Here is a 144179-nt window from a genome sequence, read left to right as displayed (position 1 = left end):
CTAGGTCGTCATCAGAAGATGGCGGATGAAGCGCTTCTGGTTCCGGGTAAGGGCAAGATGACGCCGGTTCTGGGTAGGGGCAAGATGGCGCCGAGGCAGGAAGGGGAGGGTACAACGGCGGATAGTCCTTCCGTGAAGAAGCAGGAAGGGGCGGGGAGTGTGGCTTCTTCCTCTTTTGGGAGGAAGAAGGAGGGAGCGCGCCCTCTTGGGTGGGCTTTCCTTTGTTTCGTGAGGAAGAAGGCGGAAGTGCGCCATCCTGGTCAGAGTCAGAATCAGCAGCGCAAGGGGGGTCAAGCTCAAGCGTGGCCTCCAACTGAGCCGAGAGCGATTTGGCATCGGAGTCATTACCGGGAGCACCGTCTTGGTGGCCGCGCCCTTCCCCTGACTCATCCACGGTATTGCACGGGAAGGCCTTGGCCTCGGGAGTGGGCACGCCTTGCAAACAAGCGCGAATGGCCACAAGAGCGGGGAGGAGGCCGGGGGGAAAGACCCGGCCCTCATGTTCCATGGCTGAGGCTACTCGTTCGATTAGCCGGGCATAAGTCTGAGGACTCCAGAGCGGGCAGGTGATGAGCCAGGGATTGAACGGGAGAAGTAAGTCCCAGTAGCGCTGAAGCTGGCAGATGGAAACTCTAACCTGGTTAGTTTCCAGGAGGGCAGCCAGGGCCCGAACCTGCAGGACCTGACGGGAGGAGAGCAAAGCACCCATTCTGGTTTGAATGGAAGATGCCGAAGAGTCCCTACCTTAAGTGAAGCGTGGGGGGTAGGCATCAGAGTGGGCCCCACCCACGTTGGGCACCAAATGCGGGCAGCGGCGGGCCTCCGGGAGGGTCGGCGCGGTTGGCCGGGTGGGCTCTCCGGATGGGGGCTACCTCACGGTCGAAGGAGAGGAGGGGGTTCGGCACGAAGCCGTTGGGCCCTCGCTCTCTCCGCTCAGGCACGGGGGACGCGCGGTGCAAGCAAGAACACCATGGAGACAAGGTCTGGGCACAAGTCTGCTTTATTGTTGAAGGGGACATGGTTTTATAGGGTCTAGGGATACGTAAAGGGACTTGATTGGTGCTGGCGGGTGCTGTTGCTTGCGTAGACGGTTACTGGACAGTAGGCGGTCACTGGACAGTAGGCGGTTACTGGACAGTAGGCGGTTACTGGACAGTAAGCTGGCTAAGGGGTTAGGAGCAAGGGAGGGGAAGGGGAAAGTGTGGGCTGTCTAGATAACGGCTAGGCGGAAGACGGAGAAGGGGAGAAGGAGGGGCAGCGCCGGCTGCCAATACTGGGCGGGAAGGAGACGGGGACACTGAACCTACTCAAATCCAACACCCCACCTGGGGACCCAGCCACCCTGATTGCGGCAGCCCCAACAAAGCCTGGTGCATAGCGTGGACACAGACAGCCTCCAAGCCCCGGCAAAGGGGTGGACCAGAGGTGAGGCAGCAGAGCATGCGCAGACACATAGACTCTGCAGTTTTGCCCCATAAATTCACCCCCTTGCCAACGGCAAGGGAGGGTTCCAGCTCAATTAAATTCCACACCTTACATAACCACACAACTCCAACACCAGCATTGAGCTGACACAGACAGAAGCACAAAGGTCACTAATCTGACCCACAAGTTCTAGATATATGTTTGTTCAGCATGGCTACCCCTGCAGCCATCACAAACCTTAGAGAGAACACTTAATGTTAACATCTGGTATAAAGACAATTCATTTGCAATTCAGCACCATAACAAAATATTCCAGCTAGACCTTTTTCACTGTTTAAATTTACACCCAGACCAAGCTTCACTAGAAAAGCTGATCCATTCTCCTGTAACCAAGTTTTTTCAAATCCAGACCAATTTCCTGGATGTTAGGACTCAAACCTAAAAACAGCCCTTCCTATTATAATCAAGCCTCCACTCCTTCAGTGGCTATAAGACCACCAGTGCCAGATTCTAACATGCAGTTATGTTATAGACCAGCGATATTGACCAGACTCAGACTTTGAATATAGTTCCAATTGAGAGTTTTATTAGCCTTGTGGCAACTGTCCCATCCTATGAAGAGGAGAGAGCAGCCCCGAGTCTCAGGGAAAGGGTGGTTTTATAGCTTTAAGGAAGGGGGCATCTACTAATAAGTGAGCAAGCAAGCAGGCACAGAAGTGGAACACTGAGGTTAGCTGAAGATAATGTATCTATATATTTTTTCTTTTTGAAAGGCTTCTTGTAAGCAGTCATATATTATTTATTGGCACTCTCCTTACAGACTGTCTTAAGTTATTTATTGGCACTCTCTTTCAGACTGTCTCAAGTCATCTATCTATTTGAAGGCACTTGCAATTCCCACCTCCCAATGTAGTTCTATTCCTATTTTCCCAATGTGGACTTACCCTTACATTTCTCCCTTTCTTTTATGATAATTCAAATGTTTGAATTTCTTCATGGGTAGGCACTAATGGTAGGGGGCATTTAAAGTTATAAGTTTAAGAGTTTGGAATTTTTTGTACTGATTATGTATGGGCCACAGGTAAGCAGTACAAGGAGGATAAACAGGGGCTTTTTTATATATTCGGTGACCTGGTTCTGGTACTTTTAACAAGTTGAAGAGCTCCCTGCCTTTAAGCCCTGGATAGTTATAAACCTGGGGGATTATATTTATTAGGACACAGAGATTGTTGGAGTCAGGAAGAATACAAGGGGTTAGACCTGAGACACAGGCAAACCAAGTTCTTTGAGGAGGGGCAATCAATATTCAGGATTTGTTTGAATTTGTTCAGTTTGTAGTTGCACAGTGTTTACAGGAATCAGTAGAAGTTTAGAAGTTTTTATTCTGGACAGCAGAATCTTGGGGCAGGGCCCCCTGCAGTCATCTTGGGGCCACTGGCACTCATGTGGATTTCTAGTCAGGCTCCAGATCCATCCATTAATTTTGTTTTACCTTTAAAGAGTTTACACCTTTAATCTTACAGGGATGCTGAAGGGATATGATTTCTTTTCTGTAACTGCTTCCTGCTGGCCATGGACTGTAGTCACTGCCTAACAAGGTGTAAGACTCTTATTTTATTTTAACTGGAGGAAGATGGATCTGGCATTCTGTATGAAGTTGGATGAAGTTTTCATATGGTTAATAAGATGTTTACTGTGCAAGAAACAAACTTAATTAGAGATTTAGAATACTGATTTTTAAGAGAGGACATTGGATTACAGGGATAGACAAGATTAGGTGCTTATAGATGGCACTCTTTTTAAAAGCTGGTGAGAACAGTATATATATATATATATATATATATATATATATATATATTTAAGTTATTTATTTTCAGAGAGAAATTGCAATAGATACTTAGCTTTGTTTGAAGACACATTTCAAGCTGTTTAATGACTGGCACTCGTGCTCTGTCAGATGTTAAAGTCTATTCCTTGTTTTTATATATTTTAAATACTTTAATGCAACACTTTATATATTAAATGACTGTTTACTTATACAATTTTACCATGAGGATAATAGTAGGTATTGTACTTTAGTAATAGAGGGAAAAACTATTCTTCATTGTTAAAATGAAAACAGAAGATTTTCAATAGAATCAAGATAATTTTTTATTACATTTATTTAAATATACACCTTGTGTGGCTTTCAGATAGGTTTTATTATTACAAAGTTATTCTTTTCAACTAATATTAATTCAAGTTTTAGTTAACAATGATTTCTAGGACTATACTTATTTAAACATTTTCAGCTTGGAAGATGTTCTACAAACTTTTTATAATTGACTATAACCACACTGACTAGTTACCTTATATTTCAATAAACTTATTAAATTATAATTATTAACCAAAGATATTTATCTTATTTATTTAAGAGAGCACATTTACAGGTTTTTTCTTCAGCTTAATTTTATTAATGTAAACTTATAATTTTTATTACTTAAAAGACTCTGCACATACAATGTTAATTTATTTCATGGATACTTCAAAAACCAAGGGAGATTACATTCAAGCTAAACAAAATTGAAACCACTATAGTTTATGCAATGAATGTTTTTTTCCTTTACAAGAAGCTAAAACTTTTTTAAGTTATGAAAATGAATAATTTTCAAAATCATACAGACTACCAGACTTTAAAACACATTATATAATTGCTTAATTTGTTTAAGTATAATCTCAGAAAAATTTTTCCATAGTTTTAATGGAATTTTTTACTTGTTGGAAACTGAGGCATGGTGGTTTCACAAAGGGAGACATGCTTTTTTCATGACTATGCTTTTAATATAGGAATGCAGCCATAAATAACAGGATAGAGCTGTCTGGGGCAGGGAGAAATACGAGTAAACACACTGTGTAGTTTGAAACGAATACTGAATGTTTGTACTTTGAGATAAGTTCTTTAATTTATGAGTCTTGTTAATGTATAGTTACACTGCTTGTTATCTCTATAGTTTGAGCATATATAATGCCACATGTAGAAAATAAAGTTGTTTAAGGAGTTAGTACTCGCAGGTTCCTTGATCCCATATCATTAGTTTTTTGTTTCCTCCCCCCCCCCTTTTTTCTTTTTTTTACATTCCTGATACCCTTTGGGTCCAAATCTTTAATATTTACTTACTGAAATTTATTAACAGAACTATTAATTACTTTTATTTTATGGCTGTTAAAAGGTTTAAACTGGGAAATTACTGGGCAAACTGAATTTAAGTTTTTAGCTTAATAGATAGGTTTAATATGTTGTACTTAGTCCTGCTCTTAAAACTCTTGCAGAGAGGAGGCTCTTTTTAATAGTTTTTATCATTAGATTTTTATAAGACATTTTTTCATGTTGCTCAGTTTAATTTGGGCTCCAAGAATATTTATTCACATATATAACTGCATATTTAATTTTTTAAATAATTTGAACAGAGCTTTTAAGAATTTTTACTTGTTAACTTGATACTATCATCCTGATGTATGAAGACATACACTGAGCAAACGGGCAGACACAAATAGAGTTAGATACAGGAACACAATTTATTCATGTTACTTACAATTTGCATTATTTTATATACTGTTTAGCTTAATTTGGGTTTTAGAAATATTTATAACTTATATAATTGCCTATTTAACCCCAATAACCTGAGCAGATAGGCAGACATGAATAGTTTGTTACAAAAACATAACTTCAGTTACTTTAAAACTTTCATTTTTTTACAAAAAAGTGTGACTGCAAAACATTTAAAGACTCTTGAAACTTTTTAATTTGCACTATGACTGTGCAGTTTTACACTATGACCATGCAGTTTTATACAAGAATCTTTCTTCTTAATTAATGGATAGTAACCAAAATGTTTTCAATGCTTTAGCACCATTTTTTTGTTTCAAAACTTTATATTTTACTTTGAACCTAGCAGAATTTTGGGTAAGCAACAAGACTAATTTTATGTATATTTACTGAGGCTATTTGAAGCTTCAGGGAGACACACTGGTTTCTCTCATGAATTGCCACTCTTAGGAACACTGACTGTCAAGGCAGGAGACTTCTCCCCCCCCACCCCCACCCCCTTTTTAGTTTTTGGAGATAATAAAACTCCAGTGGTTGTTTAACCTTATTCCATCAGGCAGCAATTTATTTAGTTTACACTTGAATTCATGAGAGAAAGGGTTACTAAGACTAAGACAGGAGATCCCAGCTTTTCTCTGGACTGTAGGGGCAGAAGCTATTATGAACTAACCATAGGCAAAAGCAAGGGGTGAGGTTAGGCTTGAAGTAACTATAAACAAAGGAAAGGTTAGTTTAGAATTTACACTTAAATAATAGTTTCAGGCTAAATTCACCCAACTATAATTTCAGTTATTATCTTTTCACTGTTTTAAATGCATTTATAAATGATTTTAACTCTTAGTTACAGTTTTTATTAATTTTTTTAAAAACCTGTTAATTTTATAACACTTTTAAACACCTTTCATTTGACTTATAACATATTAAATGAACTTAACTATTACTTTAATCTTTCTTTTAAGGTAAAAGAATAAATCTCCTGCAGTTCCTTTGAAATAAAAAGCTATTTTTCAGGATTTGATTTTTAGAAAGCAGCTTTGAACATTATTTTTCTTAAGAGATAAGACCGTTTCTTCTTTAATGATGAGATTAAAGCACAAGAAGCTAATCTGATGAAACAGACTTTTTTGTATACTGATTATTCAAGAAATCTTTACTAAAAGAGACTAATGACGAGAGACTTTGAGAAAGAACAAAATTTTAACTTTGCATCAGTATACTGCTTGATACTAAACTTTTTAAAACTTTATAGACAGACCCATCAAATCTTACTCAATTTTAATCATAAGAATTTCTCTTCCACAAACCTTCTACACTTTCAGTATTCATTCAGGTTTTGTCCCACACTTTACTCTTTCCTAACAATCAATCATTTCTATCTTAGGACAAAATAATCTCCTGTTTCCTTAACAATAAAAACACATTCCATATATCCCACATACTAAGTTACCAGGCAAACTCTTTACAACATATAATTGCCATCAACACTAAATAAGCTTGTTAGAACAATGAACCCTTCTTCACTTTAAATACTTAGTAGCATGTAATACCAGAAACAGTTTTTTAGAAGCAAAGTGGCAGGGGAGGCTGGCCACCAACAAATTTCCCTGTTATAACAATTACTTTTTATTAGTAGTACTATCAATTCAGGTTTTTTTTTTTCTAAAGACTTTTTGGAATTAGCCATTCAAATACCTTAATTTAAACAATGCTTTGTTAAACTTTTTATAATTATTTATAATTTTAAGACAAATTTTATCTTCACAGAACACATTCCCTTACTTAATGTTATTACAATACCTTTTACAACTTGCCACATGCATCAGAGTTCCAAGAGTTCATGAAAATCAGCCATCTTATATTAGGACAAAACACATCTTTCCAGAAAAAAAACTCATTAAATTTCAGTCAGCATTTCCATAAACTTTTAACTTTTTAAATATTCATTTGTTTTACATCCTTTATTTTATCCTGTGAAGAAAAATATTCATTTTAATTTAGATAAGAACTATTTTTAATGAAAAGACATAGTAATTTTGTTAAGACTTACAATTTTTATTATTGTAGAAATCCCATTAACATTCAAACTTATGTATTAATATAAGCACTTATTTTATATTTGTCCATTTGAATAGAGCTCTTTTTTTAAAAAAAAATTTATTCATTAATTTTTATCACCATCCAGAGGTATCAAAATATACACTGACATTGAAGAGGCAAACACAAAACAATTACAACACATTGGCAGAAACATAGTTTACAATTGACTCATAATTTTTCACAAATTACACAGAACAGAAATACAAAAAGACAAATAATTAAGACAGATGAAAAAAGAAACCAGATAACCTGAATTGAAGTCAAGAGCGACATCTCACTCTGGCCAGTGGGTGGGATCTATTTGCAGCATTCAGCAGATCCCCTTACCCACGTTCCACAGACTCTGCCGAGGTTTTTCAGAATAACCTGAACTGAAGTCAGCGCGTTTTTGGAAATCAGAAAAGTTAGCAAGGAGGCCATTTAGCAGGGTCTGAGGACCTGACGGTGTCTGGCCCATTGCAGCAATGCAAAAATAAAATGCAAAACAGAGTAACGTATCACACAGTCTCTACAACACAGAGAGCACCAGACGGCCTCCGCACTGAGCAGAAGGACACAGACTCCTTCGCACTGAGCAGAAGGACACAGATCAGACAAAGGAATCTTCTTTTATCTGAATAACCTGAAGGGTCGAGAGAGACGTCTCACTCCGACCCGTGGGTGGGATCTATGCGCTGCGTCCAGCAGATCCACTTCCCCACAATCCACAGACTGCAGAAATTTTTCAGAAAACAGATTTACCGAGGGACGTCCCGTTTGCTGATCCTGGGCCCAGGAACTCCTAACGCTCTCTAGATAGAATTTAGGTGGAGACAAGTTCCAGGGCAGGGCAGCATTCGGGGCAGAGGAATGTTCCTCCAAGGCCTTCCCCTAGACTGCCGGTCCCTCCCCGGAATGTACCTGTCTCCTTGAGTCTGAGGAGATCAACCCTGCTGGAGTGGGGGATCTCATTGATCAGTCTCGCTTGGGCCTCCAAATGTTATAGACCAGCGATATTGACCAGACTCAGACTTTGAGTATAGTTCCAATCGAGAGCTTTGTTAGCCACGCGGCAACTGTCCCATCCTATGCAGAGGAGAGAGCAGCCCCGAGTCTCAGGGAAGGGGTGGTTTTATAGCTTTTAGGAAGGGGGCATCTACTAATAAGTGAGCAAGCAAGCAGGCACAGAAGTGGAACACTGCGGTTAGCTGAAGATAACGTATCTATGTTTTTTTCTTTTTGAAAGGCTTCTTGTAAGCAGTCCTATATTATTTATTGGCACTCTCCTTACAGATTGTCTTAAGTTATTTATTGGCACTCTCTTTACAGACCGTCTTAAGTCATTTATCTATTTGAAGGCACTTGCAATTCCCACCTCCCAATGTAGTTCTATTCCTATTTTCCCAATGTGGCCTTACCCTTACAGTTAGACAAACCAAAAACATCAGGATTTTTCCTGGTTTTCCTCCTTTTTTCCAGACCTAGAGAGAATGGCTTCCCCCCAATTTTCTGGGGCTACTAGGGTTTTCTTGGGAGGTGATCAGCCTCCCTCCCTAGCAATTAAAGCTAGGGTCTCCAGACTGTGCTCAGCCAGGGTGTCTTACCTTCTTCCATGTTTGGAGTTCTTTTTCATTCCCAGAATCCTTCTCTTCAGACCTTCCATTGCCCTTGATTTTTCTCAGGAAGATTCTGGTGGAACCCACATCTTTTCTGGATTAAATTTAATCCAGGGGCACCCAGATTTGGGGTTCACCTGAGTCCTCCCAGCTTCCTTGGGGATTTGGAAGGGGCAGCAAAATGCTACCATCTCTGGCCTTCATTTGCAATCATGGGAGAGCCCCCCAAAATGGTGTAGCAGTTCTGAGAGGTTTAATTATTTGTGTATAGAAAGGCCAGGACTCAGGAATGATTTTGAGAAGGAAAAATGATTTATTGATGGCCGGCTGAACTTTGGAGCTTTCTGTTTCAAACCCAAGCCCCGAACAAGATTTTCAAGTTCCTTTCATACAGGGTAAGGGCTAAATCGTTCTTTGTTTTAGTGCTCAATAATTTTGAATTAGCATATAGCTTCCACATTCTAGGTAAACTTTTAGCATGGACTTTATACCTTCTAGATAAGTTTTTAGCACATTTGGTTTGCATTTTCCCTGAATATTTAAAGTTTATAGTGTTTGCATTGCTAAACTGTATATCCTAGTCTGGAGTCGTTGCCATGGTCACCAAGCGCAGGACTGCAGCCTCTGACCATCCCACACTCACAAGTCAAAGACAGATTAGGTTATCTCTTAAGAGACAAAGAGCCTAACACACATAGCACACGTCAATATGGGAGCACTCAAAATTGAGGACAGGAGGTTAGAGTTCTGAACTGCAGGCTGGTGCTCACATCATGAAGCAATAATCATAGCAAAGACAAATACAGCCACATTTTCGACCAACCTAGCATTTTATATAAAGTAACTCAAAAACCTGCACAACAACCCTGTCAGATAGTTTCTTTGATTATCCACATTCTATACACGAGGGACCTGGGGCACAAAGGTTAAGTAACTTACCCAAAGTCACGCAGCTACTAAATTACTAGAGCTAAGATTCCCACCTAGGTGATCTAACTTGTGAACACCTCTTCTCTTCATCAACCTGCAGAAAAAAAGAGTCCTAGACCTGCCTCCCTGCTTGGCCAGCTCCTGCCTAGACTGGCCAAGGTCTTGCTTCCTTGGCTTTCTCCACTGCACAGGCAGAGGCTGTGAATCCAGGGACAGCCACGTCAGAGCAGTTGAGCCATGGGGTTGCCATGTTTGAGGGACCTTGGCTTAGGAGGGAACAAGTGTCGCAGGGCATGCATCTTTCTTGCTGCTGTGATGATCATAAGAGGGGCATAAATGACACCATGAGAACTAAATTCAGGAACTGGCTCCAACACCCAGTATTTTGTAATATGGAACAACTCACTTAACTTACTCATTATTATTATTTTGTTGTTCTGATTGTTATTGTTAGGTTTCAAACATGTGAAAAATTGTTCATCCTGTCCTCTCTCTCACTCCCACCCTCCCAAAGCATTACAGACTGATAAGAAGTGATTTTGAGAAACAAATACTGTCCATGTGGACAATCTGCTCCAAATCTGAAACTCCCTTTTACAGTGAGGCAGCATGACACATTTTTGAAAAAGCCTCTTGAAGGTAAGCTGTGAAAAACCCTCATTATCCGAGCTTAAAAGGGCAGTGTCAAGGTTCCTGGAGCTGCTCAAAATGACTAATAGCTGCACTTTCCATATATTCCACATCTCTTGGTTCTGCAGGGGCAGGCTGCTCATATTGACATACTGCCCACATATAGTGATGTGGGCTATGTGTGGGAGGCTCTTTGTCTCTTCAGAGATAACTTTAACCTAAACTGTCTGTCCTGACTTGTGGGTGTGGAATGGTAAGAGGCTGCAGTCCTGCTCTTGGTGACCATGGCAATGACTCCAGTCCTAGGAGGCAATTTAGCAATGCAAACTCTATTATACATGCCAGTCAGTCCAGGGAAACTGATGGTGGTGATACCAAAACTTAAGGGAACTTGAACTTGGCCTCAAATGGGAAATATAATATAGCCTGGGCACAAATTCAAACTCATCTAATTCTATATCCAAGTGTGCCTAGTCTCTAGAAATCCAGTTAAGTGACATGGACTTTGAATGTTCAGAAAGGATGTAAGACTGAATGTGTATTCAAGGTTGCATCCAGACAGAATGTGGGCATGATACTAATTCAAGCTCACCTGAAATGTGGGCGATATGTTAATTCAAAACTTACCTGGTACTCAGGCAAAGACTTAACTAACAAAAAATGTAGTTTTCTTTGATAAAAGCACCATTTGACTTACCACCCTGTATAAAAGGAACTTGAAAATCTTGTTTGAGACTCAGGTTTGCAACAGAAAGTTCCCGAGTCCGGCATTCCATCAATAAACCATTTTTTTCCTTCTCAAAATCATTCCTGGGTCCTGGCCTTTCTATACGCAAATAACTGAACCTCTCTCAAATTCTACAACAGTAGCACCGTCCCCTCAGAGCTCACTTCCTGTGTCTGTGGATTTCCCTCTCACACCATCAGTGCATGAAATCTTTAGCTACCAGCATGGTCCTGTGCTAACAGATGAGGAGGTGACCTCAAGCACAGAAGCCAGGGAGCACATACAGGGGGGTGTGAGGAAATTAGTGGAGTGGCTGGGCAGCCTGGCTCACTTCCAACAACCACCTGTAGTGATATAGCCTGTGCATAAATTCAAAATTGTTTCCAAGTGTACCTGGTCCCTAAAAGTCCAAATAAGTAATATAGGCCCTGCAGTCTTTGAATGTTCAGAAAGAGTGTAAGACTGAAGGTGTATTCAAGGTTGCATGCAGACGGAATGTGGAAGATATGCTAAATCCAAGCTGTGGAAGATATGCTAAATCCAAGCTGGCTTGGAATGCGGGGAATATGTAACTCACCTGGGGGAAATAACCTATCTGATCCTCAGATCAAACACTGAAGAAACTAACCAAAGGTCTGTTTGCATATCATCACCTTTTGTCTCCCTAATCTTAAACCTCTGTATAAAAGGGCCCCAAAAATGCTATTCGGGGCTTGGTTATTATTAGGACAGGAGTCTGCCGAGTCCGGCCAGTCGAAATAAACCAACTTCCTTCTCAGAGTTCTCGTGTCCTGGCCTTCAATACCACGTGCACCCCACTTCTCTACAACAGTAGGGCCTAAACATATTTCTAAGGAGACTCAATGGCAGACTGTGGAGACCAGGATTTTACATGGACTTCTTCACCTTGAAACAAGATAGTTTGGATCATAAGGAATAAGCTGAGCTACAAACTGGCCTTATTTACACTTTTCTATCTTAACTTCCAACTTTCCACAAAATAAGCTACATTCACATGTTGAAGTGAAAACAATTAGGCACCATCCAGATGTACTGTGTGCTGTGTGATGTATGTGTCCTCTGTAAGAGATATTTACAGTCAAGAGTAAACCACGAGAACATCTTGGAAACATCTTTAACAGATGAGGAATTGGGGATCTGGGGCCAAATTTCACTACATCATTACTTCTCCTTTCTTTAAAAGAGAGATATGCATTTTGAATGATATCTTAATTATGAAAGTTGAAAATACAAAATCCTGGATTGCAGACCCACTGAATTCAGTGATCGTTTGCATTATCCAAGGATGCTGGCTTCATGAAAAGAGGCTTACAAGTCTAATGCACACATTTGACTTATCTGTTTTGAAAAGCAAGGTGTTTTTATAATTCTCTTCACCTCCCTCCCCAACATGCTCTCTCCACCCGAACAAAACAATCAGATGGCTGCCCAGTGTCAGTCTCTTTCTAAAACTTTCCAGATCAAGTCTATAACTTGCCCCTTAGGCAGAAAGCAGCTAAAAAGTATTCAGAACAATAGGAAATACAAATACTTGCTGTTTCTCCCTCTGTGCAATCTTTAGACCAAAATGGACAGCCCAGGCCTACAACCACCCATACGACGCCAACCCCCATGGACAGTTGCTCTAGGCTCTGAAGGACACCCCACTCCATCTCCCTCTTCCTTCTGTACTTTTTATCAGTCAAAACGTCGGTGAAACAGGAGTCAGAACTTGTTTTGTTCATGTTTTGTTAAAGCACAAATAACATTTTTCATATAAATATACATTTCTATGAAAAAAATAGAAAAAATTACTATAATCTTGGTCACTCCCAGCAGGAACATATTTCACAGCTTATAAAGTCAGAGGCCAGATCCTCTGTTAAAATATATTCTCTCAGTCTGATTCTAGGACACTTTCAAACCTAGGACATTCCTTGTTCTACAAACAAATCATTTTAGAGATGATGTAAATATGCCAGTAATGATTATCTAACTCATATCTAGGAATAAAAACTATTGAAATGAGCTAGAATGCGACACCTAGAATACAATTGCTTTGATATACAAACATGGTATAAATTACTTTCCAGGTAGCAAAAATAGATCAGATTTTATCTACAACGGTTTCCATCAGTTAAGAAATTCATGTTCTTTTTTGATGCATAAAAAGAGACACAGCTTAGTGTTCTTCTCCTGATGCAAGAGTGAAACGCACAGCCATCCCGGGTCTGAGAGGGCACCACCCCTGCCAGGCACGCAGCTACTTGGCGTAAGCAGACTGCAGCGTCCCCAGCATTTTGTCCCAGTGTGTGAAGGAAGGTGCGAAGTTGCAGTTAAAGCGGGAGTGATGCGGGTCGTGGCGCTACCCCCCCGTACCACCCGACAGGCACCAGTCTGTGCGTGGACCAGGGGAAGTCGTAGCCCGAGTGGTCCTCCACGGACAGCCAGATGTTGACCACGTGGAACACCAGGACGGTGAGCGGGTGGCACCCGAGCAGCACCACGTTCACCATGTCGAACAAGCCCAGGGAAAACAGCTCCCCCACGCTCATGTCCTGCGTGGCCAGCGCGAAAGAGGACACGTTCTGGTGATGCACCTTGTGGAAGGTGCGGTGCAGCCAGGGCACCGTGTGGCGCAGCAGGTGCCACACGAAGAGCTCAGCGTCTAAGAGCAGCAGGCAGACCACGACGTGGCGCGTCAGCTCCAGCACCGCGGGAGCGTCGGCGGGCAGGCTGGGGGGCTGCGGGCCCAGAGCAGCAGCGTCGCGGGCAGCACGAACACCGCGTGCTCGTAGAGCGTCTGCCCCAGGCAAGGCAGCAGCTGCCGCGCCCACGGCGAGAGGTCGGGGTGGATCTTGTAGCGCCGCAGCGCGGGCACCCAGGGGCACACGGCGTCCAGCAGCACGAACGGCAGGCAGAAGCCCACGTAGGTGATGATGGAAAAGATGACCGGGAAGAACGGAGACTGCAGGAAGGCCCCCCGGCTTCTCAAGCGGTCCCAGAGGGGCTGCAGGAACAGCTGGCCCGAGCCGCAGAGGACCTGGGCGTCGGAGCTGTTCCAGTGGCTCATGGTGGGGCGGGCCAGGCTGCTGCTGCCCGCGCGTCCCGCCGGTTTTTTGGGGACATGCGCCCCCACCCCCAATGATGTCAGCCGCGTTTTCTCCCCCTTTCCTGGCTGCGCAGAGCTGGATGAGGAGGTAACCCCGCAAATGAGCAGGGCTATAAACACACACCCCTAAAGCTGCCTGAATGGTCTTTTACATATGCACGCTAACTTTTCATATCCGTGCAGTTGACATTTTCTGTCCTTTTCAACTGACGTACAATTTGCACGCAATGCAGAGATCTTCAGTGTAGAGTTGCCCTCCGTTTTGACAACTCAATTCACCTGTGTCATCACCAACCCAAGCAACAGAGACTATTTTCAAAACAAACGGAAAGTCCCCTTTGGTACCCAATAAAGAATCACTTGTACTTTTGAACGCGTGCAACTGCACGTGTGTTTTCATAAAGACTCAAACATGACTGAGATTTGAAAAAAAAAAAAAAAACTTTTAAAAGCGACGTACCTTCTGTATTTCGGATCTTTTCAGCTCTACGCAGCCTTAATTGTAGCTCCAAGCAGCGACTAGCGGCGAAACTCGCCTTCCGCAGAAGGATCCGGGTTCCCCGGGCGCCCGTGGGGCAATCAGCGCAGGAAATGGGACAGGACCAGCGGCCGGTCGGTCTCAGCGTCTCCGAGACGGCCTTTCCCGCCCTGGTCGCAGCAAACTCCAGAACCCGCTGCGCGCAGACTCGCAGGGTAGGTCCCGCTGCCCGAGCCTGAGAGTCGACCCTTCGCGGCGCCCCCGGGGCGCACACGAGCAGCTGCTGGAATCCCGGGGCACAGAGGCCCTGGAAAGCGGCCCCGGCTGCAGAGCTTCCTTTTAAAGTTAAAAAATAATAAATAAAATAAAATAAAAATTTTTAATTAGATTTAACACACAGAGCCGGTGCTCAAATTGGGGTGTAAGCAATGAAATCAGTAAACCGCCCACTTCATTCCTCCAGAGAATGATGCGGGCGGTCCTGACGCTTCCCAGGAGGCTGGTGAAAGAGCAGATGATGTCGCGCTACCCTGACCTTCCTGTGCCAGGCTTCGCGGCGCCACCCTGCCCCGTGCCCTCCAGCCCCTTCCCCAAAACCTCGACCCAGAGAACCCGCTGTGGGGCCGCCCGCATCCCCTCTCTTTTACGCCCCCGGACTGAGCGACGCTGAGCACACGGAGGGAGGTCGGTAATGGAGACCCCCGGATCTGCATAAACAAGCCCCGCGTTTGACCGCGGGACTGACAAGGGACGCACAGGACGCTCAGAGAATAGAGGCTTGGGACAAAAGGTTTGGAGCCAGCGACCACTCCCAGTCTCGGCTTTGCCTCTTCTATCTCTGAGGGTGTGGCCAGCAGTTCACTCCTTCCAAGCTCTGGTTTTCTTATCCCTCCAAATGGGAGTAGTAGTAGAAGCCATTTCATGAGGCTGTCTTAAGCATTAAATGGGAAAAATAATATAGCAAAGCCAGCAGGTAATGTCTGCCTATCAGGTGCTAGGCGCTAGCTAAGAGCTTTACTTGAAGTGATTTTATTTACTCCTCAGGAGAGCTGGGATCCCCACCCTGCCAAGAAGTAGGTATTATTCTTATCGCTGTGTTTACAAAAGTGAAGCCATCGTGCCTGGCACTTGGTAAATACACAAAATATGATACATATTTTAAACTGGGACGCGGCTGTGGCTCAATTAGTTGGGCTCCCCTCTAACATATGAGAGGCCCTGGGTTCATGTCCTGGGGCCTCCTTGTGAAGGGAGGCTTGCTCGCATGCTGCGGAGTGCTGCCTGACCTGCCAGCACTGTGGAGAGCCGAATCAGCAAGGTGACGCAACGAAAGGGGAGACAAGAGAAAACACAGAAGAGCGCCCGATGAATGAACACAGAGAGAAGACAATAAGCTAGCCGCAAGGGTGGGGGGAATAAATAAATAAATACAGACACATAGGAATGCACAAGAATGGACACAGCAGACAGCAAGCAAAAAGCCACAAGGGGGGGCGGGAATAAAAACAAATAGGCCAACTCTCCGATCACTATGTGTTCTTCTTCAAGTGTATCCTAAGAAAAATAATCTGCCTAATGTATAAAGACATATCTACAATACAATATAACACAATATATTCCCAGGATGGTTTGATATTACCAAAGACTATGATGAAGAGAATTTGGGGGAGTGGTAAGGAGCAGGAGGGGAAGAGGAGGACGAGGAGAAAAAATTCATGCAATGGAAAACTTGCTCTGCATTAAAATATTTTTTAAATTTACCTTTGACCTTGACATTCTCACCCCCCAGTGTCCATTATTGACTTCCTGCTTTCAGTACTAGTGTTGTCCAAGTTGAGAGAGGTTTAATTATTTGCATATAGAGAAGCCAGGACTCAGGAATGATTTTGAAAAGGAAACATGGTTTATTGACGGCCAGCCGGATTCGGGAGCTTTCTGTTTCAGTCACGAGCCCAGACAAGATTTTTGAGTCCCTTTTATACAGAGAGGAAAGGCCAAATGGTCCTTTTGTTTCAGTTCTCAATAGGCTTGAATTAGCATATATCTTCTACATCCTAGGTAAGCTTTTAGCATGGACTTCATACATTTTAGATAAGCATTTAGCACATTTGGTTTGCATTTTCCCTGAATACTTAGTTTATAGACGTTGCATTGTTAAACTGTTCCCTGGGACTGGAGTTGTTGCCATGGTCACCAAGGGCAGGACTGCAGCCTTTTACCATTCTACATCCACAAGTCAGGACAGACAGCTTAGGTTAAGGTTATCTCTGAAGAGACAAAGAGCCTCCCACCCATAGCCAACATCACTAGAACTGTTCAGGCGTTCACTGAACACCTGGTCACCCAGGTAGAAAGCACACCTCTCAGCCCCCCTCACAACTAGGCATGGCCACCTGGCTCACTTCTGAGCTACCTCCTAAATGTCAAGCCCCTTGCCCTTCCTTGCTCCCCACTTCCTGTGGGCTGGAACAGACATGGAGATGACCCAGCTTCACCCAGACAGAGGAGGACTGCACCCTGGGGTGGCAGAGCTACAGGGTGGAGTACACTGGTCCCTGAATGACTTTGCAGCACACACCCACACCCCTCCACCACCACCCCAGACCACTGATCTCTGTATTACAAGAAAGAAAGAAATTGCTTCACTGGCTGTATTTTTGGGTCTCTGATATAGAAACTCAGCCTGTATCTAACAAATACAATGCCATTTCACTCAATAAAAAGGAATGTTACAGAAAGGGTGTGTCCTAGGATCCTAATTTTGTAATGGGAATTATTACACCAAACAATTGTAAGATTATACCAAAATACTACCGGTTCCTACCCATGGGTGGTACACACACAGGTGTTTTTCCTTCGTTGCACTCATGTATTTTCTAAAATATCATAATGTGCATACATTATCTTAAATGTCCTTTTTTAATGTTTTAAGAAATATTTCTTAGAAAGTCTTTTTTTTTTAGCATTAGGCTGCATACAATGGAGTACATCAGAGTCACCTGAGGTTACTTATTAAAAATGCACATCCCAGAGACACACCCCCTAGGAATTCTGAGTTTCAACAGATCTTGAAGAGGGCCCAAGAGTCCGCATTTTCACCTGCACACAAAGTATTTCTACTTTGTACCAACAATAAAGATGTACTAGAAGCAGCCTTCACACAGGAATGAGCACCTGGGCTTCGGGCAGGGCTCGCAAGAGGGCCAGAGAGAGAAATGAGAGTCTCAGCTCTGGGGCTCTTTGGAATTTGTCAGGCTCTAATGAGAGTAACATTTGTAAACTAAATTTAACAGCCAAGTAAAATCTAGGTTTTGGAAATGAATAACTGAATGTCAATTAATCAAGCAAAAAGCAAACTTCTGAATGTACTGTGAATAAAATGGCCTTTGAGGGCACCTCCCAACTCATACCACAGGAACCTCCAAAATCCACACCTGACTTGGGGCTCTCAGCTGCCAACATCCAGGCCCCATCCACCTTCAGCAGCCACTCCCAGCAGGCACTGGGGCTGCCTCCTGGAGCAGCCTGACCAAGGGGTCCCCGACAGGTGGGGTGGCAGCCTCTGGCCAACAGCCCAGAGGAGGCGGGATCAAGGAAAAGGGTCCTGTGGAGTCACTCTGCCAAGCAGCTATTTTCCTGACAAAGAGATGACACAGAAGGCACAAAGGTCAAGGGCAAGGCTGCCTTCTGCAGGGAGTCTGGGCTTTGGAAATGGTTATGAAAGAAATTCCAAAGTACCTAGAGCCTAAAGTCACAAGGTCACAAGTGGCCCAGAGAGCTGTGCTGGGGAACTCAGCCTGCAACCCTGACTCCAGTCAGCTGCCATATAAAAGGGGCTGGAACAAGAGCTGGGCTCCTGATAGGCTAGGGGGTGGTCATGGGTAATTTGCAAAGGACCTGAGAATCGGGCTCTTGCAAAGGCCACTGAGCTAGAGCATAGCCCAGCCTGTGCCTTCAGTCAGCTGAGTCACCCTCCATGCATCCTTAGGAGTGCACTAACTGCTGAGGCGACAGAATTTCACCCTTTCTGGCAAAATGTCCTCTAGGGGAGAGAAGGGAAAAGGCTCAGAAAAGGCGGAGGGAAAAAGATAATTAAAAAAAAAAAATCACAACCACACATGCGGTCACCCCTCGGGCTGAAGCGTGGTTTGCTGGCCTGGCGGGGGAGCGGCCGCGGTAGGCCAAGCCGCTGCCCCCATAATAGGGTGGCTGGTCGAACTCACCGCCACCCCTGAAGGAAGCTCGGCATGGGCGCAGAGTGCCCTCGGGTCTCCCCTTCTCGGCAGCCATGCTTCCGCGGCCACCCCTCCTCCCGGATGGCGCCACACGATGCCTTCTTTCTCCCTGCGCAGGCGCAGGGCGGAAAAAACCAGTCTGCCCTTTTCCCCTCCCCCGACAGCAGCAACAGCCAGGCGTAGGCGGAAAAATCCAGTCTGCCCTTTTCCCCTCCCCCGACAGCAGCAACAGCCAGGCGTGGGCGGAAAAATCCAGCCCGCCCTTTTCCCTTCCCCCGACAGCAACAACAGCCAGGCGTGGGCGGGAAACTCAAGTCTGCCCTCCACCCCAGCAACAGCAGCCACCAATCCCTAAACCCTGCCCCTTCCCCCAGCAACAGCGACAGCCAATCCCTAACCACCACCCCTCACCCGTCCAGTACTGCCCACTGACCTTTTGCCGGCAACCAATCAGAACAGGGCATGGCTTCGACCAATCAGCCTTCCCCAGCCCCTATAAAACTGTTGCCTCTCCCTCAATAAACTGGACTTGCGTGTTTACCTTGTCTCCGCGGTAGTTCTTCTGCTGTGCGCCCTCCAGTCCTGAGAGCCCCCGACAAGGGCCTGGCCTCCCTTGTCCCCAGTTCGTCGCCTGCTTCTCCGGGCGACCCCTTCGTCGCCGGCTTCTCTGGGCGACCCCTTTGTCACCTGCTTCGCCGGGCGACCCCTTCGTCGCCGGCTTTGCCGGGCGACCCTGTCAGCCGAACCGCGCAACCCCTTGTGAGACCGATCCCTCGTCTGCTGCCGGACCGACCCCTCGTCCCAGGTGGGACCGACCCCTCGTCCCAAGCGGGACCGACCCCTCGTCCAGAGCTGGACCGACCCCTCGTCCGCAGCCAGACCCCACCTCTACCGACCGAGCAAACCGTCGCAGTTGGCGCCCAACGTGGGGCAAGGCAACTCCACCACAGCCTCACTCCATAACCTGGCGGCCCCCCCCCTCCTCTCTTCTCACCTTGGGACTTCTCTCGTGCAACATTGCTGCTACCTGAGCCTTGGCTACCTCATACGATCCACGGCGGTCTGGGAGAATCGCTGGATGGCTTTCTCCTTCCATGTCGGGGGCTTATACCGACCCGCTATGATTAAGAGGAGCCTTGGATTTCTCGGGAGCATGAGCTTGCACGTCTGAAGCAACCCTACCACAGCCCTACGCTCTCCTCTCTTCTCACCCCTATCTTTTCGCTCTGCATTGCTGCTCCTGAACCTTGGTGACCTCATACGATCCACGGCGGTCTGGGAGAATCGCTGGATGGCTTTCTCCTTCCATGTCGGGGGCTTATACCGACCCGCTATGATTAAGAGGCGCCAATAAAACTCTCAGGAGCGCGTGCCTGAGCACCTCCACCCCTGCCTTCACCTCTGCCTTCTCCCCTCCACGCTTGCTCCCCTTTGCCTTGCTTCACTGCTCGTCGTTCCGCCCTCCCCTCGTCGGGGCCTTCTTTTGGCCCGCGACCACCGTCAGAGTCCCATCGGCTCCGACCCCTCGTCTCACCGCGCACCTCGGCTCCCATCGCCGCGCTCTCAAGGTAAGGGCCCCTTTTCTTATCGGCTCCAAAAGGCCATTAGCAATGGGTAACATCCTATCTGCTAAGCAAGCCCCACAAGTTCGGGCCCTTGCCGGTCTCCTAGACACTCACCGGTGTAAGATCTCTTTCAAACAGCTTCAAGTGTATTGGGACCTTCTTCTCCCCTTTAATCCGTGGCTTACCACGTGTCAGCTTTGGGACCTGGACACCTATACTCGCCTTATAGATAGGGTCACTTTTGCTGTGGAGCAGGAAGGTAAAAGATTCCCTCCTGGCTTATTACAGGCAACATGAAGTCCAGAAGAAATCTGAAAGGGTATAATCTATGATATGCTATATAAAAAAGGATTTAAAAGCAGCTATACCAAGAAAGTAAGAATTATGAGTCAACTGTAAATAAATTATATATTTCTGTTAATGTGTTGTAATTGTTCTGTGTTTGTCTGTCTGTTCGTTCAATGTCAACATATATTGTGATACCTCCGGATGGTAAATATAAATTACTAGAAATCTTTAAAAGAGCTCTATTCAAATGGCCAAAAATTAAATAAGCGCTTATATTAATACTTAAGTTTATTATATTAATACATAAGTTTAAATGTTAATAAGATATCTACAATTAAAAAAAATTGTAAGTCTTAATTAACAAAATTAACTGTACATCTTCATAAAAAGTTGTTCTTGCCTAGATTAAAATGAATAACTTATTTTTCTTCACAGGATAATATAAAGAATGTAAAACTTATATGAATATTAAAAAGGTTAAAAGTTTGTAAAAATGCTAACGGAAATGTAATAAGTTTTGCAAAAAGACGTATTTTGTCCTAAAGTAAGATGGCTAATTTTTCATAAACTCTTGAAATTTAATTTGCATGTGGCAAGTGTAAAAGGTATTGTGATAACTTTACGTAAGGGAATGTGTTCTGTAAAGATAAAATTTATCTTCAATAGTTTACATTAAGGTATTAAATGGCTAATTCCAAAAGGTCATTCTTAAATATATATATATAAAACTGAATTGATGATAATAATAATAAAAGGTAATTTTATAACAGGAAAGATTAACAGCAACCAAGCTCCCCTGCCAACTTGCTTTTAGGAAGCGGTTTCTAATATTGCATGCTACTAAGTATTTAAAGAAAAGTTATTCTTAAGGAAACAGAAGATGATTTTGTCTTTGCAGCCATTGTCTATTTAGCAACACCCCTCGCTATCGGCCAAGCCACTGTTGCGCCGGATGATTGGAACCTTAAACAAAGACTCCTCCTCACTGTCATCTTCCTATCTATCGTTACTATATTTACTGCCCTCATTCTCCTTCGTTTATAAAGCAGTCTCCTACAAACCACAAAGCTTCTGTCTTAAACATACCATTCTCAACCCTATCCTCTAAATGATCTTCTCACTTCCCCCACAGCCTTTAATACTTTATTTCTTCCTAATAACCTTTGCTTTCTTGATAATATTTTCCGCCATCTGTCTAGCCGCTACCGCCCCAGAAGATTGGAACTTCGGCCAACGAATTCTACTCTCCATCGCCTTTCTGTTTATTATCCTCTTTTAACAAGCAGATGGACCTTATAGCCACCGAGATCAACGAGAATTGGACATTGGCCACCCTTGCTTGCAACGGCAAGATACCACCCCCTAAATTGTACATTTATATCCCCGGCATACTCACCTCCCTCTTCAGCCCCGCTTCCCTCATTGCTTACTGCCTCTTGGGCCTCAGCTACTTGTTGCTGCTGCCATCCTGGTCCTTATTTGAAAAGAAGGGGGAAATGCGGTCACCCCTCGGGCTGAAGCGTGGTTTGCTGGCCTGGCGGGGGAGCGGCCGCGGTAGGCCAAGCCGCTGCCCCCATAATAGGGTGGCTGGTCGAACTCACCGCCACCCCTGAAGGAAGCTCGGCATGGGCGCAGAGTGCCCTCGGGTCTCCCCTTCTCGGCAGCCATGCTTCCGCGGCCGCCCCTCCTCCCGGATGGCGCCACACGATGCCTTCTTTCTCCCTGCGCAGGCGCAGGGCGGAAAAAACCAGTCTGCCCTTTTCCCCTCCCCCGACAGCAGCAACAGCCAGGCGTAGGCGGAAAAATCCAGTCTGCCCTTTTCCCCTCCCCCGACAGCAGCAACAGCCAGGCGTGGGCGGAAAAATCCAGCCCGCCCTTTTCCCTTCCCCCGACAGCAACAACAGCCAGGCGTGGGCGGGAAACTCAAGTCTGCCCTCCACCCCAGCAACAGCAGCCACCAATCCCTAAACCCTGCCCCTTCCCCCAGCAACAGCGACAGCCAATCCCTAACCACCACCCCTCACCCGTCCAGTACCGCCCACTGACCTTTTGCCGGCAACCAATCAGAACAGGGCATGGCTTTGACCAATCAGCCTTCCCCAGCCCCTATAAAACTGTTGCCTCTCCCTCAATAAAGTGGACCTGCGTGTTTACCTTGTCTCCGCAGTAGTTCTTCTGCCGTGCGCCCTCCAGTCCTGAGAGCCCCCGACAAGGGCCTGACCTCCCTTGTCCCCAGTTCGTCGCCTGCTTCTCCGGGCGACCCCTTCGTCGCCGGCTTCTCCGGGCGACCCCTTCGTCGCCTGCTTCGCCGGGCGACCCCTTCGACGCCGGCTTCGCCGGGCGACCCCGTCAGCCGAACCGCGCAACCCCTTGTGAGACCGATCCCTCGTCTGCTGCCGGACCGACCCCTCGTCCCAGGTGGGACCGACCCCTCGTCCCAAGCGGGACCGACCCCTCGTCCAGAGCTGGACCGACCCCTCGTCCGCAGCCAGACCCCACCTCTACCGACCGAGCAAACCGTCGCACACACACACACAAAAAGGTAGGAGAATTTGGGTGGCAGGTCTAGAAAGAAAACAAGTGAGTATAAACAGATGTGACTAGGAGAAAAGCAGGAACCTGAATGAATGTGCGAACGTGAGGGTTTTCAAAGGGTTCAGGACACCTTAAAAGGTGAAAGTGTGCTGTGCAGCATGCACTTCACTACTTTCCATTGCAGGTGGCCCTGGGCTATTCCTCAGCAATCTGTCACTGAGTCACTGACATCTGAAATGTGGTTGACCCTCAGGACAAGGAGCTGAAGCCTCGCAGGGTCCTTTCTGGCTCCTGAGGGGTAAGTCCAGAGATACGCTAAGAACAGGACTCCCAGGGGATGATATTTCTGAGGCCACTGAGTTCACTAAAGTGCTATCATATGACAAAGTTTCCCCAATCTGATGAAGCAGAAGAAGCTATTGGGCAGCTGTTAATTTATTTCTGAAAATACAGATTCTCACTGCTCAGCAACCAAAGGGAGGGACAACTGATAGGTTGATAATAATAGGCTTAAATTGTCTGTCCACTGATCTTCCAGGCATATTATGAATATAGGTTCATACTGAAATAGAAGCTTCTATCTCCAAAGCTGCTCTAAAATCATGCTTTCTGAAGCAACATGGAAATAAAATAAATCTGAGACTCAGTGAATAGCAGAAGATCGAAGAGAAGGGAAGAGAAAAGAAATGAGTCAATACATTTACTGTTTGGTGAACCCACGGCCTGGTGTAGTATGCTCCAGAGAGGACAGCAAAAGCCAAACTAACTCAATGAGGAATCCAGGACTCTGGGGAAGGAAATCAGCTCATACTTGTAAGCAGAGTGTCTTTCTACTTGGTAAACGTTTACAGAGAGGTACTGCATGGAATGCACAGACCTTTCTAACAATGATGCTACACAAACCCCCAACTTTGCTCCTGGAATACCTACCTGACTCCAGTGTAACATGTTTTGCACAGAAGTTCCAGCAGGACAGTGTGTGGTATATACATCCACGCTAGACTGCAAAATAAGTATGTTGAAATACGAAGGAAAACAGTATGAAGGTGACATCAATTATATACATATATTATCCTTTGCAACTTAAAAACTACAGAGCCGGGAAATGGACTTTGGCCCAGTGGTTAGGGCGTCCGTCTACCACATGGGAGGTCCGCGGTTCAAGCCCCGGGCCTCCTTGACCCATGTGGAGCTGGCCCAAGCGCAGTGCTGATGCACGCAAGGAGTGCCCTGCCACGCAGGGGTGTCCCCGGCGTAGGGGAGCCCCACGCACAAGGAGTGCACCCATAAGGAGAGCCGCCCAGCGTGAAGGAGGGAGCAGCCTGCCGAGGAATGGCACCGCCCATACTTCCTGTGCCGCTGACGACAACAGAAGCGGACAAAGAAACAAGACGCAGCAAACAAACACAGAAAACAGACAACCGGGGTAGGGGAGGGGAATTAAATAAATAAAAATAAATCTTTAAAAAAAATAAAAATAAAAATAAAAATAAAAACTACAGAGCCGTAACCTCAAATATATGAGAGATTACAGGTGGAAAAAATATTCTCAACTATAAATAAGTCCTATAAAATATGTACAACACACACACACATAGGGTATACAGGAAGGAAATGAAAGGCAACAACATGGTAATTGTGCAGCCTAATGGGTTCTGATTATAGGTAGTTTTTTTCCTTCTTCCTGCTTCTCTGAATTTCAAAACTTTGAATACAATTGTCACCTTAATTTTATCAGCAGAAAAAATAAATAATATTTTTAAAAATCCCTGCCATCTTCACTCCAGAATTTAAAAACCTGTTATTGAAAATACAACATTACAAAATACAAATATATTTGGGAACACGAGTAAATTGCTGGCCAAAGGTTTACATGTTTTAAAAAAAATACACAAGCACATATACACACATATGCATATATATGGAAACAGTCATTCAAATTTAAGCACACAGTAATTTTTTAAAAGAAACAAATCACTAGAATATCAGAAATTGTGGCAAAACTTCTCATTCAATATTTCCATATTGATATGATTTGGAAGGTGATAACTGCCTGTCTGATGACCACAGCAAAGAGCATTCTAGGCACCTACTGAAATTACTCTCCCATCTCTGAAATGAAAAGCCCTTTGGAGCTCTATTGTAGTCGTTCCTGCCTCATCTACCTTACCTAATCCAAACACATTCACAGACAAAATAAAGATACTGAAAGCTTAAAGTAGTCATACTATAAACATATATACCATACTTAAATTTTTCTCATTAAATCCACTCAGAACAAAAAGGAGATTTCCACAAAGCTCCTTCAGAATGACATGGTTGAAAATACAGGTACTAAGTCACTTCAGAAATGCACTCTTGGGAAGAAATTCTTTGACTCCAAATAAAACCTATAAAAACAAACCCAAGAATATATTCAGTATCTCTTTCCAGTACAAAGGTTTCCATGACCCACCTTAGAAGCAGAGACCAGAGGCAAGGATATCCATGCATGAACTCAGGAGTGAAATGACAACCATGGAGATTCAAATAGGATACTGATGCCATAAGTATACTAAGGCAAAATCTGCTAATCTACACCAATGTTACAGACATGTGCCTAAATTCTTAAAATGAAGGAAAGGAGGCACAAAATCTACTCATTTTACAGCTGCCTTCTATAGTGGGAAAGGGTCTTAATGCTCACTCATCCCAGAGCCAGATAGTTTTCACCTGACTGTGATGGACTGATCCTGACTTCCGAGAAAGACTTGAGACCGTGAATGATTAGCAGTTTATGCTGAGGGTACATCCACCTAGTACAATCAGAGATCATTAGCCAAATCTGGTCCCCTACCTGTTTTTGAAAATAAAGTTTAATTGGAACACAGACACACTTATGTATCTATGTATTGGCCCTAGATGCTTCTACATTACAACAGCAGAACTGAGTCAGGGCAACAAAAGTATGATCCAAGAAGCTGAAAGTATGTACTATATTTACTCTCTGGCCGGTTACCCAAAAATTTGTCACCACCTGGTCGACATCATTACTGACCACTGGACAATGGACCTGTCCTCAAATAGGTCCAGTGTAAATATTATGCCCCCAAGGTAGACCTCCACACAAGTAGAGTAGGAAACAAATCTACCTTATATTGGACCCAAACCCACTTATAATTATACTCTTGCTCAAACCTACCCTCTGGATGGTCAAGCAGGAGTGAGAAATTCAAATGCCTAAAAGGCAGCATGTAAATACAAATTAGTAAAAGTGTAAAGGGAAAATGCCACCTGCCTCAGTGTTTATGACTAGGGACTATTGATAACTGCAGAGAACTGGAAAGCTTGTGCTCCGTCTCAAGGGTGCAACAGCAGCACCTGTCTGGGGATAGGACTATGGGCCCAGTGGTGCACAGCTTCTTCCTCCCCCCCCCCAAAAATAATCATGTATCAAATTTTAAATACTCCACTTTTTAAATGGTGGTATTTAAATTTAAAACATGTTACAGATCATATTCAACCCTTCTTCAAGCAAACTTGCCCCATGAACATACAAGCTTGTGATTTCTACAAAATCTGTCTTCTACAAGACACCCCATCAAGATCTAAAGACCAACACCAGGTCGCCTTTCATTTTCCTGTTTTCCAGGCTTATGACTCTCGAATTAGCTGGGGAGATTGAGGAAGCAAATTTGGCATGCAGAGGTCAAGTGACATGAAAAGGCATTTTTATAAATTCTTGCTTTGAGGCTACATGATGGTCACATGTGACAAAAACATGTTTTTGAGGCTCTCTGTTAAAACTAATAGAAAGAAAGAAAAAGAACACCAAGCATGGGAAGTGGATTTGGCCTAACGGTTAGGGCATCTGCCTATCACATGAGAGGTCCAAGGTTCAAGCCCAGGGCCTCCTGACCCATGTGATGAGCTGGCCCACATGCAGTGCTGATGTGCGCAAGGAGTGCTGTGCACACAGGGGTGTCTCCCATGTAGGGAACCCCACATGCAAGGACTGTGCCCCATAAGGAGAGCCGCCCAGCATGAAAGAAAGTGCAGCCTGTCCAGCAATGGTGCTGCACACACAGAGCTGACAAAGCAAGATGACACAACAAAATGAGATACAGATTCTGGGTGCTGCTGCAAGAATACAAGCAGACTCAGAAGAACACACCGTGAATGGACACAGAGAGCAGACAACATGGGGGAGCTGAAAGGGGAGAGGAAAAAAGAAGAAAAAGAACATCAAGCAAAGAAGTTAATAGGTTTACCCATCAATGACCTGAATCACAATAACTTGTTTTCCTTTTGACTGACATGGGATGTGAGGTTGACCTTGTACTTCAGAACTCCTACCCAGAACTAATGTGACAAACTCCACAAAATTACCCTGAAGGACAGAATATACACACATATATTATAAGGTAAATTTTGCTTTTGTATACAGGTGATATGTATACAGATCTACACATATCAACTTTGATTTCTTTATAATTTGTGTTTTGAGAAAGAATTAGAAGGAAAATTTAACATTCACAGAAGCAACATGCACTTGTCAGAGCAGATAATTCAAAGCTTTTATGAATATTTGACCACTCACTTTGTCAATTTTCTGTGATACTACAATAGTCTGGAAGAGATGATCCCAAATCCAGGCTCTTTTGCCTACACTGGAATCTAGAGGGTGATTTGTGAAGGACACACATCCCCAGGCCCCACTGTAGATTTAAGAAAACACTTTCTCCAATGCAGAAAGAGAGTGAAGCAGGAGAACAAGTTTGTATTTTTACACACTACTAATTCACATTCTCCAGGAATTGAGGTATTTGGTAATTTTTATTGTTATCAAGACCCCCCAGAATGGGGAAATGAGTTGCTCATAAACTTTTTGATCAGGGATGAAATTGGTAGAGCCACTCTGAAAGGTATATGTATTTAAGAAAAACCATTGTATTAGTCAGCCAAAGAGGTGCTGACACAAAACACCAGAAATCTCTGACCTTTATAAAGGGTATTTACTTGGGGTAGGAGTTTACAGATACCGGGCCATAAAGCATAATTTACTTCCTTCAGCAAAGTCTGTTTGTGCATCTTGGAGTAATATGACTGCCAATAACTGCCAGGGTTCAGGCTTCCTTGCTTCTCTCTTCCCAGGTCTTGCATCTGTCCAAGTTCAGGGTTTTTCTCTTCCTTGGGGCTTCCTTCTCTTTCTTCTGTGTGCTTACTTCTTGGAGCTCCAGCTTAAGATTTCAGCATCAAACTCCAACATCAAAAAATTTCTAGCATCAAAAGCTCCAACTCTGACCTTTGTCATGCCCCTTTAATCTGTGATTCTCTATCCTCCCCTGTGAGGGGACTCAATACAATACTGATGTGGCCCAATCAAAGCCCTTATGATAATTTAATCATGTCCAGGTACAGAACAATGTACAAACATAATCCAATATCTGTTTTGGAATTCATAACTATATCAAACTGCTACAACCATGAAGAGAAAAAACCCTTCTGTTTTATTGACAAGAAAATGAGGAGAGGAACGCCTACATTTCCCACCACTGGTCAATTCTTCAATTCTGTAACAGAAGTTTCTGGGCAGGGGGAGGGGTGATCAATGTACCTTGATGAGAAGATCTAGAAATTTTCCTAATATGATTAAAGAGCTAGTGTTGAATTTGACTGAAGCCACAGCAGCCAGGGCAAAAAACATTTTAATCCTTTTGGCCAGCGAAGGGATCCATGAAAATGCTATAAAATCTATGCAAACAAAAGAAAGAAAATACGAATTCCATCTTGGGAATCTGTTGGAAAAGGCAAGGGCTGCCCTTTTGTGTCAAAGTCTAGAGAAAGCATGAGAACCACATCAGCAATGCTGCAATCAGGGAGCAAAACACTTGAAATGGGGCCCATTTGAATTTCTACATGCAAAAACATCAAGATTAAACTCATAAAGCAAATATTTTTAAAGGGCTTATTCCAAATCTCAACCTAGATATGCACTGAAAGAAATCCAGATTGCCTGAAGCAGATGTTCCCTGTTCCTTGAACAATTTGAGCCTTTCCATGAAAGACTATCTCCAACAGCTCCACCTGACCATCTTCCTCCCCCACTCCCCTTTCCTTCCATCCCTAAGGACTAGCAGGCCCTTCAGTTATGTAATCACTTAAAAAGGAACTCATGCAAATTTAGGATCTGTTGCTTTAAAATATTTCTTAGCTTCCTTTCAGGCCACTTTCAGCCTTAAACCAGGTCCTAGAATGTCACGTGACAAAGAAGTGGGGCAAAGGACACAAGTAGATAGGTCAAAGGAGGGAGCCTAACTCCATTCCTAAGAAATGCAAATATATTCAAGTTCCTTTTTGGTTTTAGCCTTCCAAATTTGCAAAGAATGTTTGGAGATGGTAAGAGTGAGGCACTTTGACTGTACATACCAAGACACTGAAAAGCATTTGTACTTGCAGTATAGTAATTTCTCTAGAACTTATTCTAAGGAGATCATGCAACATGACCACAAAGCTGTTACATACAGTAAACACTCTCAACATGCAACAGAAAATGGAGAATTAAACAAATTATGGGGCAGGTCTCTAAGCTCTTAACAAAGTTAAGAGTTTTGGGTTCTGATGCTCTCATATTAGAATTTGTTGAGAGAATCATGGGTATTTTCTATTTTCTTTAAACTTTGCTTTCTTTAAATGAACACCTTAATTTATAATAACCATAAATTAAAAATGCACGTAAATTTTAAAAACCATTTTAAATAATGGCAGTATAATCTGGCAATCTTCCACTAGTTTGGTTCCATTAATTTTAAAGGTCAATGTATTATCTTGTATATATATTTTTAAATCTGTGAACTTATAAAACTTCTTGTTTTCCACCTTCCAACATTCCTATATATTGCTGAGTAGTAAAATATGTCATATATAATAGGCTCATCCAATTTCAATGGAGCCATACACAATGTTTATCCATTTTTATTATAATATGATTTTGCAAAGAAAACCAAATATTTCCAAAATTCCTTGCCCTATTTGTTATTTCTGCTTGGCATAAAACAACAACAAACAAACTTGTATGTGAACTAACATTATTTCTTTATATTTTACTTTTAAGAACAAATGCAGGGAAGTGGATTTTGGGCAAATGATAGAGTCAAATGATAGGAGGTCCAGGGTTTGAAACCGGGCCTCACGGCCCATGTGGTGAGCTGGACCACGTGCAGGGCTGCCATGCGCAAGGAGTGCCATGCCATGCAAGGATGCCCCCAAATAGGGGTGTCCCATGCGCAACGGGTACACCCCACAAGTAGAGGTGCCCAGCATGAAAATTGTGCAGCCTGCCCAGGAATTGAGCAACACACACAGAGAGCTGATGCAGCAAGATGACACAACAAAAAGGGAGATACAGCTTCCCGGTGCCACTGAACACAGAACACACAGTGACTGGACACAAGAGAGCAGACAACAGGGGCAGGGGGAAGGGGAGAGAAATAAATAAAAATATATTTTAAAAAAAGAACAAATGCAAGCTCTACAATAAAAATAAGACATTATATAAACTTTCCACCTTCATTTCATACCTATTGTGGTGCCTTGAGAATGAGCCACATAATAAAATTGTTCTTGGCCAGTTTCATTCAAAACATAGTTAACTGAAGTTGGTAGGTCATAATTGGCCATCTCATCATAACTACAGTCCAAAAAGGTACTGATTCACTGAAATATTACATACCAATAGAGCAGCCTACAAACAATACCAGCATATACATAAATAATAATCACAAACTGAACACACCTGGACAATCCAGCACTGATTGGAGGAAGCAGAACATAACCAGAAGCCCAGAAGTTCCCTTGAGTCCCCTTCCTGTCATGCTTCCCAAAGGCAACTCCTATCCTAGTTTTTCACACCAAATATAGTTTTATCATTCTTTGAAATTTTATATGCATGGAATTATACAGGAATTATTCTTCTTTATCTGACTTCAACCATGTTATATAGTTATGGCTTGTTAGTTCTCATTCCAGTGTGAGATTATACCGCACTTTAATTTTCCAGTCCACTGCTGATGGGCATTTGGGTAGTTTCCAGTTTTTCACAATTGTGAACAGTGCTACAAGAAACATATTCCTGTTGTGTCTTTAGGTAAAAGCTCTCATGCTTGTGTTTCAAGTCCTTGGCAAGCATGGTTTGGCAGATGGGAAGCAAGCCTGGAGGAGACCAAAGAGCTTCCTTCTCTAATGCCTGGTCCTGGGCACAGGACTCAGAAGCCCTGCAAGTGAGTAGTGCACACATGAGTGAGTGTCACCCACGATGGAAAAGCTGGCTGTTCATGAGCACTTACGATGGGCCAAACTCTGGCCCAGATGCTTCTCATGTACCTTCTTTAACCTCCCAGTTACCTTATGAGGTAGGTGTTTATTATCCCCATCATCAGGTAAGGAAACCAAAGCACAGAGGACCTAGGTAAAGTGTCCAGTGTCATATGGCTATTAATTGCTAGAGCCAGAAGTAAGAGAAAGAAGAGGATTTCAGAGGTGGGAATTTCTGGAAAGAAGAAAAATGAACATTTGGAATACATGTTTATGGAGGAGGGGGAAGGAGAAGAGATAAAATTTGCCCAGCAGCCTCCAAACCAGCAGGAATGACAAAATGACTCAAGATTTCCTAACTCCTGAGCAAGTCGAATGCCTATGACTTTTTTTGTAATTATTTATCTATAATGTCCTCTACTGCTTTTTATTCAATTAAGGAGGTGTAAAACCTTTCATATGACATCAGTTTCCCCTCTCCTATGACCTCAGAGTCACACTCTATCTGCCTTCACTGCTGAAATCCCCACGCATCTGAAATAAGGGCACTAAGGAAAGAGGCCCGTGTCGTAATCAACTCAAATATACCTGAAAGCCTAAAATTCATCCTGAGAACCTGAAAGAGTCCTGCGTTTCCGAGACTGGGTGTTTCCCCGGCTGTTCCTCATCCACAGGTCAAAACCAGCATCCGCGAGAATGAAGCCCAGGCTGCTGTTGGCCAGGTTAGAGACCCAGATACTGGAATCTGCAAGGAGGCCATGCTGCAGAAACACAACTGGCTCGGGACCTGAAAGACACTCACACCTAACAGTTAGCAGCACCAAGCTTCAAAGCAAATGTGATATACCTCTAAATGGATCATTTATAAAAGATTCCACAAATAATGAAACAGAAACAAATTAAACTGTTGAGATAGCAATGTGCTTCAACATAATATTAGTAACAATGTTTTTAAAGTGCTGGCAGGGCGGCAGCAAAACTGGACTATTTTTACATGTCTAGAAACAAGACACACTGGTTTGATAATTCTTTAATATATTTTTAAGAACTTATAAATGATGTCTATAATTTGATCTAGTAATTGGATTTCTGAAAATGTATTCTAGCAGAATAAACTAAAAGAAAGAAAGCACAAGTTCATAACTATTAATTCACTTGAATATTCATATACATATATGTATATGTTAATTAATTTTCTTCTCACCTGTCCCTAAGACACTGTGACATAGTGGAAGTAACACAGCCTTGGGAGCCAAGAAACCCTGTTTCATTCCGAAGAAAAGGGCCCACAGCATGCAGGATATGCAGTGGATATAACCCACTGCACTTCAGAAGTGCTAGTTCTATTAAGCATCATGTGCCATCCACAAAGAACATATTAAATCCCAAGGTAGAAAATCAGTGAAAATTGGGCACTAATTGCTTGACTGCATGAAGTCAAGAACGTGCAGAAGAGATGAGGGCATGGGAAACAGGCCTCCCTCCTGTCTGCCAGTTCTCTCACTGCTCCCAGTAGGCACTGAAGGAAGGCAAAATACAGCTCTTGCACATCTCAAAACCCATCAAGGATTTAAGGATTCGCTGGCAAAAGAAGATCTCTGCGGGCGGGTTATACCCTGTGCATTGACATCTTCTAGTGCTGGGTTCTTAACATTTTTTGTTCAGCAGACCCCTTGGTCAATCACTGCTGTAATTTATTCACTGCATATACTCATAAGTGAAGGAAATGCTAGATTTCAGTTAGAGGCCAGAAAAATAAAGAAGTTGATTTACTTTTTCTTGTTTTTTTCTTTTTATTTATTTATTTTTTCTCTCCCCTTTCCCCTCCCAACCCCGGTTGTCTGTTCTGTGTCTATTTGCTGCGTCTTCTTAATCCGCTTCTGTTGTTGTCAGCGGCATGGGAATCTGTGTTTCTTTTTGTTGCATCATCTTGTTGTGTCAGCTCTCCGTGTGTGTGGCACCAGTCCTGGGCAGGGTGTACTTTCTTTTATGCTGGGTGGCTCTTCTTATGGGGCACAATCCTTGTCTGTGGGGCTCCCATATGTGGGGGACACCCATGCATGGCAGGTCACTCCTTGTGCACATTAGCACTGCACATGGGCCTGCTCCACATGGGTCAAGGAGGCCCGGGGTTTGAACCACAGACCTCCCATGTGGTAGATGGATGCCCTAACCACTGGGCCAAGCCCACCACCTCATTTACTTTTTCAATTCAAGTTCATGGAACCCTGGTTAAGAACCCATGTTCTGGTGAATTATTTTAATTGAATGTTTTCTCACCTTGCTGAGACAAGACTGAAATGATAATCGGTTACTATTTAGGGCTTATTTGCTGTAGGTAGTGGGCTGAAAATGCTGTGAAGTTGGTCCTATTCCCAATTATCGGAATGGGGAATTGTGGCTAAGAGATGTCAAGAAACTTGCCTAAGGTAGAATCACAGCTAGTAAGAGGGGAGTTGGGGATTTGAACCCAAGTATATCCTATGCCAGGGTCTGTGCTTTTAACCACTTTGCTATAGGAAAGAAGGTTTAACAAGAGAGAAGTCATCCTAGAACATACAGAAGGACCCCAGGGAATGATGGGCCAACAGAGGAAAACTAATTTAGAGGGATGAACATCAAGTGCTTGGAAGAAAATAATCTCTTGTAGGTGGAGGAGATAGAGAATGGAGGCAGGGACACCAACCTTGACCCTGCTCATCCGACCCTGCCCAGCTGGGTAGTTCTTCTGAGGACCAGCTTACTGCATGCACCCCAGGTCCACAAGGACTAGCTTTGTCTGAGCAACAATCCAACAGAACAAAGGCTGCCCCTCTCAGATGTGCTCTAGGAAGACTGGGAGCTGACAGCAAGGCCTAGAAGGAACACTTCTTGGTCCAGAGATAGCAAGGGACCTTATCCAGGTCAAGTAAGTCATTAGCACAGAGCTGGGAAAGAGAAGCAGCACGATGGTGACCACCTGGCTAGGCCCAATGTGGGTGGAGGTGAAGAGGCCATTACTCAGACTCCAAAACTGAATCTGCTACAGCCACAAGCCACAGGGGGAAGTTGATTGGGTGAGTGGGGAAGTTCCTCCTGCCTCCCAAGCCCTTCTCCACCACAACACTTGTCTCAACAAGCCTCCACCATGCTTTGAAAAGTTTGCAAAAATCACATTGTGCTCCAGGGAAGAACCAAAAGGAAAAATAAGCAGTAGGTCAACAGTAGAGGCAAAAATACAGCTGTTGGCATGAGCCAGGCCTTGGCTTTTACTAGTTGTGAAACATTGTAGGAGTTATTCAACCTCTCTGAAATACAGGTTTTCGTTCCTGCTTTAAACACCGGTCTTTTTACCACTGGAGTAAATGAGAAGGAAAAGTTTATCTCTAAATCTCTTCTGGCTAGAAAGTTAATAGCAGCCTGTCCACCAGGCTATGGTGTGGCTCTACCAGGGCAAAGAGCAAGAAAAGTTCTAGGGGCTGGGAAGTTTGTCCAGTGCCCGTGTGAATCCCGCCTTCACTACCAACCGAGCTAGACAAGTTATTTAGCCCCTGGAAAGCTGGGTTTTCTCATCTATGAAATAAGGATAGTAAGATAATTATGTCAAGTTGTCTGAGAACTCATTTAATAATCTCCACTGACCCCAGAGTCCAGCACTTTGCACTGACAAAGCAGCTTTCAGGAGCCTGCACCCTCTGCTGCTTTTTGCAGCCTCATCTTACACAGTCGTCCTGCTGCAAAGGGATGACCCTCTGCAGGAGTGAACACAATGGCACCTGCACCACAGAGCAGGGAAGGAACCATCCCTCTTTGGAGTGATTTTCTCCCAAGGCCCACTCTAATCCAGTATGATCTCATCTTAATTGCATCTTAATCATATCTGCAAATACCCAATTTCCAAATAAGGTCAGGTTCACAGATACTGGCATTAGGATTTGAACATATTTTGGGGGACAAAATTCAAGCCATTACTGGTTTTTAAGTTGTAAAGAGCATGCCCTGTCATTTTTATAAAGTTTTAAATACACCTTTTTTTGAGATTTAATTCACATACCAGGAATTTCACCCATTTAAAGTACATAACTCCGTATCTTTTAGTGTTTTCCAAGTGTTTTGTAACTATAATTAATTTTAGACCATTTTCATCACTCCCAAAAAGAATCTGTACCAGTTAGCTATAACCCCACAGTCCACCACAACCCTACCCCTAGGCAGCCACTATTTTGCTTTCTGTTGCTATAGATTTGCTTATTGTTCAAGTTTCATAGAAATGGGATGATCTTTTATATCTGGCTTTCACTTAGCATAACACTTTCAACGTTCATCCATGTTGTAGAATGGATCATTTCTTCATTCCTTTTCATGCTGAATAATATTCCATCATATGCCTGTGTCACATTTAATTTATCCATTCATTAGTTGATGGACATTTGGGTTCTTTCCCCTTTTTGGCTATTTTGAATAATTATTCTGTGAATATTCATGTATGAATTTTTTTTTTGTGAATAAACATTTTCATTTCTCTTGGGTATATACCTAAGAGTGGAATTGCTGGGTCATAGAGTTACTCCGTGTTGGGCCTTTTGAGGATCTGTCAGACTGCTTTACGAAGTGGCTACACTATTTCACATTCCCACCAGCAGTGCATGAAGGGTTCTGAAGTCTGAACTCCACCAACACTTGTTATTATCTATTATATTAGTCAGCTAAGAGGGTACTGATGCAAAATGCCAGAAGTTGGTTAATGTTTATAAACATTTGGGATAGGAGCTTACAGATACCAGGCCATAAAGCATAACTTACTTCTCTCACCAAAGTCTATTTGGAGCAAGATGGCTGCCGATGTCTGAGAGTGTTCAGGCTTCCTGGGTTCCTATATTCCTGGGACTTGCTTTTCTCTGGGTTCAAGGTTTCCAGAAGCAGACTTGGCCCAATGGATACGGCATCTACCTACCAAATAGCAGGTCCGCGGTTCAAACCCTGGGCCTTGACCTGTGTGAAGCAGGCCCATGCGTAGCACTGATGCGTGCAAGGAGTGCCGAGCCATGCAGGGGTGTCCCCTGTGTAGGGGAACCCCACGTGCAAGGAGCATGCCCCATAAGGAGAGCCACGCAGCATGAAAGAGATTTAGCCTGCCCAAGAATGGCGCCACACACACAGAGAGCTGACAGAACAAGATGATGCAACAAAAAGAAACACAGATTCCCGGTGATGCTGATAAGGATGGAGGTGGTCACAGAAGAACACACAGTGAATAGACACAGAGAGCAGACAACTGGCGGGTGGAGGGAGAAGGGGAGAAAAATAAATAAATAAATCTTAAAAAAAAAAAAAAAGGTTCCTTTCTTCCTGGGGCTGGATTCATTTTCCCACTTCCTGGGGCTGCAATTTAAGGCTTCAGCATCAAACTCCAACATCAAAACTCCAAAATCAGTAACCCTCAACTCTGTCCTTTACCTTGCCTTTTACCTGTGAGTCCACACCCACCAAAGGGTGGAGACTCAATACCCTACTGGTACAAGAGATTTACATAATTACTTAATCAAGTAAACCTATGAATCCAATATAATCTAATATGCCCAGAGGAAAAGATGAGTTTACAAACTTAACCCAATATTTCTTTTTGGAATTCATCTATAATATCAAACTGCTACATCTATCTTTTTGATTGTAGCCATTCTAGTGAGTATGAGGCAGTATCTCACTGTGGTTATAAAAGGTCTTTAGAGGAGCAATTTTTCTTTTTAATTTTGAAGAAGTCCAATTTATTGATTTTTTTATAGACTGTGTTTTTGTGGTATATTTAAGAAAGCTTTGACAAATCCAAGTTCCATAAAATACACGCATATATTTTCCCTGAAAGTTATATAACTATATCTCTCAAATTTATAACTCTGATCCACTTCGAGTAATTTTTGTGTAAGATTCAGTGAGGTAAGGGTTGAGGGTCATTGTTTTGCCTATAGCTCTCCAGTTGTAGCAGCACCATTTGTTGAAAAGATTATTCTTTCCCCACTGAATTTTCTTGGCATTTAGGTGTAAAACCTCATTTTTAAGCAGCTTCAGTCTAGGGCTAATTTTGCCCCAGTCCTGAAGTAATACTCGAATGAATCCTCTGCCTATTGCCCTGTACGTTACAGCTCTCTCCATGGCAGCGTTCTGCCTCAACCTCCCTGAATCCTCATCTCTCCTCCATTCGGAGGCTGCTGGTCTTGGCCTGGGCTTCCTGCTTCCTGCTCTGGAATTCTCTCCAGGTGTTAATCTGGGCAATTGCACATCCTCCTTCTTGTGTTTTCCTTCTCTCAGGGAGCAAGCACTGTCCCGCACTGCTGTTCTGTTGCTCAATCCATTGCTTCACACCTTTTACTTTCTGTTTGTTTAAGGTAGGAGAGTAAATCAAGTCATGATTGCTCCCGAATCTTGGCATGAGGCAGAATCACTGTTAGTATTATTGCTCCAGTCTTTTTTTGGGTGGTCAGCAAAAGAGCATTTATTGGGGATTTATGTGGGGAAGCTCTTCATATCGTGGTGGATCTGATTCTGGTCACGGCCTCAACCCTGTCCATGGCGGCAGGAAGAGCACATGGTGCTTCTGAGGCTCGAGCCACACTTGCCACAAAGCACGAGGATTCTTTCAAACCACATGGCAACTTGGAGATGGGAATATTGCTCCAGTCTTTGATCCACTAGGCTGGCTTGTGCCCATCACACACACACAGACACAATACTTGTCACCTCGGGTCTTCTGTAAACTCGCTTTTTTATAGTAAGAGAATAGGTCATTCATCAGTGATGTGGGCTACAATGGGCAAAAACAAAAGGGAAGATGGTGGAAATCCTCCCTTACCTGGATGAAGGAACTTCTTGGTTGTATTCCCTTCCTCCCTTCCTTCCATCATTCTTAGATGACAACCTGGAGCTAATTTCCCTGGGTTGCATTTTGGGCTGCTTTGCTTTATGACTTTTGATGTTATTGATGAATTCCAAAAAGAAATATTGGATTATGTTTGTAAACTGATCTTCTACTGTGGGCATATTAGAATATATTGGATTTATAGGTTTACTTGATTAAGTAATTATGTAAACCTCTTGTGCCAGTAGGGCGTTGAGTCCCCACCTTTTGGTGGGTGAGGACTCACAGATAAAAGGCATGGCAAAAGACAGAGTTGAAGGTTTCTAATACTGAAATTTTGATGTTGGAGTTTGATGCTGGAGCCTTAAACTGGAGCCCTGGGAATTAAGCTCAGGGAGGAAACAGAGGCAAGCCCCAGAAAAGAGAGAAACCGTGAGCCCAAGAAAAAGAAGCCTGAGGAAGGGAGGAACTCAGGAAGCCTGAACCCTCACAGCTATTGGCATCCATCTTGCTCCAACACTTGGAAATCTATGTTGGTAAGAGAAATAACTTATGCTTTATGTCCTGGTATCTGTAAACTCATATCCCAAATAAATACCCTTTATAAACATCAACCAATTTCTGGTATTTTGCGTCAGCACCCCTTAAGCTAACTAATACAATGACTTCAATAAATTAATTTTTTCAGCCTCAGTTTCCTCACCTGTAAAATGGCGATATGGAGGGAGTTGTGAGGTTTGAATGAAACACTCTACATAAAGGCTTAGCACAGTGTCCAGCACACAGAAATTCTGCTAATTCTGATGCTCATTTCTCAGTGAGTGCTCACCTCCCTCAAGGTATCTCTGGTGTTTGTCCTGACTGATCATTTCCTCTTTCTTGAAATATTTCTTCACTTTGTTTAATTTAAAAACTGTTAGTTCTCCTCTAACCTCACTGTCTTCTCACTGAGAAGTCTTTGGAACATAACATTCTTTAATCTCATCCAGTTTCATGACTTTAAATACTGTCGCTAAAGGTATTGTTTCCAAATTGTATTTCTAGCCTGGACCTTGACTTTGAAATATCTGTACAAGTATCTGTATCTACATCTGTATCTTTATACTCAACTTCTTCACAAGAATGTTTTGCTGATGCTTGCTTTTGTCTCCAGATCCATTTCCTGTTCTTCTCCTATTCCACTCTACTGGGTCCCAGCTGTTCTCCCTCTTTCCCTTTACTAATGTGCCGCAATTCGCCCCTCAGAGAGTTTACACCCGAATTCTTAGCCATCTCCTATGTTATATAGTTATTTGTTGATAGTGTTTCTCTTCCCATTAGAATGTAATAGCCAGATTAAAAGTGCCCTTGTTTGGTTGGCTGCTATTGTACCCCCAGTGTATTATATACCAGCACTTAGTAGTGCTCAGTGCAGTTTTTGTTGAATGAAATGTTCAATAAACAACATGCATATACTAAAACTATTCTATTTCCTTTCTATTTTCAACAAAACATTAATAATAAGGTAAATAATACTATGCATTACAGCCATGCATTGTGTCAGGCAAAACTCTAAGCGATTTAGATGGAGTAAACAACTTATTTTCATTTCTAGAGCCCGAACCCTCTGTGCTAGGCACAGAGGGCGCCAGAAGTACAGAAGAACCTGGGGCAGAGCCGGGGCAGCCCCCTGTGTGACCGGGCTGGTGTGACGTGGGGCGGCCAGGCTCGCCCCTCTCCCGCGACTGTGCTCCCTGCTCGCCCCGCCTGGGGGCGCCAAAGTTCTGCTCCCGTCCAAGAGGGAGCCTGAGGCGGAGCTCACAGCGCATGCTCCATCCCGGGCCGCTGGAAGCGCAAAAGTGGCCGCGCTCGGCGGGGGGCGGAGTCTCCTGACAATTCCCTGCTGCCCGCAGCTCTGATTGGCGGCTGCAGTAGCCTGGGCGGGTGCAGGCGTCTGTCCTAAAGGCGTGGGGGGCTTGTCAGCCCCTCCAAGGCTTGTCTCCGCGCTCCGGACTTGCGGTGGTCACTGCAGCTTTGGACAGTGGCCGGGTAGGACGGCTCCGAGGTGAGTGCGCCCCGGCCTCGCCTGCAGGCGCGGAGGCGGCGTGGGAGGCCGCGCCCCGCCGCCGGGGGACCTGCTGGGGGCGCGCGTGGTCCCAGGGTGCTCACCCTCCGCGCACCTGAGCCTCCGCTGGCCGCGGGACCCTCCGCTGTAGGACCCCGAGCGTCCTGCCGGGCGTCCCCAGCACCCAGAATGCGAGGCTCTGCAGTTGCACGCCCTTCTTCGCGCGGTCTTGGTTTCCCTGTGCAGCCCGAGTCCCTAGAATGGGGCGCGCCAGGATCCCTGATTTCCAGCTCCTCTTCGTTCTCCTCCTTCCTTCTTGCTATTAGGTCCCGCAGATAACTGCTGACCTCTCCACTTGTTAGCCAAGACGTGATTCAGAGCAGACTTTAGCCTCAGTCCTGGTTACAATCCTGGCGACACTGCTGTTTCATCAGGTGGCACTTTACTCCCGGCTCTTAAGTGGATAAACCTCAGTTTGCTGCAAAATAGGTTTCATGGTAGTGCGTAGAGTTGGTGGAATAATTGATATAATGTGTTGGGAGCGCTGCCTGCGGTGGTGGTTCTGCATAGCAGAAGTTTAAATGAGAGCCATATTAATTTTGAACAGCTCTACTGAAGCATAAATGATATATAATAGCAGAACATAATGCATAATGGAAGTGTACAATTTTAATAATTTTGACATACACATGAACTTGTGAAATCAGAAGTACAATCAAGATGATGAACATTTATCTCTCACCCCCTCATATTTTCTCATGCTCGTTGGTTTTCCTCCCCTGCTAACCCTCCTCTCATGAGGTGACCATTGACATACTTTCTGTCAAAGTGAGATTAAACAGTATGTTTTCTTTTTTACCTCACTTATTTCACTCACCATAATTATGTTGACATTCATCCATGTCTTTTTTATCGATAAATAGTACTCCAATATATTAATATACCACAATTTGTCTGTCTATTCCCTACTGGTGGGCATTTGGATTTTACCAGTTTTTGGCTATAACATAAAAAGGCTGCTATGAACATTTTTATACAAGTCCTTGGACATACATTCATGCATCTTTTTAAGTGAGTAAATTTATTAAGAAAAAAAGGACTGGACTGTAGTCCCAGTTGTGCCACCAACCACCTGAGTATGCTTGGGAGAGTCTTTACTCCGCCTTTAACATCCCCAAGGTCTTTGCTACACTGTGGTTTTGAGTCATAGCCAGAGACTAGATGTTTTTGTTGGTGGTCAGAGGGACTCAGAAGGAGACAGGGCTGTCCTTCCCCCTCTGCTTCTCTTTCAGGCTCTCTCTCCTTTCATTTCACTTTCTTCCGGAGCTGACACATTTGAATCCTGCCCCATCACTCCGGTAAGATAGTGGAGGCAAGAGCTAGTATTGTCCCAACTTAAGTGGAAGGGAAGAGGTGGGAGGTTAATAGACTGGAATTTTGCAGATCTCCCCTTTTCTCACTCTGTCTACTTCTGAGCCCTTCTGTCTGTTATTTTTTCAGGAGTGAGTTTGATATTGTGGTCACATATTAACGGGTGCAAGTGTGTAGAGGGGGGGATGGTGGAGGTAGAGGTGGAGTTGTTCCTAGTACAATGTGTATGTATTTTTGGCTTCACTATATGGCCATAGAAATCTGTTTCATATTTGCCTTGGGTACCTGTGGGTGCCTTTTCAGAATTTGTTACGGGAGCACAAATCTGCCCATTTAATATCATGTAGTAAAGTTTTGGCAATTAATAATGGACTGACTGTTTTATACAGAATGAAAATGTGGTTCTTTGGGTGGGTGGTCTCGTTGATCCTCGGGACTGTGCATTGCCAGCAGCCCAGAGGGAAACTGACAACTGTGGATCCTGAAGCATATATGAATGTGGTAAGTGCTCAAAGTTACCTGTTTTAAAATGCATTTGTGACAAGCGTTATTTCCTTAAATCCAATTGTGTGGCCTAAGTTTTGCCACCAACTCTAATCTCCATCTATCCCATATGCTTTTTACTATCTCTGAATCTTAGATTCAGTTTGCTAAATTTTTATTTTATCCAGGTAATATGTTTTCACAAACCTTCTTTTATTGTTAAGACTAGATGTTGTAGAATTTGAGAGAGCTTCAATTATTTGCATATAGAGAGGCCAGAATTCAAGAATGATTTTGAGAAGGAAAAATGGTTTATTGATGGCCGGCCAGACTCAGGAGCTTTCCATTTCTATCCCAAGCCCCGAAAAAGACTTTCGAGTTTCTTTTATATAGATAGGAAAGGTTAAATGGTTCCTTTGTTTCAGTTTTCAATAGGCTTGTATTAGCTTATAAAGTTTTCACATCTTAGGTAAGCTTTTAGCATGGACTTCATACATTCTAGATAAATTTTTAGCATATTTGGTTTGCATTTCCCCTGAATACTTAAAGTTTATAGACTGCATTGTTACACTGTTTCCTGGGACTGGAGTCGTTGCCATGGTCACCAAGGGCAGGACTGCAGCCTCTTACCATCTCACACCCACAAGTCAGAGAGCTTAGGTCATCTCTGAAGAGACAAAGAGCCTCCCACCCATAGCCCACATCGTTTCCCCCCTTTGCCAAAGTTTAACTTCCTAGCTTTGGCATAATTATAGTTGGAACTATGAGGTGGATGGCTATTTGTTGTATTGATTGATTATTTATCAATCTTTAGTGTAGCATCCAGGACTGTTTTTAGATGTTTAGAAGTTTTCATTCTGGACAGCAGAATCCTGGGGCAGGAGTCCCCCTGCAGTTATCTTAGGGCCACCAGCACTCACGTGGATTTCCAGTCAGGTTCCAGATCCATCTATTAATTTTATTTTACCCTTAAAGAGTTTACACCTTTAATCTAAAAGGGTTGCTGAAGGGAGATGATCTCTTTTTTGTAACTGCTTCTTGCTGGCCATGGGCTGTACTCATTGCCTAACAAGGTGTAAAACTTATTTTATTTTAACTGGAGTAAGATGGATCTGGCATTCTGTACGAAGTTGGATGACGTTTTCATATGGTTAATAAGATGTTCACTCTGAAAGAAACAAACAATTAAAAATTTGGAATACCCGTTTTTAAAAGAGGACATTGGATTACAGAGGTAGACAAAGTTAGGTGCTTATAAAGATGGCACTCCTTTTTAAAAGCTAGTGGGAACACTATATATATACTTTTTCTAAGTTATTTATCTTTAGAAATTGCAATAGATACTTAGCTTTGTTGGAAGACACATTTCAAGCTGTTTAATGATTGGCACTCATGTGCTCTGTTAGATGCTCCAGGTGAACTGGCACCCCTGGGCAATTGGTTTTACTCAGGATTAGTACACCAAGTTCGAAATTTTTTTAGTTTTTAGCTGTGGGAGTGATCAGAACTACAGAATAAAGGTTTTTCACATTTTGGTTTTACTTGTACAATTTCTATTAATTTTGACTTGTTCAATAGGTGACTCATTATTAGCAAGCAAGCCTCATTTTTGCTACACAGTAGAGTACAGTAGAATATAGTAAGTTGACTGAGCCTGGCTGAGACTGCTACTTTATTTTATAGACATGTTTATCAACTGTTTAGAAAATGAATTTACTAGGAATTTAACATGTCTAATATACTTCTGCACTTGATCCAAAATAGAAAAGATAACATTATAATTATTAGGTATATATTTAGTACAGGATAAGAGTATAGCACTTAATATTAATTAATGTATTAATGCAAAAGATTTAGAATTGCAATTAATAGTTTTAAGTTTCAGGTTTGTAATACTTTACATGTTATCTCTCTATGAGAGCAGGCCATAATGCCAATTGTGTTTAAGTTTTACTTACAGGATCCTGGTATCATGGCTCCACTTAGCATGTTCTTCACGCAGTGAGCAAGTCGCAGCATCCTTGATCCTAGAGATATTTTCCAGTATTCTACTAGCCTGGTGCATAGTGCTCTCTGGCACTATGGAACAGTGCCATTCTGGAGGTGATGTCCATTGTACACTGGGCTGTACCGAGTCATCATTGGCTGCTGCAGGAGCTTGAAACTGCAACGTAGTTTCCATCGACTTTAGGAGCAGAGCCAGACGCTGGTATAGCAAATATTTTTAATTGAGGGATCAGTGACCAGTCTAGCCAATAATTCACATGGAGAGTCAACCTGAAACGTATTCAAGGCCTGGTTTGAATGCACAAAAGAGTTTGACAATGTTAAAGTTTATTTCTTGTTTTTATATATATTTTAAACAATTTAATGCAATACATATATCAAATGACTGTTTACTTAAACAATTTTACTATGAAGATAACAGTAGGTACTTTACTTTAGTAATAGAGGGAAAAAATTACTTTTCATTGTTAAAATGAAAACAGAAGATTCCCAATAGAATCAAGATAACTTTTTATTACCATTTTCTTAAATATGTACCTTGCGGTGGCCTTCAGGCAGGTTTTATTATCACAAAGTTATTTTTTTGCAACCAATACCAATCTAAGTTTTTAGTTAACAATAACTTGTAGAACTAGAACTATTTAAACTTTTTCAGTTTGGAAGATGTGTTACAGCCTCTTTATAATTGACTATAACCACATTGACTAGACACCTCATATTTAAATAAACTTATTAAATTACAATTACCAACCAAAGAAATTTATTTATTTAAGAGAGCATATCTATAATCTTTTTCCTTTAGCCTAATTTCACAAATGTGAACTTACAATTTCCATTACTTTAAAGATTTCGTACATATAATGATAATTTAGTTTATAAGTTAACTATGGGAGATTACACTCAAGTTAAATAAAATTGAAACCATTATAGGTTATGCAAGGAATGTTCTCTTTTTTCCTTACAGGAAGCTAAAAACGTCTTTTCTTTGTTTAAGTTATGAAAATGAATAATTTAAAAGCATACTGACTACCTGGTTTTAAAACACATTACACAGTTACTTAATTTGTTAATCATAATCCAGGAAAGATCTCTCCATAGTTTTTATGGACTTTACTTACTGAAATTTGTCAACAGAGCCACTAATTACCTTTATTTTGTTGGAAAGAAATCTTCTGGAAGAAAATAAGGCTCACCCGATTGTGAAGAAAAGAATTTATTCTCAATCTTGCAGGAAGGGGCACAGAACCAGATATGGCTGGCTCCCCGAACAAAGAAAAATGACACAATTTATACCCTTAAGCCTAGCAAGCAAGCTCTTCCTGTTTCTCTATAGATTGGATACTTTAGAAGTTACAGCTTATCCGAGAAGATCTAACTTTCCTGCGGAGCAGTTTGTGATTTAACTGCTTCCTCTACCACATTCCAACCATTTTAGTTTTTACCTGCTCCCCTTTGTCAAATAAGGAATAGAATTTAGTGCTGAATTGGTATTGACATAGCTCTTTCTTGAGCATCCTTTTATTGCCTATAGGACTGGCTTAAACTGGTTTCCTTTGTTGCTGTTTAACCTGGGAGTGGGAGACTGAGGCAGTAGGCTGCCTGGTTACATTAATCAATATTTTCTTTCTTTATGTGAAAAGTAAACTAATCTTTGTTTTTTACATTTTATGGCTGACAAAAGGTTTAAACTGGGAAATTACAGGGCAAACTGATTCTTAATTCCTTAGCCTAGTAGATAGGTTTAATCTGCCACACTTAGTCTTGCTTTCAAAGCTCTTGCAAAGAGGAGGCCCTTTCCCAATAGTTTTTGTAATCAGATTTTTATATGACCTTTTCATCCTGCTTAGTCTAATTTGGGCTCCCAGAATATTTATTTACATATATAACTATATTTAATTTTTAACAATTTGAATAGAGCTTTTTAGGAATTTTCTCTTGTTAATTTGATATTATCTTGATGTATGAAGACATACACTGAGCAAATGGGCAGACACAAATAGTTAGATACAGAAACACAACTCATTGATGTTCCTTATAATTTGCATTATTTTATATATTGTTTAGCTTAATTTGTGTTTCATAAATATATATTAATTTATAACTGCATATTAAACCTCAATAATTTGAACAAATAAGCAGGCATGAATAGTTTGACACAAAAACATAACTTTAGTTATTTAAACTTCTAATTTTTACAAAACAAGTGTGACTGCAAAACATTTCAAAGACTCTTGAAACTTTTCTTAATTTGCACTATGACTGTGCAGCTTTACACTCTGACCATGTGGTTTTACATGAGAATTTTCTTTCTTAATTAATGGATTATAACCAAAATGTTCTCAATGCTTTAGCACCATTTTTTGTTTCAGAACTTTATATTTTACTTTGAATTTAGCAGAATTTTGGATAAGCAACAAGATTAATTTTATGTATATTTACTGAGGCTATTTGAAGCCTCAGGGAGACAGACTGGTTTCTCTCATGAATTGCCACTCTTAGGAACACACTGACTGTCAAGGCAGAAGACTTCTCCCCGCCCCCCCCTTTTTTCCCCAGTTTTTGGAGATAATAAAACTCTAGTGGTCTTTTAACTTTATTTCACCAGGCAGCAATTTATTTAGTTTACACTTGAATTCATGAGACAAAGGGTTACTAATATCAGGATAGGAGACAGGGCTGTCCCAGCTCTTTTCTGGACTGTAGGGGCAGAAGCTATTATGAAATAACCATAGGCGAAGGCATGGGTGAGGTTAGGCTTGAAGTAACCATAAACAAAGGAAAGGTTAGTTTAGAATTTACACTTAAATAATAGTTTCAGGCTAAATTTAGCCAGCTATAATTTCAGTTATTATCTTTCCACTGTTTTATAATATAAATGCATTTATAAATGATCTTAGTTACAGTTTTTATTAATTTTTTTAACCTTAAGGTGAATTGGATACCTTTATTAATTAAGCTACAAGAATTTTATTAATAACAATTCTTTGAAGTCTTGCCTTTTCTTAGTAATGGAACAAATTCTCTTTTGCAAGTTATGCATTTAATTTACTAGCAAGAGAGTATTGGCATTTAAAGATTCATTTTATTTATTTTTATTTATTTTTTTTAAATTCATTTTTTAAAAATATTACATTAAAAAAATATGAGGTCCTCATTCACCCCCACCGCCCCCACCCCACCACTCCCCCCACAGCAACACTCTCCCCCATCATCATGACACATCCATTGCATTTGATGAGTACATCTCTGGGCATCGCTGCACCTCATGGTCAATGGTCCACATCATAGCCCATACTCTTCCACATTACATCCAGTGGGCCATGGGAGGATCTACAATGTCTGCTAATTGTCCCTGCAGCACAACCCAGGACAACTCCAAGTCCCGAAAATGCCTCCACATCTCATCTCTTTCTCCCACTCCCCGCACCCAGCAGCCACCAATGCCACATTTTCTCGATTACTAACCACAATAGTTCGTGATTAGATTATCAGTAAGTCCACTCTAATCCTTCCTGTAGTCCTCCTTCCTGTGGACATTGGATTGGTTGTGTCCATTCCACATCTATGTCAAGAGGGGGCTTAGATTCCACTTGGATACTGGATGCAATCCTCCTACTTTCAGTTGTAGGCACTCTTGACTCCATGGTGTGGCAGTTGACATTCTTCAACTCCATGTTAGCTGAGTGGGGTAAGTCCAGTAAACCAGAGTGTAGGAGCTGAAGTTTGTTGAGGCTCAGGGCCTGGCTATCATATGGTCAGTCCAGAGATTCAGATCCCCTAGATATATCTTAAACCCCAGCACCAACTACATTTCCAGTAAAGTAACAGGAAAGGCTTGTGAAAAGAGATCACATCTGTGTCCAGCTCCATCATGCAGAAACACCAACTCCAAATAAGGGCCAACTGACATGGCAGTGAACTCCATCTGCCATGATCATAAAACCTGTGGGTCTCTTTAGCCCTCAGAAGAACCAATACCTGTGGTTGTATCTACTTTATCTGTCTCTGAGACTCTGCTCAGGTGTGCATAAGGGCAATCCTTCTGACAACCTCCAGAGTCTTTTAGAGACTCATAGCCATATAAACTCATTTGTCCTTTCCATTTCCCCCTTAATTTAGGTCAAAAAGCATTTTTAACTCCTGTTATTATATGTAGACAGGGATATTCTGCTGGTCCGTGTTGAACCTTTTATTCAAGGTCATTTTCTAGTTGCGTCATCAGCTGGTACTTGGTAGCGATCCCTCGGCACCAGGGAGGCTCATCCCTGGGTGTCATGTCCCATGATGGGGGGAAGGCAGTGCATTTACATGCTGAGTTTGGCTTTGAGACTGGCCATGTTTGAGTAACACAGAGGCTGTCAGGAGGGAACTCTTAGGCACAGTGCTGCTTTAGGCCTTGTTCTTATTTCAGGTGTATAGGCTCACAAGCATAGGCATTAGTATCAGGGGCTCACTGTTGGACCCTCATTCCTTCCTGGTCCTTGCTGTTGCACATGGGGGACTGCCGCTGCTCCCCTAGGGACCATGAGAGAGCCCCCCTGGCCAGGAACCCAGCACCCCCCCCAGCTGATGTTTTTAATTGTTTCCACTATGAGTATATCCAAACATTTCCATGCACCCCGGACACATGCCCTGTATAACTCCCTGTCCACCATATGTCCCCTGTCAATAACATCCCATACCAGTATTCCTCCACTGCCATTGTTGAACCACTCTGTGATCCAAAACTTCCTGAAAAGTGAAGGCCAGTATAATGCCAGGTTCCCTTAATAGTAAAGTGGAATATAGCAATGAGTTTAAAGGTTAGATATAAATACATATTGATTTGGAAAAATTCTACACCCTATCTTTTTCTTTTCTTTTTTCCTAATTATTAAGTTTCTCTTCACAAGAGCTATAGATCACAGTAATTCATATATACAATATACAGTACTCCCACATATCCAATATAAAACCTTTTCCCTTCCACAGCAATAATCTTTTAACATATTCATACCATATTTACTGAAACAAATGTACAGATATTGAGACAATAGCTTTCAAACAAGGTAACATTTGTGTTTACATTGCGGTTTATACTTTAGGTTGTAAAATTTTCTTAATTTTTAGTTATCCTGTTTTACATTATGATTTACATCATTAGTCTGTTGGCCCCTATATGTTTTTGGTGTAATATTACATGTTTTATATCCATCCTTGCATACTCTTGTGAAATACTTCTATTGCCTTCAGTTATATTGGTTCCATCTATTCAATATCTATTTTCCCTTCTCCTTGGGGCCCACAGTGACAGTCAATCTTCATTTCTTGAGGAGCCATGTTCAGAGATACTTGCAACAGTGTTGAGGGCTTGACTTGCTCAACTGCCCTAATGCCCTGGGAGCCACCATTTCTCTTGAGAGATACAGTTCCCTCTATTTGATGGCATTAGTCCTCCCCAGGATGTGGGTATACCTTCACTCTCATTATATGGGTCTCTACCAAATGATATAACCCACTCTGGCAAAATGAGCATTCACATATTCCCTAGGAGTCTGTCCTACATCAGAGTATCCCCTTTAAGTATCTTAAACAGGTAACTTTCCTAATTATATTTTGAAAAGGTTTTCTCAGCATTATACACAACCAACACCTGACAATCTCCTATGTTCATATGTTGCCCCACCCTCCCCCCAATTTCTTGGGCAACATTACCCATCCGCCCATCCCTAGCCCCTCTCAAGCCTGCAAAGCATCACCCAAAGGTAACCCTATGCCCCCATTTTATCCCTTCCTTGTACACATACTTACCTCCAGCTTATCATAGATTTCACCCATGTAGATGTCAGCTTACATCCTTCCTCTACCCCCCGATTTCCTGTAAGCCTATCTTCCAGTCTGTAGCTCTCTGAGGCAGCTTTGTTTACTTATTTCATATCATTGAGGTCATGTAGTATTTGTCCTTCAATGCCTGGGTTGCTTCACTCAACATAAGGTTCTCAAGATTCATCCATGTTATCACGTGTGTTTGTAGTGTATTTGTTCTTAAAGCCGAGTAGTATTCCATTGTATGTATATACCACATTTTATTGATCCACTCATCTGTTGATGGCATTTGGGTTGATTCCAACTGTTGGCGATAGTGAACAATGCTGCTATGAACATTGGTGTGCATATATCTGTTCGTGTCCTTGTTTTCAGTTCTGCTGGGTATATACTCAGCAGTGGAATTGCTGGGTCATATGGCAAATCTATGGTTAGTTTTTTGAGAAACCACCAAACTGTCCTCCAGAATGGTTGGATCCTTCTGCATTCCCACCAGCAGTGGATGAGTGTTCCCATTTCTTCACATCCTCTCCAGCATTTGTATTCTTCTGTTTTTCTCATAGCTGCCAATCTTATGAGAGTAAGATGGTATCTCATTGTAGTTTTGATTTGCATTTCCCTGATAGCTAAAGATTTGGAGCATTTTTTCATGTGCTTTTTAGCTATTTGTAATTCTTCTTTGGAGAAGTGTCTATTTAAATCTTTTTCCCATTTTTTAAATGGGTTGTTTATCTTTTTATTTTCAAGATATAGGAGTTCTTTATATATGCAAGTTATATGTTTCTTATTGGATATATGGTTGCCAAATATTTTCTCCCAATGTGTAGGCTCCCTTTTTACTTTCTTGACAAACTCCTTTGAGGTGCAGAAGGCTTTAATTTTGAGGAAGTCCCATTTATCTATTTGTTCTTTTGCTGCTCCTGCTTTTGGTGTGATGTTCATGAAGCCATTTCCTATTACAAGGTCTTGTAGATGTTTCCCTATACTGCTTTCCAAAGTCTTTATGGTCTTGGCTCTTATATTTAGGTCTTTGATCCATCTTGAGTTGATCTTTGTATAAAGTGTGAGGTGGTAATCCTCTTTCATTCTTCTACATATGGATATCCAGTTCTCCAGGCACCATTTGTTGAATAGGCCATTCTCTCCCAGTTGAGAGGATTTGGTGGCTTTATTGAATATTATATGGCTATATATATGAGGATCTATATCAGAACTTTCAATTCGATTCCATTGGTCTGTATGTCTCTACTTATGCCAATACCATGCTGTTTTTACTACTGTAGCTTTGTAGTATGTTTTGAAGTCAGGTAGTGTGATTCCTCCAATTTCATTTTTCTTTTTCAATATGTCTTTGGCTATTCAGGGCATCTTTCCTTTCCAAATAAATTTCATAGTTTTTCTAGTTCCTTAAAGAATGCTGTGTTGATTTTTATTGGGATTGCATTGAATGTGTAGATCAGTTTTGGTAGGATAGACATCTTAATAAAATTTAGTATTCCTATCCGTGAACAGGGAATGTTCTTCCATTTATTTAGTTTTCTTTGATTTCCTTGAACAGTCTTGTGTAGTTCTCGGTGTATAAGTTTTTTACATCTTTAGTTAAATTTATTCCTAAATATTTGATTTTTTTATTTACTATTGTGAATGGTATTTGTTTCTTGATTTCCTCCTGATCTTGCTCATTATTGGTGTACAGAAATGCTACTGAATTTTGTGCATTGATCTTATAACCTGCAACTTTACTGAACTCATTTATGAGTTCTAGAAGCTTTGTTGTAGATCTCTCAGGGTTTTCTATGTATAGGATCATGTCATCTGCAAATAATGAAATTTTGACTTCTTCCTTTCCAATTTGAATGCCTTTTATATCTGGTTCTTGCCTCAGTGCTCGAGCAAGTATTTCTAAGACAATGTTAAATAGAAGAGGTGATAGTGGGCATCCTTGTCTTGTTCCTGAGTTTAGAGGGAAGGATTTTAGGATTTCTCCATTGTAAATGATGTTGGCTGTGTGTTTTTCATATATACTCTTTATCATGTTCAAAAAATTTCCTTGTATTCTGATCTTTTGGAGTGTTTTTATCAAGAAAGGGTGCTGTATTTTGTCAAATGGTTTTTCTGCATCTATAGATATAATCATGTGATTTTTTTCCCTTCAGTCTGTTTATATGGTGTATTACATTGATTGATTTTCTTATGTTGAACCATCCTTGCATACCTGGAATGAATCCCACTTGGGCGTGGTGTATAATTTGTTTAATGTGTTGTTAAATACGATTAGGAAGTATTTTGTTAAGTATTTTTGTGTCTAGGTTCAATTAGAGAAATTGGTCTGTAATTTTCCTTTCTTGTGGCTTTCTTTGGCTTTGGTACTAGGGTAATGTTGGCCTCATAGAAGGAGTTAGGCAATGTTCCTTCTGTTTCAATTTTTTGGATGAGTTTCAGCAAGATTGGTGTTAGTTCTTTCCAGAATGTTTTGTAGAATTCACCTGTGAAGCCATCTGGTCCTGGGCTCTTCTTAGACTGGGAGGTTTTTAATGACTGATTCTATCTCTTTACTTGTGATTGGTTTGTTGAGATCATCAATTTCTTCTTTCATCAATATAGGCTGCTTATGTGTTTCTAGGAATTTGTCCATTTCCTCTGAATTGTCATTTTTGTTGGAATATAGTTTTTCAAAGTATCCTCTTATAATAGTCTTTATTTCTGTGGGGTCAGTGGTGATATCTCCTTTCTCATTTCTTATTTTGTGTATTTGCATCTTTTCTCCTTTTTTCTTTGTTAGTCTCGCTAAGGGTTTGTCAATTTTATTGATCTTCTCAAAAAACCAGCTCTTGGTCTTGTTCATTTTTTCAAGTGCTTTCTTATTTTCTATTTCATTTAGTTGTGCTCTTATCTTTGTTATTTCTTTCTTTCTTCTTCCTGTGGGATTACTTTGTTGTTTTTTTACTAATTCCTCCAAATGTGCAGTTCTTCAATTTTTGCTCTTTCTTCTTGTTTGATGTATGAATTTATGGCTATAAATTTCCCTCTCAGTACTGCTTTTGCTGCATCCCATAAGTTTTGGTATGTTGTGTTATCATTATCATTTGTTTCTAGGTAGTTATTGATTTCTTTTGAGATTTCCTCTTTGACCCACTGTTTTTCTAAGAGTGTGCTGTTTAATTTCCATATCTTGGTGTGAAATCTGGGCCTCTGGCCCTTGCAGATTCCCAGCTTCACTCCACTGTGGTCAGAGATATTATTTTGTACGATTTCGATCTTTCTGAATTCATTAAGCCTTTCTTTGTGACCTAGCATATGGTCTATCTTGGAGAATGATCCATGTGCACTTGAGAAAAATGTATATCCTGCTGTATTCAGGTGTAATAATCTGTATATGTCTATTAGATCCAGCTTCTCTAATATACTGTTCAAATACTTTGTTTCTTTATGATTCTCTTTTGAGATGTTCTGTCCAGAGTTGATAGTGGTGTATTAAAATCTCCCACTATAATTGTAAATGCATCTATTCTTTCACTTATTTTTTCCAGTGTTTCCCTCATGTATTTAGAGGCACCCTTGTTAGGAGCATAAATATTTCTGATTATTCGTTCTTCTTGAGAGATTGTCCCTTTCACTAATATGTAGTATCCTTCTTTGTCTCTCACAATTGTTTTGCATTTGGAATCTATTTTGTCTGATATTAATAAAGCTACTCCTGCCTTTTTTTGATTATTGGTTGCTTGTAAGATTGTTTTCCAACCATTCACTTTCAGCCTCCATGAATCTCTGGGTCTAAGATGTGTCTTTTGTAGACAGCATATAGATGGGTCATATTTCCTTATCCAGTGTCCCAGTCTGAATCCTTTGATAGGTGAGTTTAATCCGTTGACATTCAGTGTTATTACTTTCAAGGAATTATTTATGTTAGCCTTATTTTGATTGGACTTGTGTTTGTCATATTTTGTTTTGTTTTTTCTTCTCTTTTTGTCTTTTTTGTTGCTCTTACACTCTCCTCCATCTCTGCCTGTCCTGTTTTTTCCTTTCTTCCTGCAGAACTCCCTTTAGTATTTCTTGAAGGGCTGGGTTCTTGCTGGCATGCTCTTTCAATTTCTGTTTTTCTGTGAATAGTTTGAACACTCCATCATTTTTGAATGCTAGTTTAGCTGGGTAGATTATTCTTGGTTGGAAATTTTTTTGTTTTAGTACCTTGACTATATCATACCACTGCCTTATTGCCTCCATGGTTTCAGATGAGAAATCAGCACTTAATCTTACGGAACCTCCCTTGTATGTGATGGTTTTCTATTCTCTTGCTGGTTTTAGAATTTTCTCTTTGTCTTGAGCATTGGATAATTTGACAAGTATATGTCTTCGGGTGGACCTGTTGGGGTTTATGATGTTTGGGGTGCATTGTGCTTCTTGCATGTGTACATCTGTCTCTCTTAGTAGATTTGGGAAGTTTTCAGCCATTATTTCCTGCAACACCTCTTCTGTCCCCTTTCCCTTCTCTTCTCATTCTGGGATGCCTATAATATGTATGTTTGTGCATTTTGCATTGTCATTCAGGTCCCTAAGTCCTAGCTGGATTTTTTCTATCTTTTTATCTATCAGTTGACTATCTGTTTGATTTCTGATATACTGTCTTCCACATCGCTAATTCTCTCCTCTGCCTCTTCTAATCTGCTGCTATTTGCTGTGAGTGTATTTTTGATTTCTTGAACTGTCGTGTTCATTCCCATCATATCTGTTATCTTTTTGCGTATGTCTGCCATTTCCTCTCCAAGTTTTTTCTTCATATTGTTAAACTCTTCCTTTATTTCATTAAGTTTGTCTCTGATATATGTTCTGAAATCTTTAATTACTTTGCCAAAGTTCTGCATCCCTTTCTGGTTTTTAGTTTCTTCATTGGATTCAGCCATGTTTTCCTGATTACTAGTTTGGTTTGTAGTTTTTTGTTGCTGTCCGGTCATCATTTTATCTTGATGGGTTTAATCAGTTCCTTAGCTTCTTTGTCTAGTCTTGGAGATTAATTAGCTGTTGTTCTTGCATAAGTGTTATATCTTCTCTTTGTCACTTTGTTCTTCTTATTCTAATTTCTTATTGCTGGCTGAGTTCCCTTTGAAAGAAAATATTAGGGCCAGGGAAAGGCAATTGTATAAAAAAGGAAAATTTGTAAAGTAGTATTGGTAATAAATGTTAACAGAGCAACAATATGAGGTCTGGGAGGATGGATATTAGATTCATGTAAGTTGTGTAGAGTTATAGCAGTAAGTAGAGTACCTATAATGAGGTAGTCAACTGAATATGGGAGGAATATAGTATGAATTAAAAAACCAGTGTTTTCATGAGAGAGGGATAGAGAAAAGAAAGACAATAGTATCAAGAATTGATAAAATACAGAAAACAGAACAAAGGTATTAGAAATTAAAAGTTAGACAATTTGGGGACCCAAAGAAAGGGCGGTGGAATATAGGAGAGACAGTAGATGATGGAGGATATCAAGATGTGGGGGAAAGGGGATAGTGTAGGTGGCCAAAGTCAATTCACACAGAAACGAGGAAATGGAGGATGAGGAAACCCAGCAAATGTGAGGTGTTCCCTGCAGCACCTATTGCATAGTTAAGATAAAATAAAATAAGAAGAAAAAGAGGGAAAGAAAAAAAAGAGAAGGAAAAAAAAGGGGGGTGGGCAAAGAAAAGGGAGGGAAACAATCAAGAAAAAGAAGAGAAGAAAGAGAAAAAAGAAAAAAAGAACCCTAAATAAATGAAAAAAGACCTTGGGGGATACAATGGGAGAAAAGACTAGGAGATAATGCAATATTAGCAACCAGGACAACAGGACAAAAAAAAAAAAAAAAAAAAAGAAAAAAAAGAAAATTAAAGAGAAATAAAATGGGAAAAAAACAAAACCACAAACGTCCAGGGCTAGGACAATCAAAGACCTCAGATGGACCTCAGGGCATGGTGGATTCAGGGATGGGACGTCTGTGATATTGCAGACTCAAGAGGTGTGAGTCTCTGGGGTGTGGGCCACTAGCATTTAGGGGACACAGACCTAGCAACCTCAAATCTGGTTAACAGAGAGACTGGGAGCACCGCAGTGCATCACAGCCTTCAGGGATACCCACTGCTGGGTGCCAGCCCTATGGGGGGTGGGGGGTCACATCCGCAAACTCTGACCTCTGTGTCAGAAACCCAAAATTCCCCCTCTTACAAGAGTCTCTTCTGTTGCTATCTCACCAATTCGACTTCCGGACACCTCCCGCCCTGCAAGCCCCCAAAACAGCCTGCTGGGGGTGCCTCTATATTGCAACCAATTTAAAGATGCTGCAGATTGGCAGCCAGCCCTAGAGGGTGGGGCTCTAGCCAGAAACACTGATCTCTGTGTCAGCAACCCAAAATTCATGCCTCGCAAAAGACTCCTCCGTCTCTGTTTCACATAATCGGCTTCCAGACACCTCCCACTCTATAAGTCCCCAAAACAGCCTGCTGGTGATGCCTCTTTATTGCGACCGATTTAAGGACCGCTGCAGATCGGCAGCCAGGCCTAGGGGCAGGGCTCTAGCCAGAAACACTGATCTCCATGTCAGAAACCCAAAATTCCACGCCTCGCAAAAAACTCTGTCTGTCTCACCAAATCAGTTTCCAAAGACCTCCTGCCCTGCAAGCCCCTGAATAGCCCGCTCAGGGGTTATGAATTCCCCAGCACCACAGAGCCTCCAGCAATCACCACTGCCATGCCACCCACCCCAGGGGGGAGCGTCCTGCGTGCAACCACTAACTCCATGAAAGAGAGCCTCAATTCTACCTTTTACACGAACCTTCTCTGTCACTGTCCCACCAAATCGATGTTGATACCTCCTGCCCTGCAAAATCCTGAAACAGCCTGGTCCTGAAGAATTTCCAATGCTGCCCAGCTGTTTCTTTGCAGGAGAGAGTAAAGATTCATTTTAAACTACTTTTTTACCGTGAATTCTTAGGCACCAGCAACTGACAAAAGCTAAACATAGATTTTAAAGTGGCATTTCATTCCTTTTTTTTTTCTTCCTCTGTAGTTGCACAACTCTGAAGTTTCCAGCCAGACCATTGAAAAGGCTATCAAGTGATTAGTGGTCTATTGTTTCAAGCCATAGCCTCTTTTCTTCAGATGGTTTTACAGTTTTAAAACATTCCAAAGTATTTTTACGGTCTTACAGAGAGAGATTTTGGCCTTAACACCCTCGGGAGGGAATTTTACTGCATTTATTTTGATTCTGCTGTTCATCCCCTTCTCTTCCCCCCTTTCCAGGCAGTCGGTGCACAACAATCAAGTAGGAATACGGATTATGAATAGAAGGTGTGGACTCACTGGAAAGGGGCAAGCCACTCCCCCTTTCCAACTTTCTGCCAAAATGGGCAGAAAGAACCTACTCAAATTCTGCAACTCTCCCGGGGACCCAGCCACCCTGACTGGGGCAGCCCCAACAAACTTGGGTGTGTGGCATGGACACTGATGGCCTCCAAGCCCTGGCAAAGGGGCAGACCAGAGACAAGACAGCAGAGCATGCACAAACATCTAGACACCGCAAACATCCAGACTCCTCAGTTTTGCCCCATAATCATTTCACTCCCTTGCCAATGGTAAGGGAGCATTCCAGCTCAGTTAAATTTCACTACTTTACATAACCACACAACTCCAACACTAGCATTGAGCTGACACAGACAGAAGCACAAAGGTAACTAATCTGACCCACAAGTTCTATGTATATATATTTTCAGCATGGCTGCCCCCGCAGCCATCACAAACCTTAGAACACTTAACATTTGGTATAAAGCGAATTCATTCACAATTCAGCACCATAACAAAAGATTCCAGATAGGCCTTTTTCACTGTTTAACTTTACACCCAGACCAAGCTTCACTAGAAAAGCCGATCCATTTTCCTGTAACCAAGGTTTTTTGTTTTTCTTTTTAAATCCAGACCAATTTCCAGGACATTAGGACTCGAACCTATATACAACCCTTCCTATTATAATCAAGCCTCCACTCCTTTAGGGGATATAAGACCAGTACCAGATTCTAATATGCAGTTAGACAAACCCAAAACACCAGGGCTTTTCCTGGTTTTTCTCCTTTTTCCAGACCTAGAGAGAATGGCCTCCCCCCAATTTTCTGGGGCCACTAGGGTTCTCTCCAGAGGTGATCAGCCTCCCCTTCCTAGCAATTAAACCTAGGGATTTCCAGACTGTGCTCACCTGGGGAGTCTTACCTTCTTTCATGTTTGGAGTTCTTTTTCGTTCACAGAATCTTTCTCTTTAGACCTTCCATTGCCCTCGATTTTCATCAGGAAGATTCTGGTGGAGCCCACATCTTTTCTGGATTAAATTTAATCCAGGGGCATCCAGATTTGGGGTTCACCCAAGTCCTCCCAGCTTCCTCGGGGATTTGGAAGGGGCAGCAGAATGCTACCATCTCTGGCCTTAGTTTGCAGTCTCTTCGTGGTCACCAAAAATGTAGAATTTGAGAGAGGTTCAATTATTTGTGTATAGAGAGGCCAGGACTCAGGAATGATTTTGAGAAGGAAAAATGGTTTATTGATGACCAGCTGGACTCAGGAGCTTTCTGTTTCAATCCTGAGCCTTGAACAAGACTTTCGAGTTTCTTTTATACAGAGAAGAAAGGTTAAATGGTCCCTTTGTTTCAGTTTTCAATAGGCTTGAATTAGCATACATATATTTCACATCTTAGGTAAGCTTTTAGCATGGACTTCAAACATTCTAGATAAGCTAAAAGCTTATCCAGAATGTATGTATTTCCCCTGAATACTTAAAGTTTGTATGCATTTCCGCTGAAATGTATGTATTTCCCCTGAAATGTATGCATTTCTAGAATGTACGCATTTCCCCTGAATATTTAAAGTTTATAGACTTTGCATTGTTAAACTGTTTCCTGGGACTGGAGTCACTGCCATGGTCACCAAGGGCAGGACTGCAGCCTCTTACTATCTCACGTCTCCACCCACAAGTTAGACAGCTTAGGTCATCTCTGAAGAAACAAAGAGCCTCCCACCCAAAGCCCACATCATAGATACTTCTTCATAAGGAAAAATCATTTTGAATAATTCATTTCCTTTTCAAGTTACACTATACTGGTTTTAAAAAAACAACTAAAAAGTGTCAAAGGTTTCCAAGAATGTTACTATTGAATGCTAATTTTAGAATACATTGAACAAGGTATTGATAAGAATGTCCAGGGAACACAGTTCAGTTTCAAAATCTCAGGTATCTGAAAAAAATTTTATTAGAACAAATATGCAAAAATAATGCCAGGATTATTTAAAACATCTCAAAGTTAGTAATTTTACATAAACAATAAGATCTAGGCATGCCTCATTTTGGTGTAAAATATGGGAAAATACTGTTATTAAAAAAACAACTTAAGAACATGATTAGTGACTTTGAGATCAATTCATATTGAGTGAAGAGAGTTTGACTGCACATCAGGATCTCAAAGTTAAGTCTTTTTTGCATCCAAATATTTCATGTATCATCCACCCTACCTCCCTTTTATTACTCCTCCTTGTAAGAATGATAAATTAAAACCTTGCAATTGTTTATGGTCACTTACTCCTTTACATGAAGTTTTCTGTATTATTGAGTTATCCCTATTCCACTGAGATCCTGATTAATGTAAAAGAAAAAATTGTGCCTGATATTGTTGAGCAGACAAGGACGACTTTATTCAAAGATGACTGTAGGAACGGGATCCTAGAACCTAATGTCATCGGAAGGACAGCAGGGATTTCAGGGCTGAGGGAGCTAGTGGGAAAGTAGTTGGAGGACATTAAGGGGGTTGCTCACTGGGATAGGATGTTGGCTACAGTTTCAGCAGAGCAAAAATTCAAAAACAATTGATTTTTAAAAATAAAATCTGGAGAATATCATTAGCTTTTGTCTTCTTTGCCTTTTATTATGGGAGACCTTATCTGATTCTGTCCACAGCATTGCCATTGTTTTTCCTCCACAGAGTGAAATGATCTCTTACTGGGGATTCCCTAGTGAGGAACATCTAGTTGAGACAGAAGATGGATATATTCTTTGCCTTCACCGCATCCCTCATGGGAGGCAGAACCCCTCTGACAGAGGTAAGGAGTTTTCCTGGGAGAGAAAGGAAAGCTCTTAAAAGTAATTGTGCTGCTGGAATTTGGCTGGTTTTTATGGCAGTAACCAACTTGAAATGAGATTATTTTTAGACCAATGTACTAAAAGTGTTATATTTCTCTTACATTCATGCAAGGCATACAAAATACTTGGTCTTTTAAAGAAGTAAGGACAAGAGTCATCTGGTTTCATAATTTGCTTGAGGCTTTCAAGCAAATTTGTTTGAGTCTTGACCAGAATCTCTTTCCTTTTTATAGGGAAGCAGGAAGCATCTTCTTGAGTGAAATCCTTTGAGCATTAAATAGCTTAGGTAGTACATTTGCAGAATTCAAAACTATAGGAGAATGAGGTAAAAGAACTCCTTCCCATCTCATTCCCCATCTCCCCCATTTCTTGTGTATTCTTTCAAAATCTCTTCTTGTATGTGAAAATGAATACATAGATTCTCATTTACCTTCCTTTATATGAAAGATGCTATGTAATACACACTGATTTATTCCTTGATATATCATTGAGATCTTTCTGTACACTATGTAGAGTGCTACATCATTCATTCCTACAGATAAATGATATTGCACTGGGCACCCATATCAAGTTTTATTTAGCAGGTGTCCACTTAATGGACATTTGGGGTATTTCCAGTTTTCTGCTAACAAATATTATGGTAGTATATAACCTTGTATGTGTGCAAGATGATAATATGCATTTCCAGAAATACACATTTTTTGGGGATAGAGGATGTAAACATTAGAGGTTTTGATAGTTATTTTCAAATTGTTTCTATATGAAGTTGTACTGATACTTATTCTTGCTAGTAATGTATGAAAGTTTTTTTTGTGTGTGTGTGTGTGTTTCTCATTTTATAACTCAAGCAAAACCACCATTTCCAATGCAGATTCAGGAATTTCTAGTCAGTTTACTTGAAACTGTTGGTATTTGATCCTTATTCATTCATCTACCAAGAAGTAGCTTATTCTTGAATACTTTTTGTTTCTACAAACTTTCCCTGAGAAATTAAGGTTAAGAGTAAGGTAAGTATCTCTTCCTTTAAAATTTTATATGGGGAAGCAGACTTGGCCCAGTGGATGGGGCATCCATCTACCACATGGGAGGTCCGGGGTTCAAACCCTGGGCCTCTTTCACCTGTGTGGAGCTGGCCCATGCGCAGTGCTGATGTGTGCAGGGAGTGCCTTGCCATGCAGGGTTGCCCCCACGTGGGGGACCCCACACGCAGGGGGTGCACCCCGTAAGGAGAGCCGCCCAGCATGAAAGAAAGTGCAGGATGCCCTGGAATGGCACCACACACATGGGGAGCTGACCCAGTGGGTTGAAGCAACAAAAAGAGACACAGATTCCCATGCTGCTGCAGACAGGGGAGGAGCACGCAGCGGGTGGATGCAAGAGGTAAACAGCGGTGGGGGGGGGAAGGGGAGAGAAACAAAAAAATACATCTTTAAAAAAAATTAATTTTTTTTATATGATCAGAAGGCCATCGAAGGGCCTTCTTTTGCCTCAATTCCTTCCCAAATTACTATTCAAAGCAAGTTTAAAAGCCCTCTGTGTTAATGTGAGCTTTGTATCATTCTCTAGGTCTTTAACTGTTTCCTCCCCCCACCACCCCAATAAATCCTAGCTGTATTAGGGCTTCTATAATTCTTAAGTTCACAAGACAACCAATGGCCTTCTTGAAATTTAATTTCTAACTTTTTATATGTACACGTTCTAAGATTCCTTCTTACAAACATGTTACCAAATGAGTAGTGAGTTGCACTGAGGACTTGTAGTTTTTCTTCTGACTAAAACACACAAGTGCCTCAGGAATGAAATACTTGCACACCAGAATTCATATGCAGGGAGGGCCCTGTCTGGTAAATTTCTCTTGCTTATTTATCATGTATTTTTAGATTCGGCCAAGGGCTGTGTTTAAAATTAAATTGCCCAAGGATGTTTTGTCTTGGAACAAGAAACCTTGTCTCTAGACTCACATCCTGTCTAGCGGCAGAAAGGGCAAGAGGAAGTCATTTTCAAACTTCAAGCGCAAAGATTTAGCTTCTGCAGAGATAAGCAAGGACAGAGCTATTTTTCTCTGAAGCAAGAACAGATGAGCTTTCATAAATATTTTAATCATGCCTTTGCCAAGGTGTTGGAACTAATCCCCATATCTCCCCCCTTTCTTTTTGAGCAGGTTGTTCTACTTGAGTAGCTGAATATATGGTGGCCAGGTATTCATAGCATTATTTGGTATCTTCCCATAGTTGGAAGAAGCATTGGTATCCTATAACTATAACAAGGCAGAGACAAATTAATTTTCCTATTGTGGCCCACCATTTCAAATTTAGATTGGAAAACCATGTTAAACAGTTCTGCCACTGTAAATGTTTGGCTAAGATTTTTAGTGTGATTTGTTGAGTTTAATTTTTTAAGTTTCATAATTGCCCCCTTACTTGGAAATGGAAAGCTACCACTTCATCCAATATATGAGTGGAGAAGGCACTTTGAAGGTATTTGTTTATTTATTTGGTTCCAATTATGTTGGATGCCATTCCATTTTAAAGGAGTGACACAAATGTTAGGATGCCTCCAGTCAATTTCATTTATTAGTGGCCCTCCTGGAGGAATCCAGTATCCTCCTATTCATGTTGAATCCTTTGAGGATAATGGGGCCTTAGGATCCCACCAGCAGGTGAGGGCAAATACCGGTGGATCTGTTATATGGGCCCAAAAGCTGTAATTAGCTGTGCAGAGGTTAAAAGACATAAGGATGAGCAATATGTACATTTTCCATGTTCCCACCTTAGCAGAAGCAGTAGTGACTACTGTGAAATAAGGTAAAAAACAACTTTTAGGCATCTTAGGGCACCCAACTCGTGCCATAAGAGCTTGTGCTTGGTTGCCCAATTATTTTAGACTCTCCATGTAACCAGTTCAGCCCCTTGGGTAGTCCTCAGGGCGATGTCGGTTGATTGCAGGTTGAGCGCTTCCAGGCTTGGTCTTGGGGTGTGCTGTAGATTCCATCAGCCATGGTATGGTTTTACGTGCTTTGCTAGAAGCCAAAGAGGTCCTCCTAGGGAGAGAACACATGAGTACTGTCCTCCCCATGTTGGATAAATTTACTGGAGCATGCCAATTACCATTAGCCTCTTTTCCATCCAGGGCTTTGTATAACACTTTAGGGTAAATTTTTACAATTGGTATTTGAAAATGTTGTTCTGCTGCTGTATAACCATCGTCATTGCAATTTAAAAGAAATTAAAGTATATAAGGCTATTTGTATGACATCCTTTGGACTAGTTAGACCTAACACCCTATTCCCCCTTTTTTGTTTTGTAAGCTTAATTTTAAGGTGGAGTGAGATGATTTTGTAAGAAAAATTATTTGTTAACATAATATTATTAATATAAAGAAATAGGGAAGCGGACTTGGCCTAGAGGTTAGGACTTCTGCCTACTACATGGGAGGTCCGTGGTTCAAACCCTGGGCCTCCTTGACCTGTGTGGAGCTGGCCCACATGCAGTGCTGATGTTTGCAAGGAGTGCTGTGCCACGCAGGGGTGATCCTGCACAGGGGAACCCCACACACAAGGAGTGCACCCTGTAAGGAGAGCCACCCAGTACGAAAAAAAGTTCAGCCTGCCAAGAAATGGCATCACACACATGGAAAGCTGACACAACAAGATGATGTAACAAAAAGAAACACAGATTCCCATGCCGCTGACGGCAACAGAAGTGGACAAAGAACATGCAGCAAATAGACACAGAGAACAGACAACTGGGGTGGTGGGGAGAAGGGGAGAGAAATAAATAAATAAAATCTTTAAAAAATATATAAAGAAATAGGTTTAAAAGTACAGGTTTTCTATACAGTTAGGTTTTTGTTATTAGTCTAGGATAGATTGGGTTGTGCACACAGCTTTGGGAAAGTGCTGTAAAATTTACTGTTGGCTTGTTCACATATGAATGCAGCTGGCTTGACTTGCCTAAGGAGATATCAGGGAAAGCTTCAAGAAATTTTAAAATAAAGTGATAGTGACATAATTGGCTATTAATTTTTGTAATAAATTAAGAATATTTAGTGTTGCTACACACAGCAGTGGTGTTACTTTAATTTATGAGAGCTTACTTTTATATATCACCCTGTGGCAGTTTTTAATGTGAATTGGGCAAGTATGAGTTGAAATATCTGCCTTATGGCAGCTTTTAGTGTAAAGCAGATGAATATGAGTTAAAGCGTGCACGTTTTGATTTTTAAGTAGAGAGGTTGTTTTGATGATATATATATAATTTTTAGTAATTAAAATTATGATTAACAGCATTATATATTTTTAATATTATGTTGTAACATTATTAAATTTTCAGGAATTTTTATACTCTAAGTGTTCATATGAACTTTTTACTCATTCAATTTTAACAGAGGGTTAAAGAATCCTTTTAATTTTATAATACTTTTAAATATTGTTCATTTAACTTACATTAAATGAACTTAACTATTTTATTACTTTATTTTTTTTAAGGTAAAAGAACAAATCCTCTGCAAAAGCCTAAAATAAAAGATATTTTTCAGGATGTGACTTTGCGAGAAAGCATTTTTGAACATTATGTTCCCTCAAACGTGATAAAACTTGTTTTTTTTTTAAACAGCCAAGGACATGATATCGTCAGAGTACAAGAAGCTATTTTGATAAATGAGACTCTTTGTACACTGATTAATCAGAAGAAACACCCTTTGTAAACTTTTGCTAAAACAGTAATGTCTTAAGAAACTTTGAGAAAGAACAAAATTTACCTCTGTTATTAGTAGACTGTTTGATACTAAAGCTTTTAAAATTTAATAGATAGACCTATCAAATCCTAATTTCATCCACAAAAACTCCTTTTCTGCACACCTTCTGTACTTTCTGTGTTCATTCAGGTTTTGTCCTAAATTTTACTCTTTTTTTAATGACTAGTCATTTTATCTTAGGACAAAATTATTTTCTGTTTCCTTAATAATAAAGCTAACGTTCTATACACCCTACATACGTAAGTTACCAAAATGATTTTGGAAACTGTCTCTAAGCAAACTTCTTACAGCATACAATTACCATCGACACTAAACAGATGTTAAAATAATGATTCAATTTGGTTATATGCAAATACAAATTTATTTCAAATACCTAGTAGCATGCAATATTAGAAATAGTTTTTTAGAGGCGAGTTGGCATGGGAAGTTGTTTTCTTGTTATGAAGTTACTTTTTGTTATTATTATCAATTCTGTTTAATAATGTTTCTGTTTAATAATGGATTTCTGGAATTAGGTATTTAAACACATTGATTCAAACAATGCTTCCACAAACTTCTTATAATTATTCATAACCACATGGACTATAATTACTTTACCTTAAGACAAATTTTACCTTCACAGAACACATTTTTTCACTGAATGCTACCGCAGTAGTTTTTACAGCTTGCCATATGCATTCATGTTTTATACTGCATATTTCCATTTTGATTGTATGAAAACTAGCCTTTTTATTTTAGGACAAAACATACCTTTTTGAACAAACATCAAATTTCAGTTAGCATTCCCACAAACTTTTTACCTGTTTTAATATTCATTTAAGTTTTACATCCCTTCACTTTATCCTGCGAAGAAGAAAACTATTCATTTTAGTTGATGTAAGAACTATTTCTTATGAAGAAACTTGCAGTAATTCCATTAATCAGGACTTACATTTTTTATAATTGTAGAGCTCTTATTAGCATTTATACTTATCTATTAATATAAGCTTTTATTTATTTTTAGGCCATTTGAATAGAGCTCTTTTAGGAAATTTTATTTGTTTATATTACCACCCAGAGGTATTAAAATATACTCTGACATTGAACAAAGGGACAAATACAAAAGCAATGATAACACACTAACAGAAACAAAGTTTACAATTTGACTCGTAATTCTAGGTCTAGATTTCCCATAATTCAAAACCTAAGGTTCCCTTGTCAGGGAAATACAAACAAAAGTTCTGTACTGTTTGAAGCAATGTAATAATTTGTTCTTTCACTCTACAATTAGGTGCTTTCAGTAGTTGTTGTGAAGTGTGGAGATAGATCTACTACTTGCTTTGATAATGTATTTCCCATGTTATACTAGTGTCTGTGATCAGCTTACCTCTCTCAGGGCAGCTGATGTCCTGTCTGTGCAGGAAGCATGGTTTGGACCAATCTCACTATGCAGACATGTTCTTGTGACTGAACCCAGGGAGTAGCTTACCTCAAAGGCGGCTGTGATCACTGGCAGCAATGAATGTCAGGACTGTGTTCCACTGGGCTGTTCCCAGGGGCTGTCCCAAAAAATTCCCCTCAGCTGGGGGAAAACCAGCTGCCCCACGTTGGGTGCCAGTTGCTGCGGGAATGAAAGACTTTCACACTAGAACTCATGTGCAAGGAGGTCTCCGTCTGGTTTATTTCTCTTGCTTGTATATCCTGTGTTTTTTGATTTAGCCAAGGGCTGTGGTTAAAGATAAATTTCCCAAGGATGTTTTGTCTTGGAGCAAGAAACCTTGTCTCTACACTCACATCCTATCTAGTGGCAGTAAGGGCAAGAGGTGGCCGTTTTCAGAGTTCAAGCACAAAGAGATAGCTTATGCAGAGATAACCAAGGACAGAGCTCTATTTGTTCTAAAGCAAAAAGAGATGAGCTTTAATAAATCATTTAATCATGCCATTGGTGAGGTGATAGAATTAATTCCACACACAAGCATATATTTTATGCCAGAGTGAGCTTATTATCTTTGTTTCCTTCCTTCCCTTTTTTTTTTAAACCCTAGTACATGGTGTATACTGATTTCCAATCCCACATAAAGAAAAATATATATTGATAATTTTAATGATATTTTATTATAGTCATTAATTGATGATTCTAATCAGTAATGTGAGTTATATTTGAGAGGCCAGGACCTCAGTAAAACATGCTAGGGGAATGTGGCTCCTCTTTTCCTATCCTCCTCCAGGCTTTTCTCTCCATACAGTAATTAAAGCAAATGATGCTACCTGCCCTACAGATGTGTTTATTGCTCCTGCCACATGTGCAGGTGCCTTGCCATGGAATACTAAGAAAAAAATTCTTGATTTGCTCCCAGATGGCAGGAAGAAAAGTTAGGAGACCTCAGTTCTAGATATTGGTCTGCACCCAACTGTTTATAGGCTTCCACCTCTGTGAACCTCAGGTTCTTCAACTGTAAAAATAGTTACTTGGCCAGGACAATCTCAAAGTTCCCCTTTAGTCATCTTCACTCTCAGGTCTCATGGGTTTTCTCCCCTCTCCTTCCTTCCTCCCTTCCTCCCTTCCTTCCCTTCCCTTCCCTTCCCTTCCCTTCCCTTCCCTTCCCTTCCCTTCCCTTCCCTTCCCTTCCCTTCCCTTCCCTTCCCTTTCTTCTACCACCTCTTTCTTTCTGGGTGTGTAATTGTGTGTGTTTTGGGGGAAGGGAGGTTGATACATTGGTCTCCAGAATGGGGAGCATAAATTGAGAGTAGCCTGAGCTAAATCTGTTCATAGCATTTTCCCCCCATCTTCCTACTCTGCTCTGAATAGGCCTCTCTGGTTGGGCTATCAGTGACATATATATAACTCCTGCTGTGAGCTCAACACAGAGGGAAGTACTAAAGGGAATCTGTGAGAAAGGGTTGAGTAATCTAAGGGAATGAGTGATTTTCTCTGAGGGTTTGCAATTCCTTGGCTCCAGGCAGTACATGAGATTGAGGGTTTTAATTATCCTTCAGCTCCCATCTGAATTGTCCTTCATTCCTGTTTGGGAGTAGTGGCGGTACTTTGGCTCTTTTAAGACCAAAGAGACAAAAAGGATCCTGAAGGTCCTTCAGTGCTAGAGTGGCATCTGGAACTCGTGGGACTCATGGGACTCATCTCCTCATCCAGGCCACTCCTGACTTTATCAGCTATTAATAGCACTGCCATCCTTCTAATGACTTGGATTGGAAACTACAGAATATTTCTTGACTCCCATCTTTAAGTAGCTGTCAAGTTCCTCTCCAGGCTGCCCTTGTTATATGCTTCATTCAGTTCACCCCACCCTTTACTGTCCCTACCCAGCACCCTAGCTTAGGCTTTTGTTCACAGAGCACCAGAAAGAACCTCAGAAACCTAGAGACTTGAACCATTTCCATTTGTGAGGCTCCCCATACATTAAGAAATACAAAGAGATTTCCAAACAGGAATGTAGAAATTCAGTCTGCTTGAAATTTAGAAAAGCAATGCTTTTAACACACACAAATATGTTATTTTTCTATACAATTTACAAGAGAATTAGATTTTGTATTACAGCGTTATTCATTTACCTGTACCTCATTCAGCATGGAACTTGATTTGACAAGTAGTGATGTCTTTCAGTCCTGCCTCAGTGGGCCTCTCTGATTATCTGTAACCTCACTTGGAGATCATTAGAGACTTCTCATGAGCAGAGGGCTGGTCCGTGGCTCAGCTCTGTGTCCTCTTAGCAGCTCTGCTCTCCTCTATGACAGACTCCCTGTTTGATTGTTTGTTTTCTTTGTACCTCTTAAGCTTCTCAAAGACCACCTATAATTGTGTGATTCAGCCATTCAACAATCTTCAGGGCCCTAATGAATGAAGATACCCACCTTTACTTATATTCTTTCCCTCTAGCTGTTGTCTGTACCATTCATCCTTTCTATGTAGTAGTAGAACTTTGCAGTTCACCATGTTCATGATGACAGTGATTACCGTGATAGGCTGTAATGTGTATGGTGACCTACTCTTTAGGGGTAAGAATCTCTCTCTCTCTCAAGATCTTTTGAGGAGTGCTTGAGAACCATTGATTGTCAACCATGTTTACTCATTATCAAAGAAATATTATTTATTAATTGTATAGGTTTTAATTGGTGCCAGAGCAAAATTATAAATAGTGTAATTGAAGTTGGGTCTGTTATATTAATAAATAGAAAAAGAAAGACTTCCTGGAACTCTCAAATCCAAATGAATTATTTCTTCTTTGCTAAACTTCCCCCTGGACTGCAACTGGTCCCACACCACTGGAATGATGCCTCCCATCCTCGGTCCTATCATTTTTTCCCCCAGCTGAGACATTTTATTTGTGTGTATGTATTGCACCACTAGAAAAAATTCCCAGGATTTTCTTTCCAGTGCATTTTCATCTTGGTTCCTTTTTGATCCAAGATACCAGTTGATGTCATCAGTACAATGAAACCAAACTGACAGATCTTTGAGTTGCACATCAAATCTGGGGCTAATCACTCTGCACTTGTTTAACCTGCCTGTGAGTTTCACAATTTTCCCAGCCTTCTGATCAGAAATGATTTCAAATTTGCCAATGTAGCCATGCTTCATCATCACAGTGAGAAACCAGCTGATGATTTGGAAGCACAGCATGATAATAATTTGGTAGTTCTCTCTCACATCACCCAGGAGGTTAGTGTGCACCATTGTGGTAGATTGGAAAGGTAGCTGAAAGACTCTGTCTTTTTAGAAATAGTAATTCTTTCCATCCTTCCAGGCTCCTCTTGAATTCCAGCTCTCCCTGATTGCTCAAGTGAAGAGGAGACCCCTTCCTCTGATCAAACGAATGCCTCTTGAGATGCTTCTCTTTTTCTGCTTCGGGGTTGACTTGTTTGTGTACTGCTCCTTCCCCAAACTTCTCCCTACAGCAATTTTTGAAGGCAGAGACTGGGAAATTTTTGTAGCCTTCCTAGCAACTAGCCGCCCCTGTGCATGGCAAGCCTAACCAGGAGTCTTATATGTTTATGCCCTTCATCTCCCTCATGCCGAGGGCCCTTTGGTTCCAGATGAAGCAGGGTTTCTCAGCTCCCAAGTCTGTTACTTCCACTATGTCATAGTGTCCCAGGGACAGGTGAGAAGAAAATAAATTCACATATACCTATATGTATATGAATATTCAAATGAATTAATATATATGAACTTGTGCTTTCTTTCTTTTGGTTTATTCTGCTAGGATATATTGTGAGAAATCCAATGACTGGATCAAATTATAGACATCATTTATAACTTCTTAAAAATATATTAAAAAATTAACAAACCAGTGTGTCTTGTTTCTATGCATGTAAAAAGTCTAGTTTCACTGCCACCCTTCCAGCACTGTTTAAAAACACTCTTACTAATGTTATATAGAAGTACATTACTATCTCAACATTTTAATTTGTTTCTATTTCATTGTTTGTGGAATCTTATGAATGTTCTGTTTAGTGATATATAATGTTTGTTTTGAAGTTGGGCAATGCTAAATTTTTTTTGAGTGATTATTTTTTATTGCATGTTTTTGAAGATACATAGATCACAAAAATGTTACATTAAAAATAAAGGAGGTTCCCACATACCCCATGCTCCACCCACCCAATCCCCCCACATCAACAGCCTCTTTCTTCATTGTGGCACATTCATTGCATTTGGTGAATACATTTTGGAGCATGGCTGCACTGCATAGATTATAGTTTGCATTGTAATTTACTTTCCCCAAGTACATTCATTGATTATGGCAGGTTATCTGATGTCTAGCATCTGTCACTGCAATATCATTCAGGACTGCTAACTCTTAAGTGTGAGTGTCTTTCAGGTCCCAAGCCAGTTGTGTTTCTGCTGCATGGCTTCCTTGAAGATTCCAGCGTCTGGGTCTCTAACCTGGCCAACAGCAGCCTGGGCTTCATTCTCGCGGATGCTGGTTTTGACGTGTGGATGGGGAACAGCCGGGGAAACACCTGGTCTCGGAAACACAGGACTCTTTCAGTTTCTCAGGATGAATTTTGGGCTTTCAGGTATATTTTAGTTGATTACCACATGGGCCTCTTTCCTTAATGCCCTTAGTTCAGATGTGTGGGGATTTCAGCAGTGAAGGCAGATAGAGTGTGACTCTGACTCTTAGGAGAGGAGAAACTAATGTCTTGTGAAAGATTTTATACCCCCTTAATTGAATAAATAGCAGTAGAGGGCATTATAGATAAATAATTATATTATAAACATTAGATTTGATTAGGAATTAGGAATTCTTAAGTTATTTTGCCATTCTTACTGGTTAGGATGCTGCTGGGCAAATTTTATTCCTTCCCTTTCCCCTTCCTCCATAAACATGTATTTGAAATATTCATTTTTCTTCTTTCTGGAAATTCTCACCTCTGAAATTCTCTTCTTTCTCTTCTAGCTCTAGGAATTAATAGCAGCATGACACTGGACAATTTAACCTAGGTCCTCTGTGCCTCAGTTTCCTTATCTGTAAAATGGGGATAATAAACCCTTATCTCATAAGGTTTTTGGAGCAAAGCCAGGAGTTCTGAACAACAGAGAAACCCAAAATGATAGTCAGAGATGTAAGGAACAGATTTATTATGTGCAGGCTCAGAGGAGAGAAAGTCTCCAAATTCTGAGACCTGTTTTTCAGTTTTCACAGGTTTATATAGGATTTTATGTGGGATCAGCATGACTCTTGCTCATTGGTAACATGTTGCTAGGTGATATTTTGCAAGTGGGGTTATAGAAGCAGAATGCAGGTGCAAGGTCACTGACTGATTTACAGAAGCGGGAGCTGGAGTGTTTGTTAGATTACAGAAGTGGGGGGCAGGAGGCATTCTGTGATAATCTCCTGCAGGACCATGTTCTCACAGGCTGATTTACAGAAGCTGGGGCAGGCGTGGCTCATTAGATATCTTTTCTGCAAGATTATGCTTTTTATTTCTCAACAAGGTAATTGGGAGGTTAAGGAGATACATGAGAAGGATCTGGCCCATTCTAAGTGCTCATGAACAGCCGGCTTTTCCATCCTGGGTGACACTCACTCGTGTGTGCACTACTCACATGCAGGGCTTCAGAGTCCTGTGCCCAGGACCAGACATTAGAGAAGGAAGCTCTATGGTCTCCTCCAGGTTTGCTTCCCATCTGCCAAACCGTGCTTGCTGAGGACTTGAAACACAAGCATGAGAGTCTTTACCTAAAGACACAACAGTAATATGTTTCTTGTAGCACTACTCACAATAGTGAAAAACTGGAAACTACCCAGATGCCCATCAGCAGTGGACTGGAAAATTAAAATGTGGTATATTCTCACACTGGAATGAGAACTAATAACCCATAACTATATGACCTGGGTGAAGTCAGATACAGAAGAATACATCCTGTGTAATTCCATTTATATAAAATTTCCAGGAATGATAAAACTATATTTTGTGTGAAAAATTAGGACAAGAGTTACCTTTGGGAAGCATGACAGGAAGCATGCTAATGCAATCTTCTGGGCTTCTGGGAATGTTCTGCTTCCTCTGCTCAGCGCTGGTTTACTGAGATGTTTCTGATCATTCTTGATGTATATGCCAGTATTATTTGTATGTAATATTTCAGTGAATTAGTTCCTTTTTGAATTACAGTTATGATGAGATGTCAAATTATGACTTGCCAGCTTCAGTTAACTACATTCTGAATAAAACTGGCCAAAAACAATTGTATTATGTGGCTCATTCTCAAGGCACCTCAATAGGTATGTAATAAAAGTGGAAAGTTTATAGGATGTCTTTTTTTTTTTTTAGCAGAGTTTGCTTTTTTTTTTAATTTTATTTTTATTTATTTCTCTCCCCTTCCCATTCCCCCTGCCCCCACTGTCTGCTCTCTTGTGTTCCTTCTCTGTGTCTTCTGTGTCCGATTGAATTCTCAGTGGCACTGGGAATCTGTGACTCTCTTTTAGTCATGTCATCTTGCTGCATCAGCTCTCTGTGTGTGTGACTCAACTCCTGGGCAGGCAACACTTTGTTTTGCACAGGACAGCTCTCCTTGTGGTGCGCACTTGTGTATGGGACATCCCTGTGTGGGGACATACATGGGTGGCATGGTGCACCTTATGTGCAACAGCACCGTGTTTGGGCCAGTTCACCACACGGGCCAGGGGGCCCTGGGTTTGAACCCTGCACCCTATGTGGTAGGCGGAAAGTTGATTAGTTGAACCACATCCGCTTTCCTGCATTTGTTCTTAAAAGTGAAATTCATATTTAAAAAAAAAAAAGTGAGCTGTAAAGAAATAATGTTATTTCACATGCAAGTTTTTTTATTTTTTATTTATTTTTTATAACAAGCAGAAATACCAAATAGGGCAAGGAATTTTGGTAATATTTGGTTTTCTCTAGAAATTCAGATTTTAATAAAAATGGATAAACATGGTGTATTACTCTGTTGAAATTGGATGAGCCTATTATATATTATGTATTTTACTAGTTAAGCAATATATAGGAATGTTAGAAGATGGAAAACAAGAAGTTTTGTAAGTTGAGAGACTTAAAAAATATATACAAAATAATACATTGACTTTTAAAGTTAAATGGAACAAAACTAGCTGCAAGATTGCTAGGTTACACTGATATTATTTAAAAATGTTAAAAAAATTTTTTTTACGAATAATTTTTTTTTTCAGCATGATGTTCTCAGGGTAGTTAAATTTTTAAAGATTTATTTATTTATTCTCCCCTGCTTATGGCTTGTTCCTTTCTTTTGCTGTCTCTTCTCTGTGTCCATTTGCTGCACGTTTTTTCTGTATCTCCTTGCCTCTCTTTGTTGTGTCATGTTGCTTGCCAGCTGTCCATGGCACATGGGCCATCAGCTCTCTGCTGGGTGTGGGCCAGCTTGCCTTCACAAGGAGGCCCACAATGTGAACCCAGCACCTCCCATATAGTAGATGGGAGCCCAAATGATGGAGCTACAGCCGCTTCTGGTTTTTAAAATTTATATGCATTTTTATTTGTGGTGATTATAAATTAATGTGTTGATTTAAAGAAAATAAAAATTACCCATGATTCTATCAAATTCTATTATGAAAGCATCAGAATCCAAAATTTTTAACTTTGTTAAGAGGTTAAGAACCTGCCCCATAATTTGTTTAATTCTGTTGCATATTTGACTGTTTACTGTGTGTAACACCTTTGTAGTCATGTTGCATGGTCTCCTTAGAATAGTAAGTTCTAAAGGAATTACTATACTGCAAGTACAAATGTTTTTCAGTGTCTTGGTATGTACAGTTAAGTTGCCTCACTCTCACCACCACCAAACACTCTTTGCTAATTTGGGAGGCTAAGACCAAAAAAGCAACTTGAATGTATTTGCATATCTTAGGAATGGGGTTAGGCTCTCTTCTTTGACCTATCTAATTGTGTACTTTGTCCTACTTCTTTGTCAGGTGGCATTCTAGGATCTAGTTTAAGGCAGGAAGTAGACTGAAAGGAAGCAAAAATATTTTAAAGCTACAGATTCTAAATGTGCATAGTTCCTTTTTCAGTGGTTACGTAACTGGAGAGCCTGCCAGTCCTTAGGGATGGAAGGAAGGAGGAGTAGGGGAAGAAGATGATCAGGTGGAGCTGTTAGGGATAGTCTTTACGTGGGAAGGTTCAAATTGTTAAAGGAACAGGGAATGTCTTCTGCTTCAGGCAATCTGGGTTTCTTTCAGTACATTTCTAGGTTGAGATTTGGAAGAAGCACTTGAAAAATTTTGTTTCACGTGTTTAATCTTAGGGTTTTTGCTTGTAGAAATTCAAATGAACCCCATTCAAGTGTTTTGCTTCCTGATTGCAGCATTTGCTGGATGGTTCTCAGGCTTTCTCTAGAGCATGACGCAAAAGGGCATGTTGCATTTAACAACAGATTCTAAATGTGGAACTCCTATTTTCTTTTGTTTGCATAGGTTTTATATCATTTTCACGGATCCCTTGGCTGGCCAAAAGGATTAAAATGTTTTTTGCCCTGGCTCCTGTGACTTTACTCCAATCCAGCATTAGTCCTTTAGTCATGTTAGGAAAACTTCCAGATCTTCTCCACAAGGTACATTGATTGCCCCTCCTTTTAAAATTTGAAGAATTGGCCAGTGGTGGGAAATGTAGGCCTTCCTCCTCTTCAATTTGTTGTCAGTAAAACAGAAGGGTTTTTTCTCTTTATGGTTGTCACCATTTGAAGTAGTTATGAATTCCAAAAAAAAATATTGGATTATGTTTGTAAACCAATTTGTACCTGAGAATGATTAAATTATGATTATGGCTCTGATTGGGTGAAGTCAGTAGGGTGTTGAGTCCCCGCACCTTGTGGGTGGGGACTCACAGATGAAAGGGGCATGACAAAGGGCAGAGCTGAAGCTTTTTGTTGCTAGAAGTTTTTTGATGTTGGAGTTTGATGCTTAAGTCTTAAGCTGGAGCCCCAGGAGGTAAGCACACAGAAAAGAGATGCAAGCCCCAGGAAGAGAAGAGCCCTGAACCCAGAGAGAAGCAAGACCCAGGAAGAGAGGAACCCAGGGAGCCTAAACCCTGGCAGTCTTCAGCAACCATCTTGCTCCAACATGTAAACATAGACTTTCATGAAGGAGGTAACTTATGCTTTATGGCTTGGTATCTGTAAGCTCCTACCCCAAATAAATACCCTTTATCAAGGCCAGCAGATTTCTGGTATTTTGTGTCACCACCCCTTTGACTGACTAATACAATGGTTTTTCTTAAAGACATATGCCTTTCAGAGTGGCTCTACCAGTTTCATGCCTGATCAGCAGGCTATGAGCAACTCATTTCCCCATTCTGGGGGGTCTTGATAACAATAAGAATTCCCAAATACCTCAGTTCCTGGAGATTGTAAATAAGTAGTGTATAAAAATGAAAACTTGTTCTCCTCCTTCTTTCTCACTCTGCATTGGAGAAAGTGTTTTCTTATATCTGCAGTGCGGCCTTGGGATGTGTGTCCTTCACAAATCACCCTCTAGATTCCGATGTAGGCAAAAGAGCCTGGGTTTGGAATCATCTCTTCCAGATGATTGTGTTTTGTAGTATTGCAGAAAATTGACAAAGTGAGTGGTCAAATATTCATAAAATCTTTGAATTAGCTGCTCTGACAAGTGCATGTTTCTTCTGCGAATGTTAAATTTTCCTTCTAATTCTTTCTCAAAACACAAATTATAAAGAAATCAAAGTTGATATGTGTAGATCTGTATATACGTAAGGTGATTTTTGCATTGTCCTTATATTCTGTCCTTCAGGGTAATTTTGTGGAGTTTGTCACATTAGTGCTGGGTAGCAATTCTGAAGTACAAGGTCAACCTCACATCCCACGTCAGTCAAAGGAAAATGAGTTATTGTGATTCAGGTCATTGATGGGTCATCCTATTAACTTGATTGTTTGATGTTCTTTTTTTATTATTATTATTTCTCTCCCCTTCCCACCCCCCCCCCAAGTTGTTTGCTTTCTGTGTCCATTCGCTGTGTGTTCTTCTGTGTCCACTTATATTCTTGTCAGGAACAGCCAGAATCTATATCTTGTTATATTGCGCCATCTTGCTTCATCTGCTCTCTGTGTGTGCGGCACCAATCCTGGGCAGGCTGCACTTTTTTCACACTGGCAGCTCTCCTTATGGGGTGCAGTCCTTGTGTGTGGAACTCCCCTATGTGGGGTACACCCCTGCATGGCATGGCACTCTTTGCACGCATCAGCACTGTGCATGGGCCAGCTCCACACTGGTCAAGAAGGCCCTGGGTTGAACCTTGGACCTCCCATGTGGTAGGTGGATGCCCTATCCGTTAGGCCAAATCTACTTCCCATGCTTGTTGTTCTTTTTTCTTTCTTTCTATTTGTTTTAACAGAGATCCTCACAAACATGCTTTTGTCACATGTGACCATTATGTAGTCTCAAAGCAAGAATTTATAAAAATGCCTTTTCATGTCACTTGACCTCTGCATGCCAAATTTGCTTCCTCAATCTCCCCAGCTAATACTAGAGTCATAAGCCTGTAAAAAAGGAAAATGAAAGGAGACATGGTGTTGGTCTTTTGATCTTGATGGGATGTCTTGTAGGAGACAGATTTCATAGAAATCACAAGCTTGTATGTTCATGGGTTAAATTTTTCTGAACAAGTGTTTAATATGGGTGGAACATGTATTAAATTTAAATTCCACCATTTAAAAAGTGGAGTATTTAAAATTAAAATCTTGATTGCTTATTATTTTGGGGAAGGAGAGGAAGAAGCTGTGTACCACTGGGCCCATAGTCCTAACCCCAGGCAGGACAGAGCCTGCTGCAGTTGTACCCTGTAGACTGAGCACAAGCTTTCCAGTTCTCTGCAGTTGTGAACAGTCCCTAGTCATAAACAGAGGCAGGTGGCATTTTCCTTTCACAGTTTTACTAATTTATATTTACATGCTGCCTTTTATGCATTTGAGTTTTTCATTCCTGCTTGACACTCCAGAGGGTAAGAATAAGGAAGAGTGTAAATTATAAATGGGTTTGGGTTCAATATAAGGAAGATTTGTTTCCTGTTGTACAAGTGTGAGAAGGTTTACTTTGTGGGCATAATAATTACCCTGGATCTACTTGAGCACAGGTCCAGTGACAATTGGTCAGGAAGGAGGTAGACCAGGTGTTGACAAATTTTTTTTTGTAACAGGACAGATAGTAAATATAGTAAATATTTTCAGCTTCATGGACCATACGTATGTTTTTGCCACGACTCAATTCCGCTGTTGTAGTGTGAAAGTATCAAGGGCCAATACATAGATAAATAAGTGTGTCTGTGTTCCAATTAAACTTCATTTTCAAAAACAGGTAGTGTGCCCGATTTGGCTGATGACCGCTGATTGGACTAGGTGGATGTACCTCAGCAGAAATTGCTAATCAATCACAGCTTCAAGTCTTTCTCAGAAGTCAGGATCAGCCCATCACAGTCAGGTGAAAACTATCTGGGGCTGGCTCTGGGATGAGTGAGCATTAAGACCCTTTCCCACTATACAAGGCAGCTGTAAAATGAGTAGATTTTTTGCCTCCTTTCCTTCATTTTGAGAATTTAGTCACATGTCTATAACATTGGGGTAGATTATCAGATTTTGCCTTAGTAAACTTATGACATCGGAATCCTATTTGAATCTCCACTGGTTGCCATTTTGCTCCTGAGTTTATCCACGGATATCCTTGTCTCTGGTCTCTTCTTCTAAGGTGGGTCATGGAAACCTTTGTACCAAAAATAGATACTGAATATATTCTTGGGTTTGTTTCTCTTTTATAGGATTTATTTGGAGTCAAAGAATTTCTTCCCCAGAGTGTATTTTTGAAGTGGCTTAGTACTCATATTTGTACCCATGTCATTCTGAAGGAGCTTTGTGGAAATCTCATTTTTGTTCTGAGTGGATTTAATGAGAATAATTTAAATATGGTATGTATGTTTATAGTAAGACTACTTTAATTTTTCAGTATCTTTATTTTGTCTGTGAATGTATTTGGATTAGATGATGTAGGTGAGGCCGAATGACCTCGTTAGAGCTCCAAAGGGCTTTTCATTTCACAGACGGAAGCGTAATTTTAGTAGGTGCCTAGAATGCTCTTTGCTGTGGTCATCAAGCAGGCAGTTATCACCTTCCTACATTGTATCTATATGGAAATATTGAATGAGAAGATTTGTAACAACTTAATTTCTGATATTCTAGTGATTTGTTTCTTTTAAAAAGTTACTGTGTGCTTAAATTTGAAGGACTGTTTCCATATATATGCAAATATGTGAATATGTGCATGTGTATTTGTTTTATAATATGTAATCCTTTGGCCAGCAATATACTGGTGTTCCTAAATATATTTGTATTTTGTAATGTTGCATTTTTGAAAACAGGTTTTAAAATTCTGGATTGAAGGCTGCAGGGATTTTAAGAAATGTTATTCATTTTTCTTTTTTCTGTTGATAAAAGTAATAGAAAATTTGTATATAAAATTTTGAAATTCAGAGAAGCATAAAGAAGAAAAAAAAAACTACGTATAATCACAACCCATTAGGCTGCATGATTATCATGTTGTTGCTTTTTATTTCCTTCCTATATAGTCTCTGTGTGTGTGTTGTACATATTTTATAGGACTTATTTATAGTTGAGAAATTTTTCCCACCCATAATCTCTCATATCTTTGAAGTTACAACTCTATAGTTAAAGGATAATAGATATGTATTATTGATGTCTCCTTAATGCTGTTTTCATTCATATTTCAATGTATTTATTTTGCAGTCTCGAGTGGCTGTATATACAACACACTGTCCTGCTGGAACTTCTGTGCAAAACGTGTTACACTGGAGTCAGGTAGGTATTCCAGGAGCAAAATTGGGGTTTGTGTAGCATCATTGCTGGAAAGATCTGCGCATTCCACACAGTACCTCTCTGCAAATGTTTTCCAAGTAGAAGGACAATCTGCTTACAAATATGAGCTGATTTCCTTCCCCAGAGTCCTGGATTCCTCATTGAGTTAGTCTGGCTTTTGCTGTCCTCTCTGGAGCATACTACACCATGCCGTGGGTTCACCATCAGTAATTGTGTTGACTCATTTCTTTTCCTTTCTCTTCCCTTCTCTTCGATCTTCTGCTATTCTTTGAGTCTCAGATTTATTTTATTTCCATGTTGCTTCAGAAAGCATGATTTTAGAGCAGCTTTGGAGATAGAAGCTTCCATTTCAGTATTAACCTAGAAGCATAATATGCCTGGAAGATCAGTAGACAAACAACTTAAGCCTATTATTATCAACCTATCAGTTGTCACTCCCTTTGCTGAGCAGTGAGAATCTGTATTTTAAGAAATGAACTAACAGCTGCCCAATAGCTTCTTCTGCTTCATCAGATTGGAGAACCTTTGCCATGTGATAGCACTTTAGTGAACTCAGTGGCCTCAGAAATATCCTTCCCTGGGAGTCCTGTTCTTAGCGTCTCCCTGAGACTCAGGAACCAGAAAGGGCCATGTGAAGTTTCAGCTCCTTGTAGTGAAGGTCGGCCACACTTCAGATGTCAGTGACTCAGTGACAGATTGCTGAGGTTTACCCAGGGGCACCTGCAATGGAAAGTAGTGCAGTACATGCTGCACAGCACACTCTCACCTTTTAAGGAGTCTTGATCCCTTCAAAAATCCTTATATTCACACATTCATTCCAGCTCGTGCTTTTCTCCTAGTCATATGTCTGTTTACAGTCCCTTGTTTTCTTTCTAGACCTACCACCCAAATTCCCCTGGTTTTTTGTGTTTTTTTTTCCTGTAGTTGGGATATTTTCTTTCTTCTTTTTTTTCCTTATCTTTTTTTCTCTACCTTTTCTGAGCCTTTTCCCCTCTCTCCCCTAGAGGACATTTTGCCAGAAAGGGTGAAATTCTGTTGCCTCAGCAGTTAGTGCACTCCTAAGGATGCGTGGACGGTGACACAGCTGACTGAAGGTACAGGCTGGGCTATGCTCTAGCTCAGTGGCCTTTGTAAGCGCCCAAATCTCAGGTCCTTGGCAAAATACCCATGACCACCCCCTAGCCTAGCAGGAGCCCTGCTCTTGTTCCAGCACCTTTATGTGGGAGCTAACTGGAGTCAGGGTTGCAGGCTGAGTTCCCCAGCACAACTCTCTGGCCCACTTGTGACCTTATGACTTTAATTTCTACTTATTTTGGAATTTCTTTCATAACCGTTTCCAAAGCCCGGACTCCCTGTGTTATAGACCAGTGATAACGACCAGACTCAGACTCTTAATAAAGTTCCAATTGAGAGCTTTATTAGCCATGTGGTGACTGCCTCCTTCTATGCAGAGGAGAGAGCAGCCCCAGGTTGCGGGGGAAGTTTGCTTATATAGACCTTTAGGTTTGGGGCGGGGCAATATCTCAGCAAGCAAGCATGCATAGAAGCAGATGTTTGCGGCTAATTAAGTGCTGGGGATTCTATCAGGGGTGACAAGCAGTTGGAGAGTTCTTGTTATTTACAAGGGTCTGGGTCAGGTTGGTCTTTTGGCAGGGGCTGATGAGATTTTCTACAGGAGGAGACTCTGACATAAGGTTTTACAGTTGAGCAAGCTTGTTACAGAAGCGAGATATATGCGGTTAGAGGGCTGTGGAATTCTCCTCTCGATGGGGGTGGTCACAGGCTCTTCTCCACACCTGCAGAAGGCAGCCTTGCCCTTGCCCCTTGTGCCTTCTGTGTCATCTCTTTGTCAGGAAAATAGCTGCTTGACAGAGTGACTTCACAGGACCCTTTCCTTGATCCCGCCTCCTCTGGGCTGTTGGCCAGAGGCTGCCACCCTGCCTGTTGGGGACCCCTTGGTCAGGCTGCTCCAAGAGGCAGCCCTGGTGCCTGCTGGGAGTGGCTGCTGAAGGTGGGCAGGGCCTGGGTGTTGGCGACTGAGAGCCCTAAGTCAGGTGTGGACTTTGGAGGTTCCTGTGGTATGAGCTGGGAGGTGCCCTCAAAGACCATTTTATTCACAGTACAGTCAGAAGTTTGCTTTTTGCTTGATCAATTAACATTTAGTTATTCATTTCCAAAACCTATATCTTTACTTGGCTGTTAAATTTAGTTTACAAATGTTATTCTCATTAGAGCCTGACAAATTCCAAAGAGCCCCAGAGCTGAGACTCTCGTTTCTCTCTCTGGCCCTCTTGGAGCCCTGCCCAAAGCCCAGGTGCTCATTCCTGTGTGAAGGCTGGTTCTAGTACATCTTTATTGTTGGTCAGAAATACTTCAGGTGCAGGTGAAAATGCAGACTCTTGGGCCCTCAAGATCTGTTCAAACTCAGATTTCCTAGGGGGTGTGTCCCTGGGATATGCATTTTTAATAAGTACCACCAGATGACTCTGATACAGTCCATTGTTTGCAACCTAATGCTTAAAAAAAAAAAGACTTGCTGAGAAATATTTCTTAAAACATTATAAAAAAGGACATTTAATATAATGTATGGGCATTATAATATTTTAGAAAACATGTGCGTGCAACAAAGAAAAACCACCTGTGTGTGTACCACCCAGGGGCAGGCACTAGTAGTATTTTGGTTTAATCTTATAATTGATTGGTATAATCATTCCCATTACTAAAGTAGGATCTTAGGACATGCACTTTCTGTAACATTCCTTTTCATTACTAAAGTAGGATTAGAGGATACATACTTTCTCTAACATTCCTTTTTATTGAATGAAATAGCATTGTATTTGTTAGATACAGGCTGAGTTGCTGTATCAGAGACCCAGAAATACAGCCACTGAAGCAATTTCTTTCTTTCTCATAATACAGAGATCAGTGGTCTGGGGTGGTGGTGGAGGGGTGTGGGTGTGTGCTGCAAAGTCATGCAGGGTCCAGTGTACTCCACCCTGTAGCTCTGCCATCCCTGGGTGCTGTCCTCCTCTGCCTGGGTGAATCTGGGTCATCTCCATGTCTGCTCCAGCCCACAGGAAGTGGGGAGTGAGGAAGGGCGAGGGGCTTGACATTTAGGAGGTAGCTCAGAAGTGAGCCAGATGGCCATGCCTAGTTGTGAGGTGGGGGGGAGGTGTGCTTTCTACCTGGGTGGCCAGGTGTTCAGTGAACACCTGAGCGGTTCTAGTACTGAAAGCAGGAAAGTAAGAATGGACACTGGGGGTTGAGAATGTCCAGGTCAAAACTAAATTTTAAAAATATTCCTAATGCAGAAAAAGTTTTCCATTGCGTGAATTTTTTCCTCTTCCTCCTCCCTCCTCCCTCACCTCCTCCTGCTCCTCACTACTTACTCCCCCACCACCTCTTCTTCATTATAGTCTCTTTGCAATATCAAACCATCCTGGGAATATATGGTGTTATATTGTATTATAGATATGTCTTTATACATCAGGCAGATTGTTTTTCTTAGGATACACTTGAAGAAGGAGGCTGAGTGGTCAGACTGTTGGACTTTTTCAAGACTACCTTTAAGACTTTGATACATATTGTACTATAAAAAATACTATTTACATTTTTATTAGCAATTCAGACTTAAAAATAACTTTCTAAATGTCACTTTAAAACTGTGTAACCTAATATTAAAATTATTTCCTCCTGCTCTTCAGCCACATGTTATTACATAAGTGTAACCATAGTACCTATTGTGTTTCAATTTCTGACTATTTCCCTCTGAATATTTTTTATAAACATTCTTTAGAAACAGTTTTCTGTTTCTGTCTTATATTTATATTTATTATTATGACATGGCATGCTGTTTAGGCATATTGTTGTAACATAATGCAATTAACCAAATATCTATTAAAGAACTTTAGCTCATTTCCATGTTTTTGTTCCTATAAACAAGCTTTTCCATATTTCCCTCCTTCTGAGGTGCCTTTTCAAGTGGATAGTTTTGACGTATGAAAGTGACGCTCACTACAAATTTCAAGCTAAGAAATTTAGCCTGAGTTTTAGGCAAGTTTTTCCTTTACATTCATACTCAACTTTATATAAATGCTGAATATGGATTTGACCAAGTGTTAAAAAAAAGTTCACATCTGAGTACAGCAGCAGAGCACCTCACATTGAGATATTTTCACTGATAATTGCAGAGGGAACAGGTGTCCTAAGAGGTGCTGTAAATCCATATTTTGTTCTGATTGTTAAATGTGCCACATATACTTAATATCTGTCATTTGAAATGACAGAAGCAGCTGCTAAAATTTCCCATTTAGCAATCCTCTATGGTATCTAATGGCACTACCTTTTATTATATCAAACAGTAGACTTTTATGCAATTGATGAGGACTGAAACTTCACATACATCAAAAGCATGGTTGGCTCTCTTTGTACAGTTAATGTGGCGCCGCCATTTGGCCAAAGTTTACACATAGTTTCCAGTTCATTAGGAATGCCAGTCATGGATTTAATTCTTGACATATTTTTAACTTGGAAGTTTGGGGGAACTATGGCTTTGCATTATTCCAAACTAAAAATAAGTGACTTTTTGTTAATAGTTTTATATCGGACTCTTGTAAATACACATACGTTTAAATTGTAAATAAGATACCAACCCATGGCTTTAGTCTCCCCACCAAGGTGGAAGTTGTACTGACCTGCAGTACAACTCGGTGATTACACCGGCTCTGGTACTCAAAATAGAAAAAGTGTTACATTATTGATAAATAAGGAAAATAGCATTACTAGACAAGTAGGATGGGTATATAGAACACATGATAGTTTTGTAACTAAATATATTTTCTTTCCCAAATAAAGCTGTTATTCTCTGAAAAATTTCAACTACAATTTAAGCAGAAAACATCATCAAAAGTTCATCCAATGGAAGCAACTATTGATCGAGTATAATTCAAAGCATATGTTTGCAGATGCTTTCTGTGCACTATTACAGCTAATCTCCAATTATACTATAAGAAATTGAGTCATTCAGTAAAGGAAAGGAAAAAATATTTAATTTTAAATTACAGTTTGGAAATAAAGAGTAAATCTGGTTATCGTATAAAATTGATTTTCAAGGCTGTGACTAAGTCCAGCAACCTATGAGGTTATCTCAAACTTCTGTATCAGATAACTTTTTCCCAAACTGTCTTCCTTTTAGATTATTAAATCCCACAAGTTTCAAGCCTTTGACTGGGGAAGCAGTGCCAAGAATTATGTCCACTACAACCAGGTAAAGTCTTCAAAGTCTTCAGAAATAAAATGGGCCCTGAAAACTCATCGAGGAAGTCAGCCTGGGGTACTGGGTTCTGATGGGGGTCATTACTATGGGAAGTATTTGGGAGAGTTAGACAGGAATGCGTTTGTGTTTCCTCATTTGATTCCAAAACAACACAAGCCCTGTGGTGGGTGTTGTGGGATGGGCCTCTCCTCCTTGCCCTGTCGTGGGCAGTAAATATGAATCTCCACTGTGATGTGTCATTTCATCATACTACAAGCACGGACTTAGCAGTTAGACCATCCTAGGTTTCTTACCTGCTGGCTCTGGGGCCTTGGCCACATTACATTGCCTAGGCCTCCTTTTCCACACACAGGTAAAATTACCATTTTTGAGTGATGAGTGTGTGGTGCATTTCCCCTGCCTCCTGTACAATTGGTGTGATTATCTCTGATGTACAGATGAGGAACCTGATGTTTAGAGAATTTTTACAGCCTGCCTTCCATCCCCGAGGGAGACCATGGGAGGCTATAACTCCAAAGCACCTTCCCAAGCCCTTGGTTCCTCTACCTGCATCTGGTAGGTGGGAGAGCTGCGCCTCTCACAGGGGACCCGGCCCCTGTCATGGTGCCCCATGTGGCATATGGTTGCATCTCAATAACTAACAGTCTTTATCCTTTACTGTGGGTTTGGTTTTTTTTTTAATTTTCTGGTAAATGTAATTGAAAAGGTAACCTGATAGTGATTTTCAAAAGTTAATCTCTTCTTCCATCAAACTGACTACATATTTAATGGAGACTATGCTTTGTGATTTTGAAAATTAAAAAAAAAATAAGTCCCCCTGTTTCTTTTTTTAAATTGTAGAGTTACCCTCCCACTTACAACGTGAAAGACATGCTGGTGCCGACTGCAGTCTGGAATGGGGGACATGACGTGCATGCAGACGTCAATGACGTCAATGTCTTACTGACCCAGATCACCCACTTGGTGTACCACAAGACTATTCCTGAATGGGAGCATCTCGACTTTATCTGGGGCTTGGATGCCCCTTGGAGGTTGTATAATGAAATTATTCATCTCATGAGGAAATAGGAAAGCCAGACTTAAAAGATATAGAGTTCTTTCCCAGGTCTTTTTGTTTTTATATTCAAGGTAACTGTGAGACTTTGAAGATGCGTAATTTTCTCCAATGAGGATTAGAAACTCACTAGCTATTTTTGGTTTTTGTTTAACTGAAATCACCAGCTGATTAAGGAATTAATGTCGCAACTATAGTGTTGTTTCTTTAAGTCTTTGTGAAAAGATACTTATAATCATTCTGTTTATCCTTCCAATTTAAAATGAACTGTATTAGCTTTTTACTTCCATCCAAAGCAAATCAACACGTGTTTGGCTGTTTAAACTGATGATCATTAATAAATAACTTGAGAAAATCTCAGTGTAAAAGTATCTAGCTTTCATCTCCTTGCTTTCCCATCTAAGGATGTGTATTTATGTACCTAAGTGATACTTTTTTCATGCTTTTTCAGTAGGTACAGAGTTAAATCCAGTGAAATCCCAGCTCTGCCAGTTACAAAGATCCCATATGAATTTTATTTATCAAACTTACCCACTATAGCTGTGAGTTAGTAAATGGTTAAATGGCTCAGGCCAAGCAAAATAATTTGCTGAAATCTTTGAAAACTAATTGCACTGAATCCCAGAGAGAGACTTTATCAGTGGTTACCAGCTGGCTTTCTTTTAACCAGCTGCTGTATCTCAGTAATGATGTCATGGTGTAGAAAAACCCTGTGGCTACCCATGAGAAGAGAGTCCAAGTTTAATTTTACACAAAAGAAATGTGACCATGACTGTTTTCACACCAAGATTCAGGGACTTGTTTTCTTTTTGTAGTTGTGTGTTCATATTGCTAGTCCTGATCTGCATCCCTATGTCAGGAAGCCCATATTCACATACTTTTCATGCAATGTTTCCTTACAGTACTCTCAGGTGGACAGATGTTTTTGTAATAGAGTTACCTGAGCTGCAATATCAGAATTTAGTATTCGTTATTATGTGCAAGCAGAATACTACTACTTTGTAACATTTAAGAGTCTTATTTAAAGGTTTCAGTAAAACTCAGTGAGCCTCAGGCCTGAAGAAATGTTGTATGTGGTTTGTCTTTAATTTAACTGCCTTTTTTATTCTTTCCTTTTCTTTTTTGGCTGGACTTAAATCTTTCTTTCTCATCTTTTCCCAGTCCTTACTCATTGTAAATCTTGCTGCTACTGCTCATGAACATCTGCTCCTCTCTTTCGGGGAGGAGACCACAGTCTCAAGAGTAAGGAGGGTTAGAGATGTTTGGAAACACTAGCTTCATAAGTTATCCTGTGGGCACCACGTTGGTGAGGCTGTGGGTGGAGACTTGGCAGCCCTCAAACCCTGTGCAGGTAGCTCCAGGCCTGCAGGCAGGAGCATGGATTTGAGTAGCATTTGTCCATCTTCTTCACTGTAGACATGAGGCAACTGTAGTAGTTATCTAAAAAGGTGCTGATGCAAAAAACCAGAAATCTGCTGGCTTTTATGAAGAGTATTTATTTGGGGTAGAGACTTACAGTTACCAGGCCCTAAAGAGTCTGACTTAAGGTACCATTAAGAGGTACTTTCTCCCCCAAAGTCTGTTGCCATCTGTAAATGTAATGTGGTGGACGATGTCTGCTAGAGTTGAGCCTTCTTCTTTTCTCTTAAGGCTCCATGGTCCCAGTGTCTTCCAATCTCAGCTGTAGGCTGGCAGGAGACTGATCACTCTCCCTGGGACTCATTTCTTTCCTGGCTGAGCTGTAGGCTATCATGCTCATCTCTCTTCCCAGGGCCATGTCTATGGAGCACTCTCTCTTCCTGCATATTTGCTTCTGTGTTCTCTTTCTCCATGTGTTTCCTTCCATGTGAGAGTCTGTTTTGTCCCCACCGAAGGGGTGGGGACTCAACCCTACATGCCCTAATGATGTGATCAAATAGAAGCCCTAATCTTGCTTTAATAAGGTAAAAGTGAAACCTCTGAATCTAATACAATCTAATATGCTCAGAGGAACAGACAGTTTACAAACACCATCCAATTCATAAACAATACCAACTTGCCACAGCAACCAAGGTCAGGAGAGGTAGGTCTCTTGAATGGGCCCCTGGAACATAGATTTGGAGTCCCAGTAAGATCTCTCCTACTAGGGTATGGTTTGAGAGAAGAGACTACACGTTACCAGTCTCTGTCTACCCAGAATCTAACCCAGGGCCTGGAATATAGTGAGTCTCACTAGGTATATGAACATAGACTAAATGTATGAAGAATGATTGGGCTTCTTCATGAAGCTAAGGAACATTAGGTGCTCAAGTAACAGCTGGGAAGTGTAAGGAATGAAGTGGTATCAGTGATTTTTGTTAGACCCAGAGGAAGGGGTAAAAATGTACTAGAGGCAAAGGGTGTGCATCTGCAGGAGGGTGCCCCCTCTCACACTGGCCATATGTCCCCAGTGAGCTCTTCTTTCTGCTTAAACAAAGACAAACTGGCTTGGCCAGGCACATGCAGGATTCTTAGGGCTGAGGAGGAAGAGACAGTGAGTGGGGATCTTTTGTGGTCAGTAAAGCTCCCACACAACAGACCATAAGCTAAAGAATGAGTAGGGGCTTTGTCACTTGCCTGTTTTGCTCTTTGCCACTTTTCCAAACTCTTCTCTGGGGATTCCTTCAGTGTGTGGACCAGTCTAAAGGTGGGGATGTTGCACATGGGTTCTTACTAGTAGGGCCAGGTGGCACATTTGGCTTTTCTAGGGGCTACTTACCCATGACACAGTTGCACAGTTTGCCTAAAAGACCTGGGACAGGTTGGTAGGAATCTGACTCTGTTTTCAACTGGCTTTGATGTGTATTCTGTTGAACAAAACTCAGTGTTCCCCCACAGATCCTCAGAGGAAGGAAAGGACTAGTTATTCTGTCAACTTGGAATCCTCTAAGACATCGGGAAAAGAAGAGCTACCAAATGTCACAATTGAGAAGGAAAAATAATTTTTCCTCTTGCCACAAGAGGGCAGGCTTGGCTCGGCTTGCACACCTTCCCCAGCACCTGTGACTTCATTTCTTAGGGAGGCTTTCCTCAGGGAAGGAACTCGGCTGCTTTGGGAGCCAGTTGGTAGTTTGAGGACTGACAAGGGCATCTGGGTCAGCGGTCATGTCCATCTAGGATCGTGACTAATTCTTGTCTAATGGATAACATCTGAAACAATTCCCAAAGGATAGCTCTCTCCCAAATGTGACATATGAAAACAAAATTTTGCCTAGAAGGTGAAAAAATGATCAGCACCACAGGCATGGGTAGGTGGGTGGGGAATGAAGAAGGCATTTGCCCAGACCTCAAAGTAAAAAGGTCTAAAATTTAGATTGTTGCAATGATCTACAAATAAGGTTATTTTGTGTTTGTGGAGATTAAAGGTGTTAATTTATTCAATGTAAACATTTAAAATATACTGTATTTTTAACTCATCAAAATTTATTTTTTAATATATGGAGAGATTTAGAAAAATGAAAGGTAACCCTGGTCTCTTCTGACTCCTGAAAGGAAGAACTAGGTATTAAATATTCTGATTTTTTTTAAAAACTTGTCAGACATTCATTCAGAGTATGCATTGTAATGTGCTAAGCTGTAGATTCCATTTTTCATTCCAAATTAAGCAAGTAAAACTCTTTCTCTGCCAGATAGTTTTAGTAGTACTAAAATAATGTTTGCACCTTTACCATATGCTTTCAGAGTTTTTCAACCTTTGCCTAATGCTGTGAACTTTGCAACACTATCTTTGAAGGTGAGATGAGTATCTTTATCTCTGCTTGACAGGCAATGGTATGCCTTTTAATTGGGAATGATTTCTATATGCTATAAATGTTTTAAAGGGGTTGGTAGTGGTTGCAACAAGTTCAACAGAAGCCTAGCATAGATGGGTCAAATATATGAAAGTGTTCAAACTGAATGTTCATAGTATCTGGGTCAATAGGGGCAATAAGGAGTCCCTTAGGGGAGCTAACACCCCATGTTCTTCATCAGCATCCCCTACTGTTTTTGATAGGAATAAAGTTTGGTAAGTCCTTGGTAAAGTACCAGGTAAATGCAGTTTCCAACCCCAAATTTCTGTAGAGATACCATGGAACTGACCATGTTCTATTCTCTCTTTGACTGTGAATCTTGCCTTTCCTGAGCTAAGTCTTCATCTTCCAAAGGCGGGGTTTGATTCTGATACTTGAGATGACCCCACTGTCTCTGAGTCTCAAGTGTAACACGCCATAATAAACATTCCTCTCTGATAGCCAGGCATCAATTTGGTTTGATAGCTGCCAAAAGTGTCTCACCCTTTTTTAGAAAGAAAAAAAAAAAAAAAACACAAAAAAACAAAACCACATAGGTCATTTAAGGAAAAAAGACTTCATGTCATTGGTAATCGGGTGTGCCAATTACATCAAGTAAATTTTTTGGAAGGGATGAGTGGCATCCAAAGTCTTTTGAGAGCTGATACAAAATAAATTTAGATTATATTAAATATGCACAGACTTAATTACTGTCTTTCAGTTGTGAGATTTATCACTGTGATAGCTAGTAAAAGGAAGGATTCCCATCTTCCACTCTTGTCAGAATGACCATACCAAGATAAAAACAATATACAAGAAGTCAGGATCAGCTGGAGCATGTAAGAAATAGTGAGACTGACACCCTATCAGCCATGGAAGTCAGTAAACACTTCCTCCTGTGGGAAACCTCCCTGCAGGTGAGTAGCTCCAACTGCATCAATTAGTGCTCCAGAAAAAAATGGGTTCTATTTTGCAGGCTTGATTTAGAGCCAGCTTCCTTTTTCTCCTTTCTCCTTTCTCCTTTCTCCTTTCTCTTTTTTCTTTTCTTTTCCTTCCTTTCTTTCCTTTTCTTTTCCTTCATTTTCTTTTCTTTTCTTTGCTTTCTTCCCCTCTCTCCCCCACCCTGGTGTTTTTGCTCTCTGTGTCCATTCGCTGTGTGACCTTCTGTGTCTGTTTCTCCTTTTGTCTTCTCATTTTCTCTTCTAGGATTCACTGGTATTAAATCCTGGGGACCTCCAATGTAGAGAGAGTTTCCCTGTCATTTGCCCCACCTCAGTTCCTGGTTCTGTTGCCTCTCACCTTGACTCTCCCCTTCATCTCTCTTTTAGTTTCATCATTATTTTGCTGCATGGTTCACTGTAGGGGCACTTGGATCACCATGTGAACACTGGCCCACCACGTGGGCACACCTTTTACCAGGAGGCCCCAGCGATTGAACCTGGGGCCTCCCATATGGTAGACAGAAGCCCAATCACTTGAGCCACTTTCACTTCTGCCAGCATCTTTTAACATGATCGTTATCACAATTACAATTGAGCCCACAAATACCTTTTAAAGGCTCATGGGCAAGGCATAATGCTTGGTACAGAATCAGAAAGTCATAAGAGATACACATCCAGTGGCCTAAACATCTAGTAAGTTATCAAATATATTTTGTGCAAATAAAAGATGTTTGCCAATTCAAAAAACTGACATCAATTGGGTCAATACTAGATAGAAATTGATTTATTTTGGTTGCCCTACATATTTTACCTACTTTTTCAGCAACCTCCATGTTGTAGAGAGGATGACTGACAGATTTTAATGGATCCATTTCCCTGCAATGATAGCATTTGTATATGGGACACAAACTTCTCTCCTGGTGGTCTGTCTATGCAGGGAAGGCAGAGAAGCTGATTCAGTTCTTCAGTGCCCTGCATGGTAAGAGGTGGAACCTGGACAAAGGTTGAAGCCATGCCTTCCACGTCTTGCTGCACAGAGGGCTTTATGTAATTAACCCCTGGAGATTATTCTAACAGGCTTAGTGATAGAGGATGGAAGCCCAAAGAAGGAAAAGAATGGTTTGGTTGGTGGTGGGGCTCACAGAAACAGTCCTGGCAGCAAATCTAATATCTAAGCCCATGTTAAGGAAACCTGCCAGCCACCAACATAAAATATTTGTAAGATGGGAACTAGATTTGGCCCAACGGATAGAGCATCTGTCTCCCACATGGGAGGTCCAAGGTTCAAACCCAGGGCCTCCTGACCTGTGTAATGAGCTGGCCCGTGCAATGCTGATGCGTGCAAGGAGTGCCCTGCCACGCAGGGTGTCTCCCGCATAGGAGAGCCCCACGTGCAAGGAGTGTGCCCTGTAAGGAGAGCCACCCAGCACGAAAAAAGTGCTGCCTCCCCAGAAGTGGCACTGCACACATGGAGACCTGATACAGCAAGATGACTCAACAGAAAGAGATACAGATTCCAGGTGCCGCTGACAAGAATACAAGCCGACACAGAAGAATATACAGCAAATGGACACAGAGAGCAGATAACTGGAGGGGGAGGGGGGTGATGACATGAGGGGGTGGGGAGAAGGGGAGAGAAATAAAAATAAATAAATAAATGAAGTATATTTGGAATTAAAAAATCACTCTAAGAAATTAAAGCATCCAACTATGCTAGTTACAATCATAAGAAAAGGATGGCCTGTGCTGAAATGCAATTTGAGGGTTGACTTAATTTCCTTTGTGGGAAAATTAGAATAATTTATGAGCAGAATTCCTTTGTAATTCTGAAAAATGAGCTCCTATAGTCATTCTTCACTACAAGACTGGGCCACACACAGCTCAAGGTCAGGTCCATCTTTACAAGAAAAAGAAATTCCTGGGTTCCCACTTTTACAAGTGAAGTGGAAACAGTATCTGGAGGACGTAACCTAGAAAGGACAGGTTGTCTAACTGGAAGAAAAGAAAGAGTAGGGAGGCCAGAGGCCTGAATTGCACCTGTCTTTTTTACTACCATCTAGATATCAGAGCATTAGAAAAATCCTTCCTCTTTCCTTTTTTGAATTGACTGTCAAGAAGTTCACAGCTACTTCTGAACATTTTCTCATCAGGCACAAGCAGAATATGATAATATTCCTGGTTCCTGGGGTTGACAAAAAAAAAGGGGAGGGCGGGGCGCTACTGTAGGTCCAGAGACTACTGTCTCAGGACTTGGTGCCCACATACCAACTGAGAAGATCTGATTCATGACTTGGCCTATATGTGTGTGTGTGAATATATATATATTTTTATGTATCCTACATATTAAAAATGTTATGAATTATGCTATGATATGTTTCCAGGCCTATATATTGGCCTATATGTTCATTGTTTAATTATTCTTTCCTCATACAGTATGACTCTTTATTTCTTTTTACATAATATTGATTTTAATTAGAAACTTCCTCAGTTATTTTTGGATAAACTGAGGAGTACAAATTTATATATGCATCTTATTTTGTGTGTTTACCAAGTGCCAGGGACTATAATTTCACTTTTGTAAACTCAGCAATAAGAATAAATCGAACTTGTTGGCATGGTGGGGAATCTAGAGGAGTAAATAAAATCGCTTCAGGTAAAGCTCTTAGCTAGCGCCTGGAACCAAATACACAGACATTACCTGCTGGCTTTGCTATATTATTTTCTCCCATTTAATGCTCACGACAGCCTCAGGAAATGGCTGCTACTACTATTCCCACTTGGAGGGATAAGAAAACCAGAGTCTGGAAGGAGTGAAGTGCTGGCCACACCCACAGAGACAGAAGAGGCAAAGCTGAGACTGGGAGGGGTCCTGGCTCCAAAGTTTTTGTCCCAAGCCTCTATTCTCTAAGCGCTCCGTGCGTCCCCTGTCAGCCACGTGGTCAAACGCGGGGCTCGTTTATGCAGATCCGGGGGTCTCCAGTACTGACCTCTGTGTGCTCAGTGTCGCCCAGTTCGGGGGCGTAAAAGAGAGAGGATGAGGGCGGCCCCACAGCGGGTTCTCTGGGTCGAGATTTTGGGGAAGGGGCTGGAGGGCACGGGGCAGGGTGGCGCCGCGAAGCCTGCCACGGGAAGGTCAGGGTAGCGCGACATCATCTGCTCCTTCACCAGCCTCCTGGGAAGCGTCAGGACCTCCTGCATCATTCTCTGAAGGAACAAAGTGGGCAGTTTACTGATTTCATTGCTTACACCCCAATTTGAAATGCAGTGGCTTTTTACCCAGACCAGCACAGACTCTCTGTGTTAAACCGAATTAAACATATTTATTTTATTTTATTTTATTTATCATTATTTTTTAACTTTAAAAGGAAGCTCTGTAGCCGGGGCCGCTTTCCAGGGCCGCTGTGCCTCGGGATTCCGCAGCTGCTCCTGTGCTCCCCCGGGGGCTCCGCGGAGGGTCGACTCTCAGGCTCGGGCTGCGGGACCCACCTGGCGAGTCTGAGCGCCGCGGGTTCACAGTTTGCGGCGACCAGGGCGGGAAAGGCCGTCTCAGAGACGCCGAGACCGACCGGCCACTGGTCCTGTCCCATTTCCTGCGCTGATTGCCCCATGGGCGGCCGGGGGACCCGGATCCTTCTGCGGAAGGCGAGTTTCGCCGCTGGTCTTCGCTTGGAGCTACAATTAAGGCTGCGTAGAGCAGAAAAGATCCAAAATACAGAAGGTAGGTCCCTTTTAAAAGTTTTTTTTTTTTAATACAGTCATGTTTGCGTCTTTATGTAAACACACGTGCAGTTACACCCACTCATTTAAGAAAAAGTACAAGTAATTCTTCATTGGTTGCCAAAGGGGCACTTTCTGGTGGTGGTGGAAATAGTCTCTCTTGCTTGGGGTGGTGATGACACAGGTGAATTGAGCGCTCAAAACTGAGGGCGAGGGAAGTGGATTTGGCTCAACTGATAGAGCTTCCACCTACCACATGGATGGTCCAGGGTTCAAACCCAGGGCTCCTGACCTGTGTGGAGCTGTCCCACGCTCAGTGCTGATTCACACAAGGAGTGCCCTGCCACGCAGGGGTGTCTCCTGCGTAGGGAAGCCCCACGTGCAAGAAGTGCACCCTGCAAGGTGAGCCGCCCAGCACGAAAAAAAGTGCTGCCTGCCCAAGAATGGTGCTGCACACACGGAGAGCTGACACAGCAAGATGATGCAACAAAATGAGACACAGATTCCGTGTGCCGCTGAGAAGCAAGGGGACACAGAACACACAGTGAATGGACACAGAGAGCAGAGAGTGGGGGACCGAGATAGGGAAAAAAAATCTTAAAAGAAACAACAACAAAACTGAGGGCAACTCTACACTGAAGAGCTGTGTATTATATGGAAATTGTATGTCAGTTGAAAAGGACAGAAAATGCAAATTGCATGCATATGAAAAGTTAGTGTGCATACGTAAAAGCCCATTCAGGCAGCTTCAGGTGTACGTGTTTATAGCCAAGCTTCTTTGGGGAGTTACCTGCTCATCCCAGCTCTGCACAGCCAGGACAGGAAGTGAAAATGCAGCTGCCACCACTCAGGGCCAGGCTGCACGTCCCAAGAAAAGCCGGGGGGTCCTGTGGGCAGACACAGCCTGGCCCAGCTTCACCATGAGCCACTGGAATAGCTCTGACATCCAGGTCCTCTGTGCCTTGGGCCAGCTGTTCCTGCAGCCCCTCTGGGACCACTCGAGAAGCCAAGACACCTTCCTGCAGTCGCCCTTCTTCCCCGTCATTTTTTTTTATGGGTATTTATTTCTTATTTTTTAAGATACATAGATCACAAAAAATGTGACATTAAAAATAAAAGAGGTACCCACGCCCCCCCCCCCCCCACTCCTCCCACAGCAACAACCTCCTCCATCATTGTGGCACACTTATCGCACTCGGCGAACACATCCTGGAGCACTGCTGCACCACATAGATAATAGTTTACCCTGTAGTTCACACTCTCCCCCAATACATTCAGTGGGTTATGACAGGATATATAAAGTCCAGCATCTGACCCTGCAATGTCATTTAGGACAGCTGAAAGTCACAAAAATGCCCCCACATCACATCTCTTCTCTCTCCCTGCCCTTAGCCACTACTGTGGCCACTTTCTCCACCTCAAAGCTACAATTTCTTTAATTACTAGTCACAATAGTTTTATAGTAGAATGTCAGTAAGGTCACTCTAATCCATATTTTACTCCTCCATTCTGTGGACCCTGGGATGGTGATGTCCACTCCATCATCACCTACGTGGGCTTCTGCCTGCCGTTCGTGCTGCTGGACGCCGTGTGCCCCTGGGTGCCCGCGCTGCGGCGCTACAAGGTCCACCCCGACTTCTCGCCGTCGGTGCGGCAGCTGCTGCCTTGCCTGGGGCAGACGCTCTAGCAGCACGCGGTGTTCGTGCTGCCCGCGACGCTGCTGCACTGGGGCCGCAGCCCCCCAGCCTGCCCGCCGACGCCCCCGCGGTGCTGGAGCTGACGCGCCACGTCCTGGTCTGCCTGCTGCTCTTCGACGCTGAGTTCTTCGTGTGGCACCTGCTGCGCCACAAGGTGGCTTGGCTGTACCGCACCTTCCACAAGGTGCACCACCAGAACGTGTTCTCTTTCGCGCTGGCCACGCAGGACACGAGCGTGGGGGAGCTGTTTTCCCTGGGCTTGTTCGACATGGTGAACGTGGTGCTGCTCGGGTGCCACCCGCTCGCCGTCCTGGTGTTCCACGTGGTCAACATCTGGCTGTCCGTGGAGGACCACTCGGGCTACGACTTCCCCTGGTCCACGCACAGACTGGTGCCTTTCGGGTGGTACGGGGGCGGAGCGCACCACGACCTGCATCACTCCCGCTTTAACTGCAACTTCGCACCTTCCTTCACACACTGGGACAAAATGCTGGGGACGCTGCAGTCTGCTTACGCCAAGTAGCTGCATGCCTGGCAGGGGTGGTGCCCTCTCAGACCCGGGATGCTGTGCATTTTTTCACTCTTGCATCAGGAGAAGAACACTAAGCTGTTTCTCTTTTTAAGCATCAAAGAAGCACAGGCACTTCTTAACTGATGGAAACTGTTGTAGATAAAATCTGATCTATTTTTGCTACCTGGCAATCAATTTATATCATGTTTGTATATCAATGCAGTTGTATCAATGCAGTTGAGGTTGAATTCTACCTCATTTCAATAGCTTTTATTCCTAGATATGAGTTAGATAATTGTCACTGGCATATTTAAATCATCTCTAAAATGATTTGTTTGTAGAACAAGGAATGTCCTAGGTTTGAAAGTGTCCTAGAATCGGACTGAGAGAATAGATTTTAACAGAGGATCAGACCTCTGACTTTATAAACTGTGAAATATGTTCCTGCTGGACAGTGACCAAGATTATAGTAATTTTTTCTATTTTTTCATAGAGACATATTTATATGAAAGAAATGTTATTTGTGCTTCAGCAAAACATGACAAAAACAAGCACTGGCTCTTGTTTCACAACATTTTGACTGATAAAAAGTACAGAAGGAAGAGTGAGATGGAGTGAGGTGTCCTTCAGAGCCTAGAGCAGCTGTCCATGGAGGTTGGGTGTCTTGTAGGTGGTTGTAGGCCTGGGTTGTCCATTTCAGTCTAAAGATTTCACAGAGGGAGAAACAGCAAGTATTTGTATTTCCTATTGTTCTGAATGCTTTTCAGGTGATTTCTGCCTAAGGGGCAAGGTATGGACTTGATCTGGAAAGTTGTACAAACAGACTAACACTGGGCAGCCATCTGATTGTTTTGTCTGGTGGAAGGATCATGTTCCGGTGGAGGTGAAGAGAATTAGAAAAGCACCTTGCTTTGCAAAACAGGTAAGTCAAATGTGTGCATTAGACTTGTAAGCCTCTTTTCATAAAGCCAGCATCCTTGGATAATGCAAACGATCACTGAATTCAGTGGGTCTACAATCCAGGATTTTTGTATTTTCAACGTTCATAATTAAGATATCATTCAAAATGCATATCTCTCTTTTAAAGAAAGGAGAAGTAATGATGTAGTGAAATTTGGCCCGAGATCCCTGATTCCTCATCTGTTAAAGATGGTTCCAAGATGTTCTCATGGATTATACTTGACTGTAAATATCTCTGTTACAGAGCACACATGCGTCACACAGCACTCAGTATATCTGGCTGCTGCCTAATTGTTCTCACTTCAACATTTGAATGTAGCTTATTTTGTGGAAAGTTGGAAGTTAAGATGAAAAAGTGTAAATAAGGCCGGTTTGTAGCTCAGCTTATTCCTTATGATCCAAACTATCCTGTTTCAAGGTGAAGAAGTCCTTGTAAAATCCTGGTCTCCACAGTCTGCCATTGAGTCTCCTTAGAAATATGTTTAGGCCCTACAGGTGGTTGTTGGAAGTCAGCCAGGCTGCCCAGCTGCTCCCCTGATTCCTCACACCCCCCTGGATGTGCTCCCCTGGCTTCTGTGCTTGAGATCACCTCCTCATCTGTTAGCACAGGACCATGCTTGTACCTAAAGATTTCATGCATTGATGGTGTGAGAGTGAAATCCACAGACACAGGAAGTGAGCTCTGAGGGGGCCGGTGCTATATTGGGGGCAGTATGTCAATATGAGCAGCCTGCCCCCTGCAGGACCAAGAGGTGCGGAATATACGGAAAGTGCAGCTATTAGTCATCTTGAGCAGCTCCAGGAACCTTGAAACTGCCCTTTTAAGCTTGGATAATGAGGGTTTTTCACAGCTTACCTTCAGAGACTTTTTCAAAAATGTGTCATGCTGCCTCACTGTAAAAGGGAGTTTTGGATTTGGGGCAGGTTGTCCACATGGACAGTATTTGTTTCTCAAAATCACTTCTTATCAGTCTGTAATGCTTTGGGAGGGTGGAGTGAGAGAGAGGGGAGGATGAACAATTTTTCACATACTTGAAACTTAACAATAACAATCAGAACAACAAAATAATAATAATGAGGAAGTTAAGTGAGTTGTTCCATATTATAAATATTGGGTGTTGGAGCCAGTTCCTGAATTTAGTTCTCATGGTGTCCTTTACTCTTCTCTTATGATCGTCACAGTAGTGAGAAAGATGCACGTCCTGCAACACTTGTTTCCTCCTAAGCCACTGAACCTCAAACATGGCAACCCTGTGGCCCAACTGCTCTGACGTGGCTGTCCCTGAATTCACAGCCTCTGCCTGTGCAGTGGAGAAAGCCAAGGAAGCAAGGCCTCGGCCAGTCTGGGCAGGAGCAGGCCAAGAAGGGAGGCAGTTCTAAGAATCTTTTTTTCTGCATCCCTCACTGCAGATTGATGAAGAGAAGAGGTGTTCACAAGTTAGATCGCCTAGGTGGGAATCTTAGCTCTAGTAATTTAGTAGCTGCGTGACTTTGGGCAAGTTACTTAACCTTTGTGCCCCAGTTTCCTCATGTATAGAATATGGATAATCAAAGAACCTATCTGACAGGGTTGTTGTGCAGGTTTTTAAGTTACTTTATATAAAATGCTAGGTTGGTTGAAGATGTGACTGTATTTGTCTTCGCTATGATTGTTGCTTCATGATGTGAGCACCAGCCTATAGTTCAGAACTCTAACCTCCTGTCCTCAGTTCTGAGTGCTCCCATATAACAAGTGTGATGGGTGATTTCAAGAGTCAACTTGGATAGATAATGGGGAACAATCGTTTGGTCAAGCATTGGTCTGTTTGCTAATGTGAAGGTGTTTTATAAATGGGATTTGCCTCTACAATCAGTTGATTGCATCTACAATATACAATGGAGATTGTCCTTAGTCATATGAGTATTCAATTCAATTAGTTGGAGTCTTGAAAGTCAGAATTGAGGTTTTCAGAGGTCAGAAGAATTTCTGCCTCAACCTCAACACTAGCTCTTGCTGGAATTTCCAGCCAGCCAGTTCCCCTGGGGAATTCAAACTAAGGACTTCACTATCACATGTATCAGAGTTTCCAGACTGCAGCCTGTGCTACAGAGTTCAGACTTGCCAGCTTTTATGTTTGTGTGAAGCAAGTCCTTATAATAAATCTTTTAAATATATATGTATACACACATATACATAGGAACACATGCATATATCCTGTTAGTTCTGTTTCTCTGGAGGACCCTAACTAATGAGGCATGGAACCAGATAAAGCAGAGTTTTTCATCCTGCTTCTTTCATAAGCATCTTGTCTGCATTTCAAGACCAAAGTTTTGGAAAGAGACAGAATGCTGTGTTTGTCTGATTCTACTTCCTCAACTCTGAATCATCTGCTCCCATTTCTTCCTCAGACTTTTCTTTCTTGCTTTAATACTATATTCTTACCGATGATATCTAATGATTTCTTTTGTGGTTTTCCACTCTTTGGCTTTTCTTTTTTTCTTTTTTTTATTTTTTATATATATTTGTTTTTTGTTGACTGTTCTTTTCTTGGAATATACTTCTTGCTTGGCTTTATTGAAGTTTTTCTAAGCTGTTTTCCTTCCTAATTCTCCAGCTCTTTCTTCTCCCTTCAATGGGTCATCTTTCTTCATAGCATGGAAGCAAGCCTCACGGTGCTTCTTTTTCTTCAAAAATATCTATAACACTGTATGTACTATGCAATATATTCAAAGCATTTCTTTCTAACCATCTCCTAATGCACCCTGTAAATATCCTATTGTATTGCATTATAGCTCACAGACACACAAACAACACAAATAACATGTTTATGCACATACACCATATACATGAGCATATGTATGCTATATATATTATATACACACAAACTAAATGTATGCATACTAGTATAAGATCATGTACATTCACAGGTGCTATGTGTATATGTGTACATGTCATATATATGAATAAATAGTATACATAAGTATATAATATACACATATATGTATAATTCTATTACATAGAATATGTACACATGCTATATATGCACAATGGACTGTATTATACGTATGTCTATATAGGTGCATACAATATTTATGTACACATATGTCATATAGACACCGTATATATACACCCATAATAAATGTATTCACTCTTTCTATAAACCTCTCTTTCTCTCTTTATAAAAACATATAACATTACCTTTTCAGTCCTGTTTACCATTTTTCTCTACCGTGAGTAAAATGCCTAGTTCTCGATCAGTAATTGGTTCAGGGTTGCATGAATTCTGGAAACACTAGAAACACTCCTTACCCCTTATTCACATCTTTCTCATCCTGACCTTTTTCTTCTCCAACCTCCATCACTAGTCCATCCCAGCTTCCCATCAATGCCACGCTCAAAACCAATGATTTCCATTCTAGAGAAGGTCACAGTGTACTGGGGAAGATGGTTGGGCAGGCCCATGCCTCTAATCTAATGTGGTTGGTGCTATAATGGGATATGAACAGGTTGTTAAGACTTTACAAATTGCCACAAAAATTATAATGACACATAAGAGATAATGAGGTTGTCCCCAAACAACTGTGGATGGGATGGTGGGGAGGAAATGATAATATCTTTTATTATAAAAGTAGCATATGCTCATAGAAACATATCAAATAGTATACAACAATATAAAGTAAAAAGGTAACTCCCCTCCACATTCATTTACTCCCACTCTTTTTTGAATACCCAATCAGAAGTATCTCTCTCTGTGTCTCTGTCTCAGTCTTCCACTAGGTCAGTCTCCAGTTTGGTATATCTATCTAAACATTTATCTATCATCTGTCTATCATATTTTACCTATACTTCTTTTCAGTGGTGATGCTTTTAATGTTTATTTTAATGCTTAAGGAAATAAAGTTTTTGTGAGCAGAAATCCTTTAGACCTTTGTACAAAAGGGCAAAGGCATTTCCCCCTAGATATCTTTTGCTTATTTCCTTCATTGTGTCTCCTGACATCACTCTCAGAACCAGAAGAAGAACCAGGCTCCCTGTCTCCCACGGCTTCCAGGGAAGGCTGGCTTGGTGGTGGAACTGCTGCACTTGAGAGGCCAGGTTTGCTTTGCTCCCACCGCTGGCAGTTTGTTCCCTCCCTGAGGCGTCTCACAGCCTCCTCCCCACTGCCTACCCCTGAAGCTACTGTGTTCTCAACTGGAGGGAATGTATCTGAAGGAAGAGGCCTTTGATATCTTCAAGCTCTTGCACTTGAGGGTGCTAATGCTCTTGTCTGGAATTTGTGGCTGGGTGTGAGTTGCCGGATGACCTGTTTTGGGGGGAATCATGGAATTTCCCTGTGCTGTTCCACTGTGAAGTGGGTGCAGGCTGGGGTAGTACCAAGGGGCTTTTGGGCTTCTTAAGGCTGCTGTGAAGATCCAGGGAGATGGATCAATAGGAAGCCAGTGGAGGAGTGTGAAGAGGTGACCATGTGGACCTCAGGCCTGTGCGAGGGGAAGACGGTGCTACAGTGTCTGATCCCCCTCCCACCCCCAACCATCCCTGCCAGGACTGTGCTTCCTCTCCAGCCTTGGGCTTCCTCCATCCAGCCCCACTGTCTTCAGCTCCATACTGGCCTTGGTTCCCTGGGTTCCTCTCCTTTGCAAGCCCTGGCTCTTGCTTCACTGCCTAATCTTAGGAGCATCAGGAAGGTAGAAGCAGGAGAGGGCTGGGGAGGCTCTGGGAGACCTAGTTAGAGGAAGCTGGCCCAGGGCAGCCCAGCTCCCAGAAGTAGCAGAGCAGTAGCCAGAGCCAGAGGCTGTGTCAGTCTGATGCCCCCTAGGAGAGGGCTCTCTCCTCTGTGCTGAGGGATAGCACCAAGCCAGGAGCTGCAATCTGGTAGCTAAGGGAATTTGGCAGCAAAGGGCTTTTGAAAGGAGAAGCCTCTTGGGGTTAGACACCTACCTCTCCTGATAGGTGGAGAAAAGGGAGTCACTCTTCCTATGCAGTGGGTTTGCTCAGCTTCCAATCCAGCATTGCTGAGGGAAGATGGTTTGAGTGCAGGCCCTGCCACATTCAAAGATTCCTGTAATGCTAAGGCAAAGATCTGGTGGCATTTCCCTGTTTTACAAATGAGGAAATTGACACCCAGAGATGGGAAATGATCTTTTCTCTGTCATGCTGCTAGGCTAGAACTCAAAGGCCCCTGCTACTCCTTGCGGCTTCTCCCACCCAAGGCTCCTGCCCACTGAGAGCCCCTGGGGGCTGACATTTGCTGAAGATCAGAAATGTGGGGAATCAGACGTGTCCCAACTGATAGAGCATCAGCCTACCATACGGGGGGGTCCAGGGTTCAATGCCCAGGGCCTCCTGGCCCATGTGTTGAGCTGGCCCATGAGCAGAGTTGCCGTGCCCAAGGAGTGCTTGACATGCAAATGAAGTGACCTGTGTTGTTCCACTCAATTCATTTGGCAGTAAACGAGATTATGCCCAGGGTGAGGATACTACTACATAGGAAATGGGCTCCCTCACCCTCACTCTCCTGTCAAATCTAACACAGAAATCATTAATTCATCACAAAAACCCCTGCCTACTCTGGCTAGAATCTGTCACTCTCTGAATGCTTGGTTCTGTGGCCTTAGCTTGAGATTCAACCTCCCACCCAGTCTTATTTGTGGTTATCCCATATTTCCCCTGGTGGATGGAGGCCGTTCATAGCAGACTCGGTCTTGATCTACCCATTTGCTTCAGCATCTCCTACTTTTCTCACCTGAGAAAATGATCTGGTTGGAGAATCAGCTATGTTATGTCTTAAGTGTCCATCAGTATTGATATGTCTTTACAGGCAGGGGCAAAACTTTGTATCACTTTATTTTCTCAAATGTTTCATCAACCTGGATCCTGTCTTACCTGCATCTGTGCTCCTCAAAGTGACTTCAGGGCATTTGGCCCATCTACTGTTCTGCAAATACCAGTGTGCAGATAACTCAGGAGCTGCTCAAAAAAGGTTATTTGCTTTCTAGGTCCCTAGGTTTTACCTCCACTAACTGGACTGATTTTCCTTGTTCTGGAGCTCAGGGATCAGTGTTTCTTGGGATGCTCAGGATTTACTGCTGCAATCCTCTCCCTCTCCTCTGAATCTAGTTGCTGTGTATTTCCCCTCTGTAGCAGCTCAATATGTGTGCCTTCCGAGGGTCTGAGACACTGATTCAGCTCAAAAAGGCATTGGGCCATAGGCACTAAGCTAAGCAGCATGAGGGACACAGACATGCCAAAGACACTGTGTTGACCACACAGGACCTTACAGTCTAGTAGATAGCTCAGACCTCTGTGGTGGACTTGACAGGATACTGGGAACTAAGCCAACTTTCTGCAAAAGTCAATAGTGCCACTATTGAGAAACCCTGTGTTAGTCTATGTCAGCCCTGGTGAGTTCAAGGAGCCAGAACTTCATAAAATCACAGTTAATCAGTCTCCTTAGGAATCTCCCACCTAGTAACCCTGCATTTTCATTTTCAAGCCCTCAAAGAGAACAGGCCTGGAGACAGTGATGTCACCATGGACTGAAAACATGAGCATAGGGGCTTACAGAAGATTATGGTGGGAGAGAGGGTTTTGCAGCTGTTCAGTCTCATCTGCTTTCTTTACTTCCTCTCCCCAGCTGGGCTTCTGCCCTGTTTTGATCTGCCTACACCTGTGGTCTGGACACTGCTGTGGCTTTCTGAAGATTTCTGTAGAGAAAGGAAACAGGCAGTCATTACCCCAAGAGAATGGAGCTGGAGAGGCAACAAGAAAAACAAAGAACACATTCTGTTTTTCTACAACTTATCCTCTCATAGTATCAGTCACCCTCCATCCCAGGCTGCAATCACAACCCACAGCAACTGTGGATGGACACACGCAACCCAGTTCAAAAGAGCCATCAAGGAACCTAGTGCTTCCTTCTCTTCCTTTATCCTCCTAACCTTCCTTTCTCTTCCTTCTCCTCTTCCCTCATTTCTACTCCTGCAGCTCCTTCTCCAACCTCTACCCCTCTCATCCCCCTCCCCTTCCCCTCCTTTTTTTCCTTCACCCTCTTTTTCTTCGTTTTTATCATCTCCTCTTTCTCCTCCTCCTTCTTTTCTCCTTAATTCCTAAAGTTCTGTATTGCTCTATAGCTTCTTATTTTGCTGGAGGGAGCCAGCTTCCTATGATAATTTCCATCTTTGCAGGCATCCTGGCCATTATGGTGTCAGCAATTATTAGGTTAGCTATTTGCAGTGTTGTTGATTTTAGGAAATGTTGCCCAGTCAATCCTTCAATGATCAGTGGTTTTCTTTTTGGCAGTGTATCTGCAAATTGTAAAAAAGTATTCTGTTCTGTTTTCCTGGCTAACATCTTTCATTTTTCTGAATAAGTACCTGGAGAATAATTGGCTCTGTTTGGAACCATCACTGAGAAATATAAAAGAATAACTTAATCAGATGCTGTCATGAAGTCATTCAAAAAGCTTTGACTAATTGAGAGGTCATATCACATTTTAATAAATGTAAAAGGGGTTTTAACCAAGTTTTTCAGAGAAGATTCTCAGCTGTCAATTTACAGGGGATGAGAAGAAAGAGGTGCTAGCTGATGCTTGATTAAACAGCTAGAATGCACACAATAGAATAACTTCCTTTGGAGATAAACTCAAAACCAAATGCAAAAGGGAGAAATGCAACATAAGTTGACACTTAGAGGAGAAGAGTGAGGTAACCAAGTGCTTTCCCCCAGAAATATGTGTGTGTGTGTGTATAATTTTTTTTCTGCCAAAGCTCAATGCCTACCTCTTGAGGCATAACCAGTAGTCCTTGAAGCTTTGTGCATCTTTGGCTTCATTGATTCATTCCTACATTTATTCATTCACTCATGAAACATTTGTTGAGTAGGGCAGGTATTCTCATTGTCCTGTTGGCCACTGTACATTTGCATATAATACAATGCTTGGAACATAGTAAATGCACAAGGAGTATTTGCTGGATAAATTGCATATTGTGTGTCAATTGATTAAAGAAGTAAACCAGAATACCTGCAGAGGGTCTTCAGTTTCCTAGAGTTCACCGTGCCAAAGCCTGGCCTAGGTATTTACCATCACCAACTTTATTCCTTACTCCCACAGGGTTCTAAATCTGTCAAGTGGAAGGTCCTTAGTGCATATTTGCCTGGTTATTCTGACTCTTGGTCAGTGAGCAGCACCCACCTGGGCACTCAGCTCGTTGCATGGGCACTTGGCTCACTGCATGTGTACTCGACTTGCTATGTGGGCACTGGCTTGCAATGCAGTCACGCATTCTCTTCTTTTTCACAGGAAGCCCTAGAGTTTGAACCTGGGTCCTCCCATATGGTAGGTGGGGGCTTTACCACTTGAGTCACATCTTCTTCCCTGCTTTCTCATTTACATGCTCACTCAAGATCCACTACCAACTAGTCTTATGATTGACTCAATTGTAATCTCTATATGGAGTGTTCAGAATTTACCTTGTACATTTGCCACTCTCTTAACACTCATCCTATTCTGTGTAATTCCTCTAAAATTTACATACATTAATTCAATGATTACACGTGCACACTCCCTTAGCATCTTGGGATCTATTCATCTCTGCTAGAAGACCTGACAGGTGCTTTCTGATAGCCTTTCACTTCTCTTTAGTCAATTTTTTCTATTTGTCTTGACTAAAAAACCTTTCTACTTGAGAGAGAGAGAGAAGCAAAATCAATGGTAACAATATCTCTATCCCTTTATAATCTTTTCCCATTATGCCAAGTACATCCATCAGAGACAGTATCCCTTCCCTGGGTATCTTCTTGTTCTAAATACAATGTAAAAGAATCCTTTGGTGACACAGAACTTCTGTAATGTATTTTGGCATTTCATGAGTAGTCTACTCTTTGACCGAGTACGTCACTTGAAAAATTTATTCTAATAAGATAATCACACATGTACAAACTTTCATTTCAATAATGGCCTTTGCAGCATTAGTCATAATATAAAAAACTTAAGTCAAATGTTCAACAGTAGGAATCTGTTAAATTATGGGAATGCTACAATACATAATATTAATCAGAAATTAAAATCCATATTGATAGTTGATGACACAATGATATACATTATGTTGCTGGGAGAAAATATACTTGCATAGCTATTTAGAGTATGATGACATTATTTGTACAACCTGCATATAAGGAAGTCTAATAAGAACCATATCAAAATCTTCACAGGGATTGTTATTGGGTATGGGGGCATTATGGGTAGTTTTGTTCTCTATTTTACTTCTATACATATTCAAAGTAAATCTATAATAACTTACAATTAAAAAAATTATTTCAAAGTCCTTTCTTTGTCCTTAGATTTTGCCTGAGTTTTAGCTTTCTTAAGACTCTTAACAGTTATATTAAATAACATTGCCATGCATTTTCCTTTCCTATTTTCTACCTGCCCTTTCTCAATAAGAATGTTGTAAAGAGCTACCTGTCCAGCCCCAGGGGTTTCTTTGGTGGGCTTCTCCTTGCACAATGTTACCTGAGTTCCTTTAAGAATATTCCATCCTGTTTGACTATTTTCCACTTCATATTCTTAGGTTATAGCATTTCCAATGTTGCCTCAACACTTTTTTCTTTAATTTCTTTCCCCTTCACCCCCCTCAGTTGTCTGCTCTCTGTGTCCTTTGGCTGTGTTTTCCTCTGAAACCACTTCCACCCTTATCAGCAGCACCAGCAATCTGTGTTTCTTTTTGTTGCATCATCCTGCTCTGTCAGCTTTCCGTGTGTGTGGTGCCGTTCTTGGGCAGGCTGCACTTTCTTTCGTGCTGGAGGGGCTCTCCCTATGGGGTACACTACTTATGTGTGGGGCTCCCCTATGCAGGGGACACCCCGTGTGGTACAGCACTCCTTGCACACATCAGCACTGCACATGGGCCAGCTCCACACAGGTCAAGGAGGCCTGGGGTTTGAACCACAGACCTCCCATGTGGTAGGCAGATGACCTAACCACTGGGCCAAGTTCACTTCCCCTCAACAATTTTTGACATTTGTTTTCCCAAAGTATAGGCTGTGTGTGATGCCTAAGCCCAAAGTTCTCACCCTTAGTCCTCACAGACTCCATGATGTTGCATTTGCTTACTTCCTGACATTTCATTTGCTCTCCACACCCTTTGTGGACTAGAATTGTAGCTGAGAATACTTTTCATTTCCTTTACTTCTACTTTCTTTGAAACTAAATTATCCACACTAAAATCACCGAGTTATCCAATCCTCTCATTTAATATAAGCAAATGTCCAGAGGTTTTCTCTTGCTATTTTGTCACTCTGTTCTGGTTTGGTGATCTTTGCAGAAACAAACCTTTTATTTTCTTCCATTTGGTGGGACATTCTGTCTCCCCTTTTTTGTTTTTGTAGCATGAGTTTAATGGTTTGATTTGCTCCCTTGACAATAGTATGTCATTGGGGTTAGAGGGAAGTCCTATAGTGAAATACTCCAAGTATCTAGAAACCTTTTAAGGGAGACACTGATATAAGCAGGAGCACCATCTGTTTTTACCCTTGGAAGGAAGATAACAGGATCAACTTTAGGGATATCTATGGCTGCATTTCCTGCTGTGGCAGAGGATAAATTAAGGCCCTGTGGAGTGTTCGGGAGGGCCAGGGTTTCTCCACTGACCTGGGAAAACCCCCTTTGGGAGTGGGGCTGGGAGCAGTCCCTTTTGGAAGTTTCCCACCAAGGGGTTGTCATACTGATGGTATTTAGACCAACATAGGTTAGACCAATAATTTCCTTTACCACAGCAGGGACACAGCTCAAGTCATTTCAGAGCTGAAATATTCTGTCTTAATGGCATTGTTTTTCCCTCAGATCTTTTCCAACAATCTTTTTTCATATGACCAGTTTTTCCACAATTAAAGCATTTTCTGTTGTAGATGTTGAGAGGTTCAATTATTTGTGTACAGAAAGGCCAGGACTCAGGAATAATTTTGGGAAGGAGAAAGGATTTATTTAGGACAGGCTGGGCACAGAGCTTCTCATTCAAAATTGAAGCCCTGAATAGAGATTTGGGTCCTTTTTATACAGATGATATAAGGGTGAGGAGTCAAATGATGTTTTTATGAAAGATAATGCCTTTTCTTTGTTAGTTAAGTGTTTGTCTGAGTACCAGATAGGTTTTGAATTAACATATCCCCCACATTCCAGGTGAGCTTGAATTAGCATATCCCCCCCATTCTAGGTAAATGAGTTAACATCTCGTCCACATTCCGTCTGGATGCAACTTTGAATACACAATTTAGTCTACATCCTTTGTGAACATTCAAAGCCTATAGGGCCTATATTCTTTAGTTGGATTTCTAGGCACAGTTGGATACAGAATTGGATAAATTTGAATTTATGTACAGACTATTTTATATCTCCCCTTTGAGGCCATGCTTAAGTTAATTTAAGCTTCAGCATCACTGCTGTCAGAGTCTCTCTGGACTGACTGGTATGTATGTAGAGTTTGCATTGCTAAATTGTTTTCCTGGGACTGGAGTCATTGCCATGGTTACCAAGGCCAGGGCTGCAGCTTCTCACTGTCCCACACACACAGCTCAGAACACATACAGCTCAGGTTGTCTATGAAGAGATGAACAGCCTCCCCCCCATAGGCCACATCATTTCCAGAACACCTCTTATTGATTTTCAGCCCTGCCATAGCCTGAGCCATCATTATAGCACATTGACCCTCTGTCCCTACATCCTGGCACAATTTAATATATCCAGCCAAATCCACTTCACCCTTCATAATCCCTATATCTTTCTGATGATCCTGATTAGCATTTTCATAAGCCATTAGCTGCAAAATAATATCTGAAGCTTCTAAGTTATTGACCTGTCTTTTGATAGCCTCTTGTAACTGAGTAATAAAGTCAGGGTAGAGTTCTTTAGGCCCCAGTAATATTTTTCAGAATGACACCAGAGGCTAGCCTTTAGCCTCAATATTTTCCCAGGCTCTTAAGCAACAGCACTGTATCTGTGCAATGGCTTGATCATTCATCACTAATTGCTGATCCACTCCCACCCAGTTCCCCATTCCCACTAACTGATCCAAGGAAATGGGGATATTATGGGTTTTATTATGAGCAACTTGAGTCTCTGCATGATGCACCCACCAAGTTTTGAATTGTAAAATTCTCCAGGCCCTAAAGTGGTACATGCTAACACATACCAGTCAGCTGGAATCAGCCTAGAGACTTCGACAAGCCCCTGCACTGCACCGTAGGTAAAAGGAGATTTGGACGATACTGTTGGACTGCTGCTTTTAACTCTTTCAGTATTTTAAATCAGAAAGGCTTGTGGGTGAACTCATCAACTCCATTTGGGTTTTGAGGCTCTACTCTGGGAGCTATTCTTGTATGTTAACTGGAAAGACCATTTGAAATGCCTCCAAAGCACTCTGACTTCTAGCCCGTAAGATGCCCTGCTATAAAGCGGACAACTTTGACTGAGTGTCTCCAGACATGGGAGGGGGAGAGGGAGTCGGTGGAGGGGAAACTGATTTTCTAAAGTCAGTTAATGAAGGGGCTGAAGGCAAGACAATAGGAGGAATTTCCTCACTTTCTGTATCTTCATCCTCTTCTGTTGACAAGGGTTCTAAAACAGATTTAATTATGATTATCATGGGCCAAATAGTAATAGGGAGTGGAACATCTTGTACAAGTAATTTTTCTAAATCTTTTCCCACTTTTCCCAGTCTCCTGAGTATAAACTTCTTATTGCTAGGAACCATGAGCAATATTGTTCTATAACCCATAAGAGTTCCAAAATACAAGACTCAGAGACCTTCGCTCCTTTTGCTTTGAGAAGATTTTCAAGAGACATATGTACAGGTAATATTTTGTTGAAATGTCTCTGTTTCCCATAGTAACTCTGCTAGAATACCCAAGAGTAGCCTTACTCACTGAGGACTTGGAAGGCCTTCTAAACCACTTGGGGCTCCACACTCTGACAGCAACTTTAATTTTGCTTGAAGCAATTCTTCTTCCCTTTGGGCCCCACATTGCACACCAGTTGTTGTGCTAAGTCACCAATCAGTTCCCTCGATGGGAAGGCTGAAGCAGAGAAAGCAGAGTGAACTGAGACCTGGGCATATTCCAACAGCCTGAGAGCCGAATGTGCATCTGGCCTCACACACACCCCACTTCCCGGGGTAAACACCCTAACATCCTATAGGGTTCCACTTCTGTAACTTGCTTGCTTGCTCAGCATTAGAAAGCAAAATTAGTTTAACCAGTAAAACTCCTTATAAGCATGCAAAAATCACCCCTCCCTTTCTGCATTGCCCCCTATAAAACTCAAGTTCCCCTGAGCTCAGGGCCCCCTCACCTACTTATGGTGGGGGTGCCTGGCTGAAAAATAAAGGTTCTCAAAATTCATATCTCCTGGGTGTCTAGATGTCTGATTTATGAAGTGGTATTACACTTCAATTGGAGGTCCAGTGAGATTTGATGGTGCCAACTTTGCCAGGGATTCCTAGGGGAAGGCCGCTGAGAGACATTCCTGGATACCCTGGCTGATTCGACACTCTGGAGGGACTGCTGATTTGACCTTAGGAACCATCTGTTCTGTTCTGCTCAGGTAAGTCTGGATCCAGAGAAGGCTGTTGAATTGCTGGACATGGTTACAGATTCTCAGCCAGACCTCCAGGCGAGAGGTCACCTGGGGTCCTGAGGGAACCCTCAGTTTCATTCTGGTTATTATACAATTGGTTTGGTTTTGTGTCTGTGTTCTTCTGTCTGTGTTTTTACTGTTGTGCCTCCACTTTGCACTATTTGTCTTTGTCATGGGTCAGTCCACCTCCTGTGTGTCCACTCCCCTTGATTGTTTTCTAAAAAATTTTCAGAAAGTCAAAAAGTCTGGACAGGATACGGCATGAAAGTCAAACCTGGGAAACTCTGGTCTCTCTGTGAGCTGGAGTAGCCCACTTTTGAGTTTGGATGGCCCAGCATAGGAACCATGGATCTCCAAACTGCATACGTGGTCCAGTGTGTTATCTATGGTCAACACGGCCACCCCAACTAGATGCCCTACATTGATGCCTGGATAGATCTCCTGACTCAGACCCCTAAGAAACTAAAGTCTTGTCTTTCAGGTCTAATGGCTGTAAGTAGCTGACCAGATGCAATTCTTCCTCTGGAAGCCCAGAAAAAGGACCCCAAGCCTCCAGTCTTGCAAGAACAAACTGAAGACACCACTCTAGACCCCCCTCCCTATGTGGCCCCTAATCTCTCAGCTCCCCCTTCCATTCCTTCCCTATACCCTCTGATCCTGAAGCTTACAAGCTCACAGGCTGTCCCTCCTGTGATCAGCCCCCACCCATACATGACAGGGTACTCCTTATTAGGCTGTGGCAAATTTCAGCAGCACCAGCTCAACAGATCAAACCCCTCCTGTGCCCCTCCTGCCTCTGTGACAGGCTGGTCTAGGTCCAGGGACTGATGGTCAACCTTTTATGGTGTATGCCCTGTTTCCTTCCACAGACCTGTACAATTGAAAGCATCAAAATCCCCCATTTTCAGAAAAGCCTGAGGAATTAATCTCTCTCTTAGAAACTATTTTCTTTACTCATAATCCCACTTGGGAAGATTGTCAACAGTTATTCAGGTTCTATTTACATCAGAAGAAAGAGAGAGAGTGTGGAGGGAGGCTGTTAAAACCATTCTGGGACAAGATGGCCAACCCACAACCAACACTAGATGCATCGAGGCTGTTCTCCCATCCACCAGACTGGACTGGGACTATAATGATGATCAAGGAAAGAAGGCTCTCGAGCAGTTTCACTGGACTCTGCTAAGTGGCCTCCATGCTGCTGCCAGAAAACCAACTCATCTAAGGTAAGCAAAACTATCCAGGGACTAGATGAGTCACAGTCCATGTTCTTACAATGCCTCTTAGAGGCCTACAGGCGTTATACCCCCATTGATCCTGAGGCCCCTGAAAACAGGAGTGCAATCAATATAGCTTTCTTTTCCCAGTCAGCTCCTGACATCCACAGGAAATTACAGAAGTTGGAGGGATTTGAAGGGAAGCTTTTGTCAGAATTGATGGAAATTGCTCAGAAGGCATATAATAACAAGGAGGATTCTGAAACCCAAAAGACAAAAAAGGAAGCAAAAGTTCTCCTTAGTTCTTTAGTTGAGGCTGGCACTAGGCCCCCCAGACCCTCATGTGGGCCTCTAAGAGAGCAAGGAAAGCCGGGGACAGGCAGACTGAAGCTACAGAGAGATCAGTGCGCATACTGTTAGGAACCTGGACACTGGAAAAATGAGTGCTCCCATCGAAAAGCTACCTGAAACCTGCTTTAGAATTATTAAACTGATGGGGCCAGGACTCGAACAGCCCCTGGGAGCCCATGGTGAAATTAAAGGTTGGGGGCATCCCAGTCACCTTTCTAGTGGATATTGGGGCCACTTATTCCACACTGAAGATGGCCCCAGGCCCCTTCAGACTGAGCAAATCCTCATCCAAGGGGCTACAGGAAAGTTAGATTCTTGCCTATGGACCATGGCCCAGACCGTAGATCTCAGAACTGGGACAGTCACCCATTCTTTCCTCATTATACCTAACTGCCCATATCCCCTGCTTAGGAGAGACTTATTGCAAAACTTAAAGGCCACTATTTCCTTCCATGGTATTCTTCCCCGCCTTGGCAGGGTAGAGAGGTTTTGCTATTTTGGCAAATCCAGGAATCCAGAGCCAGCAATAACCCACAGCCCCAAGGAACTCCCGGACCTGCTGGATGACTTTTGGTTCAAGGATGTCATCTACAATAACAGGAAACAAGTGCAGCATCTACAATAAGGCAACATCTACAATAGAACAGGTGCAACATTTTACTGTAATAAGGTACAAGTTATACAAAGTCAAATGCTTCCTCACTCAAATATTTTTTGTGTGACCAGATGGTGTTCCATCTAGTCAAGGCCCGGTGTTCCTAAGCCTGCACTTTTCTGTGCATTATAGCAATGTTTTTACTTAAATCCATGTTCCTACAACAACAGACAAACCCCAAATCTGTATTGTGAATTCCTAGGCAGTAGCAGACTGGCAAAGTTAAAGCAAACACAGATTAGAATAGAAGAGAGAATTTTACACACATAGTGTAGGTAAATACTTCACTTTAGAATAACCTAGATGGAAAATTCCCAGTGTCTGTGCATGCCAGAAAACTTGTGCAGCAACCTCTGGCTTTGTTCCTGCAGGAAAATCCCTGGGAAGCTGCTAGGTATGGAGCTAAGGGGTCCAGAGAAGTCCTGCCCCTGACAAGACACAAACTGGTGTTGCTCTGTGGGCTGCATCCCTTTAGTTACCTTGCGGCAAGGGGTAAAGCCCTGTGGGCCTTTGTTTTCACTGGAAGGACTGGAGTGTTGGCAGGCAGCTAGGAATAATAAGGGACTTTTAATCTTAATTGATGGCATATGAAGAGGTTCCTTATTCTATAGGGTAGAGGCTTAGTAAATGGCCTAGGATCTTGATGCCCTATTCACTGCCCTTATTGGGCACAACTGAGGTTAGGAGAGGTCTGGAGTGCAGGCTAGGACCAAGAATTGGTTAATTATGAAATTAACAATATTACCTGCCAAGTCAAGGGTCAGCGGAGGCCTCCTGGTTAATTGTTCCTGGGTGGCTTCAGGAGCCTTCCATCCTCACCTGGGGCAAGGCCCCTAATAGTCTGTGCTGACACAGCTTGGGGCCAGTTTCCTGCAGACATGGAGGCTGGATTCGGGTATCCCTGACATGACGGTGCCTTTAACAGTGACAGTTAAAAGGTGAAACTGCTTCTGGGCCCCATGCCTGCCCTTCCTCACCTGCTTCTCCTTGGCGACTTGGTCTTGATTGTTGAAAACTGTGAAGGTTGTTTCTAAAAGGGAGTTAATGGAAGTTTGGGAGCCCAGGGAAATTTCTGCAGGTTCTATGGGTATCCAAGGCAGACTGGAGCTCCTGGGAGGATCTATCCTCCTCTAGAGTTAGGATCTACAAGACAGTATTTGTATTGCCTCTGACAACTTGTCTTGAAATAAGGCTGGGTTTTCATCCTGCCTCGGTGTAACTTCCCTGAGCTTATAACTGACTTCCTTATCCTTTAAGGAGACATGGCCACATGATCTCTGGCCCTCAGATCTGTCGGTCCTCTCCTTCTCTCTTACACAGGTTTAACTGGAAGTCAGAGTCTCATACAGAGACCACTCTCAGACACACTGCAGCCATGTGCTGTGGCAGAAAAGATTAGCCTCTTCCCTTTTAGACCATCAGTAGCAGGTTGTCCCAATTAGAAGCCACCCATTATCCTAGGGGAGGACAAATGCATTCATCAGTCTTGGTAGCATCCCACTGCTAGACCTGGTTGCATGGATTGCTCACTGAGCCAGCATCCTGGAGGTCAGGAGACATGCTTGCTGACCCTACATTCCAGGGATTGGGAGCCTTATGACTCTGGGCATTCCCAGAACCTTAGACATCTTAGGGAAGTCTGGCTGTAGTTCCCAGACTGAAGGACCTAGCCAGACCCTAGAAAAGGGACTGGCTAGGGACCTTTCTTTAGCCTATTTTGCAGAGGTCTTAGGAGATAGCCATGATGAGCAAGCTCATCTCATGGCCACTCCCAGGGACTGAGTTCTGCAGTTAAACTTGACATTGAATGGCAACAGTAGGGTGCCCGTGCACCACATGGGAGGTCCCAGGTTCCATTCCCTGAGTCTCCTAAAGAAGACAAGCAAGACAGCAAGCTGATGTGACAGGCTGTTGTGGTGAACTGATGCAACAAGATGACAAGGAACTGATAGAGAGAGCAAAAAGCAAGTGCAAAACTCTGGGAGGAGAAATAAATAAAATAAATATTTTTTTAAAAAAAGACAAGTAGAGAATGATCTGTGGCTTACAAGCAAATAGTCTCAGAGGCCATGGAGGTAATGGATTAGAAGGAACTTCAGGGCCTCCCAGGTCTGAATAAGGAGCAAACCTTCCAGCCCAGGGGAAGACTCTCATGGCCTCACCAATAAAACAAAAGAGGGCACAGACAGGCCTTAATAAAAAGTTTAGACTCACCTGTCCTAGTCCAGTGTCAGGGAGCATTACTTGCCTCTGTCTCCTGGCTTGGCTCACCATATGTTAGTGGAAAGCTCTGGGTTCTGGGCTTCTGGTTCTTGTCTTATGTTGCATTAAAGAAGTTAAGGACATGCCATAGGGTAGGCAAGGCACTGGAGAGTTTATTAGGAAATAAGAAAAAGAGAAAAGCACATGGTCTGAATCACAGACCACAGGCATGCTGAAGAGTGAGATGTGCTCGTGGGGCCCCAGACCAGGCCTTTTAAAGTCTTTCCTCCTCCCCCTTCATGATGTTGGGGGAGGGACCCCAGCTGTTTGCCATTCTGACTGGGTACCCCACCTGTCATTTTCCAGGGGACCAAAGATGAGGCCTTTTCAGAGAATCGGGAGCTTTCCTTTGACCGCAAACGGGATTCTCATTCCAAATGGGATTCTCATGGCCAGAGTCTTGTGGGATCTCTCAGGAGGTTTCCAAGCCAGGACACACAGCTTTGTGGTCTGCTGGTCATGTTGTCTGCCACGTCTTCAGTTGTCACCCAAGTGTTCCCTTTCCCCATATTAATCTGCCTCATTCCTGTTTCTCCACATCTTCACCAGAACTTATTATTTTTTTTAATAATGGCCATCCTATGCAATGTATGATTATGATAGCTCATTGTTGTTTTGATTTGCATTTCCCTAATATTTAGTAATACTGAACATTTTTTCATGTGCTTTTTGGCCATTTATATTTCTAATTTGGAAAAATGTCTATTTAAGTCTTTTGTCCATTTTCAAATTGAATTGTTTATTCTTTTATTGTTGAGTTGTATGATCTCTTTATATAGAATGGACATGGGTATGTGGTTTCCAAATATTTTCTCTCATTGAGTGGGCTGCCTTTTCAGCTTCTTGACAAAGTCCTTTGCATCACAAGAGTATTTGAGTTTGAGGAGGTCTCATTTATCCATGTTTTCCTTTGCTGCTCATGCTTTCAGTGTAAGGCTTAATAATGTAGTACCTACCAACAAATCTTAAAGATGTTTCCTACATTTTCTTCTAGAAGCTCCATTCCTTTAATATTTAAGTCTTTGATCCATTTTGAGTTAATTTTTCTATAGGATGTGAGATAGGGGTCCTTTTTCTTTCTTTTGACTATGAATATCAGTTCTCCCCGTCCCTTTTATTGAATAGATTGTTATTGACCAGCTGGGTGGGTTTGACAGTCTTGTCAAAAATCACTTGGCCATAGATGTGAGGGTCTGTTTCTGAACCATTAATTTGGCTCCATTGATCTATGTGTCTATCTTTATGCCAGTACTTTGCTGTTTTTACCACTGTAGCTAGGTAACATGATTTAAAATCTGGAAGTGAAAGCCCTCCAACTTTGCTTTTCTCTTTTAATATGTTTCTGGCTATTCAGGGTCCTATGCCTCAAATAAATCTGACAAATTGTGTTTTCCATTTGTTTGAAAAATGCTGGTGAAATTTTTTCAGGATTATACTGAATCTGTATATCATTTGGGTAGAATTGTCATCTTAATGATATTTAGTGTTCTAATCCATGAGCAAGGAATATTCTTCCAATTATTTAGGACTTTTGAAACATTTCTTTTATCAATGAGTTGTAGTTTTCTCAATACAAGTGCTTTACCTTTTTGGTTAAGTTTATTCCTAAATATTTCAAATATTTGATTCTTATAGTCAGTATTATAAATGAGTTCCCCCCCTGACTTCTCCCTCAGTATGCATATTACTAGTGTATAGAAACACCACTGATTTTTGCATAATGATCTTGTATCTAGACACACTACTGAAATTGTTTATTAGTTCTAGCAGATTTGTTGTACTTTTTTCAGGACTTTTACCTGCGTATAGTGAAAGTTTTATTTCTTCCTTTCTGATTTGGATGCTTTTAATTTCTTTTTCTTGCCTGATTGCTTTAGCTAGAAATTCTAGCACTCTCTTGACCAATAGTGGTGACAGTGGGTATCCTTGTCTTGTCCCTAATCTCAGTGGGAAAACTTTCAATATTCACCATTGAGTACAATGTTAGCTATGGGTTTTTCATATATGGCTTTTACCATGTTGAGAAAATTTCCTTCAATTCAATTTTTTGCTCATTTTTAAAAAATATTTCAGCATTTTATTTATTTACTTTTACAGGTAAAATTTATATACAGTGAAATACACGATCTTTTAAAAAATACATTTATTTATTTTTATAAGATAGGTTATATAAAATGTTACATTAAAAATATAGGAGATTCCCATATGTCGCACTCCCCACACCTCCCACTTTTCCCACATTAACAACTTCTTTCATTAGTGTGGTACATTCGTTGCAATTGATGAACACATTTTGGAGCACTGCTACACAGTATGGATGTAGTTTACATTCTCTCCAACTGCTTCTGTAGATTATGGCAGGATATATAATGTCCTGTATCTGTCTTGTCTTTTTTATTTATTTTTTATTTTTTTAATTTTACATTCAAAAAATATGAGGTCCCCATATAGCCCCCCACCCCCTCATCCCACTCCTCCCTTAACAACAACCTCCTCCATCATCATGGGATATTCATTGCACTTGGTGAATACATATCTGAGCACTACTGCACCACAGGGTCAATGGTCCACCTTATTGTTTACACTCTCCCCCAGTCCACCCAGTGGGCCATGGGAGGAAATAAAATGTCCAGTAACTGTCCCTGCAGTACCACCCAGGACAACTCCAAGTCCTGAAAATGCCCCCCCATCACATCTATTCTTCTCACTCCCCACCCTCAGCAGCAACCATGGCCACTTTCTGCATCTCAATGCTACATTTACTTCCATTACTAATCACATCAGTTCCAGAATAGAGTATCAGTAAATCCACTCTAGTCCATACTCTATTCCTCCATTATGTGAACCCTGGGGTGGTTATGTCTCCTCCACCTCTGTATTGAGAGGGTGTTTAGATTCCATTTGGATGACAGATGCAATTCTCCTGTTTGCAGGTGTAGGCACTCTTGTCTTCCTGGTGTGGTGGTTGACCTTTTTGCTCATTTTTGATTGGGCTTTATATTAGTTTCCTTGGGTCACTGTAACAAAGTACCATACATTTGGTGGCTTAAAATATTAGAAATTTATTTCCTCATGGTCCTGGAGACTAGAAGTCTGAAATCAAGGTGTTGGTAGGTCCATGCTTTCTGTGCAGACACTAGAGGAAGATCACTCCCTGCATCATTCTAGCTTCTGGTGTCTGCCTGGTGATCCTTGGCTTATAGCTGTATCATTTGAGTCTCTTCCTCTATCATCACATCTTCCTTGTGTGTGTCTCCTCAGTATCTCCCTATGTCCAAATCTCCCTCTCCTCTTAAGGATATGTGATGGTTAAGCTATTGTTATCTCAGCCAGGGAATTGTGTCCAGTGGTTTGGTCAAGCAAGCACTGGGCTAAATGTAATACAAGGGTATTTGTGGACATTGGTCACCATTGACTTCCTGCAGTGGTAAATCATAGATAGCTGGTTCTGATTACATCAATCAGGGAGATTGTCATCAGCAATGAGTGACACTTAACCCAATCAGTTGAATGCCTTAAAAGGGGAAGTGATTCCAGCATTGAGAGGGAATTTCCCAGCATCTTGGACAGACTTCATCTTCCAGAACTCGACAAGAACCTTCACTGGTCTTTCATTGCAGTCCCTGGTTGCAGCCTGCTTGTGGAACCTGGACTTGTGCATTCCCATGGCTGCGTGAGAGACTCTTACAGAATCAGATACTATGACAGATATATCTTGCTGATTCTGTTTCTCTAGAGATCCCTAACTAATACAGCTTGGTTCCAGGAGTAATTCTTGAGGGAACACAGTCTTAAAAATGGGGTGTCTGAGGTGGTTCTGGGATTTGGAAATTGTCTCTATACTCTAACTGGACTCAAGGGTTCTGATGACTCCCTTTCCAATAATGAAGAGGCCTGTAATAGTCCATGGTGCCTGTTGGCAATTGAGATACACAAAATAGCATCACTGGATTTCCCTACTTCCATGCTTGTCAGAAGCAAGGATCTGGGTGAGAATGTTTTCACCACCTTAACAGAGTTTTGTGGATTCAAACTGTATAATGATGTTGGCTGGGTCCTTCTAGATACTCTGGATACTGTTACAAAAGAAAGAGATGAGTTAAAGGCTTTAAATTTGAAACTTAAACACAGAATGACCCCACCCAGCTAACATGGAGGTGAAGTAGGTCAACCACCACACCAGGGAGCCAAGATTTCCTACAACTGAAACCAAGATAATTGCATCCAGCATCCATGTGGAATCTAAGCCCCCTCTTGATATAGATGTGGAGTGGACACAACCATTCTAAGGACCACAGGATAGAGGAATAGATTATGGATTAGAGTGGACTTACTGATATTCTATTCATATTGATTACTAATTACTATTGTGATTAGTAATCAAAGAAAACTCAATGAGGAATCCAGGACTCTGGGGAAGGAAATCAGCTCATACTTGTAAGCAGATTGTCCTTCTACTTGGAAAACAATTTCAGAGAGGTACTGCGTGGAATGCGCAGATGTTTCTAGCAATAATGTTACACAAACCCCCAACTTTGCTCCTGGAATACCTACCTGACCCCAGTGTAACATGTTTTGCACAGAAGTTCCAGCAGGAGAGTGTGTTGTATATATGGCCAGTCTAGGCTGCAAAATAAATACGTTGAAATATGAAGGAAAACAACATGAAGATGACATCAATAATACATATATAGTATCCTTTAAAACAATAAAAAATACAGAGTCATAACCTCAAATATATGAGAGATTATGGGTGGGAAATAATTTCTTGTCTATAAATGTCCTATAAAATATGTACACAGAGTATGTAGGAAGGAAATGAAAGGCAACCACGTGGTAATTGTACAGCCTAATAGGTTGTGATTATAGGTAGTTTTTTTTTTTCCTTCTTCGTGCTTCTCTGAATTTCAAAATTTTGAATACAATTGTCACCTTAATTTTATCAGCAGAAAAAATGAAAAAATAAATATTATATTTAAAAATCCATGCCATCTTCACTCCTGAATTTTAAAACCTGTTTTCAAAAATAGAACATTACAAAATACAAATATATTTAGGAGCACCAGTATATTGCTGGCCAAAAGTTTACATGTTATAAAACAAATACACATGCACATATTCACATATGTGCATATATATGGAAACAATCATTCAAATTTAAACACACAGTAAATTTTAAAAAGAAATTACTAGGATATCAGAAATGAACTTGTTACAAATCTACTCATTCAATATTTCCATATAGATTCAACATAGGAAGATGATAACTGCCTGTCTGATGACCACAGCAAAGAGCATTTTAGGCACCTACTGAAATTACTCTCCTGTCTCTGAAATGAAAAATCCTTTGGAGCTCTAATGAGGTTGTTCCTCCTCACCTACATCATCTAATCCAAAAACATTCACAGACAAAAAAAAAGATATTGAAAGCTTAAAGGAGTCTTACTATAAACATACACACCATATTTAAATTTTTCTCATTAAATCCACTCGGAACAAAAAGGAGATTTCCACAAAGCTCCTTCAGAATGACATGGGTACAAATATGAGTACTAAGCCACTTCAGATGCTTTCTAGGGAAGAAATTCTTTGACTCCAAATAACTCTTATAAAAGAGAAACAAACCCAAGAATATATTCGGTATCTCTTTCTGGTACAAAGGTTTCCATGACCCACCTTAGAAGCAGAGACCGGAGGCAAGGATATCCATGAATGAACTCAGGAGAAAAATGACGACAATGGAGATTCAAATAGGATACTGATGCCATAAGTTTACTAAGGCAAAATCTGAAAATCTACTCCAATATTATAGATATGTACCTACATTCTCAAAATGAAGGAAAGGAGACAGAAAATCTACTCATTTTACAGCTGCCTTGTATAGTGGGAAAGGGCCTTAATGCTCACTCATCCCAGAGCCAGCCCCAGACAGTTTTCACCTGACTGTGATGGACTGATCCTGTCTTCTGAGAAAGACTTGAGGCTGTGATTGATTAGCAACTTCTGCTGAGGGTACAGCTGCCTAGTCCAATCAGGGGTCATGAGCTAAATCTGACCCCCTACCTGTTTTTGACAATAAAGTTAAATTGGAACACAGACACACTTATTTATCTATGTATTGGCCCTTGCTGCTTTCACACTACAACAGCAGAATCGAGTTGTGGCAACAACATACATATGGCCCATGAAGCTGAAAATATTTACTATATTTATTCTCTGGTCTGTTACAAAAAGAAATTGTCACCACCTGGTCGACATTATTACTCATCACAGGACACTGGACCTGTGCTCAAGTAGGTCCAGTGTAAATATTATGCCCCCAAGGTAGACCTCCCCACACAAGTAGAGTAGGAAACAAATCTACCTTATATTGAACCCAAACCCACTTATAATTTACACTCTTGCTCATTCCTACCCTCTGGATGGTCAAGCAGGAGTGAGAAATTCAAAAGCCTAAAAGGCAGCATGGAAATATAAATGAGTAAAACTGTGATGGGAAAATGTCACCTGCCTCAGTGTTTACAACTAGGGACTGTTGACAACTGTGGAGAACTGGAAAGCTTGTGCTCCATCTCAAGGGTACAACTGCAGCAGGTTCTGTCCTGTCTGGAGATAGGACTATGGGCCCAGTGGTGCCCAGCTTCTTCCTCTCCCCCCAAAATAATCAGCTATCAAGATTTTAATGTTAAATGCTCCACTTTTTAAATGGTGGAATTTAAATTTAAAAATGTTACAGACCATATTCAACCCTTCTCCAGGCAAATTTGACCCATGAACACACAAGCTTGTGATTTCTACAAGACATCCCATCTAAATCTAAAGACCAACACCGCGTCTCCTTTCATTTTCCTATTTTCCAGGCTTATCACTCTAGAATTAGCTGGGGAGATGGAGGAAGCAAATTTGGCATGCAGAGGTAAAGCGACATGAAAAGGCATTTTTATAAATTCTTGCTTTGAGACTACATAATGGTCACATGTGACAAAAGCATGTTTGTGGGGCTCTCTGTTAAAACAAATATTAAGAAAAAAGAACACCAATCATGGGAAGCAGATATGGCCTAACAGATAGGGTGTCCATCTACCACATGGGAGGTCCAAGATTCAAATCCTGGGCCTCCTTGACCCATGTGATGAGCTGGCCCACACACAATGCTGATGTGTGCAAGGAGTGCCATGCCACACAGGGGTGTCCCCCCTGTAGGGGAGCCCCACATGCAAGGACTGCACCCCATAAAGAGAGCCACCCAGCATGAAGAAAATGCAGCCTCCCCAGGAATGGTGCCACAAACACGGGGATCTGACAGAGGAAGGTAGTGCAACAAAAAGAGACACAGATTCTGGGTGCTCCTGACAAGAATACAAGCAGACCCAGAAGAACACAGAGCGAATGGACACAGAGAACAGACAACTTGGAGGGGTGCGGAAGGGGAGAGAAATTAATAATAATAATAATAAATAATAATAAAGAACAGAAAGCAAACAAATTAAAGGGTGACCCATCAATGACCTGAATCATAATAACTTCTTTTCCTTTTGACTGACATGGAATGTGAGGTTGACCTTGTACTTCAGAACCACTATCCAGCACTAATGTGACAAACTCCACAAAATTACCCTGAAGGACAGAATATACACACAAAATAAAATTCAATTATGTACATACAGATCTACACATATCAACATTGATTTCTTTATAATTTGTCTTTTGAGAAAGAATTAGAAGGAAATTTTAACATTCACAGAAGTAATGTACACTTGTCAGAGCAGTTAATTCAAAGGTTTTAAGAATAATTTGACCACTCACTTTGTCAGTTTTCTGCGATACTCCAAAACACAATGGTCTGGAAGAGATGATCCGAAATCCAGGATCTTTCACCTACATTGGAATCTAAGGGATGATTTGTGAAGGACACACATCCCCAGGCCCCACTGCAGATTTAACAACACACTTTCTCCAATGCAGAGAAAGAAAGAAGGGGGAGAACAAGTTTGTATTTTTACACACTACTAATTCACAGTCTCAGGAACTGAGGTACTTGGGAATTTTTATTGTTATGAAGACCCCTCAGAATGGAGAAATGGGTTGCTCATAACCTGCTGATCATGGATGAAATTGGTAGAGCCACTCTGAAAGGCATATGTATTTAAGAAAAACCATTGTATTAGTCAGACAAAGAGGTGCTGACACAAAACACCAGAGATCTGCTGAACTTGATAAAGGGTATTTATCTGGGGGAGGAGCTTATGGATACGAGGCCATAAAGCATAAGTTACTTTCTTCACCAAAGTCTATTTGTGTGTCTTGGAGCAAGATGGTTGCCGATGCCTGCCAGGTATCAGGCTTCCTGGTTCTTCTCTTCCCAGGTCTTGCTTTTCTCCAAGCTCAGGGTTTTTCTCTTCCTGGGGCTTGCTTCTCTTTCCTCTGTGTGCTTACTTCCTGGGGCTCCAGCTTAAGATTTCAGCATCAAACTCCAGCATCAAAACTCCAACACCAAAAATCTACTAGCATCAAAAAGCTCCAGCTCTGACCTTTGTCATGCCCCTTTAATCCATGATTCTCCATGCTCCCCTGTGAGTGGATTCATTACCCTATTGATGTGGCCCAATCAAAGCCCTTATGATAATTTAATCATGCCCAGGTACAAAACAATGTACAAACATAATCCAATATCTGTTTTGGAATTCATAACTATATCAAACTGCTACCACTGTGAAGAGAAAAAACCCTTCTGTTATACTGACAACAAAATGAAGAGGAGGAAGGCCTACATTTCCCATCACTGGCCAATTTTTCTAATCTGAAATTGAAGTTTCTGAGCAGTAGGAGGGGTGATCAATTACCTTGAGGATAAAATCTGGAAATTTTCCTAATATGATTAAATGGCTACTGCTGAATTTGACTGAAGCCACAGGAGCCAGGGCAAAAAATATTTTAATCCTTTTGGCCAGCAAAGGGATCCATGAAAATACTATAAAACCTATGGAAACAAAAGAAAGAAAATACGAATTCCGTCTTGGGAATCTGTTGGAAAAGGCAAGGGCTGCCCTTTTGTGTCAAAGTCTAGAGAAAGCATGAGAAGCAGGCCAGGAATGCTGCAATCAGGGAGCAAAACACTTGAAACAGGGCCCATTTGAATTTCTACATGCAAAAACACCAAGATTAAACTCATAAAACAAATATTTTTAAAGGGCTTATTCCAAATCTCAACCTAGATATGCACTGAAAGAAATCCAGATTGCCTGAAGCAGAAGACATTCCCTGTTCCTTGAACAATTTGAATCTTGCCATGTAAAGTCTCTCCCCAACAGCTCCACCTGACCATCTTCCTCCCCCACTCCCCCTTCCTTCCATCCCTAAGGACTGGCAGGCCCTTCAGTTACATAACTACTTAAAAAGTAACTCATGCACATTTAGAACCTGTAGCTGTAAAATATTTCTTAGCTTCCTTTCAGGTCCCTTCCAGCCCTAAACTAGATCCTAGAATGTCACCTGACAAAGAAGTGGGGCAAAGGACACAAGTAGATAGGTCAAAGAAGAGAGCCTAAGTCCATTCCTAAGAAATGCAAATATGTTCAAGTTCCTTTTTGGTTTTAGTCTCCCATATTAGCAAAGAGTGTTTGGTGGTGGTGAGAGTGAGGCAATTTGACAGTACATACCAAGACACTGAAAAGCATTTGTACTTGCAGTATAGTAATTCCTCTAGAACTTATTCTAAGGAGATCATGTAACATGACCACAAAGCTGTTATACACAGTAAACATTCTAAATATGCAACAGAAAATAGAGAATTAAACAAATTATGAGGCAGGTCCCTAAACTTTTAACAAAGTTAAAATTTTGGGTTCTGATGCTCTCATATTAGAATCTGTTGATAGAAATTTGGGTAATTTTTATTTTCTTTAAACTTTGCTTTCTTTAAATCAATACATTAATTTATAATAACCATAAATAAAAAAATGGACGTAAATTTTAAAAACCATTTTTAAATAATGGCAGTTTAACCTGGCAATCTTGCAGCTAGTTTGACTCCATTAACTTTAAATATCAATGTATTATCTTGCATATTTTTTTTTAAGTCTGTGAACTTATAAAACTTCTTGTTTTCCACCTTCCAACATTCCTATATATTGCTTAAGTAGTAAAATATATAATACATAATATATAATAGGCTCATCCAATTTCTATGGAACCATACACAATGTTTTTCCATTTTTATTATAATCTGAATTTCTAGAGAAAACCAAATATTACCAAAATTCCTTGCCCTATCTGTTATTTCTGCTTGGCATAAAAACAACAACAAGGAAACTTGTATGTGAACTGACATTATTTCTTTATATTTTACTTCTAAGAACAAATGCAGGGAAACGGATGTGGCTCAACTGATAGAGCATTCACCTAACATATAGGAGGTCCAGGGTTCGAAACCAGGGCTTCATGGCCTGTGTGGTGAGCTGGCCCATGCAGTGCTGCCACGCACAAGGAATGCCATACCACACAAGGATGTCCCCAAATAGGGGTGTCCCATGCACAACGGGTACACCCCACAAAGAGGTGCCCAGCATGAAAATAGTGCAGCCTGCCCAGGAACTGAGCCACACACACAGAGAGCTGACACAGGAAGATGACACAACAAAAAGGGAGACACAGATTCCCGGTGCTGCTGAGAAGGCAAGTGGACACAGAAGAACATACAGCAAGTGGACACAACAAAGCAGACAGTGGGGGGATGGGGTGGGGGGAGGGAAGGGGAGAGAAATAAATAAAAATAAATCTTTAAAAAAAAAGAACAAATGCAAGCTCTGCAAAAAACAAAATCAGACATTATGTAAACTTTCCACCTTTATTATATACCTGCAGTGGTGCCTTGGGAATGAACCACATAATACAATTTTTCTTGGCCAGTTTTATTTAAAATGTAGTTAAGTGAAGTTGGTAGGTCATAATTTGCCATCTCATCATAACTACAATCTAAAAAGGAACTGATTCACTGAAATATTACATACCAATAGAGCAGCCTACAAACAATACCAGCATATACATAAAGACTAATCACAAACTGAACACATCTGGACAAACAAGCACTGAGCAGAGGAAGCAGAACATTACCAGAAGCCCAGAAGTTCATTTGAGCCCCCTTCCTGTCATGCTTCCCAAAGGTAACTATTATCCTAATTTTTCACACCAAATATAGTTTTATCATTCTTGGAAATTTTATATGAATGGAATTATACAGGATGTATTCTTCTGTATCTGACTTCAACCATGTCATGTAATTATGGGCTGTTAGTTCTCATTCCAGTGTGAGAATATACTACATTTTAATTTTCCAGTCCATTGTTGATGGGCATTTTTGTAATTTCCAGATTTTCACTATTGTGAACAGTGCTAAATGAAGCATATTCCTGTTGTGTCTTTAGGTAAAAGCTCTCATGCCCGTGTTTCAAGTCCTCCACAAGCACAGTTTGACTGATGGGAAGCAGGCCTGGAGGAGACCATAGAGCTTCCTTCTCTAATTCCTGGTCCTGGGCACAGGACTCGGAAGCCCTGCAAGTGAGTAGTGCACACATGTGTGTGATGATCACCTGGGACAGGAAAACCAGCTGTTCATGAGCACTTATGATGGGCCAGACTCTGTGCCAGATGCTTCGCTCATAGGTAAGTGTTTATTATCCCCATCATCAGGTAAGGAAACTGAAGTACAGAGGAACTAGGTAATGTGTCCCATGTCATATGGCTATTAATTGCTAGAGCCAGAAGTAAGAGAAAGAAGAAAATTTCAGAGGTGAGAATTTCTGGAGAGAAGAAAAACGAACATTTGGAATACATGTTTATGGAGGAAGAGGAAGGAGAAGGGATAAAATTTGCCCAGCAGTCTCTGAACCAGCAGGAATGCCAAAATGACTCAAGAATTCCTAAATCCTGAACAAGTCGAATGCTTATGATGTAATTATTTATCTATAATATCCTCTACTGCTTTTTATTCAATTAAAGAGGTGTAAAACCTTTCACAAGACATCAGTTTCCCCTCTCCTATGACCTCAGAGTCCCGCTCTATCTGCCTTCACTGCTGAAATCCCCACACATTTGCACTAAGGGCAGTAAGGTAAGAGGCCCATGTCGTAATCAACTCAAATATACCTAAAAGCCCAAAATTCACCCTGAATAACTGAAAGAGTCTTGTGTTTCTGAGACCAGGTGTTTCCCGGGCTGTTCCCCATCCACACGTCAAAACCAGCATCCGCCAGAATGAAGCCCAGGCTGCGGTTGGCGAGGTTAGAGACCCAGATGCTGGAATCTGCAAGGAGGCCATGCTGCAGAAACACAACTGGCTTGGGACCTGAAAGACACTCACACTTAACAGTTAGCAGTGCCAACCTTCAAAGCAAATGTGATACACTTCTAAATTGATCATTTGTAAAAGATTCCACAAATAATGAAAGAGAAACAAATTAAACTGTTGAGATAACAATGTACATGTACATAACATTAGTAAGAATGTTTTTAAACAGTGATGGCAGGGTGGCAGCAAAACTAGACTATTTTACATGCCTAGAAAAAAGACACATTGGCTTATTAACTTTGTAATATATTTTTAAGAACTTATAAATAAATGGTGTCTATAATTTGATCCACTAGTTGCATTTCTCACAATGTATCCTGGAGAATAAACCAAAAGAAAGAAAGCACAAGTTCATAAATATTAATTCACTTGAATATTCATATACATACATGTATATGTGAGCTTATTTTCTTCTCACCTGTCCCTGGGACACTGTGACATAGTGGAAGTAACACTGACTTGGGAGCTGAGAAACCCTGTTTCATCCAGAAGAAAAGGGCCCTTGGCAGGAGGGAGATGCTGTGGATATAACCCACTGCACTTTAGAAGTGCTAATTCTATTAAGCATCATGTGCCATCCACAAAGAAAATATTAAATCCCAGGGTAAAAAATCAGTGAGAACTGGGCACTAATTGCTTGATTGCATGAAGGCAAGAACGTGCAGAAGAGATGAGGGCATGGGAAACAGGCTTCCTTCTGCCTGCCAGTTCTCTCAGTGCTTCCAGCAGTATTTGAAGGAAGGCAAAACATAGCTCTTGCACATCTCAAAACCCATCAAAGATTTAAGTATTTGCTGGCAAAAAAAGATATCTGTCGGTGGGTTATGGCCTCTGCATTCACATCTTCTAGCCCTGGGTTCTTAACATTTTTTGTTCCACGGACCCCTTGGCCAGTCAGGTGAAATGAACACTGCTGTAATTTATTCACTGCACACATTCATAAGTGAAGGAAAATGCTAGATTTCATTTAGGTGCTCAAAAAAAAAATTGAAGAAGTTGATGTATTTTTTTCAGTTCAAACTCATGGAACCCTGGTTAAGAACCCATGTTCTGCTGAATTGTTTGAAATGAATTTTTTTCTCACCTTGCTAAGACAAGCTTATTGAAATGATAATCAGTTACTATTGAGTGCTTATGTGCTGTAGGTAGTGGGGCTGAAAATGCTGTGAAGTTGGTCCTATTCCCAATTAACAGAATGGGGAACTGTGGCTAAGAGGTGTCAAGCAACTTGCCTAAGGTAGAATTACAGCTAGTAAGAGGGGGGTTGGGATTTGAACAAAGTATATCCTATGCCAGGGTCTGTGCTTTTAACTACTTTGCTATCGGAAAGAAGGTTTAACAAGAGAGAAGTCAACCTAGAACATACAGAAGGACCCCAGGGAATGATGGGTCAACAGAGGAAAGCTATTTTAGATGGATGCGCATCAAATGCTTGGAAGAAAATAATCTCTTGTAGGTGGAGGAGATAGAGAATGGAGGCAGGGACACCAACCTCAACCCTGCCTGCCCGACCCTGCCGACCCGGGTAGTTCTTCTGAGGACTAGCCTACTGCATGCACCCCAGATCCCCAAGGCCAACCTTTGCCTGAGCCACAATCCGACAAGACAAGGGATGCTCCCATCAGATGTGCTCTAGGAAGACTGGGAGCTGATGGCAAGGCCTAGAGGATCAGATCACTTCTCGGTCCAGAAACAGCAAGGGACCTTACCCAGGTTAAATAAGTCCTTAGCACAGAGCTGACAAAGAGAAGCAGCACGATGTTGACCACCTGGTTTGGCCCATATGTGGGTGGATGTGAAGAGGCCATTACTCAGGCTCCAAAACTGAATCTGCTGCAGCCACAAGCCACAGGGGGAAGTTGATCTGGTGAGTGGGGAAGTTCCTCCTGCCTCCCAAGCTCCTGCCCTTCTCCACCACAACACTTGTCTCAACAAGCTTCCACCTCACTCTGAAAATGTTGCAAACACCCAAAGTGCTCCAGGGAAGAACCAAATGGACAAGTAAGCAGTAGGTCAAGAATAGGGACAAAAAGATGGCTGTTGGCATGAGCCCGGCCTTGGCTTTTACTAGCTGTGAAACTTTGTAGGAGTTATTCAACCTCTCTGAAATACAGGTGTTCTTTCCTAAGGGGGGATGATAGAGTGCCTGATACCTATCAAAGATTAAAAACAAAAATAGCCACTGATGATCATAGTAAATATATAATATATAATAAAATAGTATTAGCACTATAAAGAAAGATATAATGAAGTGACAATCCTTAGCTCAGAAAATCAGAGTAACATAAGACCATACCAAGTGTTGACTGTGTGTTAGGCTCCCTGTAAGTGCTTTCACGCATTATCTCAATAAGCCACACGATAAGCTTCTGAGCTGGCAAGGTTTGCTGAGTCCTGGACCCCCAAAGATGTTCATTCCAAATCCCAGAAATTAGTTACATGGTAAAGGGACTTTGTGGATATCGTTCACTTAAGGATCCTGAGGAGAGAGCATCCTGGGATGTCCAGAAGGACTCATTGTACTCACAAATGTCCTTATGAGATAGAGGCAAGAGGATCAAAGTCAGAAAAATGAGCTGTGACAATGGAACCAGGGATTGGAATGATGATCTACAAGCCAGGGAATGTGTGCAGTCTCTACAAGCAGGAAAAGACCAGGGAACAGTCTCTCCTCTAGAACCTCCAAAAGGAACGCAGCCCTCCTGTCACCTTGATTTACGACTTGTGATCTCCAAATGTTAGATGGTAAATCTGTGTTTAAAGCCACTGAGTTTGCAGTATTTTTCCCAGCAGCTCTAGAAAACCTGATACAACTGGAGACCAGTTTTGACCCATATTTTGCAGATAAGGACTCTGAGGAACAGAGGGGATAAATAAGCTGTCCATGGTCAAGAAGCCAGCAATGGTGGAACCTAGATTCCGATGCAGGTGGCATGACTCTTTGACCTGGCTTTAACTACGCACTGCATGGCCTCCCCAAATAAGAGAGAGGCTGGGGAGTGTCTTCAAGGTGGTGTCAGATCCCCACAAGTCCCTCTCAGCCTCCTTGCCTCGATCTACCCTCAGGGTTCTTAAATCCTGACATCCCCTGTGTGGGTGTGAGGGGACAAAGCCCTTTATGAAACTTGCTATATCTTTTTGTACAAGAATTTTTTCAGAGTCTACCCAGTAGCTCCTATCCTGGCTGCTTACCAGACACACCTGGGCAGCTTGTTAAGTACTCAGCTTCCTGAGCCCATGTCCAGAGGCTCATAGGTGAAATCCAAGAATCTATATTTTCAGAAGAGTTTCCCAGAGGACACTGATGCAGCCAAGGTCTTTTTCTTACCTGGAACCACAGTTCCCTCCCCAGCCTGACAGCCCAGGTTCACATGCTCTCAGATAGCAGAGGAAAAGGCCTGCACCTTGTTAATTTAGAAGAAGCTTTATAACCTAGAGCCTTCTAGAATAGCTGTAAGTTGCTTAAGGATTCCCTGTCCCCTGCAAAGGCATAGTCTAAAGAAAAGGGCAACAAGGACATTGCTCATGGTTCACACACATTCCTATTACTTTGTATTGAGAAATGCAATGATTTGTCCCAAAACACACCTCTCTGCAGTGGTCTGTGAGTCTGAACAGTTCAGGAAGACTTGGTATCTATCAAAGTAAACATTCAGCTGTGTACAAACCCAAAGTTCAAGGGCTGGTTCAACCATCCCTATGACAGGCTAAGAAGGAGGCTAGTGAGTTCACTTTTGCAGCCTAATTTTAATTTTGAAAAGGTGGCCCCAAAACCAGCTAAAAACACTATAAATGAGTAACTGAGGTGAGAAGCCTCTGACATGAGTTATGGGACCTAAGGGGATTCCTTAGCCTACCCCACCTACTCAAGATGAAATTCTGACAACTGGTGAATTGTCCTTATTACTAGTGTTTAGCCTAACTTGCCAAGCATGTGAAGGCACTGTATGGTTTACATTAGAAGGAAGATGGTATAAGCAACTGGCTTTGAGGATGAGGATACTCAGGCCTGAAGACAGAAAGTAACCTGCCCTGGAGCCCTGGGCTAGGAGTGAAACAGAGATGAACCTTGAGCCTCCTCTTTTCAAAGCCCTTGCTTTAACCACTGGTCTTTTAACCACTGAAGTAAATGAGAAGGAAAAGCTTATCTCAAAATCTCTTATGACTAGAAACTTAAACAATAGAAGCCTGTCCACCAGGCTACGGTGGGGCTTTACCAGGGCAAAGAGCAAGAAAACTTCCAGAGGCTGGGAATTTAGTCCATCACCTATGTGAATCCCGTCTTCATTACCAACATAGTGAGACAAGTTATTTAGCCCCTGGAAAGCTTGGTTTTCTCATCTATAAAATAAGGAGAGTATGATAATTATGTCGAGCTGTCTGAGAACTCATTTAACAATCTCCACTGACACCAGAGTCCAGCGCTTTGCACTTACACAAGCAGCTTTCAGGAGTCTGCACCCTCTGCTGCTTCGTGCAGGCTCATCTTACACAGTCGTCCTGCTGCAAAGGGATGACCTTCTTCAGGAGTGAACACAATGGCACCTGCACCACAGAGCAGGGAAGGAAACCATCCCTCTTGGGAGTGCTTTTCCCCCCACCACCAGCCAGAGTCAGCGTGATCATTAAGCTCCATGGAGGCAGTGATTTTGTCTATCTTCTTTCCTGTTGTGCCCATAGCATTTAACTCAGAGTATGGCACATGGCATGAAAGAAGGAAGGAATAAATGATGACAGGAAAAAAATTACATTACTTAATGTCTACTGCCTTCATTAGGTTTCCGAAGAGTGCTCTGATATGACTCGTGGTTACACTTGCCATGCTCAGGGGCTGCTAGTTTCTAGGAGGGCTACAAAAATCTCCCAGGCTCTGCCTTCAGAATTGCTGTAGGGAGAAGATTTTTGGAAGGAGAAGTACATAAACAAGTCAACCCTGAAGCAGAAAAAGAGAAGCATCTCAAGAGGCATTCGTTTGATCAGAGGAAGGGGTTTCCTCTTCACTTGAGCAAATCAGGGAGAGCTGGAGTTCAAGTGGAGTCTGGAAGGATGGAAAGAATTATTATTTTTAAAAAGACAGAGTCTTTCTGCCACCTTTCCAATCCACCATAATGGTGCACATGAACATCCTGGGTGATGTGAGAGAGAACTGCCAGATTATTATCATGCTGTGCTTGTAAATCATCAGCTGGTTTCTAACTGTGATGATGAAACATGGCTACACTGGCAAATTTGAAATCATTGATGATCAGAAGGCTGGGAAAGTTGTTGTGAAACTGAAAGGCATGTTAAACAAATGCAGAGTGATTAACCCCAGATTTGATGTGCAACTCAGAGATCTGGAAAAATGGCAGAATAATCTGCTCCCATCTGTCAGTTTGGTTTCATTGTACTGATGACATCAACTGATATCATGGACCAAAAAGGAACCAAAATGAAAATGCACAGGAAGGACAATCCTGGGATATTTTTCCCCCTGGGATGTAATAATACATATGGAAAAAAATGCCAGAGCTGGGAGAAAAATGATAGGATTGAGGATGGTAGGTATCATCCCAGTGGTGTGTCACCATAAATTTGGACATGTACAGCAGCACTCCATAATAAAGTGGAAGTGGTATATATGAGATAGGGCTCAAGTGGGTCTGGAAGGCATGAGTAAGTTACATGAGGAAGTAGCCCAAATGCCCATGGTCACCACCCCTGCCATGTTACCTTCTCTTTCCCAGTCCACAGCTTTGAAATCTTGGGGAGTCCCTTACAATCAGTTGACTGATGAAGAGAAACTTCAGGCCTGATTTACAGATGGTTCTGCAAGATATGCAGGTACCACTTGAAAGTGAATAGCTGCAACACTGCAGTCCCTTTCAGGGGCATCCCTGAAGGACAGTGGTGAAGGTACATCCTCCCAGTGGGCAGGACTTTGAGCAGTGCACCTGATTGTTCATTTTGCTTGGCAGAAGAAATGGCCAGAGGTACATTAGTACATTGATTCATGGGCTGTTGCCAATGGTTTGGCTGGATGGTCAGGGACTTGGAAGGAATATGATTGGAAAATTGGTGACAGAGGTCTGGGGAAGTGGTATGTGGGTTGACAATTTTGAGTGGGCAAAAACATGAAAATTTTTGTGTCCCATGTTGATGTGGGCTATGGGTGGAAGGCTCTGTGTCTCTTCAGAGATAACTAAGTTGTTTGACTTGTGGGTGTAGAACGGTAAGAAGCTGCAGTCCTGCCCTTAGAGACAGTGACAGCGGCTCCAGTCCCAAGAAATGTTTAACAATGCAAGGGCTATAAACTTTAAGTATTTAGGAGAAATGCAAAAACCAAGGCTTATCTAGAATGTCTAGAGTCCATGCTAAAAGCTTACCTAAGATGTGGAAGAGATATATGCTAATTAAAGCCTATTGAGAACTGAAACAAAAGGACCATTTGGCCTTTCCTCTCTGTATAAAAGACGTTTGAAAATCTTGTTCGGGGCTCAGGATTCAAACTGAAAGCTCCCGAGTCCGGCCGGCCGTCAATAAACCATTTTTCCTTCTCAGAATCATTCCTGAGTCCTGGCCTCTCTATACTCAAATAATTGAACTTCTCTTAAATTCCACAACATTTTTGGCGACCCAGATGGGACAATAAATGAAGGCCAGAGACGGTAGCATTTTGCTGCCCCTTCCAAATCCCCGAGGAAGCCGGGAAGACTTGGGTGAACCCCAAATCTGGGCGCCCCTAGATTAAAATTTAATCCAGAAAAGATGTGGGCTCCACCAGAATCTTCCCGACAAAATCGAGGGCAATGGAAGGTCTGAAGAGAAGGATTCTGGGAACGAAAAAGAACTCCGAACATGAAAGAAGGTAAGACTCCCTGAGTGAGCACAGCCTGGAAGGCCCTAGCTTTAATTGCTAGGAAGGGGAGGCTGATCACCTCCCTAGAGAACCCTAGTAGCCCCAGAAGGCTGGGGGGAAGCCGTTCTCTCTAGGCTTGAGAAAAGGAGGAAAACCGGGGAAAAGCCCTGGTGTTTTGAATTTGTCTAACTGCATGTTAGAATCTGGTGCTGGTCTTATATCCACTAAAGGAGTGGAGTCTCGATTTTAATAAGAAGAGCTATTTATAGGTTCAAGTCCTAATGTCCTGGAAATTGGTCTAAATTAAGGAAAACAAAACTTAGTTACAGGAAAATGGATCGGCTTTTCTGGTGGAGCTTAGTCTGGGTGTAAAGTTTAAACAGTAGAAAAGTCTAGTTGAAATCTTTTGTTATGGTGCTAATTTGTGAATGAATTCGCTTTATACCAAATGTTAAGTGTTCTGAGGTTTGTGATGGCTGTGGGGGCAGCCATGGTGAAAATAAATATATAAACTTGTGGCTCAAATTAGTAACCTTTGTGCTTCTGTCTGTGTCAGCTCAAGGCTAGTGTTGGAGTTGTGTCCTTATGTAAAGTGGAATTACAGCTGAGCTGGAGCCCTCCCTTGCCATTGGCAAGGGAGTGAAATGATTCTGGGGCAAAAGCTGAGGAGTCTGGCTGTTTGTAGAGTCTAGATGTTTGTGCATGCTCTGCTGTCTTGTCTCTGGTCTGGTCCTTTGCCGGGGCTTAGAGGCCATCTGTGTCCGCGCCAAGCACCCAAGTTTGTTGGGAATGTCCCAGTCAGGGCGGCTGGGTTCCTGGGAGAGTTGCCAAATTTGAGTAGGTTCTGTCTGCCCATTTTGGCTGAAAGCTGGAAAGGGGGGAGCGGCTTGCCCCTTTCCAGTGAGTCCACCCTTCTATTCATAAGCCGCATTCCTGTTTCTTGTGCACCCGACTGCCTGGAAGGGGGGGAAGTGAAGGAGGTGAAAAGCAGAATCAGAATAAATGCAGTAAAGTTCCCTCCTTAGGGTGTCAAAGCCAAAATACGTTTGCATTCTGCTCAGGTTCTTAGAAGGTATTGTAGTAACCTTAAGTAAGAGAATGTGTTCTGTGAGAGTAAAATTTGTCTTAAGGGTATAAATAATTATAAAAGTTTTACAAAGCATTGTTTAAGGTATTTAAGTGGCTAATTGCAAAAAGTCATTATTTAACAAAACTGAATTGATAATAATAATAATAAAAGGCAATTTTATAACAAACTTATTCGGCAGCCAATCTCCCCTGCCAACTTGCTTCCAAAAAACTGTTTCTGGTATTATTACATGCTACTAAGTATTTAAAGTAAAGAAAAGTTCATTATTTTAACAAACTTGTTTAGTATTAATGGCAATTATATGTTGTAAGAAGTTTGCCTGGTAACTTAGTATGTAAGATATATAGAGTGTGTTTTTGTTGTTAAGAAAACAGAAGATGATTTTGTCCTAAAATAAAATGATTGATTATTGGAAAGAGTAGAGTGTGGGACAGAACCTGAATGAATACTGAAAGTGTAAAAAGTTTGTAGAAAGAAAATTTTTATGATTAAAATTGAACAAGATCAATATACAAAGAAAATCTTTTATCAATAGCTTCTTGTGCTTTAACCTCATCATTTCCTCAGTGTTTAAAGAAGAGTCTTACCTCTTTTAAAAGAACATTTATGTTCTAAAAATCAAATCCTGAAAAGTAGTTTTTTATTTCAAACTGCAAGAGATTCATTCTTTTACTTTAAAAGAAAAATTAAAGTAATAAATTCATTTAATATGTTATAAGTCGAATGAAAGGTATTTAAAGGTGTTATAAAATTAATAAGTTTTTAAAAAAATTAATAAAAACTGTAACTAAGAGTTAAAATCATTTATAAATGCATTTATATTATAAAACAGTGGAAAGACAATAACTGAGATTATAGCTGGGTGAATTTAGCCTGAAACTATTAGTTAAGTGTAAATTCTACACTAACCTTTCCTTTGTTTATGGTTACTTCAAGCCTAACCTCACCCTTTGCCTTTGCCTATGGTTATTTCATAATTGAGAAGAGCTGGGACATCACTGTCTCCTCTCCTGGTATTAGTAACCCTTTCTCTCATGAATTCAAGTGTAAACTAAATAAATTGCTGCCTGATAGAATAAAGTTAAATGACCACTGGAGTTTTATTATCTCCAAAACCAAAAAGGGGGGGTAGAGGGGGAGAAGTCTCCTGCCTTGATGGTCAGTGTTCCTAAGAGTGGCAATTCATGAGAGAAAGCAGTCTGTCTCCCTGAGGCTTCAAATAGCCTCAGTAAATATATATAAAATTAATCTTGTTGCTTATCCAAAATTCTGCTAATTTCAAAGTAAAATATAAAGTTCTAAAACAAAATGGTGCTAAGGCATTGAGAACATTTTAGTTATTACAATCCATTAAGTAAGAAAGAAAATTCTTGTAGTAAACTGCATGGTCATAGTGCAAATTAAGAAGAGTTTCAAAAGTCTTTGAAAAGTTTAAAGTAACTAAAGTCATGTTGTTGTCTCAAACTATTCATGTCTGCCTATTTGCTCAAATTGTTGAAGTTAAATATGCAGTTATATAAGTAATATGTATTTCTGGACCCCTAATTAATTAAGCTAAACAGTATATAAAATAATGCAAATTACAAGTAATAGCAATGAGTTGTGTTTGTGTCTAACTCTTTGTGTCTGCCCATTTTAAAAAAATGCTCAATGTATGTCTTCATACATCAGGATAATATCAAATTAACAAATAAAAATTCGTAAAAGAAGTCTATTCAAATTGTTAAAAATTAAATATGCAGTTATATTTATAAATATTCTTAAAGCCCAAATTGAACTAAGCAAGATGAAAAAGTCATAGAAATCTGATTATAAAAACAATTGGAAAAGGGCCTCCTCTTTGCAAGAGCTTTTAAGGCAAGACTAAGTGTGGCAGATTAAACCTATCTACTAGGCTAGGGAATTAAGAATCAGTTTGCCTAGTAATTTCCCAGTTTAAACCTTTGTCAGCCATAAATTGCAAAAAAAAAAAAAAAAAAAAAAAAACACAAAGATTAAGTTAATTTTCACATAAGAAAAATGTTGATGTAACCTGGCGGCCTGCTGCCTCAGTCTCCCACTCCCGGGTTGGACAGCAGTAGAGGAGACCAGTTTAGGCCAGTCCTATGGGCAGTGGAAGGATGCCCAAAAAAGAGCTAACTAAGTCGGTGCCATTTCAGCACTAAATTCTATTCCTTATTTTAAAAAGGGGGGAGCAGGTAAAACTAAAATAGTTAGAATGTGATAGAAGAAGCAGTTAAATCAAACTTTTGCGTGAAAAAGTTAAATCTCAAATAAGCTGTAACTTCTGAAGTATCCAATCTATAGAAAAACAGGAAGAGCTTGCATGCTAGGCTTAGAAGTATATATAAATTGTGTCATTTTTCTTTGTTCGTGGCACCAGCCATATCTGGCTCTGCACCCCTTCTTGCAAAATTGAAAATAAATTATTTTCTTCTCCACAATCTGGTGAGCCTTAATTTCTTCCAGAAGATTTCTTTCCAACAAAATAAAAGTAATTAGTGGCTCTATTAACAAATTTCAGTAAGTAAAGAAAAGTCCATAAAAACTATGGAGAAATCTTTCCTGGGTTATGATTTTTAAAAAAATTAAGTAATTGTGTAATGTGTTTTAAAACCTAGTAGTCAGAATGCATGTGTTTTAAAACCTGGTAGTCAGTTATGCTTTTAAATTAATAATTTTCATAACTTAAAGAAAAGAAGTTTTTAGCTTCCTGTAAAGGAAAAAGAGAACATTCCTTGCATAAACTATTATGGTTTCAATTTTATTTAACTTGAGTGTAATCTCCCATAGTTAATTTATAAACTAAATTAACATTATGTACAAAATCTTTAAAAGTAATAAAAATTGTAAGTTCACATTGGTGAAATTAGGCTAAAAAAAATTGTAGATATGCTCTCTTAAATAAAAAGTAAATTTCTTTCATTGGTAATTGTAATTTAGTAAGTTTATTTAAACATGAAGTGTCTAGTCAATGCGGTTATAGTCAATTATAAAGAGTTTGTAAAACATCTTCCAAACTAAAAATGTTTAAATAGTTCTAGTTGTAGAAGTCATTGTTAACTAAAGAAACTTAGATTGGTATTAGTAGCAGAAATAACTTCATGATAATAAACCTGTCTGAAGGCCACTGCAAAATACACATTTAAGTAAATAGTAATAAAAAGTTGTCTTGATTCTATTGGAAATATTCTGTTTTCATTCTAACAATGAAAAATATTTTTCCTCTATTACTAAAGTAAAGTACCTACTGTTATCTTCATAGTAAAATTGTGTAAGTAAATAGTCATTTGATATATGTATTGCGTTAAGTTGTTTAAAATATATATAAAACAAGGAATAAACTTTAACATTGTCAAACTCTTGTGCATTCGAACCAGGCCTTGTATACATTACAGGTGGCCTCTCCATGTGAGTTATTAGCTAAGCTAGTCACTGACCCCTCAATTAAAAATATGTGCTATATCAGTCTCTGGTTCTGCTCCTGAAGTCGATAAAAACTATATTGCAGTTTCAAGCTCCTGCAGCAGCCAATAATGACTCAGTACAGCCAAGTGTACAATGGATATCACCTCCAGACTGGTGATGTTCCATGGTGCCAGAGAGCACTATGCACCAGGCTAGTAGAATACTAGAAAATCTCTCTAAGATGAAAGATGCTGCAACTTGCTCACTGCATTGAAGAACATGCTAAGTGGAGCCATGATACCAGGATACTGTAAGTAAAACTTAAACACAATTAGCATTATGGCCTGCTCTCATGGAGAGATAACATGTAAGGTATTACAAACCTAAAACTCAAAACTAATAATTGCAACTCTGAATCCTTATGCATTAAGTAATACATTAGTTAATATTAAGTGCTGTACTTTTATCCTGTACTAAATATATACCTAATAATTGTAATGTTATCTTTTCTATTTTAGATCAAGTGCAGAAGTATATTAGACATGTTAAATTCCTGGTAAAATCATTTTCTAAACAGTTAATAACATGTCTATAGAATAAGGTGGCAGTCTCAGCCAGTCTCAGTCAACTTCTATATTCTGCTGTACTCTGCTGTGTAGCAAAAGTGAAGCTTGCTTGCTGATGGTGAGTCACCTATTGAACAAGTCAAAATTGCTAGAAATTGTACAATGAAAACCAAAGTGTAAAAATCTTTATTCTGTAGTTCTGATCACTCCCACAGGTGAAAACTAAGAGTATTTCCAAATTAGTGTTCTAATCCTGAGTGAAGCCAGTTGCCCAAGGAGTGCCAGTTCACCAGGAGCATCTGACAGAGCTAATGAGTGTCAATCATTGAACAGCTTAGAATGTGTCTTCAGACAAAGCTAAGTGTCTGTTGCAATTTCTCTCTAAAGATGGATAATTTAAAAAAGAATATATATGCTGTTCCCACCAGCTTTTAAAGAATGCCATCTTTATAAGCACCTAACCTTGTCTACCTCTGTAATCCAATGTGTCCTCTTTTAAAAACAGGTATTCCAAATTTTTAATTAAGTTTGTTTCTTTCAAAGTGAACATCTTATTAACCATATGAAAACTTCATCCAACTTCGTACAGAATGCCAGATCCATCTTCCTCCAGTTAAAATAAATTAAAGAGTTTTTACACCTTATTAAGCAATGACTACAGCCCATGGCCAGCAGGAAGCAGTTACAAAAAAGAGATCGTCTCCCTTCAGCACCCCTTTTAAATTAAAGGTGTAAACTCTTTAAGAGTAAAATAAAAGTAATAAATAGATCTGGAACCTGACTGGAAATCCACGTGAGTGCCAGTGGCAGCAGAATAACTGCAGGAGGCCCCTGCCCAAGATTCTGCTGTCCAGAATGAAAAGTTCTAAACTTCTAAAAACAGTCCTAGATGCTGTACTAAAGACTGATAAATAATCAATCAAGACAACAAACAGCCATCCACCTCATAGCTCCAACAATAATTATGCCAAAGCTTAGCAAGTAAACTTTGGCAAAAGGGGGGGAATGATGTGGGCTATGGGTGGAAGGCTCTGTGTCTCTTCAGAGATAACTAAGTTGTTTGACTTGTGGGTGTAGAACGGTAAGAAGCTGCAGTCCTGCCCTTAGAGACAGTGACAGCGGCTCCAGTCCCAAGAAATGTTTAACAATGCAAGGGCTATAAACTTTAAGTATTTAGGGGAAATGCAAAAACCAAGGCTTATCTAGAATGTCTAGAGTCCATGCTAAAAGCTTACCTAAGATGTGGAAGAGATATATGCTAATTAAAGCCTACTGAGAACTGAAACAAAAGGACCATTTGGCCTTTCCTCTCTGTATAAAAGACGTTTGAAAATCTTGTTCGGGGCTCAGGATTCAAACTGAAAGCTCCCGAGTCCGGCCGGCCGTCAATAAACCATTTTTCCTTCTCAGAATCATTCCTGAGTCCTGGCCTCTCTATACTCAAATAATTGAACTTCTCTTAAATTCCACAACAATGTGAGTGCTCACCAGTGGGTGACTTCAGCAGAGGAAGATTTTAATAATCAAGTGGATAAGATGACCTGCTCTTCGGGTAATGCTCAGTCTCTTTCCCCAGCCATTCCTGTCATTGCCCAGTGGGTTCATGAACAAAGTGGCCATGGAGGTAGGAATGGAGGTTATGCATGGGCTCAGCAACATGGACTTCCCCTTACCAAGGTTGACTTGGCCACAGCCACTGCTGAATGCCTAATCTGCCAGCAGCAGAGACCCATATACAGCTCCCAATATGATACCATTCCTCGAGGTGACCAACCTACTACCTGGTGGTCATTGGACCACTTCCACCCTGAAAGGGGCAGCAATTTCTTTTAACTGGAATAGAAACTTACTCTGGATATGGGTTTGTATTTCCTGCATGCAATGCTTCTTCCATAACTACCATCCGTGGACTTACCGAATGTCTTATCTACGGCCATGGCATTCCCCACAGCATTGCTTCTGGTCAAGGAACCCATTTCACAGCAAATAATGTGCAGGAATGGGCACATGCCCATGGAATTCACTGGTCTTATCATGTTCACCATCACCCTGAAGCAGCTGGATTGATAGAACAGTGGAATGGCCTTTTGAAGACTCAATTACAGTGCCAACTAGGAGACAATACCTTATTGGGCTGAGACAATGTTTTCCAGGAGGCTGTGTATGCTCTAAATCAGCATCCACTCTATGGTGCTGTTTCTCCTATAACCAGGATCCATGGGTCCAGGAATCAAGGGGTGGAAATGAGAGTGGCACCACTCACTATTACCCCTAGTGACCCACTAGGAAAAGTTTTGCTTCCTGTCCTTGCAACCTCAAACTCTACTGGTCTACAGGTTTTAGCCCCAAAATGAGGACTGCTGTCACTAGGGAACACAACAATGATTCCATTGAACTGGAAGTTAAAACTGCCACCTGGCCACTTGGGCTCCTCTTACCTCTGAATCAACAAAGAAGGGAATCACTGTACTGGCTGGGGTGATTGATACTGACTATCAAGGGGAAGTAGGACTACATCTACATAATGGGGGTAAAGAAGGGTTTGCCTGGAATACAGGAGATCCTTTAGGGTATCTCTTAGTACTGTCATGTCCTATGATTAAAGTCAATGGAAAATTGCAACAACCCAATCCAAGCAGGACTAATGATGGCCCAGAATCTTCAGGAATGAAAGTTTGGGTCACCCTACCATGCAAAGAACCACGGCCAGCTGAAGTGCTTGCTGAGGGTAATGGAAAAATGGAATGGGTAGAGGAAGAAAGTAGTGATAAATATGAACTTCAATCATGTGACCAGTTACAGAAATGAGGACTATAATGGTCATGAATCTTTCTTCCTTGTTTCATTATGATAATGATTGTATATGTACACAAAACTAACTTCTTTGTCTTCTTCTCCAAACTTTTCCCTCATCATATAACAAGTTGTATCTGTTTCATGTCATAATATTTGAGGATGTCAAGTTTGAGAGTGAATATTATCCAAGAACTTGCACCATATTCTGTATGGAATTAATGTGTTTCTGGTTGTATGCAAGAGAGTTGAGCATTGTTAATTGGGAATATATATATATATATATATATATACACATGTCTGTTTTTATTTTTACTTCCAGACTAAGTATGGTTTAAGATAATGTGTATGGTTGCCAAATTGACAAGGGGTGGACTGTGATGGTTAGGCCATTGTGTCAAGTCAGTCAGGTAATTTTGCCCAGTTGTTTGGTCAAGGAAGCACTGGGCTAATTGTAATATAAGGGCATTTATGGACTTTGGTCACCATTGACTTATTGCAGTGGTAAATCATAGATAGCTGGTTCTAATTACATCAGTCAGGGAGATTACCATCCGCAATGAGTGACACTGAACCCAGTCAATTGAATGCCTTAAAAGGGGAAGTGATTCCAGCATTTAGAGAGAACTTCCCAGGTCATCTTTGGACAGCCAGCATCTCCCAGAACTCGTCAGGAACCTTCATTGGTTTCATTGCAGCCCCTGGATGCAGCCTGCTTGCGGAACCTGGACTTGTGCATCTCCACAGTTGTGTGAGAGACTTATAGAATTGCATACTATTGACAGTTATCTCTTGCTGATTCTGTTTCCCTAGAGAATCCTGACTAATACAGGATCCCAGTGATAGGATTCAGGGCCCACTCTAATCTGGTATGTTCTCATTTTGATTGCATCTTAATCATAAATGCAAAGACCCAATTTCCAAATAAGGTCAGGTTCACAGATACTGGGTTAGAACTTGAGCATATGTTGGGGGACATAATTCAAGTCATTACTGGTTTTTAAGTTGTAAAGATCATGCCCTGTCATTTTTATAAAGTCTTAAATACACCTTTTTTGAGATATAATTCACATCCCAGGAATTTCACCCATTAAAATGTACAATTCCATATCTTTTAGTGTTTTCCAAATGCTGTGTAACTATAATTAATTTTAAACCATTTTCATCACCCCACAAAGGAAATCTGTACCATTTAGATATAACCCCACAGTCTGCCACAACCCTACCCCTAGGCAGCCACTATTTTGCTTTCTGTTTCTATAGATTTGCTTATTGTTCAAATTTCACAGAAATGGAATGATCTTTTATATCTGGCTTTAATTTAGCATAACACTTTCAATGTTCATCCATGTTGTAGAATGGATCATTTCTTCATTCCTTTTCCTGCTGAATAATATTCCATTGTATGCATGTATCACATTTAATTTATCCATTCATTAGTTGATGGATATTTGGGTTGTTTCCCCTTTTTGGCTATATTGAATAATTATTCTATGAATATTCATGTACAAGTGTTTTTTTGTGAATAAACATTTTCATTTCTCTTGGGTATATACCTAAGAGTGGAATTGCTGGGTCATAGAGCTACTCTGTGTTGGGCCTTTTGAGGAACTGTCTGATTGTTTTGCAAGGTGACTGCACTATTTCACATTCCCACCAGCAATGCGTGAAGGATTCCAAAATCTCCACTCCACCAACACTTGTTATTATCTATATATTAGTCAGCTTAAGGGGTCCTTATGAAAAATACCAGAAATTGGTGATGTCTATAAAGGGTATTTATTTGGGATAGGAGCTTATAGACCAGGTCAGAAAGCATAACTTACTTCTCTCATCAAATT

At 41.4% G+C, this 144179-nt stretch overlaps 1 protein-coding gene and 2 pseudogenes across 1 annotated transcript; 2 read left to right on the top strand and 1 right to left on the bottom strand.

Annotated features, from left to right (window-relative positions):
• Positions 1-13174: 13174 nt before the first annotated feature.
• On the bottom strand, positions 13175-14063 carry LOC101433794 (cholesterol 25-hydroxylase-like; annotated as a pseudogene).
• A 27343-nt stretch (positions 14064-41406) lies between these two features.
• Positions 41407-85965, top strand: LOC111766679 (lysosomal acid lipase/cholesteryl ester hydrolase-like). The gene is made up of 10 exons (XM_058298825.2): positions 41407-41729; positions 42132-42243; positions 60024-60141; positions 70753-70951; positions 72551-72660; positions 74845-74981; positions 78194-78340; positions 79176-79247; positions 84460-84531; positions 85381-85965. The coding sequence occupies exons 1-10, from the start codon at positions 41593-41595 to the stop codon at positions 85606-85608; spliced, it is 1332 nt and encodes a 443-aa protein (XP_058154808.1). The 5' UTR covers positions 41407-41592; the 3' UTR covers positions 85609-85965.
• Positions 85966-94960: 8995 nt separating this feature from the next.
• Positions 94961-96260, top strand: LOC101446383 (cholesterol 25-hydroxylase-like; annotated as a pseudogene).
• The last annotated feature ends 47919 nt before the right edge of the window (positions 96261-144179 follow it).

Source organism: Dasypus novemcinctus, chromosome 6 (assembly GCF_030445035.2).
Source record: "Dasypus novemcinctus isolate mDasNov1 chromosome 6, mDasNov1.1.hap2, whole genome shotgun sequence".
Taxonomy (NCBI): Eukaryota; Metazoa; Chordata; class Mammalia; order Cingulata; family Dasypodidae; genus Dasypus; species Dasypus novemcinctus.
This window is presented reverse-complemented; position numbering and strand designations above follow the sequence as displayed.

Coding starts and splice junctions, on each gene's coding strand:
- LOC111766679 (XM_058298825.2), top strand. CDS start 41,593: ATGTTTTTGTTGGTGGTCAGAGGGACTCAGAAGGAGACAGGGCTGTCC. Junction 74,982..78,193: donor TTCCAGATCTTCTCCACAAG/GTACATTGATTG, acceptor TCTCTTTTATAG/GATTTATTTGGAGTCAAAGA. Junction 79,248..84,459: donor ACGTGTTACACTGGAGTCAG/GTAGGTATTCCA, acceptor TCTTCCTTTTAG/ATTATTAAATCCCACAAGTT.